General features: G+C 42.1%; 1 protein-coding gene across 5 annotated transcripts; it reads right to left on the minus strand.

The window, feature by feature from the left end:
- Positions 1-6,125: 6,125 nt before the first annotated feature.
- LOC142150157 (uncharacterized) lies at positions 6,126-121,650 on the minus strand. 5 transcript variants are annotated; one of them, XM_075205361.1, is made up of 16 exons: positions 121,506-121,650; positions 114,371-114,461; positions 111,759-111,834; positions 110,636-110,690; positions 100,920-101,039; positions 91,742-91,876; positions 91,355-91,394; positions 80,862-80,920; positions 79,803-79,891; positions 64,989-65,078; positions 60,901-60,990; positions 60,477-60,569; positions 40,666-40,722; positions 23,046-23,156; positions 22,605-22,703; positions 6,126-6,952 (listed from the first exon to the last, which is right to left on the minus strand). In XM_075205361.1, exons 1-15 carry the CDS (start codon positions 121,609-121,611, stop codon positions 22,617-22,619), a joined length of 1,299 nt encoding a protein of 432 aa, XP_075061462.1. In that variant the 5' UTR covers positions 121,612-121,650; the 3' UTR covers positions 6,126-6,952; positions 22,605-22,616. The 5 variants fall into 5 exon arrangements, with proteins under 5 accessions (XP_075061462.1, XP_075061464.1, XP_075061461.1 ...); XM_075205360.1 differs by lacking the exon at positions 6,126-6,952 and adding an exon at positions 15,148-15,234; XM_075205362.1 differs by lacking the exon at positions 6,126-6,952 and adding an exon at positions 15,707-16,671.
- Between the last annotated feature and the right edge of the window lie 246 nt (positions 121,651-121,896).

The raw sequence follows: 121,896 nt of genomic DNA on the forward strand, positions 1-121,896 counted from the left end.
GGGTTAAGATACCAGCCAGAAATCTGTCAGTGAAACCCATCGCTCGGAGTACCCTCTCCATAAACGACCAGGAGTTACGGTCGAATGCCTTTTCAGCATCGAGCGCCATGAGGAGGGAAAGAAGGTTGTCATAATGTATCGTATGAATCAAGTCTATAATCCTTCTAATATTATCTGGGGCTTGACGCCTTGAGATAATACCCACCTGGTCTGAATGGATGAGGTAGGGAGGAACGTGTTCAACCTAGAAGCTAAAATCTTTGCAAATACTTTCAGGTGAACATGAAGTAACAAAATAGGCCTATAAATGGGGATCTTTCCCCGGTTTCGGAATAACGATTATGTTGGCCTGGGTGAGTATGTGAAATGTTTAACATGTCTATGCGTGTATATAGTTGGTGAGGGATGGAAAAATGGATATAATCTTTGGCATCCGTATCGAGAGCCTCCAAGAGTCATATAGACAGTGGTGTGAAAGCAGCATGGACAGGCAGATGGAATCTGGAGAGGAAGAGGTGCCCCGCCGGGAGGAGGAGGGAAGAGACCTGTTGAGAACCGGATCGAGGGTTACATTAAAATCACCGCCAATGATGATATGACCCTGCGCCAATCGCTCAATGTGCAATCTGTTTAACATAAACCATCAAGAGACATATAACGTAGACGTCCAGATTTAGTCCCGTGCACAGATGTATTACACAGCACCCTTATTTTCACTCGCGACACCTACCTTTCGAATATATGCTTACTCGAACACAGCTGTAATCATGCTCTCAAATAATGAGTGAGGGGAAATTCACTCATTATTTGAGAGCGTGATTACAGCTGTGTTCGAGTAAGCATATATCCGAAACGGAGGTGTCATGAGTGAAAATAAGGGTGCTGTGTAATACATCTGTGCACGGGACTAAATCTGGACATCTACGTTATATGTCTCTTGATGGTTTATGTTAAACAGATTGCACTATCATTTTTTTCTTTCTCTGTGTATGCAAATACCTTGTATTTCAGAGAACTGATAAGAACATTTACTTTGTCCATCTACATCTGACCAGCAGTGTGCGTGAAGGCAGCGCCACATGTATGTATCACTTTTTTGTTAATATCATTGATTTTAAGTGTTGGTGGCATTTTATGTATGCATACTAGGCTGCATACCGAATAGAGCGCCATAACAACAGCTCATTTTGTATATAATCGCTCAATGTGTTTAGAAATCTTTGTAAAAAAAGGCTTTTGTCTCTGGTTGGGAGCATAGACCGAAACCAGAGTAACAGGGGCTGAACGGAGAGCGCTGTTCACCAACAGGAAGCGGCCTTCTGGATCTGCATAGGTCTTGGAATGAAGAAAGGGGACTTTTCTATGAATCAAAATAGAAATGCCCCATTTCTTGCAATCCACCGAGGCAAAAAAGGTCTGGGAAAACAGCTTACCCTGATGTTGTGAGTGGACTCCTGTAAGATGGGTTTCTTATAGAAAAAAGATATCTGCTTTTTCTCTCCTGCAGGCTCCCAGAAGAATTGTGCGTTTACGGGGGGAATTGAGGCCATTCACATTGACAGAGAAAATCTTAAAAGCCATGGCAGCAGCGCGGGGCCGACCTCCAATAGTAGCACTAGACACTTACAGGGAGAACATAACCAGTAAATTTGCCCACGAGACAGAAGCTTTAGGAACAAGTAAAAAGGTGGATCATAGTCACAGAAAAAGGAAGGGGGAAAGAGAAAGAAATAGCCCAATTTGGCAAAAACCCTGAGTGAAAGGAATCCTATGAGGATTCAAAGACATTATCAAAAATAAAAACCCAGCGAAGTTAACAATATCTGAGGGTGCGTGGAGGGTGGGCCTAGGTCTTATATAGCATAAGAAGCCGCCAAAACCAGAGGAGACCCAAGAGATCCAACTGATGTTGAGAATCCACCTGAAAAAGAAGGCAGTTAAGGAGAGAGACTTGCACTAGAATAGTCATATCAGGTTGGATCTGCATCCCGCAGACGTCATCTAGAAGACAGGGACCACTCAGTCTGGCAAAGCATCGAGTGTTGAGCCCGAGGAGGTGTAGTGTCCGGTGCCGGCGCCACGGGAAGGATGCCCAGCTTGGCCAGAAGACTCTGACCTTGATCCAGCATTTTAACAAAGTGAGAGGAATTGGCAGCAGAGACTTGGAGCTGGAACGGGAAACACCAGCGGTATCTGATGTTGTGCCGACGGAGGATCTTGGTAACTGGCTGAAGGTCCCTCCTTTTTTGTATCATAGCAGGAGCTAGGTCCTGCAATAGTTGAATGTCCTGAAAAGAGACCACAGGTTGGTCCCTGGTGGAGGTAAGGATGCAGTCTCTGGTTCTAAAATCATGTAAACGGACGATGATGTCACAAAGGAGTTGTCCAATGGTAGGCTTAGCTCTCAGGACACAGTGGGCCCGGTCCATGAGTCAGCCTCGGAGATATCTGGAAGGAGATGAGTGAAGAGGGCCTTGAGGAATGCATGGAGATCCGCAGCGCCTACTTCCTCAGACACATTTCTGATGCGACTATTATTACGGCGGGATCGTTTTTCAGAGTCCTCGTCTTTCTTTAAAAGTTTCGACTTTGTCACGGAAACAAAAGAGTTCCTTTTCAATAGCAGAGTTGGAGCAGCAGAGGTCATCAGTTTTTGATTCCAGGGCATCCGTCCTAATGCCCAATGTGTTCAACTCTGTTTTGAACTCACTGACTACTTTTGTCTGCTCCCGATAGGTTGTCTTTGCCCCCTCCAGGATGTTAGTCATTACCGCTTGAATCTGAATGTCAAGCTCAACTTCACAAGACGAGGAGCCCGTTGTCCCCTAGCCTTCAGATTGGGGAGAGGAGGGTTTAGCTTTTGATCCAAAGAAATTTGCTGATGCTCCCGTTGGTTTGGTAAACATGGGTAGGACTAACCAATAGGCTCGGTAGTTGGGCCTGATCCTACTATTAACATCCAAAGGATGTTGGAGGATTATTATTTTTTTTATTTTTTTTTAACGGTAAAAAGACAACAGTTTTAATAACAAAGAACAACGTTGCTTGCAAAAGTAATGTAAGCATGGATTTCTAAATAGACGTGTATATGTATTACTCAAACCTTATACACTTTGCTGCTGTTTCATCAGTATTGCACAAAGTGTTTGTAATCTGCACTTTAAATCAAAGGTACCTAGCTATATTTTAATTGTTTTGGGATTGGGGCTGATGCAAAGCTCAGTGATGACCTTGCTTTTTGCTGTGAATGCCAATGGCTCTTTGTAGTACATTGTCTGAACAAGATCCGATCTACTCATGTCAGAGTGATCACAGCCAATTTTTGGACACCTGACGAATTTACCCTTCTGAAGTTTGTTTTCAATCAACCTTTCAATTGCTTCTCTCTCGTACGTGTGTCCTCATACTTTGTTTTTCACTGGGTTCACCATCTCCAACTGTGTTATAGGACAAGTAAAATTCGCAGTGCTCTGGGTGACGGCGAGCTCCTCGTCTTCATCTTCCAAATCTTAGTCTGCGGGGGCTGGTGACACACCCATTTTTTTTCTCAGGTCTCTTAGCTGTTCTTTAAACTGGACATATTTATCATCCTGCATCAGGGCCTCCTCTGTATTATTCTTCTGAAACGCAGTGTATCTCTTTTGTACAAGCGCTCTTAAATCCGGGATCTCATCTGGTGGGTCACGTTTTAACTTAAGCACGGTCTTCTGAACTGCATCTATATATTGGTTTAAATCTCTGTTCAATGCAGCGTATTCCAACATGACGGATTCCATGCTGCCCACATGTTCCGTGTCACAGTCTGTCTGAAGATCTAATCCCACTCCAGTTGTAATATCCATTCCTGTGTCTACATAAGTTTAGTTCTTCAGGGATAAAAGGGAGATAATCACAGAGTAGAAGGAGATTAAAGATGCAGCACAAGCAGACATGGTTTAATAATGTAGAGTTCATTGACAGCACTGTTGGGCTTAAGGCAGCTAAGCTATTGGTAGCTTGTTTTGTGGAAGCCCAAACAAACCAAGCACTTCAGCCATAAAAGTACTCGGAAAGAGTTTTCAGCACAGTCGGGAACCTTGTCAGCAATCAGCATAGGAAGCTACTTCCTAAAAATGAGGAAAAGATGATGTTCATCAAAATGAACTACAGATTCCACGAGGAAGGCCTTTACCAGCAATTACATCAAAGTACATAGACTTCTGTAATGGTGTATTCCAGTGGGGATGAATTAGTATTGTGTGAGGATGAAGAGTGCTGTGTGTTTGTGTCGTTGCTCAGTGGCTTAGAATCCAGCCAGTTCGCTGCAGTCTTTGACCGAAAGCGTATGAAAATAATATTGTGAGCTGTGAGGTGGTCAAAACTGACTGGAAATTAGTGTTATTGAGGGTAATAAAAAAAGAGGAAAATTATGTGTTTTTAGCATATTTTAGCTATTTTTTTAAAAAATACAAATTTAAAACCAAATCACAAACTTAATACAGAATCAAAACATAGGGATCAGTGAACATCTCCAATTCTTGTGTTTTTGGGTTTCTAGCTCTCCAATTGTCAACTAATTGTAGTTAATGAAATATTTACTTCCCACCTTAGGTTGTCTTCTTCCCTGTGCCGAAGCTACAATGTTATCTCCTCATATTATAATGTTAGAATCCATAAGCACTTTAGGCCTGATTCATTAAGGCACACAAAACGAACATATTGTGCATTTTAAAAAAAATACACATAAATTGGGCACACACACAACTGTATGCAACAAGGAGGAGATGTAAAGATACGTCTGCTGCTGTGTGCGCTTGAGATTAACACGCCCTTACTATACATTGACTACATGCATATGTCCAGTCCCCTCTCTGTTCTGCCCCTGTCGTACTCTGTAATAAAGGTCCTTTGTACGTGTACTTTGTACTAATTGGACGTTGCTTCGTTCTCTGGCATATGGTTTGTTTCTGGGCAGGCGCAGAGCGATTTTATGGAAAATAAGGCACGTAGCGGTATTTATGTGCATTAATGAATCAGGACCTTTAAGTCTAGCTACAACATTTAGGAAAAAATATTTGCTATAATAGTTATTTGGCGCATATAAATTATATAGCGTTATTTTTATGTAGTGTTATATCTATTGTCACACGTGGGTTGAAGATCTGGCTGTGGGTTGTTCTTTGTATAGTACTCAAGTAAAAGAGCCACTCTACGATTTGGAATCGTACGAATCATAAACATTTGTTCTGGACATAGTTGATATTTCATGCTCTTTGTCAGTCAAATGTGTTTTTTGTAAAAATGCTACATCTGCTTTTAACATATTTTTAGATCATTCATTTCCCCTTAGTATCATTTTATACCATGATTCAAGAATATTGCTATGAATTTCAAGACTTCCAGTCTACTCCTACCACAGCCTCCCTTCCAACAAGCACTATTGGCATCCTAGTAAAGAGAGTTATATGACATGCATGTTCATTCAAGCTTTAGCACACGTATAAATCTAAACTTAAACATAACACATTTAACCAAGGGAGTATTCCCACTTTGCTTTTATGCAAATCTAAAGAATGCTGTTTTTTTTAACTTTGGAATGGATCACTATCTTATTAGAGACTTCTGGCTTATTTGTCATGTGTCCCTTTTTATGATCAATCTTCTGTCTACAATAGGCATCAATCAATATTCTAAACTACATTCCAGTAATCTTTCTAGAACATTATCTCTTTTTTATATGCTTATTTTATCATTTAATACTCTATTTTAAAGTTCCACCTTACGTCTAGGGGTATATTTATCAAGCCGTGGTTATGAAAAACCGCCAATTCTAATCTTTTTCGAAATGTCAAATTTATTAAAAGGCAAAGTCCACCGGGTTTTGTCTCTACTAAAACTGTTGTTGTAAACAATGACTGCAAAAAGCCGAGAATCGGCGGTTTTCCAAAACCGCCGCTTGATAAACATACCCCTAGAGTTGTAGATCCTCCATTCCAAATTTGCTGCTTGGTTTAATGTCATCTCAGAGGCATGTAAATGAATTAAACATTCTGTTTATGTACTTGCTGAAAAGAGCATGAAAAGAGAGATGAGAAAATAAAACAGAACAAATATTCTTTCAGCTTTAACTAGTCCTGTGTTTATTGGGGAAAATTCCTTTGCTACTTGGAGTACTTCTGCCATTGCAACACGTAATCCTGAAATAGGCGTAGGTGGTTTCCTTCAAAGGTTATATGATCTACTTTATAGACGCTATCCACCTTCAATGCATTTATCTATCACTGTCCTGAGTCTCTTTGATGTCTTCTCATGAGGGTCTCGGTCTGTATGCTCATTCTACAATAGAGCAGTTGTGCGATATCTTGAGTACTTTAGAGTTGCTGATGGGAATTATGTAAGAAATTAAGCTACAAAAGATATTCTCACTGCGTCCTTAGAGACACAGCCTCGCCTATGTAAAGTAACGGCATGTGACAATAGCACGGATTCTATGTATCACTATATAAAATTTAAAGAAAACACTACATTAAACATTTACAATAAGCAGTAGGACATTCCCAAAAAATCCTTAACTTCCTTTATGTAGAAAAAACACACCCTGGCTCTCCCATAGATGTTTTTTCATAGGGTGCTGTGAAAATATAGATTTGTAATCACTTCATGGTTCTTGCTTAGAAGGCTATTCTGAATATGCACTTTCTTAGATGTTGTTCTCCAACAATTTCTGAAGGTTACACTGGTTGTATACACCCTTATTGAACTTATTTCTTCCTAGAAAGCACTTCCTGCAGGGCAAGGCTGCTGTCATGGGATAAAGGGCTCAATAATATAGTGCTTGGGCTCCGGTTAAGATTGCTGAATGATTTATAGTAGGGTATTTGAGCCCTCTCTGGTAAGTGTGGGTGTCCCTGCGAGTATCTGGTGGTCCGCATATACTGATGTTATTTCTCCTGCATGAAAGCTGTCAATCCACCTTGAAAGAGAGTTAATAATGACAGGGATTAGAATACGGAAACTTACTTTTTTTTTAGTGAGTCTAGCTTTTATATTCTCAACCTTTAGCACACATAAGAACTAATTATACTATCTATGGAAGGGACACATCATTTGTCTGTCTGATGGCTCCGGTTTTTTGGTGATGGCACTTAGATATAATTGGGGGTACATTTAGGGAATTCAGTGTGGAGTAAATTATTTCACAGGTGATATTTCGCCTGTACTTGGCTGACGCAGAGACCTTGCTGTCTACGTTAGCTGAGGTAATGAATTTAGGGAATGTTCAGCGCTACGAAGTTACCGAATGGATTTTAATTCTGCCACCCTATTGGAGGCAGCCATTATGTACATTAATGTTGAATTGGCAAAAGTACTGCAATTCAGGCTCGTAGCACAACAGGAAAATGTTACTGAGTATTTGGAACAAAGACACTGTTTGCCAACTGTAAATTCAAATGGAAACGAAAGATGGGCTCAATAGCTGATGAGCAGTGGAGCAAAGCCCAGGGAGGTATCGGGTAGGGTATTAATCAATGCAAAGGAAGAACAGATTAAGGAATCTTAAAACTTTTGCATAGCATATATTATACAGCAAAAAGCTGCAGCCTAGAGCTGTAAAGAGACTATGAACTGTGATATTGGAATACAGGAGTCTGTAGTTTCATGATGCTTGCTGGGCTGAAAGTGTGTTAACTGCATATAGCTTTTTTCCTTCTATGTGGCTATGGTTTATTTATTTGCTTTAGGGTGTTGTCATGTGTTGTCTTGAGAGGATACCCCTCAGTTCAGAAACTTAATAGAAAATCAAACTCAGACTCCCCACGCATCAAGCCTAATGAAAAAAATCAACTGCTATTGGTTGGATGTGACTTGGTTGCCACTAGAGAGTAACAAATATGTATATATTTTTTTTTTTTTTAGCACTAAGCATGCAGGCCCTATGGAAAATACTAAAGGTCTTTATCAAATATTCTATAATGCACTAGCGGTGTAAACCAGTAGCTTAAGAAAGTTACATACAGAGCCTGGAGCAGATAATGTATAATAAGCAAACTTTACAGGAAACTTAACCAGATTTAGTGAAACAACGTGGAGATTTAGTATAAAAAAATAAATACAATAAAAATGCAAATAAAAATAGGGGTTCCCCCATTGCAAGGCTGTGTAATCTCATACCTCCCTCTGATTATGAACTTGATCTTGTAACATGGTGCAAGCTTTATTTAACAGGAGGTAGTAAACAATTTCACTGAGCTTGTGCTTTGAGTGCATTTTGTTTAAAGGGTGGAGTTATATCCAGTAAGGACTTGCACCCAGGAAGGGATTAAATCTTGTAAGCAGCTAGCAAAGGTTAGTAGTTTCAAGTCCACTGTAGATTATAAGGGGTTAAGTTAGTAATAAGATGAGTGGTAGGGGAATTGAAGAGTTCACTCAATGCATATCTTGTCATATGTATGCACACCTGGAGCAATTGTTCCAAGGTAAACACCTCTGCGAGAAATGTGAACATTTGGTCTCTTTTGGAAGCCTAGGTAACTGATCTAATGCAGACCATTGCTACATTGAGGGAGATTGCCAATCTGGAGCAGAATTTTCAGCTCACGGTGGATGCGTTAGCAGGGGCTGAAGGAGCAGAGCCAGAGGAAGATGTACAGGTAGGCAGCTGGGTAACAGTTACAAGTGGCAGGCCAGTTCTCAGGTGTGCAATCCCAGCAGATTTTCCAGATTGGATAAAGATACTATGGAAAGCAGTTCAGAATTGGTAGATTTGTACGAGACTGCTTCCACTGGCAACCAGGGGAACAGTTTCTCCAGCATAGAGGGGACCAAAGTTACTCAGACACCTATGGCAAATTGTGGTGTTAAGGGACTCAATATGAAGGTAGATAGGGCAAATCTGTTACTGGGACTGTGCATGCCAAACAGTTTTATCTCCTGCATACTCGGGCTTGACATATTGCAGATCGGGTAGACATATTGTTGGAAAGGGAAGGGAATGACCGGGTGGTTTTGGTGCATGTTGGCACTAATGACAAAGTTAGAGGAAGATGGGGTCTCTTAAAGAAATTAATTCAGGGACCTGGTTAGAAAACTTAAGTACATCCAAGGTAGTATTTTTGGAAATACTACCTGTGCCACGTGCTAGTCTAGAGAGGTTAATGCATAGCCAAGATTGGTGGAGGAAAAGGGGTTTTGGATTCTGAGAACACTGGGCTGATTTCTCAGGCAGTTGCCATTTTTATTGTCGGCACAGATAGCACAGCACCCCCTCCTCATTCAGGTGCAAAGGGAGAGGATGGTTGGAGGAGATTTTAAAGTAGGTTTTGTGGGGGGAGGGACAAGCAAGCATTTATGGGATAGACATTGACTCTTGTTAAATTCCCCCTTACTACTTTCAAAGGGGTAGAGAGAAGGGAAAGGGAAGCAGAGCCATTAGGCAGAGGCCATTGTTAAAGGCAATATAAAAACCAGTGATATTAAAGCAAAAGGGAATACCGAAGGGAAGCAATGGACTTAAATGCATGCTTGCAAATGCAAGAAGCCCGACAGGTAAAATGGGGAAGTTAGAACTAGTAGCAATGAGCAAGGAATATGATAGTATAGGTATTACTGGTGGGATAATACACATGACTGGGCAGTGAACTTGGAGGGCTATACTCTTTTCAGGAGAGATAGGGTAAATAAAGGGCGGGGGAGACATGTCTTTATATTAAGCCAGTGTTAAAACTAAGTAAACAGGAAGTTATTTATGAGAGTTTTGGTGATAATATAGAGGCATTGTGGGTGGAAATATATAGTGGAGGAAATTGCTGATAGGGACATGCTATAAACCATCAGATATTAGTATGGTTGAGGAAGCCCAACTTCTAAAGCAAATTGAAAAGGCTACACAACTAGGTCAAGTTATAATTATGGGGGATTTTAATTATATGGACATTGATTGGAGTAAAAAGACTTGTGGTACAGCTAGGGGCAACAGGTTTCGGAGCACGCCAACAGATTACATGACCTAAATAGAGGAACTAACTAAAATCTGGAATATACTGGATCTAGCAACAACATAATGTAGACATAATATTAAATATTCAAGTAAGGGAGCACAGGGAAACAGTGATCACAATATGATCTCGTTTGAAATTAGTTTCCAGAATCAACAGTATAAGGAATAAACTAGGACTTTATAGCTTTCTTTTAGCATATTTAAAATTTGCCTTTCTAAAGTTTAAAGTGCATAGACTGGGACAGAGTTTTTGAAGGAAAAAAACACAGAAGAAAAGTGGGTTGTCTTTAAAATGTTGTTGGAAAAATAAACAATTTTTACATTTGTTTCCCATAGGAATTAACTTAAGTCTAAACCAATGTAGCTAAATAATAAGGTAAGGGAACAAATGGAAAGGAAGCAGCGTGCATTTAAATTGTTTAAGTCTGAGGGGACTGAGAAATCCTTTGGTAACTAAAAGGAATGTAATAAAACATGCAAAAAGGACATCAGATTAGCTAAATTAAAAAATGAAAAGATTGCAAAAGGAAGGCAAACCCTAAAAAGTTTAAGTATATAAATAGCAAAAGGATTTAAAAAAAAAAAAAGACAATATAGGACCCCTAAGAAGTGAGATGGGTGGATTGATTAATAAGAAGAAAAGCAGAGGTATTAAACACCTTTTCTTCAGTATTTACTGCCATTGACCCCACCAAATTCTTTTATCAATATTTACAAAATTCACATCTTTTACAATATAACCAAACACTGCCTCTCTGCCCACCCACTCACCTCTGTTGAATCCCTCTGTCTTAGTCAATCCTCCACAGCAGGTTTAATCAGGGCCGGATTAACCATAGGGCTACAGCCCAGGGGCCTATGGCATCCAGGGGGCCCTTGAAAGTGCTCAGCAGCAGTATTGATCGGTCGGGGGCGGGGGTGCCCCCAGCCTGATCAGTGCTGCTGAGCACTTTCCCTGCAGTACTTCCCCGGCGCGCTGTATTCTCCTTACTGAGGAGATCTTGTGAGTCTCACTCTCACGAGATCTCCTCAGTAAAGAGCGTACAGCGCGCCGGGGAAGGAGGAGAAGGAGGTAAGTGCCGGGGGAAGGGCGGCTCGGATCACCGGGGGGGGGGGGGGGGGGGACTTGTTTGACTCTTCAAAAATAAAATGATTAAAAAAAAAAGTTTAGCTTTCAGGCTTGTTTACTTTGGAAAAGAGGTGTCTATAAGAGGGGACATGATTACTATGTACAAATACATTAAGGGTCAATCCAGTGAACTTTCATGGGAACTTTTTACACCAAGCACTGTAAACGGGACGCGCGGTCACACTCCAAGATTAGAAGAGAGTTTCACAACCAGCAAAAGGGGTTCTTTTCAGCAAGGGTAGTTAAGATATGTAATTCACTGCCAGGGACGGTTGTGATGGCAGATTCAATTGATATGTTTAACAAAGGGTTAGACAAATTTTGAGCTGAGAAGAGTATCCAGGGTAACGGCCATTAATTAAAATGAAGGACAGTATTGAATCCAGGGAGAAATAGGACTGCAATATTGGGTCTGGAGGGATTTTACCCAATTGAAACAGAATGGCGAGTGCTTCACCTAGATCAATTTCAAATATAAGAGGGATTGCAGAAGATTCAAAGGTAAAACAGCACTGAAGATGACTCAATATTAAAATAATTACATGGCAGCAGTGGGATTCTACACCATGCCTCTAAAGACTGAAGCCTTAATCCAGCGCTTTAGGCCACATGGCCATGCTACCACACAAAGAATGAAAAGTAGTAATGTATATGAACACGGAACTTACAATAAACAATATAATTTATTATAATATTAAAACATAAAATCAGTATCATAAAAAGCAAGGCTGAAAAAAATGTAACATGAAATAGCAAAGAAATTTTTGGAACTGTAGGATCTCGCAACCTATATAAATAAATGGTGATGATGATAATGAATAACCAATAGAAATAAACAAAACAACCTCTAATGAATCATGCATCACTGGAATCCTGCATGTAGTGAAACATCCAATAAGTGATGATAGGTCTTGACTTGATATTAAAAGTGAGTCACTGGGATCCTGAATATTACAAAAATCTCAATAGAGATATCATAAGTCTTGACTTGAAATTAGATGTACATTGCAGTTTCTCGGCTTAGTGTTTAGAGTAAAAATTACAAAATGAGTGGTACCACTTACTACAAATCCATATTCTTATAGCAGGTCGTGAATGAAATGAGAAGTCAACTGAGACACTAGTTGGAACAATCAACGGCAATATTTCAATGCCGGGCTGATAAGCTTCAAGGGTATAAGGTGAGTATATTTAGGTAGACTGTCAGTATCCAATTAGCTGTCCTGTGGGGTCCCATCTCACCCCAGGTTGCGGGGTGAATTCCCAGCTCTGCAGCTATCTCTATAACCCCATGGTGAAGCAAGGTCCCCCAGATGATAGGATAGAGAAATAAATGTTTTTGTGATATGTCTTGTTCAAGTTTTCTATTTCTTGCAAGATTATTTGATAAATTACTTAAAAGCTAATGCATACTGTTGTCTGCAATGATGAGCCATATAAGAAAAAGTATACATAGCAACTTGAGGTGGAGGCACTGGAGCCACTTTCTACATCAGAGACTCCGTTTTCCCTGAAAGCCAGCAAGTAATTGCCAATTCACCCATGTGTTCAGATTCAGGAATAAAATAATTAGATTTATTAATCTGCAGTGCATAGTGTAGAATGCAAGACATTCTGTGTCATATACAGCATACATCCCATGCTGAGTCAGTGGAATTCAATTGTGCGTTTGCATATTTTTCTGCAATCATAATAAACTTCTGCAATGGTAAGCCGAGCTTTGATCCTGAGATTATATCCCTCTCTCATGGAACAGACAACAGATTATTGGCAAGGGAGAACAGAATTGACTTTTGCATATTTGTGAATGCAACTAGACAAATTACATGCTTAAAAACACATACCTAGCAAAAAGATAAAGTATTAAAGTCAGCAAAACTAAGCTAAATTTAAAATGACTGGGGGGAGGGTGACATAGGGTTAAAGTTCAAACACAGACATTGCATTTCCATTCCCATTTACTCAGCCAGGTTTTGGTGTGATTTGCCTGGGTTTAAATTTACTATTTTTGAGTTTCAGCAACCTGTAGAATTAAATAGAGAAATGGTGCAGTGAGAAACTGCTCTGTTTAGAGGTGTCAGGCGCCGTTCCGCACGGCCGCCTGTCTGCTGACAGCGCGTCTGGTTGCATAGCAACCAGACGCATCACTTCCGGATCCCCCTGCCGTCCGACCTCTGGGTGTGATGACGCGCCCCGTTGCTAGGCAACGGGATGCTATGAAGGATTCCCGGCGGCAGGTATGACAGCGCTGCAGCGCTGATTCTGATTGGGTTACCACAGTATTTAAACCTCTTCCTGCCCTCTCACCAGTGCCAGAGTATCAGATCTTCCTGCGTCCAGCGTTTGTGTATACCAGTTGCTGTATTCGTTCCTGACTATCCTCGTGCTGCTTGTGACCTTTTGACCCGGACCGTTTGACTACCCCTATTTGGATTCTGCCTTTGTACTGTTCTCCCTGAAAGTTACCGACCTGGCTTGCCTCACCATTCTTCTGGATTTCCCTTTGTAACTCTTCTACCTGAACATTGCTGACCCGGCCTGTCTGACACCTCCTTGTATCTCGCTGTGGACTCTAGGAAGGACCGCGACCTGCGTGTCCCTGCAGCGGAGTCCATACTTCCTTGCGGGGGTTCCTGGTGAATACCAGGGGCACGTTAGACTCCGCGCCTTCCTCTGAGTTGCGCCAACAACAGCAGGTACCCACTATCAGTCGTGACAAGAGGTAACCCAACTTATCTGGCTGTAATAAATAGTATAGAACGCGTTATATTGTCTGTATTGTGTTAGGACTCGTTTACAGTCATTTAGCATTTGGTCGCTGTGTGCTTTACATGTAATAGACACAGGGCCGATACTAGCATGCCTGGTGTCCTCCTGCAAAAAATAAATGTGCCCTCTTTTATAAATCTGTTCATTCAATATTGCGTTTTCTTTTAAAACAAATAATATACTTTAATAGCTGTCCCCTCCATCACATTGCTGTCATCTTCACTGTTTATCCCTCCACCGCTGTCTCCTGCATCACAATGCTACCCCCTCTGTTCTTTACTTACCTATCTACAACCACCTTATCTTCTCTTCCTCTTGTTCTCCCGGTGTGCGGCTCCTCTCTGCGCCGCTTTTCACCGATGTCACGCCCGACTCTCAGTGAGAAGAGACCAGAGGGGAGGGGGATGAAGGCGCCGCCGTTTTTTTTTTCTCTCTTTTTTGTGCCTGCGGACAAGCAGGGATGGCAGGCGGATGGAAGCGCCTCACAGTGATAGCGCCCCCCCCAGCCTTGCTTACCCCGCTTACCGCGTTCTGTTGGCCCTGAAAAGACATGCAGGCAGACTGACTGCGCTGCAAAGGTTTGAAAAACGGTAGTGTAAAGAAGCACATTTTTGCCCACTGATTAAATTTGGTTTCCAACTGTTGGTATCCTGCTAGGACTTAGCAATTCTGCTGGAAATATTATATGAAAGTATCAACCTCTTACAACTTAAGATCAAGCAAAAAATTTACACATTCCCTCAAACCAAACATTTAATTTTAACATTTCTTTATAAATATGCATTTTAAATTAATGTTAACAAACAAGTAAAAAATTTAAAGAACACTGAAAATTACTTACCTATGATACGGCATCCATCACAATCCGGCAGGTCCTCAAGTATCCGCCTATGCTCTCCTCGCTTCTGTTGAGGACAATGTGCTGTCAATGACCATCCTCTGAGCTTTCCATTTGCTTTAATGGGAAGTTCACAGAGGAAGAGCTTTAACACCACTACAGAAGTAGGGATGAAATAGTTGCCAAGATATTGGGACCTGCCCGATCAAGAAGTTGCTGTACCCAAGGTAATATTTGGTATTGTTTATCTTAATAAACACTATTAAGAGCTCGTTTATATGGTCACATTTTTCTATGTCAAGTCAATACACTCTGGTTGAGTCTTCATGGATTATGGATGAACCAAAATGATACTATAAGATATCAATGGTCACATTTGTTGTTGGAATCCATTTTAAACTTGCTTTTGTGAAAAGCCTCAGAGTATCAACATGGGGAGAATGTTCCTGTATACTGACATGGTGGTCAATCTTGCCGAGCAAAGTTCCTCATTATCCTGGACAATGTGATTGAATGTTTAACCTAAAATCAAAATAAAGAAATGTAAAAAATGTCACACAGTGTTAGAGAACTGGCCAGCCATACCCGCTCCCTGCACAAGGTGTGGCAATGTAAGCGCTGTCATATCAGCAATCTGTCCACATTAATTGCACTCTACCACCAATAACCGGGAGTCAAACTGAAATAGTGTTCGTCTTGTGCCTTATACAAACCAAAATAAACATTTCTCAGTGTGTGCGGTAGTATATGTAATAAGTGACAAGAATTGTATCAAATCATTCTAGCAACAAGTTATCAGTTAAGGGCTGAAGCAGGAATATAAATCCCCCCCTCCGTAAACCTGTTGCAACTCAGGTGTGCGCTTATAATGAGGCAAACTGACAGATTAGACTATAGCTTTGCAGCACTCAACATATCTCCAGTTTCCTTCCAAAGTATAAAACCAGCTTTTATTGACTCAAATAGACATAGGAGAGTTAATGAGAGCCACAAACACAAATGTATATATAACCATAGTACCATGAAGAGATATCTGAAATTGGGTATTATGGAGTGAAGCAGCAGAAACCTTAAGAAACAAAGCAAAGAATCTCAGGTTATCACAAATATTTGTAACGGGTGTAGAATTAGTCAGTGTTCTGACATGCTGCCATCAGATCTGAGGGTCCCCAAATATTTCCACTAGTAGCCGAAACACCCCTTTCTGTAATGCCCATTTCTCCTGGGTGGATTATATACCAACTGAGATAGTCTGCCAGCCGGTTATACTTGCATGCTATGTGAAGAGCTGAAAGGGATCTCCGATTGCTCTCTGCCTATTACATACTTGTTGATACTTCTGTCATCATGGTTCTGCTCTTTATACTCCTTGCTGATTTAGGAATACTACCACCATCTGGTTGACTGAAAAGATTGAGATTCTTGTGACAAAGAGGTAGAAAGTGTTGGATTGCATGCTGCACTGCCCCACGTTCCAAAATGTTTGCATGTAGCTTCCTTTTCCTCTGGAGTCATGTGCCCTATACTACTACTGTATGAAGATGTGCACCCCAACCTGGGGAACCTGTAATCTGTTAGCACAACCTATTCTGGTTCTGAAAGGTCCATTCTCCAGTCATTCAAGATTGGGTCTTGGCACCAGTTAAGAGACTCACTTGTGTCCTTTGCAAATCTGATGATCGGGTTGCAATCTAGTTTTTCTGGACCACACTGTGTAAATCTGTAGGTTTCACACATGCCAACTCGCCACTGGATAACTATAGTTGAAGAGAACATTCCTAAGAGTCTTACAACTTCTTCTTAAAGATTGTTCCTTGAACTGAATCTGATGAGCTAAATGTTGGATCTTGAACATCCTTTTTTCTGACAATGCTACTTTGTCTTCCGTTGTGTCTCAGGAATTGCAGTTGTTGACAAGGCACAAGATTACTTTTGTTGTAATTATAAGGCAAACATGATCTGTAGAAAAAAAAGATAACATTGATATGGCCAAACTAATTTCTTTCTTCTTGAGAGTGGCCATAAGAACCACTAACACTTTGGTGAAGGTCCTTGGGGATGTAGAGAGTCTGAATGGTCACCTGTAAACTTAAAATGATGGGCTACACTGAAGAATCTTCAAAAATGATAACTGAATAATGTGAAGATAAATATCATGTAGATCTACAGATGTCAGGTCTCATTTCTCTCTTGCATGCAGAGCCGGATTAAGGGGGGGGGGGGCACGTGCCCCGGGCCCCCCGACCAATGGCAGCTGCAATTTTTTTAAATTGCAAAAAAGACCTGCAGCTGATCCGTTCCCCCCTCCCTCTCTTACCTTATGTGTGTTTGTGTCCGTCTCCTGCCTGCTCTTTATGTGTGTATGTCTGTCCTTCCTACCTTCCTTGTGTATCTCTGGGATCGTTCTCTATGGTTTCCCTCTGACAAGTCACATGACCAGTTGCCATCCCATACAGGCAGCTTCCAGAGAGACAGAGGAGTCTCCTACACAGCTCTGCTGAATGAAAGCAAGTGTCAGAGAAGGGGAGGGGTTATTTTCTTAATGTAATAAGGGAGGGGTGTTGGATTTGTATTAATATAATGAAGTGAGGTAATTTGTCTTACTGTAATGAAGGGAGGGCGGATTTGTCTTACTTTGATGAGGGGAGGGGTATTTGTCTTACTGTGATGAGGGGAGAAGGGGTTGTTTTAAAGTAATAAGGGAAGGAGGGAGTTTCTTAATGTAATGAGGGAAGGGGAGTGGGGTTTTTCTTAATGTAAAAAGAGGTGACCTATTCATTTAATGGCGGAATGTGGGTGTGGAATAAGTTTGAGGAGAAGAAGGTCTATTTATTAAATGTGAATATTAATTATTTAATGCTGGGGATGGTTGTGGGAAATGGTTAAATTTATTAAACGTAAATGTTATTAATTTATTGCTGGGGCTGTTTGGAGGGAGGGAAATAGGTTAATTTATTAATTGGGAGTACTATTGATTTAAAGCTGTTACTGGGTGGAGTGAAATAGGTGTATTAGTTGTGTATGCTATTATATTAATGTCAGGGCTGGTTGGAGAGAAAAGATCTATTTATCAAATGTGAATACTTTAATATATTATAATGTTGGGGCCTCATTATTAAATGTGGGTGCTATTGATTTAATGCAGGGGATGTTTGGAGTTCTCTAAATTACACGTACATATTTTGTTCCCAAATAGGGCCCCCAACATTTCAGGATCCAGACATGCAGCAAATAAAAAAACACCAGCAGCCACAGGTGGTAGAGACAAGAACAGGTAGGAGAGAGCAGGACAATCTGCCAACTGTCCTGAATCTGGTGGGGCAGTCCTGAATTTGGGTGACTGTCTCACTTAGTCAGGATTTTGTCCTACTGCAAGGACAGTTGGGAGGTATGTCCCGCTTTACATCATACTGCTCGTGAAGGCAGAGCTGTGTGCATCTAACAGTAGTGCACACAGTATTGCCTGTGTGTTTGTCTATAATGATAGCCATATAACATCAGGGGCCCTTCGGCTTAAGTGCCTTGGGCCCCCTAGAGCCTTAATCCAGCTCTGCTTGCATGGCGAATAGAGTTTACAGACTCCATGTCGAAATGCCTTGCATGCACAAACTGATTGCACTTCCTGATGTTTTCTCTCCTCTTGAATGAGAAATCACTTTTTTTCCAAAAGAATCTATTCCAGAAAAGCTGCTTAATGCTCTCTGTTGAATTGGCAAGGACGGAGTCCTGGATTTTACAAAACATTTCTGCTGGGTACCAATTTGAATTCTATGCTGTACCCTAAAGGGACGGAAAGACCACTTGGACGTATTCATACCATACCGTTTGGAATACAATTTGCCAGGACAAGAAAAATTCTAAAGTGCTGTCAAGTAGATGAAGAAAAGGATCTTTTAAGCTCATGTGAAGGGATTTACATCCTGTGATTTTCTAAATCATTGAAACCAGCCTGTCACAAAAAAATAAATCTCCTTCAAAGAGAAGCGTAGTGAAATGATTTTGTTATTACCACTGTTAAAATGACACTCCTGACGGAGAATGAACATGGCGAATGATGTTTCACATAGGAAAGCAATTCCTTTCTTCATAATCTCCATACTTTTGAATAAGTACGGTCTGTTAACATGTCTAAGAATTTTGTTTTATACCTTCTAAGGATATTCAAAGTGTCCTGGAGACCAAGGCCATCGTCACAGCAGATATATCTACAGTCCCTGCGGAAAAGGAAGTTTCTTAAAACAGTTATCCATTCTCCTATGCATTGGGTGTTTTAATGGACCACCATCTTCAAATGGAATAGTAATTTGTAGTCAAAAGGCAAGCTAGTGCTGCATCATCTTTTGGTACTCAATCCCACTTAGAGGCTTAATTCTCTTTAAAAAAAAATACATATAATTCAGTCTTTTAGAATTGGAGTTACTCTTCTATATTCTAGGGTTGCAAATACTCTGCATTTAAGCCTTTTCTGGAAAAACTAAATTCTGACCCAAACTCACTCTCTCAAATTACCATCCCTTGTCTCAGCTCCCATGGCCCCTCAAGGCTTCTTGCAGGAATTGCCTACATTTCTTTCCTCATACAATCTAATGGACCCTCTTAAGGTTTTCATTCCCAACACTCCACACACAATCCACTGGCTAAGGTGGTCAATGATTTCATCACTGCTAAATGTAAAGGCCATTACTTGCTTCTAATTCTCATAGATCTCTGTAGTGTTTTTTTATGAGAATTGTGGTCAACTATGTCAAATTCAATAATCACTAGGTCTTCAGTACACTGTCCTATCCTGGTTCTAATACTACCCATCTAATCATTATTTCAGTGTTCATTTCTCTGCATCCACCTCGTCTTTATAAGTTGGAGTAACACAAGGCTCAGTACTAGGTCCTCTGCTATTCTCTATACCACTTCTCTTGGAAAACTAATAAGCTCTTTGGATATTAGTACCATCTCTATGCGAATGATACACAAATTCAGCTATCCTCTGGATCTCTCACCATCTGTGTTGGCCCACATTACTGAAAGTCTTTCTGCCATTTCATCTTGAAAGTCCTCTCTCCACCTCAATCTTCCAAAATCAGTGCTAACAATATTCCCAACAGCCAACAAAAGTTACCTACCTGACGTCTCTATTTCTATGACACGACAAGAAACCATACCCTCCCCCGCCGGAAGCTCATTGCCTAGGTGTTATCTTTGATTCAGAACTATCCTTTGTTTCCCCAAATCCAATCTATCTAAATTTCTAAATCCTGTTAAATGCATCTAAAACAATTCCAGAATACACACATCATACACACTTTAGATTCATGCACTCATGTCCAACTATTGCAACTCCTCTTTAATGGTCTCCCACGGACCCGATTCTCACCGCTACAATATATTTTGCACACAGTGGCTAGATTGATATTCCCTGGAGAACATTTTCACTGCTGCTCCGCTCTGCCAGTCCCAATATTTGTTGCCTGCTTTATACAGAATCAAATATAAAATACTTCTACTAACATACAAGGTGATCACATGCTTCTCTTCACTTGTCTCAAAATATCTCCAATGCGACACCTCCTTTCTGCACAGGATCTGCGTCTCATCCACACTCAGTAACTGCTTCCATTCCTGGTTCCAGAACATTTTTCTGTTTGCACCCAGACTCTGGAATGCCCTACCTCACCACAAGACTTTACTCTAGCCTCCAAATATTCTCTGAAAACCCACCTTTATAAGATAGCTTATCAATGTCCTCAACCACCCTCTTAACAACCCTATGCTATTTTACCCTATTACCACACCCATTGTGCAAACACTGGCTAGGAAGTGTAAGCGGTCCACATTTGTGAGCTTGATAAAAGCTGTTCTGCTTATTGGTGCTGGGTAGAAAAATCTGATCTGAATCAACCTGCACCAACGTTAACAAAAGCATTTAAAAAATTGTATAATGGCCAAGACTTATGTATTTTTACTATACTCATAACAGCAAGGTCAATGAGGCCCAGAAATTGCAAGCAGACAGGTCTAACTGCGCCCAAGGAAACCCTGTCCCCATGAGTAATCTACTGTAGCAAAGTAGACAGGGTTACCTTCGGTGCAGTGAATGCTTTATATTGTGCCATCATTTTAGATGTGTTTAACTTGGGTCAGAACACTATTGTATTTCATTTTCAAAACTAGGGGCTGAGATATCAAAACAGAGGGTGAGTCTAGAACAACCTGTAGCCAGAGAATTAGAATGTTAAACATCCGCAGAGTTTATTTCAGCTTTAACTGCTGCGTCTCCATGTTTTAGAAATTCTGAAGTGGGTAGGGCTAGGCAAACATATAGCGGATCTGAACATCTAAGGCTCGAGTCATTAAGGAGTTAAAAAAAAAAGAAGTAACTTTGCACTTCAGCAAAACCATGTTGCATTGGAGGGGGAGATCAATTTAAAATGTGGAGACAGATTTATAGTTGGAGTAGGGCATGTCATAGATCAACTTTACATTTCAGTGTAAAAATAAAGTATAGTATTTGTGTGCTACATGACAAAAAAGCCAGCATTTCCTTTATCTGCAAAATAAACTAATTGCACCCCTTGCATTGTAACATGGTTTTGTCCAGAATGAGATTTACTCTTTTTGCCTTGTTCTCCGTAAAGACTCAGGCCGCTAAACGTTAAGGGTTGTGTTTGACAGGAGCTTTGAACACTGGTGCTTTCAACACGGGCACTTACAAAAATATGTTGACCTACCCATTGTCAAACTACATTTCCACTGGGGTCTACAAGTCTTAGAGAGACACAGAGGTAGTGTAGGTCTCAGGGTTAAAAATCACACCTTAATGGTTAACAACTGAATGAACACATTTCCATATTATAAAGGAAGCTCTAGCAATTAGACAGTAAGATACAACCCCAAGCCACCAGCAAATACCATAAATCATAAAATAGCAAATTTAAAAAAAAAAAAAAAAATTACTACAAATTATAGTTGATGCTGTGTAGTATAAGTTACAGTGGGTAAAACTGTTCGACTGTTTATTTTAGTGTCATAGTGACTCAAAGCATACAGGACTGGTTCTGCCAATGAATCCATAATTCAAGCAACGGCATCAAACCTTACTCACAGGTGACCATATCAGATAAGCCTGTTAGTCATGTCAGAAGTGGACTGCACACAGATAAGGCCAAAATCCAGTCATCCTTAACTGTATTTTCCACCATGCAATCTAATGACTACATCTTCAGAGCTGCTCATTCATTTAACTGTAGCAGGTGAGATCTGATGCAGTACAGTTACTGAAAGCTGGCTGCTGAATACAGAAGCAGGAACACCTTCAATCCCGAAGAACCTTTAATTTAGAGCCACTCCAAGTCTCCTGCAATGGAGAGAGCCGAGCAGCACTGAACATGTTCCGCAGAGGTCCTGGCTATGTTCCAGAGCCCTGCCAAATATACTGGTGTGGGCAACAGGAGGAATCCCCAGTAAAGTAAAGTAATATTATAGGCAAGGGTGGTGATTTACTAGAAGTGTTTTCAATTTACTGTTGAAAAAAGTGAAGAAAATATCAAATACTTGTAAAAAGTATAATAGTCTGTTCTTGTCATCCACATTAACAAGGGTTTTAAGCCTATGGAGGAACTATGCCAAACTAGTAATGGAGGCTGTAGTGCCCAAGACTGATCGCAGGGGTAATAGTGAGGTGGTTATATATTATGTGTTATATTTTATACTAAAAAAATATAATAATAAATCAGCTCTCAACACTAAATCGTTGTGACAAATTGCTGTCTATTACGTATGGAGCATAATATACAATCTACAAGTATCTTATGTACTTTGCTACATGTAACTTATTAGTTACAAGCAGTCCACGTGTTACCCATTAATATAGTGTTATATGGATTTATTTTGTTTACCTTTTACTTGAATCACATTTTATGTATTTCTATAGGTATACTTGAGCCTTCACAGTAGTAGTAAGCATTTAACGTTTTCACCCTTGACGTAAGTGGTACCTGAGGGTTAAAAAGAATGAAGTGATATGCTGGCTATCGTCTATAAATTATCAATACATGTACTAAGACGGGAATCCCCTTCAAAGACAGTTGTGAAAGACGGCCACACTCAGTGGCAACGACATTCATGTAACCTATAGCAACTAATCTTTTTACGCTGCAGCAGTTTTCACAAATGTGTCTGAGTGTCTGTATTGGCAAAGGGGGTGTCATAAAAATGGATTTAGTGAAGCATAGTGTCCCTAACTGTACTATACTGATTTTATACCACATGTGTTGAATCTTTTGAATACTTTTGAAAAATTGTGTAAGAATTTTAACTTTTCAAATGAGAAAACTAACCTTACAGAAATTTTGTTTTTGCGATTTGGCTAACAGACGGACCACAGGATGATGGATGAACATCTCATTTGTGTTTTCAGACAGTTTTTTAAAAAGAACTGACAGCTCCGCCTGTAAAACACAATTACACAGAAAATGAAAGTTTCATACAAACAGTAAACAAGTTTGACATATCTAAAGGGAGCAAAAAGATAAAAAATTCACATAAATGTTTTATTTCCTATTTTATTCGTTACAGTAACTTTTAATCTACAAAGTGATTAAAATACATCTAAAACCCTACAATTAACTAATAACCATCCACAAAAATTGTATACCTTAAGGCAGAGTTCTGCTCCAAAGAACAATTAACCAGACAAGATCCCATGCACATCCAGTACAATATTCATAGACCCAACATCTCAGTATTCAAACACAATATAATCCAATCTTCAGAATTAAATAGGACCTATCATTTTTGAGGAAGTGAATTTACCTAGTGCACTGTACAGGTAGATATATTGGGAGGTTTTGGGGTTTCAGTAGAGCAGGGAGTCCTATGTGCAAGTGCAGTCACTCCACGGGAGTTATCCCAAATATTGCTCTATACACACTCCGGGACCGCAGATTTATTGCAAATGCTGGTGAGGCAGGGGTGCAGTGATGTAATGCAGTCGCCTGAAAAGGCTAGGGAAGTGTGATGTACTCCATGCTCAGTCAATTTTTATTTATTTATATTTACAGTGTGCTAGTCACTATGTAAAAATATATTTCCTCACAATTGACCGGTTCGCTAACATCTCAACATGAAGTAAATACTCAGTCCCACAGTAATCAAGAAGTTGCTCCCCTATTGATGGAGAAATGAACATTTTTCTCAATCTCACTGTGCTGCATTGTACATAGTATATAAATAATTCCGTATAGATTGCACATAAAAGTGAATTGTCAAACTTTTGTTTAAAAGGAAAGTAAACTTTTTTTTTCATTGGCTCAAAACCTCAGATTTTGATGTATCTTAATTTGCCTGCTACAGGCTCCAAAAAGGAGTAGAGCAAAAAGAGAAAAGATGTAAAATATAGTTTCTATTCATTCCTTCTCCTTAAAAAACCCAGGGCAGCCATTATAAGGGCTAGGTTTGCTTTCCAGTTTAGGTAGAGATAGGTTACAAAATGCCCCTAGACAATATATAAGGCAGCTTCTTCTCTACTTCTGAGTGATTTCCCACGCTTTTTCTGAATGATAATCAACATGGGTGGAGAACTAGGCTGCCAGGAAATAACAGTAATCAGAATTTATTCAGGGGCTGTATGGAGAACATGTCTCCCAAAGGGATAAGACATCCAGAAGATAGCTAGCAAAGGTATGGATAGATGTCCATCTAGTTATTTGCAAAGCTCAGCTGCCACCTCTGAAGACCTTCTTACTAAAGATGTTGCTACCGTTCATGTTGAGTGGCACCTTACGCTCATTCCTCTTATGACTTTATAATCACTTCACTGACTCACCTAGAGATGGCTTGCATACCCCTTCAAAGATCTTGTAGGAAACAAAAATTGTTCTATGCTTCTAAATTCTTCTCTTTAGACAAATGTATGGAAATTGCCCTAAACAAGGCCAATAAGTGCAGTTCTCTTATTTCAGCACAAGGCTATGGATAAAAAAAACAAAACAAAAACATGACAGTACTGCTTCTTGATTAATGTGGAAAGTAGATACTACTTTTTGACAGAAATATTGTATTGAACCTAAGTACCACTTCATTTACATAGTCAGAAAGGTGTTTGCCCAAAAAGCTGAAGTTACAGGGCATTGTGGTGCAAACACAACCGGCACTAGGACCACAAAAGCTTATAGCTCTAAAGAGTCCAGCATCAGAATGGTGAGTACTAAATTGAGGTCCTTTGTAGCCATAAAAGGACCTATTTTAAGATCTATATCCTCTTCACTGAATTCTTCTAGAGCCAAGTTGATGTCCAGGAAGCCACTTAAAGTCAATTAGTACTTTGAGTGTACATAAGGCAAGACCTTTGCTGAAACTATCGTGAAGGATATCAAGGATATGTGGAACAGTTGCTGCAGATGGATTGAGTTTAGACATACACCATGTGATACATTTCTCCCAAAATCTATAGTTGACTGAAAAGTAGTTCTTCCTTGCCTGTAAAAAATGTGTTCCACATATGTTAATCTCCTCTGCGTAGCTCCTGCTCAGTCTTCATCCAAATCTGGAGCAGCTAGCTTTAATGGGTCTGAATAATTGGGCCTTGATAAAGGAGGTCCCGCCAAAGAGGTAGAGGTCATGGTTGTTCCTGAAGCATATCTCAGGCTACGGGAAACCATGGATGACATGGCCAAAACAGAAGGCTTGCCAATTTTTTTAAACAAATGTTTATTGACATCAGATAACATACAGTGAGAATCAAGTACATTTTACTACATGTAGAGTATATTAGTTGAAGAGCTCTCTGTATGACGAGGAGAGGACAGAAGTCAGATTCTATTCGAGATATGGAAAGGACGACCAGCAGTTTTTTTTTTATTTAGATTAAGAAAGAAACAGAGCAAGAAAAAGAGGAGAGAGAGAGAAATAGAGATAGGAGATAAAAGAGAAAGGTAGAAGGGTGGTGTGACAGGGACCACTCCTGGGATAGGGGGCTAGAAAGCATAAATGGGGAAGGGGGGGGTGAATGGGAGGAGGATGTGGCCTAAGTAAAGGGGGCCCAGTACTGGAAGTAGGACATCCAGGTATCCCAGAATTTGATAAAGGTTTTGGAGGAGTTACGCATAATGCTAGTCATGTACTCCATGCGGTGAGTTTGCCAGATCCTGTTAGTCACAGCGATGAGGGAGGGGGGAGGCAGCATCCTGTCTACATTCAATGGCGATTTGACATGTAGCAGCAGAAATAATGTGGCAAGCTAGTTTATTTTGGTGCCTAGTGGCCGAAAGAAACCCAAGGAGTAGAAGAAATAAAATTTAGGATCCAGGGGTAGGGAAATTTGAATTACAGCTTCTATCAGAGATTTAACCTTATGACAAAAGGGGATCAATTTTGGGAAGCCATATGTGTAGAAATGAGCCTACGTCAGAGCATAAACGCCAACATCTGTCGGAGGAATCTGGTAATATCTAATGGAGGCGTGTAGGGATGTAATACCATCGATAGAAGAGTTTATATACATTTTCTTTTATTTGAACACAAATTGAACTAGAGATGGCATTGTCCCATATTTACAACCATTCCTCATCAGGTGGGTAGCCCAGGTCCTGCTCCCATGCCATCTCGTGAGGATCATGAGGAGGAACAGAAGGGGAGGTTAATTCGGAATAGTTAGTGGAGAGGAGACCTGACGTTGATGCTCAGCACAGACTTAGTGCCTCGATGGTAGTGAGTGAACAAGAGGTAAGGCGAGATTTGCTGGTAGAGTGGAGGTGGCAAATTTTTTAAGTATTGATAAAAGTTCTGTGTAGGCAGACCAAATTTCGCTTGAATATCAGCAAATTGGGGGAATAATGTGTTGCAGGTGATTTTATTTAAGATCCGTATCTAGTGTGCCAGCGAGAGAACGAGGCATGGAGCAGGCCTAGAGGGAACTCTGGAGAGTTGAAAAGGGGAACTAATGGGGAGTGATGTGGGGAGATACCATGCAGCATGAGTCCCATATAGCCAGGGAGTGGGAAACTTTGGGATGAGTCGGGGCTTTTTTGGGACGACGCACCCTTGGGAACCACAGAAGGGAAGTCGGTGCAATCATTCCCAGACACTCTGCCTCAAGAGTACCCAGACCATAGCAGATGTAGAACCATTCCATAGGACACATTCAGCGAGTTAGGCCGAAAGGTAGTATTTTGAAATTCGATGACTCGTGCAAAAGAAGTTGGAATACAAAAAGGAGGAATACGAATGGGAAGGGTTTGGAAAAGGGAGGGGGGAGCGTCCAGGAAGTATATTAATTTTGACAGCATTAATGCTGCCTATTCATGAGATAAACTAATGCTTCTTTAAATCTGTTTTTATTCGGGATAGAATATGGGGTAAGTTGTCTTGGAAGAGGTGTGAAATTTTTGGGCAGGAAAACGCCCAGGTATTTTATTTTGTGTCAGTGCCAGGTAAATGGGAATGCATGATCTAGAACTATTTTGTCTGCTTGAGGGATGTAAAAGTCAGTTTTGGTAGGGTTGATCCTATAAACTGAGAAGCGTCTAGTTCAGAGACGAGAGAGGGAAGAGGGAAGACAGGGTGAGATATGCTGAAGACATCATCTGCATATAAAACAATCTTATTTTCTGAGGAACCAACCTTAATTCCTGAGATGGATTGGTTATTGCGGATTCTAGCTGCTAATGGCTCGATTCTAAGAGCATAAATTAACAGGAGAGGAGGCATCCCTGACAAATGCCATTAGAAATTGTGAAGGGCTTGGAGGACAGACTAATAGCCGAGACAGTAGCAGAAGGAATCCGGTAGAGGGCTTAAATACCCGTCAGAAACCTACCAGAGAAGCCCATCGACCCAAGTACATCACGCATGAATGGCCAAGAGATGCGGTCAAACGCCTTCTCAGCATCCAAGGCCATTATTATAGTGGGCAGCTTGCTGTCATGAATAGAGTGGATCAGATCGATGGTCCTCCTGGTATTATCGGGGTCCTGTCTTCCTGGAATGAAGCGAACCTGGTCCGGATGGATCAGGACTGGAAGTAGAGGATTGAGCCTAGTGGCCAGAATTTTAGCATAGAGTTTAAGAATTACATTAAGGGAGATAGGTCTATAACCTGCACAGTGTAGGAGGTCCTTTCCAGGTTTAGGAATGGGCGCAATGTTGGCTAGAGTAGTGACTGGATCAAAGGATGCCCCCTCATAAATTTGGTTATAAGAGGTTGTTCGGTGTGGGACAAGGTCCAAAGCAAACTTTTTATAGTATTGTGCCGAACAGCTACTCTGGTCTGGAGCTGAGGAGGGCTTGAGAGATTTTATCGCTATTTTTACTTTGTCCACAGTGATGTCCGCATTTAAGCAAGAGATCCGGGACTGGGAAAGGTGTGGGAGAGGGGTGTTCGCTAGGTATGACTCCAGAGTATCTGACAGAAAGTCTTCCTGGGGCTGAGGATCAGAATTAGATTTCTTGTGGAGTTCGTCAGAATTGTACCCAAGGTTTTATTGACAAAGTTTCCGGGCAAGTAAAGAGTTCACCTTATCTGCCTTATCATAGAAGTGCTGTTGAAGTTTCTGTAAGAGGGAGGCTCTTTCGGGACAAGAGGGTTTTAAGCTGGCCCTTCAAAGAGTCAATTTGAGATAGTAAGGAGGGATCAGGACCTAGCCTATGCCTAGTTAGAAGAGCGGAAATACATTGCTCTAAGGAGCAGACCTCTGGAGCGGCCTTCTGTTTTGGCTGAGAGGCAGCACTAATGAGTCGACCACAAATGGTGGCTTTGTGAGCTTCCCAGGAAACACCCAGCACTACCACCTGCGAAATGTTCTCTTGGAAGTATTTAGAGATAGCTGTTTTGATATAAGTGAAGGTAGACTTGTTTAACAACAGAGTGTCATCCAGATGCCACCTAAAAGGAGTGTGGATATTGGTGTAGGAGATCGAGAAGAATGTATACTCACGCATGGTCAGTGCATGAAAACAGAATGATGTCTGCTTGAGTGGTTCAGGGTATCAGGGACAGATACATGGAGCATGTCAATACGGGAGTATATCTGGAGGGGAGCTGAGTAATGGGCCTTCCTTCTGCAGGCTCCCAGTACTATTGTACACTTGCGAGGGGAGTTGAGGCCGTTACCGTTGATTGAAAGGAAAGGAGTGTCAAGGCCATGGAGGTTGAGGAGGGATGATCGCTGCTAAAGAGAACATACTGTAACGATGGAAAGGATTAGTCCAGAGGTGCTTGAACAGAGGGGAGGAGAGGGGGGAAGGGGGAGGAGAGAAGAGACCACAAGAAAAGAAAAAGGAGAGAAGAGGGAAAGAGAGAAGCACAATTGGGCAAAAACCCTTTAACGGAGGGATCCAAAACTAACACATATAAACATTGCAATGCTAAAAAGTCATATACGGAGCATGGGGGGTGGAAAGGCAGCATCTACACATACTACTCGGGCCGGTGGCACCGCCAAATAGACTGGATGTGGTAATTGGCAGTTTGGTCATTTACAACAGGTAATCATCCATCTGCGAAGTATGTTGTGCAGTGGGAGGAGGAAAGGAGAGGAGAGGCCTGGAAGGTGGGGGAAGAAAAGGGAGGATGTTGGAAGGGCGGGGAAGAGGTGCTATATGTAGAGATAAGTAAAACGTCAATGCAGTAATATAAGGACAAGAAAAATTTTGTATAAAGCATAAACAGAACAAAGACATCAGGAGCTCATGAGCGGGAACAAAAAGTTCTATTATAGAGATCCCAGGACACTTGTAAAGGAAGCATCTAGTTGGCAAACAAGTGTGCTGGGATCAGTGGTCCTCTTAGGGAGGAGAATCATCACTGGCTCAGCGTCAAGAGGACCTGGACCAGTCAGAGGCCAGAGTGGCCAGACAACCCTGCTTTGGCAAGTTGTGGTGTGGTTGAGCAGAATCAGGGAGGATGTCCAGTTTTGCCAGGACGTCTTGCCCTTGGTCCATGGTTTTGAAATAATGGGTAAACTTTGAAACAAAAATTTGAATCTGGAAGGTAAAGCCTCATCGATAGCGGATGCTGTGTTAGCAGAGAATCCTGGCGACAGGCTGGAGAAATCTCTAAATTTTTGTATAGTAGAGGGGCCAGATCTTTGAATAGTTGTATGTCCATGTCCTTGTAGGAAGTTGAAAAGGAATTCCTTGTAGCTGTCAGTATCCGCTCTTTTGTGTTATAATAGTAATAACAGACAATTATGTCTCGTGGAGGTTGGTCTGCCTCTGAGGGCGCGATCCATGAGGCAGTCCAATTCTGAGAGCTCTGGAATTACTTGCATGAAGAGGCCTTTAAGAAAAGATAGAATTTCAGACGGAGACATCTTCCAACATGTTTTGAACTCGGACGTTGTTGCACCAGGAACGATTTTCGGCATCTTCCTGCTTTTCCTTAAGTGACTACTTCATGTAGGCGAGAAAGTTCTCCGTCGTTGAAGCGTGTGAACGGCAAAGGTCATCCGGTTTTTTTTTTCCCCAAGAGCATCATTACGGAAACCCAAAAAACCAATTTGAGCTTTAAAGTCATTGACTGCTATTGAGATTTCTTGTTTAAATGCTGCCTTCACTCCATCAAGAAGGAGTGTCATGATGGCCTGGATCTGGGGATCAAGGTCAGCCGATGAAGGGGAGGACTGTGAGGTGTCAGAGGTCGGGAGTGTGGTAACGATGATTTACTTTTTGTCCCGAAAAAGTTATCGGTACAGTTGCCTGGAGATTTCTTATTCTTTTGAGACATGGTAAAAGAGAAAGCGTAGATAAACTCAAAAGAGAATAAAACAAGACTGGGAAAAAAAAAAAAAAAAAGATATGAGGGGAGGGCTGCACAATGAGAAATGAAAATTTTATGCAGGGCTCACTAGGACTCAGGCAGTGAGTGAGAAATCACATCGTCATAGACCCCGAGTTCTTATGGTATGCAAGGTCAGCCGGGTAGTGAGAAGCTGGCTAGATGATAACAACCTGTGTTAGAAGGGAGCCAGTAGGTTAAAATACCCGGAAATGTTAATGGTGTGGCATGTAACATTGAATGATTCAGCAAAATGATATGCCGGCCTGGTGGATCTGAATAGCTGGCGAGCAGTGAAGTCTCAATAAAGGACCCAAGAGTGAGTTTAAAGGGCCCCAACGGAGTGCCCAAGGAATCCTGAGAATGTGGAGATAGTGCTGTCAGAGAATGATGTCACAGTGTCTCCTGCCAAATAGAGGTTGGGAGGTGGGAGCAATCCAGAGCAGATAGTGGGGGTTAGAAAAGAGGTTACGGGCGTGCAGGACACTCTAATCCCCAGATATCCAGTTCAGTTGTGGTGCTCTAATGGAGGACAGGACAAGCAGCCTGGAAGTGGCAAGGATGGCTCTGGTAGCAGGAGAAGATTGGTCAACTGTTTCTTACCTCCACTCCTGATGCCAGTGTTGCCCGGTAGATGCGCCGACCGGAAGTCCACCAGAGGCGGCGTGAGAGGCACTGGAGACCACAGCCAGGGAGCAGGGAGTAGGCCTCAAGGAGCGAAGACAGCTGATGGAGAGCCGGGCAGCCCAAGACTCAGGTGAGACAGAGTGTGCACTTTAGGGGAAGGACCCCAAGAATGGAGAGAGGTGCAGATCCACTAAAAACCTCCATACCAGCAGAGTAGTAGTTGATTTGGCTGCACGTTGAGTCTTTAAATCCGGAAAAGCGTGAAAGGATCCAAATGATGAAAATTCTGAAAAAAACCCTGTCATCTTGACCTGCAGGAACAAGAGAAATTGCCTGATACTTTCTTAAAGTCTGCAAACTGATGTGTAAGACATCCCACTCTGCTGAGGTTAATTGACTATTGGATTGGACAAATATAATTTCCCCTGGGATACTGAATGCACTCAAGCTGTTATCAGTTTATTACAGTGTCCAAAACTCACTGATCTGTGAAGTGAGCCCACATTTCTGCCCTCCTTTTGGTGTTAATGGGGTCCTGGCAATAGTCATTGTCAAGTTCTTTGATTAGCCTTCTCTACCTTACGGCCGAATGCATGAAGAGACTGCCTAATGTACTGTCTTCCCGGCTTATAACTTCTACTCTTCGTCATTTTGTGAGCACTTCAAATTAGTAAGAAGTATTTTGACCGAAAGTCTGGTGGTAAATCACAGGATTGTCTAAGAGCAGGGACTCTTCAAATTGGATATTGGCTAGACGATTTTTTGTCTGCTGAATGAGGGTGAAACCGGAGAGCTCTCCTAGACACTGTTTTAGCTAGGTAAATGGCATCAGCAGCAATGGTGTCCACAGATGCTTCACATAAAAATTCTATGCACCTCTGACAACTTTGTTTTCTGTCTCTTACCAGCTGACTAAAGATTAACCCATATGTGGTGAAATGACGTATTAATATCACCTTAACCAGCCTCTTCCTTGTTTCTCACAAAATGTGGATTATAGCATGTACTTTTTATAGCCCATGCTTTTGTTCCCCAGCTCAACAGAATGCCACTGCAATGTCTAATAACATGTGGATAAGGGGACATTGTAGCTCATTGAAAATATGTATATTGTTTATTGTATCTTGTTGACATTGCATGAAAGCTGTTAGTCATTGTCTTTAAAGTGCAGCAAGGTGGGTTATGGGTTGTCAGATTGCAGGATACAGGTGAGGGGGAAAGCCAATTAGTATCCATTGTTCTCAACATGACTAGTTAAGACATTTTGTCTAGAGCCCAGCAGGGGGCTTTCTGTGGAAATACAGCTCATCTCTACTCCCCCTCCAACCCCAATACAGCACCTACCAATGGTTAAGGACACAGGGGGGGGGACACAGGAAATTAGACCCTAGATATAAGGAGCCACTGCAGGGGGGAGAGGAGATATTCATTCTGTGACTGGAAGCCGCAGGGTGGCTGGTTTTAGAATTGCTGTTTTCTACCAGTGAAATACAGCGGCAGATCCACAGGTCGTAAACTCCGGACAATAAAGGTGACTAACTCCTTAAGCTAGTGGGGTAAGGGACAAATAATGTGGTAAACCTGCCTGGCATTTATTTACAGTGTGTATATCTAATCATCTAGTGATTGATTTTATTACAATATATTGCTTACTTTCTAACTGCATTTGTCTGTGTGACTGAGAACCCTAGAGGGTACTGGATAGACTTCTCTGGCATAGTAAGGCATCCGTGGGTGGCCAGCCAGCTTGAAGTGGGTAGCATTGGGTCAGATAAACCCGGTATCATCACACCATAGGTAGGGGCTGCCATGGAGTCTGAGCAGGTAAAGATAGTTTTATAAAATTCAATAGTTATTTACTAGACATGGCACTCCTTTTTTTCCAGGACAAAGTGCAAACAAACAAATCTTAACGTTTTCCATATGTTTATGGGTTTAACCACATCTGGTCCTATATGTTCATAAGATCTTTTACCCAGACAAACTATCTAGAAAGCTCTAAACCCAAAATATGTAAATTGCTGTTTTGTCACAATGTCATACACAGACATGATTAATTGCTACATTACACAATCAACGTGAGGAGTACTTAATTCTATAAGGAGAGGGATCCCAGGATCAAATGCCAAATGAGTTTTTTAAAATAGTTTACCATATTTTATGATGCTCAAAATAACTGACAGATGCAGGAGGGCATTAAGAATAAGATCCCTATAAGATAAAGCCATTTAAGAAAAGACTAAACGCTTATAACCGGAGGTATTTGTGCAAGGAGAGAACCTGGGTCTACAATACGATAAAAGTTCTTGTTTCAGGTAACCCAGGGGGGGTTTACCCACAGCCAAGAAATGGATAATGTGGGTCTTTTTTTTAATCTCTAGGATTTAATAAACTTTTCAGATTGAGTGGGTTGGGAGGTAATCTGACTATGTTCTCAGTGAGCACTATTGTATTGGACAGTTAGAATATACATAGGACTAGGCCAGCCCAGACATCAGCACCCTCTATGTGGTCAATTGTTTGATTAGAGTATAAGGTTTGAAGCAGTGCTGATAAAGAGTGGGACATCTGGAGCAAACAAATGGGGGAAGGGGGGGGGGGGGGGCTCTGTGGATTTGTCAGTGAGGAGTGTCCAGGGGACAGGGTGCTGAGGTAAAGATTAGGGATGAGCGCACTCGGATTTATGAAATCCGAGCCCACCCGAACGTTGCCGATCCGAGTCGGATCCGAGACAGATCCGGGTATTGGCGCCAAATTCAAATCTGAAACTGAGGCTCTGACTCATAATCCCGTTGTCGGATCTCGCGATACTCGGATCCTATAAATTCCCCGCTAGTCGCCGCCATCTTCACTCGGGCATTGATCAGGGTAGAGGGAGGGTGTGTTAGGTGGTCCTCTGTCCTGGTAGATCTCGTGCTGTGCTGTTTAGTTCTGTGCTGTGCTGTTTAGTTCTGTGCTGTGCTGTGCTGTGTTCTGCAGTATCAGTCCAGTGGTGCTGTGTCCTGTGCTCTGTCCTGCTGAGTTCCGTAGTGCTGCTGGGTCCTGTGCCCTGTCCTGTTCAGTCCAGTGGTGCTGTGTCCTGTGCTCTGTGCTTCTAAGGGCATAGTTATTTCCCCATTATTCCCAAGTTTTTAAAAAATAAAAAAAAAGTAAAAAAAAATAAAAAATTAAAAAAAAAAAAAATATATAATAATTATTATAACCAAATTTGCAAAACCAATACAGCAGTATAAGTCCATTGGTACTGCAATATTACCAAGTTCACACATTCTGCAGTATCTTGTGCTACATATAATGGAGACCAAAAATTTGGAGGATAAAGTAGGGAAAGATCAAGACCCACTTCCTCCTAATGCTGAAGCTGCTGCCACTAGTCATGACATGGACGATGAAATGCCATCAACGTCGTCTTCCAAGCCCGATGCCCAATCTCGTAGTACCGGGCATATAAAATCCAAAAAGCCCAAGTTAAGAAAAAGTAGCAAAAAGAGAAACTTAAAATCATCTGAGGAGAAACGTAAAGTTGCCAATATGCCATTTACGACACGGAGTGGCAAGGAACGGCTTAGGCCCTGGCCCGTGTTCATGACTAGTGGTTCAGCTTCACCCACGGATCTTAGCCCTCCTCCTCCTCCCCCCCCTACAAAAAATTGAAGAGAGTTATGCTGTCAGCAACAAAACAGCAAACAACTCTGCCTTCTAAAGAGAAATTATCACAAATCCACAAGGCGAGTCCAAGGATGTTGGTGGTTGTCAAGCCTGACCTTCCCATCACTGTACGGGAAGAGGTGGCTCGGGAGGAGGCTATTGATGATGTAGCTGGCGCTGTGGAGGAACTTGATGATGAGGATGGTGATGTGGTTATTGTAAATGAGGCACCAGGGGGGGGAAACAGCTGATGTCCATGGGATGAAAAAGCCCATCGTCATGCCTGGTCAGAAGACCAAAAAATGCACCTCTTCGGTCTGGAGTTATTTTTATCCAAATCCAGACAACCAATGTATGGCCATATGTAGCTTATGTAAAGCTCAAATAAGCAGGGGTAAGGATCTTGCCCACCTAGGAACATCCTCCCTTATACGTCACCTGAATAACCTTCATAGTTCAGTGGTTAGTTCAGGAACTGGGGCTAGGACCCTCATCGGTACAGGGACACCTAAATCCCGTGGTCCAGTTGGATACACACCAGCAACACCCTCCTCGTCAACTTCCTCCACAATCTCCATCAGATTCAGTCCTGCAGCCCAAGTCAGCAGCCAGACTGAGTCCTCCTCAATACGGGATTCATCCGAGGAATCCTGCAGCGGTACGCCTACTACTGCCACTGCTGCTGTTGCTGCTGTTAGTCGGTCATCTTCCCAGAGGGGAAGTCGTAAGACCGCTAAGTCTTTCACCAAACAATTGACCGTCCAACAGTCGTTTGCCATGACCACCAAATACGATAGTAGTCACCCTATTGCAAAGCGTATAACTGCGGCTGTAACTGCAATGTTGGTGTTAGACGTGCGCCCGGTGTCCGCCATCAGTGGAGTGGGATTTAGAGGGTTGATGGAGGTATTGTGTCCCCGGTACCAAATCCCCTCGAGATTCCACTTCACTAGGCAGGCGATACCAAAAATGTACAGAGAAGTACGATCAAGTGTCCTCAGTGCTCTTAAAAATGCGGTTGTACCCACTGTCCACTTAACCATGGACATGTGGACAAGTGGTTCTGGGCAAACGAAGGACTATATGACTGTGACAGCCCACTGGGTAGATGCATCCCCTTCCGCAGCAACAGCAACAGCTGCATCAGTAGCAGCAACTACAAAATGGCGGCTCGTGCAAAGGCAGGCAACATTGTGTATTACAGGCTTTAATAAGAGGCACAACGCTGACAACATATTAGAAAAAATGAGGGAAATTATCTCCCAGTGGCTTACCCCACTTAGACTCTCATGGGGATTTGTGGTGTCAGACAATGCCAGTAACATTGTGCGGGCATTAAATATGGGCAATTTCCAGCACGTCCCATGTTTTGCCCACACCATTAATTTGGTGGTGCAGCATTACCTCAAGAGTGACAGGGGTGTGCAGGAGATGCTTGCGGTGGCGCGCAAAATTGCTGGACACTTTCGGCATTCAGCCAGTGCCTACCGCAGACTAGAGGCACATCAAAAAAGCATGAACCTGCCCTGCCATCACCTCAAACAAGAGGTTGTGACGCGCTGGAACTCCACCCTCTATATGCTGCAGAGGATGGAGGAGCAGCAAAAGGCCATTCAGGCCTACACAGCCACCTACGACATAGGCAAAGGAGTGGGGATGCGCCTCAGTCAAGCGCAGTGGAGACTGATTTCCGTGTTGTGCAAGGTTCTGCAGCCATTTGAACTTGCCACACGAGAAGTCAGTTCCGACACTGCCAGCTTAAGTCAGGTCATTCCCCTGATCAGGCTGTTGCAGAAGCAGCTGGAGAAAGTGAGGGAGGAGCTGGTAAGCCATTGCGATTACACCAAGCATGTAGCTCTTGTGGATGTAGCCCTTCGTACGCTTTGCCAGGATCCGAGGGTGGTCACTCTTTTAAAGTCAGAGGAATACATTCTGGCCACCGTGCTCGATCCTCGGTTTAAAGCGTATGTTGTGTCTCTGTTTCCGGCGGACACAAGTCTACAGCGGTGCAAAGACCTGCTGGTCAGGAGATTGTCCTCTGAAGAGGACCGTGACATGCCAACAGCTCCACCCTCATTTTCTTCCACATCTATGGCTGCGAGGAAAAAGCTCAGTTTTCCCAAAAGAGGCACTGGCGGGGATGCTGATAACATCTGGTCCGGACTGAAGGACCTGCCAACCATTGCAGACATGTCTACTCTCGCTGCATTGGATGCTGTCACAATAGAAAAAATTGTGGATGATTACTTTGCTGACACCATCCAAGTAGACATGTCAGACAGTCCATATTGTTACTGGCAGGTAAAAAAGGCAGTTTGGAAGCCCCTGTACAAACTGGCTCTATTTTACCTGAGTTGTCCCCCCTCCAGTGTGTACTCGGAAAGAGTTTTTAGTGCAGCGGGGAACCTGGTCAGTGAGCGGCGAAGGAGGTTGCTTCCTCACAACGTTGAAAAAATGATGTTTATAAAAATGAATAATCAATTCCTCAATGAAGTACAGCACTGCCCTCCAGATACTACAGAGGGACCTGTGGTTGTGGAGTCCAGCGGGGACGAATTGATAATGTGTGATGAGGAGGAAGTACACACTGTAGGGGGAGAGGAATCAGAGGTTGAGGATGAGGACGACATCTTGCCTCAGTAGAGCCTGTTTAGTCTGTACAGGGAGAGATGAATAGCTTTTTTGGTGTGGGGGCCCAAACAAACCAATCATTTCAGCCAAAGTTGTTTGGTAGGCCCTGTCGCTGAAATGATTGGTTTGTTAAAGTGTGCATGTCCACTCCTATTTCAACAACATAAGGGTGGGTGTGAGGGCCCAAGGACAATTCCATCTTGGACCTTTTTTTTTTGCATTATATGACCAATCAACAGTCGTTTGCCATGTTCAAAAAGTAAAACCAAATTTAAAAAAATTCAAGAAATTAAACCAAAAGTAAAATGCCGTGTCATAATTTAAAACAAGAGGTATTGACGTGCTCTAAAACTACTGTATTGTTGTTTATATTTTATAAACACTACACTTGAAAGCTTGAGTCTTTCAATAAAAAAGTAACTGTCCATTGCACGAATATTTGCAACAGGGACAATTTTAGGGTTAAGAAAGTCAACTAATAACACTTCGACGCTGTCTGTCTTTATAAACACTACACTTGGAAGTTGGAGGAGGTATTGTGGCCCCGGCACCAAATTTACTACCGGGGCCACTCCACTGTGCAGTCCATATTTAGGTGTATCAGATATTAAACAACGGTGACAGTTGATGCCCAATTTTTTAATTATATTGTGGCCTCGGTACCAAATTGTGTACCGGGGCCACCACACTACGCAGTCCAGATACTTGTTTGGTGGAATTCAGACCAGTTGAGGGTTTTATTATTATATTGTGGGGACCACTCTATCTATACCACACTACAACTCTATACCACTCTATTTCATACTTTAATTCTATTTCATACTTTAATTCTATTTCATACTTTAATTCTATTTCATACTTTAATTCTATTTCATACTTTAATTCTATTTCATACTTTAATTCTATTACTAATTACCATAAAGAGGAACTGCCGCTTCTATTTAATACTTTAATTCTATTAGTAGTTACCATAAAGAGGAACAAAATAAACCAATTTTACCAAAAGTATAATATGACTTAGACTTACAAACACTACACTTGAAAGATGGTGCCTTTAAATGAAAAAGTCAGTCTTCATTGCACGACTATGTGCAACAGGGACAGTTTTTGGGTTTACAAAGTCAACCAATAACACTTCGACCCTGTCTGTCTTTAACATACTTGATGGGATCTCAATGACGAATTGTCTGTACCATGTTTGGAGGAGGTATTGTGGCCCCGGTACCAAATTGGGTACCGGGGCCACTCCACTATGCAGTCCAGATAGAGGTGTATCAGATATTAAACAACGTTGACTGTTGATGCCCAATTTTTTAATTATATTGTGGCCTCGGTACCAAATTGTGTACCGGGCCACCACACTACGCAGTCAAGATAGATAGATGCGTATCATAGATAAAGTACATTCAGTGGTGTGGGGCAAATTGAAAAATATTCAAAATGCACTGACATTATCAAAAACAAGAGGTTGTCACACGCTAAAACTCCAACATGTATATGATGGAGAGGATGGAGGAGCAGCCGTATGTGTAGTGTAATGCAGACCTGTTGAAGGTTTTTTATATATTTTATTGTGGTGCCCAGTGCCCACTCCTCTAGGCAGTCCAGGTACATTTATTGGTGCGAATCATAAAAGTTCAGGGTTTTTAATATATATTGTGGTGACCCACTCCTCTACGCAGTCCAGGTACATTTATTGGTGCGATTCATAAAAGTTCAGGGTTTTTAATATATCTTGTGGTGACCCACTCCTCTACGCAGTCCAGGTACATTTATTGGTGCGATTCATAAAAGTTCTGGGTTTTTAAGATATTGTGGTGACCCACTCCTCTACGCAGTCCAGGTACATTTATTGGTGCGAATCATAAAAGTTCAGGGTTTTTAATATATATTGTGGTGACCCACTCCTCTACGCAGTCCAGGTACATTTATTGGTGCGATTCATAAAAGTTCAGGGTTTTTAATATATCTTGTGGTGACCCACTCCTCTACGCAGTCCAGGTACATTTATTGGTGCGAATCATAAAAGTTCAGGGTTTTTAATATATATTGTGGTGACCCACTCCTCTACGCAGTCCAGGTACATTTATTGGTGCGATTCATAAAAGTTCAGGGTTTTTAATATATATTGTGGTGACCCACTCCTCTACGCAGTCCAGGTACATTTATTGGTGCGATTCATAAAAGTTCAGGGTTTTTAATATATTGTGGTGACCCACTCCTCTACGCAGTCCAGGTACATTTATTGGTGCGAATCATAAAAGTTCAGGGTTTTTAATATATATTGTGGTGACCCACTCCTCTACGCAGTCCAGGTACATTTATTGGTGCGATTCATAAAAGTTCAGGGTTTTTAATATATATTGTGGTGACCCACTCCTCTACGCAGTCCAGAAAGATACCTTGTTGCAACGTTTTGGACTAATAACTATATTGTGAGGTGTTCAGAATACACTGTAAATTAGTGGAAATGCTTGTTATTGAATGTTATTGAGGTTAATAATAGCCTAGGAGTGAAAATAAGCCCAAAAACTTGATTTTTAAACTTTTTATGTTTTTTTCAAAAAAAATCCGAATCCAAAACCTTAAATCCGAACCGAGACCTTTCGTCAAGTGTTTTGCGAGACAAATCCGAACCCCAAAAATAACGAAAATCCGGATCCAAAACACAAAACACGAGACCTCAAAAGTCGCCGGTGCACATCCCTAGTTAAGATACACAGGACTACTGTAACTACCAACCAACCGAGACTTAACTAGCAGGTAATCATAGCTCTGTAATTTGCTTATTATTGTCTTGCTATTATGTTGTTCCATGTTTTATTTACACAAATAAGCCACACATTTATACTGTACTTTTTATATCCTTTATATTCTGTTTTAAATCCTTTGCTTGAGCGATCTGTACCAAAATAGGGACACCTCAGACATGTGTCTCCACAAAGAGGACCAACAAGTACATATTTTACTTTTTTTAAAAAAAATCCTCTTAAAATGAAGCTGTTTGAAATAAGCACAATTACAAGTTAATTCATGATCAATCTAAGAAGTTTAAGCCCAAAGCTTGACATACTTTTGAAAACACAATTCTTTAGGTCTCTCTACATAAGTGTTAACATGCATAATTTTAGCAATGTGAGGAACCCAAATCAAGAAAGTTGACATTTGAATGTCTAAAATGTCTTTCTTCCTTACATATCACAGGGAATGGACTTTTAACAGATTGAGACCATTTGAGCTGGTTTTTCCATCCAATGCAGTCCCCAGTAATCACTTACTTTAGTTGGCATGGTGTCATATATTTGACTGCAGAAACTCTCATCCTCATCAGCTAGCTGTAATCCAAAACAAATTAATTATTTTTATTTATAAGTTACCACAAAATGACCAACACTGTACAAAGAGCATATACACACACATTACATAATGATAGATAAAAAATAATAACACAGTACAAACAGCAGCGAGGTACAAGGAAGAGCAGAGCATCTTAATGCTATAATAGAAACAGCAAACACGATGTGAGGGACAGAACATGGCAGGAAATCAGTGCAAGTTGACCATGTGTCTAGGAGTATGGTGCAGCAAATAGGACCAGAGCTGCTGGCTTGGAGAGCAGAGATGCAAGTATAGTAGGGGCTAATGGCTCAGGGAGGAGGTGCCTGGTGGCATAGAGGGTGACCGGAGGAGGGCATATTGGGAGCTTTTTTTTTTTGCTTTTTTTTTTAGAATAGTTGGGTTGTGTGTAATAACTCATTACGTATAGTGCCGCTTTGCTCCAAAAACATAGTACTATGTATGTTAGTGCTAACGTATATATAGTCAAGTATTTTAAAAGAAATATTCACATGTGGGAGGACAGGAACTTATTTAGAGTTTAACACAATTTTGAAGCCCCAACGTACAAGTAAAATACAGGTCACAAAATGGTGTTCTTACCATTGTATTTTGAGTGTCACGTATTTTAATCAACGTGCAGCTCAAAATAAAGTGTATGAGGGTCAGCATCTAGATGGCCAGTTCAATTGCCACATACATTTTTTTACCATTTCACTTATTAACCCAACTTCCACACCCCTGTGGAGACTTGACCTATACTGAGTAGGTGGCATCTCTAGATACACCTCCCAACATATATATTGCAATTACTCAATCCTTGGTGTGAATAAAATCAGCACAGAAAGGAGGTAACAATTTCATGGCATTTCCAATGACAACTGTGCTCCAAAATTAGTGAAAAGAAATTTCTAATACATATGCAGTTTTGCCAAGGGACGCATGTGGAAAACTTTTCATTGCTTTGGACAAAATAGGAAGATTAAATCAGATGGATTTCGGATCAAGAGTGGATCAATATCTTGAGCCGGGTTTCTACATTATGTACAAAGTATCAGCAAATTTAGTTCTATATTTTACATGATTTAGCACCTGTGGAATTTGAAGGGTGCCCAAGCTTAAACTGTTATAATTGTAGAGCGAGGTTCGGTACTTTTTGGCACATGATTTGGAATTGGCCAATAATGAATAGTTTTTGGCTAAACATGATCAGCTGTAAACTTGTGTTTCAATTCCTATTTTCCACTTGGCTGTTTATACTTTGCCTCTCTTGGAATTATTCCATAAAATATTTCCTGTATTTGCATTAGCCAAGCTCTAACAACAAGATCCCAGTTGGCTAAAGACAATCTGTATTTTTAAATTGGCTTGGGTTGGTGAATGAAACGTGAGATATATATGTTTTTTGTGACCAAGTATAAAGAAAACTATAATCAAATATGGTGAAAGAGGCTTTGTTCCAATTATGTTTCAGGCATTGTTACTTCTGGTAATCAGAAGTAACCTCTAGTCTTGAAAATGTTTAAAGTATTGGATTTTCCACTTCTCAGGCTGCATCTGTATTTCTGAAAAATAGGAGTTCTTAACTGGATCCACGTCTGATGGGTCAATGGAAATAGTAAGGAGAATAAAATACAAAATGTCCATAGAACATGATATCTAGCTTGGTGTAAACAGCAGATTCCCTGGAGCAAGGATATGCCAAGATAATGAAGGAAAAGCCAATTTGGAGAGGATGCAATATTCACTGCAGACCATTCTTCCTCAACGTTAAAGACTCAACTGTTCTGCAATTATAGCCTGCATCAGCAGCAGCTAATAAAAGGTTATCCGATGTTTTTACACTTTTATGATCCAAAAACAAAATCTTTAATGTGGCATGAAAATTAGACAAAAAAAAAAAATCTGGACAATGAACATGATATTTGGGAGGAAAAAGTTAAAAGCAAGTGGACCAACAAGTGTCAAATATAGCATATTTAAATCTTTTATAATCGAATCCATCATTTTATTTGTACTGTGGTTCGGTCATTGCTCAATTCAATGTCCTTATAAGAAAATGAACAATAAATAAGGACACTGGAAGAAATCTTCAGTAAAATAAGGAATCTGCCTAAATAACAAGTGGATTTATATCAGTGGGTTTAGTATTTGTGCCAAGAAAGGAGAGACTATAGGAACTTGAGTTATACGACTGGGATACGAAAAGGCTCTTTACTATTTAACACAGTTGTGGTCCAAATATATATTACTTCTAGAGTAATTTGTAAAATCCAGCACTTTCAGACTTTAAAACCGGCTTGTAGACCGCATTTAAATTAGAGATGCTCAGCCTCGGTTCCTTGAGAACCGAGCACACCCAAACTTAGCATATCAGAGTACCGAGCCGAGCCGAGCCGCTCTGTACTTTCGTGCTTTTTCAGAATTAGAAACGAGGCAAAACATCATTGTTATGTCATTAGATCTTGGATCTCGCGAGTTTTGAAATCTATAAGTACCGTCCTCCACGGCGATCTAGCGCCATTTCACAGAGGGACACAGAAGGGATAGCAGAGTCTGTAGAGCAGTTGGGCAGCAACATAAATAGAATAGAAAGAGGAGGGGGGTAGCAGAGTTCAACAAAGTATACAGTGACATTCTGGAGAGCTCCATTGCCAATTCTCATTGCTGAAATACAAATACTAGTTCTAGCAGGCTTGTCTTCTGAATTTGCAGTCAAAGTGTATGGTGTTATCAAAATGGATTCACAGCAGTACACAGAAGAGCAGGAGCACCAAGCAGCTACTGGCACCAGTCATGATGATAGTAATCACTGTACGTCATCTGGTAAAGCCTAAGTGAAAGTGCATAGTGTTTAAGTCAGAGAAACAAAAAATGTAAAAAATCTTGGTCAAGAAAAAAAGACCTGTAATCCAGGCAAAGTTATCTGCAGAAAAAAAAAAAATTGCCAACATACCATTTTACACACACAGTGGCAAGGAAAGAATGAGACCTTCGTCTTTCTCTGAGTGCTAGCTAGTTCTGCAACTGTCACTGAGGCATCTTCTTGTAAGGTCAGTTGTGACCAAGCAAAACCTTGTCATTCGGACTCCAAAAGTAGTGTCCAGATACTTTTACGTGTAAAAGTCAAGCTGGAAATTCAGAAGTTCAGATTCAGAAATTACACAAATCCCCGAGGAGAGTCTATCCACAAGTGCTATGTGTAATCCTGACTATTCTGATAGCGTACCCATAAAGAAAACCCCTTTCAGCATTTCTGCAGATGTGTGCATGAACAGCCCAAGTGTAGCCGGTGATACACCAATTGAGGATGCCACTTTGGAATTGCAACAGGATGAGGGGGATATTTGTGCAGCCGACGAGGGTGCTAATGAGGATGTTGATGAGGATGATGTTGTTTGTGTAAGTCCTGCACTGGTTGAAGCAGTAAAGGCATATAGGGCCATTGTCATGCCTGGACATAAGACCAAAAAATCCACTTGTTATGTGTGGAATTATTTTTACCCAAATCCTGACAACAGTTGTCTAGCCATTTGTAGCGTTTGTAAAGCCACAGTAATGTAAGCATGGATATCTAAATGGACGTGTATATGTATTACCTTCCCCATTGCTGCTGTTTCATCAAGTGTTTGATGTAAACTGCAGATTACAAAGGTACCTAACTAGATTATAATTTTATGGAAATTGGAGACGATTTGAAGCTCACTGATGAACTCGCTTTTTGCTGGGAATTACCATGGCTCTTTTTAGTGCATTGTCTGACACCCAGGCTTGGTGTGGGTCTGATAAAAGCACGCATCCCGGGAGGGTCAGCGCTGTAGAATTACCTCAGTTATCTAAGAAACAGGTGGAGCGATCAAATGAACCATAACTGGTTTAATGATGCAAGGACAATTCCATCTTGCCCCACTTTTCTTTTCTGCCACTGCTGTGTGCCAATGTGTCCTAGATGTGCTAGGAACTGGCTGAAGATTTGCTACTCATGTGGAGTGCAAAATTGTCGAAATTAAACTCAAGGAGAATTTCCCTTCAACTAAGCTCTTAATGAGCCTAATGAAACATGCTTAAAATAATGGGAAGGTTAAGACACACGTAGTGTTTCACCATATTACTAAGTCCCATGTCACTTCCCCACCTGGCAATAGACCCTCGACTTTGTTATTGTGGAAAATACACAAGTGTATGCCAAGTGTACATTGGTCTATTATAGACACAAGAGGTTTTGAGAATCCACTGTGTCCAACTGAACCCCAACAAAGAAATAAAGATGGAAACCCTGTACAGCAAAGAGAAAAACAGAAAAAAAAATCACAAGAACAAAGCATAGTGTGTGTTAGGATCTAGAACATGTGTCAGCACACCAAAAATATTTTTTGATCCAAGAGATTCAACAGTGCAAACAGTTATTCCAAGTGCCTCTGAATAATAACATAAAATGGGGTGGAAACAAACATTCAGGCTCTTTCTAAAATGTTCAAAACATTATTTCACATGAACAAAAGATTGCCATATCCAATAAGTATTGTTACAAACTTTTATCAGTATTGAAAGAAGAATTTTAGAGATGCTGGGGAGCTGTCAGAAAAGGTATGTCCTCTCATTGATCAACCAGAACTGTTTAAATGTGTCATCACTATGAAGAGCAAATCTTATGATGCAACTGGATTCTAAACAGAAAGTAAACAAATCAGTGAATGTCCACTTGAGGATCTGAAAAAAAAAATTAAAGATGCACCATCACCTAATAGAAGGTGGTAGTACTCCTTTTCCCCAGCTGGAGCTTCTAGATTCAGCCGTTTTACCAGATGCATTTATTTTGTTAACTAATTGAGAATGCGAGTGAGCAGAAAAACCAATCATAATCGGCCATTTCTTGATGGTGGCTTGTGATTGGTCCTCCTTACAGCCCTGCCAAAAACAATGTATATGAGCAGGAGTGGATCACTTTTTAAATAACTCAATGTATAAAATTATTTAAAGGAAACAGCACAGGGCGATTACTTATATCATTGCAACTGTACTGATTTTACTATTATTGTATGGCACTTTGTATAATAAATGCATCAATTTCTGAGGTGTTGATTTGTAATTTCTGAGACAAGATGTCATGATTGGATTTGTATAACTCTCCTACAGAAAATCCCTCATGTTAGTCCTTTTCACCTCAGTGGCCAACACGTCTGTTGGGCCTGTATACACAGCAGGGGGAGGGGGCACTGCCTCTCTGTGTGGCTTTGTATCCTGCATCTCAGATCCTGTCTGAATAATGCACACAAGTTTTGGGATGTAGCAGATTAGTGTAAATTTTGTTAACTTTGCATTGCATTTAAATCCATGTTTTGGGAAACATATTGCATCCTGATATTAAAAATAACTCAGACTTCTTGGGGCCAGCAAATAGTTCAGGGGGCTGGCTTACCCCCTGCTAGGGTGTATCCAAAACTGTATAAAACAGCATTGGTTTGTACTGAAATGCATCATTGTTCCATCTGACTTTCTGATCACTGGTACCTCCAACCAGGGTGAACTGTACTTATCAGGACACTTGAGCGAATAATCACTTGCTTCAAGATCCAGCTTTGACAACTTCTTCCCTGCAGTATTTCCTGTGACCTACAGATTAGACCCAAATCCAATCCGTTTCCGGCTGTTCTGAGGTTGGACCCATCTTTCCAGTACCAACGCTTTGCCGCTACCCAGCATCTCTGACCAGTGTGATAGGCCAGGGGGGATCCATCCACAGCAACCCTGATCTATAGGAACAGGTCAGGGTACCAGCCCAGGTGCACCAGCAAGGGGGTACACTAGCAGCGACAGTTACCTAGAAGGAATGCAGTTTTGGATGCCGTTAAAGAGTCCAGTGGTGGCAGCATTGTAAGCCCCTCCTACTATATCAAGGGTGCAATTGGGATAAAGATAGATTACAGTACCATAGTAAGCCCAGCCAGTTCCCAGCAACAGACATGGTGGCCCATCCAGATACGGTAGTAAAATAACGGGATTTATACTTACGATAAATCTTTTTCTCCGAGTCCATCTGGGGGACACTCCTTAACCATGGGGTTGAGTCGGGGGGAGGAGTCTGGCACCCAAAGAGTTAACTTTTTTCAGCTGACAGCATATCACCCCCACCAATTCCCCACATACCTCAGTTTGATTACCAAAGCCCTTAAGATGATAGGCCAATCAACCAAGACACACCACTCAACAGAGGGGGGAGTGGAGATAAAAGAAAACAATGAAAAAGACTGGGGGGGGGGGGTCGCAGTGTCCCTCAGATGGACTCAGAGAAAAAGATTTATCGTAAGTATAAATCCCGTTTTCTCTTACATCCATCTGGGGGACACTCCTTAACCATGGGGACTTACAAAAGCAATCCCTCTGAAGGGTGGGACCGCTCTGATCTCCTTGCACGTAGAACACTATGGCCAAAGGAGGCGTCCCCAGACGCAAATATATTAAATTAGTAGAATTTTGCAAAGGTATGGACCGAGGACCAGGTGGCTGCCCTGCACAGCTGGTCCGCCGTGGCTCCATTACGAGCCGCCCAAGACGCCCCAACCGACCGGGTAGAATGGGCAACAATACACTTCGGCACAGGGAGATTAATACAGACATAAGCCTCCCTGATAGTCAGGGTAAGCCATCTGGCAATAGTTTGCTTAGATGCTGGCCATCCCTGCTTGGAAAAGTCAAATAATACAAATAGAGAATCTGTCTTACGTATCTTTTCAGATCTCTTAACATATATACGTAATGCCCTCACTACGTCCAAATATTTATTTGTCTTTGTTCCAGGAGTCTGAGGCTCCTCTCTGAATACTGGAACAACTATATCCTGATTAATATGAAAACCTGAGACCACCTTAGGGAAAAAGGACGGAACAGTCCTTAAAACTTCTCTATCCTCATGAAAAACCAAATAAGGTTCTTTGCAGGATAAAGCTCCCAGCTCCGAGACCCTTCTGGCCGAGGCGATAGCAAGCAGGAAGACTGTCTTCCATGTCAAGAACTGCCACTCTGCTGAGAGTAGAGGTTCAAAGGGAGGCTCCTGCAACATGCTAAGGACCAGATTAAGATCCCAAGTGTCACGATCTGCCCTCAGCTTATGCATTACATGCTGCTTTGCATGGCAGCTCTTGCCCTTTGTGTCTATTATTGTATTGTATTGCAGCAGTACCTCCGATTACCAGAGGTGCTGCTATTATGCCTTTCTTGTTTGCCTTAGGGGTTAACTTGTTCACCAATTATCCCATGCACCTGGGTGTGGTTTTCCCTTTATATACCTGTCACTCCCAGCACACAGGGCTGGTTATTGTTGTCCCATCCTGTGATGTCCTTTCCTGTTATCCAATCCTGATGCAATTTCCTGTTGTCCTTACCTGATTGTTTCTGGACATTCATGCTACTTTCTGCATCAGCTGGAACCTGGTATTTTTCACTGCTCCTTATTACCTGTTGTTAATACCTCTCTGCAAATAAACACAGAGTGTTTTCACCAAATTCGTGACTCCTAGCTGTACTTCTGTTTGAGATCTGTGACAGTATAACCAGCCCAAAAAACAGCTTTGGAGTCAGGTGAAAGTTTTGTTTTATTCTGGGACTTTTTTTGCTGCAATCAAGTTTTCATTTGTCTTTTGCAACATGTCTGTTTTACTAATCATGGAATTTCCACTGCTACAAACCTTACAAATGGACATTATATTGTTACGCTCCCAGCTGGCCAAATTTTCCACTTTGCTTTTGGACCCACTCAGGAGAATATCAGAGACTGTTTCACTGAAATCTAATACTGTTGATTTGACCCAGCCAACTCTGTCTGCTGCTGAATCCGTGCCGCCAACACCTTGCAATAATACCATGTCAAATTTGCATTTAACCAACTGCAGTTTAACTAATGCCCGGTTCACAAGTGGGCCACGCCCCCATCTGACCGAAGTGGAGCGACAGCGCAGAGTAACCAACAAACTGTGTCTCTACTGTGCCAGCAATGCACATTTCTTGCAGGACTGTCCTGTCCGTAGACCACATCAGCTTACTGAACCATCTCCTGTTGTTTCCTCTCGGCACTCCAAATCTGCCAGCTCCAGCCGCCTGTCCTGAGGCACCCATTCCCTCTGTCTCCTGTGCCGAGGTGCCAGCCTCTGTCACCTGTGCCGAGGTGCCAGCCTCTGTCTCCTGTGCCGAGGTGCCAGCCTCTGTCTCCTGTGCCGAGGTGCCAGCCTCTGTCTCCTGTGCCGAGGTGCCAGCCTCTGACTGTTGCCAGTCCATGCGGTCCAGCCCGAGTTGCCAGTCCATGCGGTCCAGCCCGAGTTGCCAGTCCATGCGGTCCAGCCCGAGTTGCCAGTCCATGCGGTCCAGCCCGAGTTGCCAGTCCATGCGGTCCAGCCCGAGTTGCCAGTCCATGCGGTCCAGCCCGAGTTGCCAGTCCATGCGGTCCAGCCCGAGTTGCCAGTCCATGCGGTCCAGCCCGAGTTGCCAGTCCATGCGGTCCAGCCCGAGTTGCCAGTCCATGCGGTCCAGCCCGAGTTGCCAGTCCATGCGGTCCAGCCCGAGTTGCCAGTCCATGCGGTCCAGCCCGAGTTGCCAGTCCATGCGGTCCAGCCCGAGTTGCCAGTCCATGCGGTCCAGCCCGAGTTGCCAGTCCATGCGGTCCAGCCCGAGTTGCCAGTCCATGCGGTCCAGCCCGAGTTGCCAGTCCATGCGGTCCAGCCCGAGTTGCCAGTCCATGCGGTTCAGCCCGAGTTACCACTTGGTGCTGTCTGCCCTCAGGCTTCTCAAAGTGCTGTCTGCCCTCAGGCTTCTCAAAGTGCTGTCTGCCCTCAGGCTTCTCAAAGTGCTGTCTGCCCTCAGGCTTCTCAAAGTGCTGTCTGCCCTCAGGCTTCTCAAAGTGCTGTCTGCCCTCAGGCTTCTCAAAGTGCTGTCTGCCCTCAGGCTTCTCAAAGTGCTGTCTGCCCTCAGGCTTCTCAAAGTGCTGTCTGCCCTCAGGCTTCTCAAAGTGCTGTCTGCCCTCAGGCTTCTCAAAGTGCTGTCTGCCCTCAGGCTTCTCAAAGTGCTGTCTGCCCTCAGGCTTCTCAAAGTGCTGTCTGCCCTCAGGCTTCTCAAAGTGCTGTCTGCCCTCAGGCTTCTCAAAGTGCTGTCTGCCCTCAGGCTTCTCAAAGTGCTGGCAAGTCTGCCGCCCAGTCCAGGCCAGCTCCCAAGCCTTCCGCCCAGTCCGGGCCCGCTGCCAAGCCTTCCGCCCAGTCCGGGCCCGCTGCCAAGCCTGCCGCCCAGTCCGGGCCCGCTGCCAAGCCTGCCGCCCAGTCCGGGCCCGCTGCCAAGCCTGCCGCCCAGTCCGGGCCCGCTGCCAAGCCTGCCGCCCAGTCCGGGCCCGCTGCCAAGCCTGCCGCCCAGTCCGGGCCCGCTGCCAAGCCTGCCGCCCAGTCCGGGCCCGCTGCCAAGCCTGCCGCCCAGTCCGGGCCCGCTGCTAAGCCTGCCGCCCAGTCCGGGCCTGCTGCCAAGCCTGCCGCCCAGTCCGGGTCTCCTGTCGGGTCTGCTGCCAAGTCCGAGCCATCTGTTACCGAGGATGCCAAGTCTGAACCGTCACCTTTCTTTGAGGGGCATCCTTCCCAACTTAATGCCCTTCTGAGGTTATTTGCTTCAAAGATCCCCTCCACACCAAGCCTTGTTAGTAGCCCTAAGAGACAGGTGTTATTTCTAATATCCCATTTTAGGGGAGAGGCATTAGATTGGGCAAACCCATTTATTGAGACGGATCACCCCATTTTATCGGACTTTCAATCCTTTATTGAGGCAGTTTTCAACAAGTTCGTAACTGCCCCTGCTATACCATCTTGCGGGGCCTCTGCAATATCACCAGTACCACCCATCTCACCTGGCCAAGAGATACCTTTGTGCTCCACTCAGTTGGCTCAGGCCCCAATTCCGAGAAAGTCCCGTAAGAGAGGAGGACGTAAGAGGAGAGGAGGTTCTGCAGTTCTTGAACTGGCAACTGGCATGGTCTCCTTTGCCTTTCCGCCCTTGGACGAGGACTTTTCTGCCGGGCCCCCAATTCTGGACTATGATTCCGATGAATTCAGACATTTCTGGTAATTAGGCGTCTGGAATCCGCCCTTAAGGGAGGGGGTACTGTCACGATCTGCCCTCAGCTTATGCATTACATGCTGCTTTGCATGGCAGCTCTTGCCCTTTGTGTCTATTATTGTATTGTATTGCAGCATGCTGTATTTTTCACTGCTCCTTATTACCTGTTGTTAATACCTACCCTCTGCTACCCTGCATTACCGTTTACCTGGTTGTTTCTGGACATTCATGCTACTTTCTGCATCAGCTGGAACCTGGTATTTATCACTGCTCCTTATTACCTGTTGTTAATACCTCTCTGCAAATAAACACAGAGTGTTTTCACCAAATTCGTGACTCCTAGCTGTACTTCTGTTTGAGATATGTGACACCAAGGCTCCGCAGGATGCACGTAGGGCGGCTGGATGTGAAGCACTTCCTGTAGAAAGGTCTTAACATCCGGAAGCTCCGCCAGCCGCCTGTGGAAATACACTGACAAAGCAGATACCTGAACTTTTAAGGTTCCAAGTTTAAGCCCCGCCTCTAAACCACACTGTAAGAAGACGAGAAATCTAGCCAGACTAAAGGTTTTAGAACTGTAAGACTTCTTCTTACACCACTTTATATATATATTCCAAATACGGTGGTAAATCCTGGCTGAAACTGGCTTCCTGGCATTTAGGAGAGTGCCTATTACACCCCCCGAGAAACCTCTCGCTCTCCACAGACTGGATTCTAAGGCCCTGCCATTAAATACAGCTGGTTCAGCCTCTGACGCAAGAACTGTCCCAGGGTCAGCCGATCTCTTCACAGCCTTACTGGCAGTACCAGAAAGACTGGACGATCCTCCGGACTGACTCTCCACGGGACCCTGTGGGGCAGGTTTTACCTGCAGCCCCAAAGCCTTGCTAGGATGTCCACTACCAGTGGATCCCTTGTTCTTGCGCAGAACTCTGGAACTTTACTGTCTTTTGTTTGGTTTTTGTCCAGCAACCACCCGCTGAGGACCTACCTCCTCCACTGGTACCTCGAACACGGGAATGCTCCTCTGGGGTGGAACCCTGCACAGGGTAAGGTCGCGAAAGATGTCACCATCTTTCCCAGCAGCTTCAAAGACCTGGCTACTGACAGCCTCTTGTCTGACAGGATCCTGCCTGTCCACTCCATCTAGGACCACAACTTGTCCTGTGGAGACAACATTCTGCTGCATACTAAGTCTCTCACTAGTCTCAAGAAAGTCATTCTTGGACAAGAGATTCTCTGTGACCCTTTCAGACTCCAGAAGTTCGGTCATAGACTTAACAACCCGTCTGGCCTTAGCACCCCGAATGGGTGTGACTAAAACCTTTTCCCTTACTGGAAATTCTAAGCCTGTATAGCTTCGTTTAAACGAAGCAAAACGACAGCCCTCAGCTCTTTCTGATTTGACAGAAGTCAGCGAGGTAATTTTTTCCAAAACCTGAAGTGAGCTGGTCCCATGAATTCTATCACGATATTCTGGACCTACTCGTCTACCGAGGACCCTGTCTGCTGCTGGGCAAACCCAAGCAGCCGTCCTCCCACCCCACCCTCTGTAACCAGAGGTGGGTGGTAGTCATGCTGCTGGTCTATCCGGCAGCCTGGCGGAAGAAGCTCTCCGCGCCGCAGGGGCAAAGGATGACCTTCCCCTACGGGACTGTCTCCTGGATTCCACGGCCCCTGGATTGGTAGTCTGGCCTCTGCCAGACCCGCCAGAGGCTGTCTGAAAGAACTAAACCTAGGCCTAGCCCTAGGCCTTGGAGTATTTACAGGCAAAGACGTCTTCTTGCCCCCTGAAGCCTGTAAAATCCAAGAGTCTAATTCTGGACCAAATAGCATCCCACCTGTATACGGGATGGATTCTAATGATCTTTTAGACTCTGAATCTGCATTCCAAGCCCTTAACCATAACGTCCTTCTAGCTACTACAGCTGTAGCTGAAATAGATGAAGCTATGGAGGCCGAATTATGGGCCGCTTCATATACATAGCCTGCTACCTCCCTTAGCTGCATGGCCAGAGGCAGTAAATCTGAATCCTGCAAGGCAGACTCTAACTGCCCTGCCCAGACTTCCATGGCCCTAGCTACCCAGGTAGAGGACAATGCTGGCCTGAGGCTAGTACCGGCGGCCGAGAAGATCGACTTCAGCAGGGATTCTAATTTCTTGTCAGTCGCGTCCTGTAAGGTCGCTGACCCGGGTACAGGTAGTGTAGTCTGACGAACCAATCTCGCCACAGATGCATCCAAATTTGCCACTTGTTCCCAACGGTTCATATCCTCCTCCTGAAGGGGATACAATACGCCAAACTTCCTTGGCATAGAGAACCTTTTATTTGGATATTTCCAAGAGGCCTCCACAATATCCCTCAACTCAGCTGAGGGAGGGAACCTGACCACCTGCTTAGAAGCTTTCTTTAAGAGAGAGTGGTCTAAGGACTTCGTCTCCTCTACTTCAGCAAACCCCAGGGTCTGACGAACTGCTCTTACCAGATGTCCATACCCTGGTGCCTAGAGTTTCCTATTGACTCTATAATGGACACATTTGAATCATCCAACAATTCCCCCTCCTCCTCTGAGGAACTCTCAGAGTCTGACACGGACCACAGCGCTTTAGCTGTTTGTCTACGTCTTTTAACACTACGTTTGTGTCTGGGGTTCTCCAGTAGATGGGTAAGCCGGTCCAGGCCTTTAGCCACCGCTGACCAACCCACCTCTCCTATCTGGGAAACCCCCGGGAGGGTTGGGGAGGGAAATAAACCGACCCCTGGGGAAAATGACTCATCTGTCATTCCTACTGTTATACCCTGAGAAGCCACAGATGTAGATGGGATCTCAACTGGTTTAGATAACAGACTTACAAGGGTATTAACTCCCTGTGTTAAGGCAGCCGCCCACTCAGGAGGATCTACCATCATGGTGGAGGTGTCTATAGGCTGTTTCACAGGAGCCACAGTGCAGGCCGCACAGAGCCCCCCCTGATCCAGCCGTTCACTTGTTAATTTAATATTAAATTTTGAACAGACATTATGTTTGGTACGTGTTGTTTTGCTTTTATCTGCCATCACAAGATAAGAAAAACTGAATCACGTTTCAAAATTCACAAACACAACCTAATCTGTATTTTCTGATAATTTGGAGATTTAACATATCATAGTATTTCTGATTTAAATAAGACAGACTTGGAGAACTTTATAGTTTTCTCATAAACAATTCTCTCAACACATCATTGTCTTATAATATACATGTCTACACATGCACACACATACACACAGAAGAAATAAAAGTGATACTCAGCGGGGAAGATATGTGTCAACAGTGCACTTCTCTTCAAATGACTGCTGCAACTGTCCTCCTTTTGAAGCTTGGCGCCAAAAAGGGATCTTCCACGTGCTCACTCAGCAGAAGGGGGGGGGGGTGGGAAGCGGTGTTCCTCAAACACATTCCCCTTCTACTGGCTCTCCTTCTGTGTTATTTACTTTAACAGCGTTTTGCCCTTTCTGTTATATTAGGGGGAAACCTGTTAGAATGTGTTCCCTACTAGCGCTATCAATAGCGCGCCATCCTCAAGAATTCACTGCCATCCCATGGGAGGAGGAACTTGGTATACTCCAGCTGGCTTCCGGGGAACCTCAGCAGTAAAGGTGCTTTCTGCCTAATGGCAGCGCCCGTCCTGCATCAGCGGGGAGAGTCTCTTGCCGGCTGCTTCCCGCTGAGAGAAGCGTTTCACCCTCTCTGTCAGCGGGGCTGCCCCCCCCGACAGGCGCTTCTCCCACGAGTCAGCTCCGTTGTGCACGGAGCCTCTCGCTACTATCAAAAGAAAAAAACTGCAAAAGAAAAGGAAAAAACCTATTACCAGTGAACCCTGTTCACTGTCTCTCTTGGAGCTCTTCAGGTGCGACCTTCTTCCAAGGGCACCCAATTCAAACTGAGGTATGTGGGGAATTGGCAGGGGTGATATGCTGTCAGCTGAAAAAAGTTAACTCTTTGGGTGCCAGACTCCTCCCCCCGACTCAACCCAATGGTTAAGGAGTGTCCCCGAGATGGATGCAAGAGAAAAAATATTTTAACATGAGAATCATTCTGGTACAATCTCTTGTTAAATCGGGGAAACACACACATAGCAAAAGTTTATTTTACATAAAAAAGTGTACACCATGATGTGTAGATTATGGATACAATTATTCACTTAAGCCAAAAATGTTAAACTTCAATACCTAGTTTTTATTGCATATGTCTTTGAAAACCTAATAACCATCCTTTGAGCACACTTTCACTTATTTGGTGGGGCATAGAGGAAATATATCAATGCTATACCGCTTCCTCCTCAAGCTAAACTTATCCCCTGTGGATCCCCAAGAGGAAGCATGGGAGTTGGACCTTGGGCTGATCCTGGATAGCGAGGGATGATCAGCAATTCAAATGAGTTGCCAAGGCCTCCATCAAATTGAGTGTCAGGGAAACGGCTTATAGAGTGTATTCGTGATAGTACCTAGTCCCAATTTAAGTTCATTGCATTTTCCCCCCAACATCACCAGAGACATGCTGGCGAGGCTGTGGCGGACAGGAAACTCACTTACATATCAGGTGGGACCGTCCCATTATCCAACCATTGTGGAACACTGCACTGACCCTTCTCCACCAACTCACAGCTGTTCACCTCCACAAAGACCCTGCAATTTTTTTGCTTAACAAAGCCACCCCATCTATAAGCAAACCAACAGATCTGACACTTCAGGTTAGTCAAGCTTGTAAACTACTGATAGCCCGAGCTACGAAAAAGACACTTCCCCTACAAAACCATTAATTGATTACTAGATTATGGCATATTTTGTTCATGGAATACATCACAGCCCTCCTTAATGGCCCTTCCCAAATTCCACGAAACATGTAGTCTGTACCATGGGGTCCATGGCTCCCCCGTTCTGGGTAGCATGTAAATGAGAACGTTTAGCACTCCCCCTCCTATCTCTTTGTTTCTCTTTCTTCCAGGCTTTCCCAGGGCCATCTTAACAACATTATGGGCCCCCGGGCAAAGCAGTGCACCGGGGCCTCAGATATAGATATAGATATAGATATAGATATAGAGATATAGATGTGTACAGATACAGATACAGATATATATATATATATATATATATATAGATAGAGATAGATAGACGTACTTGCTCAGTGACCCTTGTAGGTTTTTTTTGCAGGTTTTTTTCTTTTGCAGGATTATTTATTCTCATTAAGAGCCGTGCCTATGGGGCCCCCTTGCCCGTCGGGCCCCCAGGCAGCTGCCCATCGTGCCCAATGGAAAAGATGGTCCTGGGTTTCCTTCTAGTCTCTCCTTTATAAAATCATTGTTAAAACTGCTTTGTTATATTTAAACCCTTTTGTTAAAATATAACGTGGAACCAATAGTTATGTCACATTGCTTTCTCATTGTACAATGTTGTCTGTTGAACAAAGTGTGAAAATAAACAGATTTTAAAAAAAACAAAACAAAAAACCTAATAACTAGGATAGAATCAAATACACTGACAAAACAGAGGTTAAGTGGAGCCTGACAATTTTTTTCACATGATAAAAAAAAAATACTCTGACATATTAACCACTTTACCAAAAGTCGATTTTGGCACATTTTGGGCTCGTCACATTCCAACATCAATATCAGTAATTTGTTTGTGTGGTGTCCACACAAATACTGTGTTATTTCAGAAGGCTGACTTTGCAAAAAGTATAATTAGTTTGCTTATACCTCACATCGCAAAAAAAAAAAAAAAAATCCATCAAAAATGCCCGAAAGTGTGTTATTGAAATAGCAAGAACGTGAACTAAAAGCAACCCCCCATCCACCCTTCCAGTCGGGGTCCCTCAGGGCTCTGTTCTGAGACCCTTACTCTTCTCTCTATACACCTCCTCCCTGGGTGAACTCATCAGCTCCTTCGGCTTCAGCTACCACCTTTACGCTGACGACACTCAACTATACCTCTCCTGTCCTGATCTCTCTCCCTCCCTCCTCTCTAGGGTGTCCGCCTGCCTCTCTGCCATCTCCTCCTGGATGTCCTCTCGATTCCTCAAACTTAACCTTGCCAAAACTGAGCTCATAGTTTTTCCTCCCTCTCATACCCCATCCCCTTCTGACCTCTCCATCACTGTCGACAACACCTCTATCTCCCCTGTCCCCCAACTTCGCTGCCTTGGTGTCATCCTCGACTCCTCTCTCTCCTTTGGCCCCCACATCCTCTCTCTTGCTAAATCCTGCCGCTTCCAGCTGCGCAACATCGCTCGCATCCGGCCCTTCCTCTCCCAAGATGCCACCAAATGCCTTATCCACTCTCTGATCATTTCCTGCCTGGACTACTGCAACCTCCTCCTCACTGGCCTCCCCCACTCTCATCTCGATCCCCTTCGATCCGTCCTTAACGCTGCAGCTAGGCTTATTTTCCTCTCTCGCCGCTCCTCTTTTGTCTCCCCCCTCTACCTAGCCCTTCACTGTCTCCCATTCCCCTTCAGAATCCTCTTTAAGCTCCTCACACTCACCTCGCCAACTCCACTGCGCCCTACATCTCCACCCTCCTCTATTCATGCTCCATCCCGCCCTCTCCGTTCTGCCTCTGACCGTCGCCTCTCTTCCCCCCTTATAACCTCCTCCCACGCGCGTATCCAAGACTTCGCCCGCGCTGCCCCCCTCCACTGGAACAAGCTCCCTCCCTCCATCAGAACTTCCCCTAATCTGTCCAGCTTCAAACGGGCCCTAAAAACCCACCTTTTTCTTAAAGCCTTTCAGTCTCCCACTTAACTTCCTACCTTATCTTCTGCCTCTGTCCCCCTACTCTCCCTCTCTCCCCTGCGTCTCTCTGTCTGTCCACCCCTCCCCTTAGATTGTACGCTCCTCTGAGCAGGGCCATCTCTCCTCCTGTTTCCACCACTTCTAACTCTGCTCTCCAGCTACTTAGCCCTCCTCCTCGAGGGTCCTCCACCCCACGTCCACTCTCGCTCCCTTCTCCCCCCTGGGGGTCTCCCTGTCTTCCGCGCCCCCCTTCTTGGGCCCCGTCGTTTGCGGATCCTCCCTCCCCCTTCCCCGCCCTCTCTAGCTGTGCATTGAGCGTACTGAGTTGCTGTGTTTACTGTACTGTGCTGTCTCCCATTGTATTGTGATTTTGTTTGTCTCTGTACGGCGCTGCGGATGCCTTGCAGCGCCTTATAAATAAATATTAATAATAATAATAATAATAATAATAATAAAGTGTGATTTCTAACCATCACCAAGAAATAATTTATGGTTCTTCCTTTGGCATCAATCCACATTTTCCAAACCGCAAAAAGCAGAATTCTTCACAAAATAAAATCATTTGAAAGTCATATTGCTTTTTTTACATCTTGAAGTAAATCAAATAAAAATATTAAATGAGTAGGAGAAATATAGGTAGCCAATATAGGATGCCATATGTTATTAAAAAATAAACATATGGCATCAACAGAATGTAGCCATATTGTACTATAACCAAATCATTGTAGTAGTAACAGAAAATATACACACGTTAATTATATAGAGAGAATATATAATAAACTATATGCACACGCTAAAGTTATATGTATAGATATGCACACAAATATTAGTACACAGGGCCAGTGCTGGCATTTCCCAGCTAATAATAAATTGCTGTGTATTCTTAAATAGGAAAGTAAAACATTTGTGTAAAGTTGAGGACTGGCAAATTAATGTAATATTTAAGAATAATCTTGACAACACCAGGGGGTATATTTACTAAACGGCGGGTTTGAAAAAATGGAGATGTTGCCTATAGCAAGCAATCAGATTCTAGCTGTCAAACCCGCATATTTAGTAAATATACCCACAAGTGTGGATAGATGTTACTCAGACACAAGCAGGTACTTTGACAAAATATAATGAGGTATGAAGAGTTTTAAGTGAAGTTTTATATTCTGTAAAATAGCTGGGGCTTGCAGGGGAGAGATTCCCCCACCTTTTACCTGAAGCCAAGCAAAAAACACAGTTTATGACAAGGCAATCACTGCAGCACTACATCATTCCATGGAGATTCAATTGGCCAGGACAGAATGAGGTAGCCATGAACACTGCCTGTTAAACAGCAAGCCATCCTATTAGGTGACCCTTCCACCCATTACTCTGTCATGGCGAATTCATCATCATCATTTATATAGCGCCAGCAAATAACATAGCGCTTTACAACTGGGAACTGTAATAAAATACTGGATAATACATACAGAGGTAAGATGGCCCTGCTCGCAAGCTACAATCTGTGGGACAATGGTTTGATATACAAGGGTAAGTGCTACATCATACTGAATATTTGTCCAGCTAGAATGCAAGGTTACAAAATATTTAGTGGGCTGTGAGATCAGTCACACTATGTTGATCAGAGGGTTGTCTTGTGTTAACTGTATAGAGGGTGGTAATAGGGTAACCTAGGGAGATTAAGAGGGTGGTAGAAGAATATTATAAGCTTGTCTGAAGAGGTGGGTTTTCAGAGAGCACTTTAAGACTAGAGGAAAGTCTTGTGGTGTGGGGGAGTGAATTCCATAAAGTGAGTGTTGCCCAAAAAAAGCCCTGTAACCGGGAATGGGAGGATGTGATGAGTGGAAGAGAGACACAGATCTTATGCAGAACGGAGGTGTCGAGTTGGGAGATATTTTGAGACAGGTGAGGAGATGTATGATGGTGCAATTTTGTTAATGTCCTTGTATGTTAGAAGAATTTTATATTTGATTTGTTGAAAAACAGGCAACCAATGTAGACTGAGTGACGCAGCAGAGGAAAAACGATTTGCAAGGAAAATAAATATAGCTGCTGTGTGCAAAATAAATTCCAGGGGTTCTAGTCCAATTCTGAGACCACCAGTAAGGAGAGAATTGCAATAGTCGATGCAGGAGATGATGAGTGCATTAATTAAAGTTTTTCCGGTGTCTTGTGTGAGATATGTATGTATTCTGGAAATGGGTTTTTTAGATGTATACAGCATGATGTAAATACAGAGCTTATGTGTGAAACAATGGATCGTTGTAAGTCAAGGATTACACCTACTCAGTGAGCTTGTAGGGTGGGATTTAAAGTCATGTCAATAGAAATGTCAGGCAGGAAGCTTCTATTGTTGGGTGGGAATATATAATATATCAATTCTGTTTTTGAAAGATTGAGTTTGAGTTGGCAAGAGGACATAGAAGATGAAATAGCAGAAAGACAGTCAGTAATGCGAGACAACACAGATGGTGAGAGATCAGGAGATAGATAAATTTGTGTATCTGCATAGAGGTGATAAAATCCAAAAGTAGCTTATTAGTTTTCCAAGAGGAGTGGTGTAGATAGAGAATAGCAGAGGACCTAGGACTGAGCCTTGTGGTACTCCAACTGATAAGGAAGCAGAGTGGAGGTTGCTCCAGAGAAATGAACACAGAGATTAGAGGTCAACAGTGTCAAATGCAGCAGAGAGATCCAGGAAAATTAGGAGAGAGTAATGAACTTCACTGTTGGTGAATGGAACACTCCTACTCTGAATGGCATCAGTTGTCTTGTCATAAATGTTGCTGTTCTTCTTCTAGCTTCAGATAAGCATGGCGGTCCCAGAACAGTGTACCCTATTTAATTGCTACATGATGTAAGCAGTAAAACGTCTATTTTTTAATTTATAATTTACTGATCACTTACATCAGTGCGTGGGATTACAGTTGCCAGGGGACTGCCAAAGGTCACAATTTTCTTGGCTCTCTCTTTTTCTTCAGGCATGAATGTTTGCAGACTCTACATGATTTAGATAGAAACATGAGTTATCTACAATCCCAATTCTGTTCTCACATTTAAAAAGACTGCTTAATGTCAAGTCAGGGGCGGTTAGTATTAGAGATGAAAGTGAATGGAGAGAAATACAAAAACATGCGGGGAAATCTGCAATATTATAAGTGTTGAATTGATGGCCTAATGAAAGGGGTATGGAAGGGTTGGGGGGCAACTGCCCTCGGGCCGGTAAAATCGTGGACTACCTTGCTCTGGGTCACTCAGCGACCTGCACTTTTTTTCATTTAAAGTGTTCCTAATAGGTCGTGAGCAGAGTCTTACCACAGTGATCACTTACATTACTTGGTGGAAATACAGTGGGTGGTTCAGTACTGAAAGTTATTCTTTTTCTGGATCTCTCCATTTGGTCTTCTTTGCATGTCCGTTTCTATATGAAGAGAGCATAGATCTGTTAAATCTAGATTTCAACATGCTGAACATGCAAGGGTTGCTTACAGCTAACAGGGTTGGAAAGGTGTTGAGAGGGAGAGAAGGGAAAATGGGGTGTCAAAGGGCACTGTCATGGCAACATCTGAGCTTGAAGATGTCCATCTATATTTTTAATTCAACCCCCTCCCCCCCCCCAATTAATAAAAACATTGCAAAAAATTATCCATTTTTCTGCTACCTTATTAGAAACTAATTGAAGCTTAGCAGCACTGCTAGTACTTAGAGGGCCATTTCTCATCCACAAGATTTTATATTTGTCTTGTATATATCTGCCCCTTTAACCAACTGCAATTGCCCTGGAATAAGACAAGTTAAATAGCAGCATCCCATGTAAATAAAAATAACTGCCTGATAAAAACCTCATTGTAAAGGACACAAGTGAGCCAGAAAGAAATTTAATGTGCTTATATGCACCCGCATGCAATCTGTTACATTACTTTAATATGAAGGAAAACCCCAAAACAATATCCATAGCCAAGACCTGCTTGTAGGGGAAACTATTATTAATAGATGCAAAATAGAACATTAAAGCCTACAGCAAGTCCACCAACACTTGCCCAGCATTTAGTAGATTTGGAAGTTTTAAGTTACTGGTAGAAGTGCGCAGGCTTCAAACTCTGGGATGATTGAAAAAGGATGGATGAAAAACGATGGCTGCTACACCCAAGTAGGCTATTCCATATCAAGTACTGATAATGCAACACTTATTGCAATAAATAGATTTTGATGTATATTACTGCTGTGTTCAGCAGGAGGAAGCAGAGCAGCAACTACCACCCATGAGTGATTGCCCATAGTGGGGCTTGTCTGCAGACAATATGCCATAGCCACCTCTCTGATTTACACTTCGGTTATGTACACACAGTAACATATCCCTTCATGGAACGAGTACAAGACACATTTTAAGTTGTGTTACGTACTTAATGGTCCTTCATTTTTCATTTCAGCTGATATATGGATGCACAAAATGCATGTAGTAGTATATACAAAGTTACTTTATAAATAGTGTGACAAATAGCAACCATGTGTATGTAATTATCCATGTATTAATTTCTCTCCACTTTCATAATTCCCAATACCAATAGCAGCTACATGCAAATTACAATTTGTGCAGCCACTAGATCTACGAAAGTAACCTTTTGTTGTTGTAGCAAATATGTAACAGAGGAGGTATCTCTGCATCATGGAATAAGCTGACACTAGGGTAGTCTGTTCGTTCAGAGAAGGAGGTAAACTAACAGCATGACCACAACCCCACAAACATTGGTTGCCAAGTATATAATAAAAAAGTGCAGATGCGTGAATAATAAAACAGCCCCAACACCTGTCTAAGGAAATCTTTAAAAAATACTTTTTTGCAAGCCATCCCATAATACATTGCAGTGTTTGCAGTCCTTTTTTTTGTAAGAAAAAAGGTGCCGGACCTCACATCACGCAGTCAATCACTGTACACACACCCACACACGTCAGTTGTGTAACGAAACATAACGGTCACTGCCTGCAGTAAGCACTCAGTACGTGACCACACGACCAATCACAAGCTGAGCAGCGCCACAAGCCGAGCAGTGCCATCACAACCAGCGCGGACGAAGTATGCATGCATCAGACTCGACACACAAGCAGCCCGCATGTACCGTTATAATGATTTTGCGCCGACCTGCTACGCTCGACAGGGCGAATCAAGGCCATGTGGACCAAACATAAAATGCTCAAAAGTTATTTTTAAAACTTAGAAAATCCGTTGAAAAAAGGTGCCGGAACTCAGTTCTGTGAGTGCTATGGCCAAAAGTTTTGACAATGACAAGTATTGGTTTTCACAAAGTTTGCTGCTTCAGTGCTTTGAGACCTTTTTGTCAGATGTTGCTATGGTATACTGAACTAAAATTACAAGCATTTCATAAGTGTCAAAGGCTTTTATTGACAATTACATAAAGTTTATGCAAAGAGTCAAAAGTTTATGCAAAGAGTCAATATTTGCAGTGCCTTCTTTTTGATGACCTCTGAAATTCGCCCTGGCATGCTGTCAATCAACTTTTGGGCCACATACTGACCGATGGCTGCCCATTCTTGCCTAATCAATGCTTGGAATTTGTCGGAATTTGTGGGTTTTTGTTTATCCACCCACCTCTTGAGGATTGACCACAAATTCTCAATGGGATTAAGGTCTGGGGAGTTTCCTGGCCATGGACCCAAAAATTTGATGTTTTGATCCCCGAGCCACTTCGTTATCACTTTTGCCTTTTGGCAAGGTGCTTCATCATGCTGGAAAAGACATTGTTCGCCACCAAACTGTTCTTGGATGGTTTGGTGAATCTGCTCTTGGAGGATGTTTTGGCACTATTCTTTATTCATGGCTGTGTTCTTAGGCAAAATTGTGAGTGAGCCTACTCATTTGGCTGAGAAGCAACCCCACATGAACGGTCTCAGGATGCTTTACTGTCGGCATGACCCAGGACTGATGGTAGCGCACACCTTTCCTTCTCCGGACAAGTGTTTTTCCAGATGCCCCAAACAATCTGAAAGGGGATTCAGAGAAAATGACTTTACCCTAGTCCTCAACAGTCCAACCTCTGTATCTTTTGCAGAATATTGGTCTGTTCCTGATGTTTTTCATGGAAAGATGTGGCTTCTTTGCTGGCCTTTTTGACACCAGGCCATCCTCCAAAAGTCTTCGCCTCACTGTGCGTGCTGATGCAGATGAATGTCAGGCTTCCTATGAACTGGTATAAACTACACCAGTTGGGCAGCAGAAGCCTGTTCAAATACCCAACTTTCTGAATCTGTCTAAAATAATCTCAAAGATTTAGAGAATTTATACAAAAGACTCAGATTTGTTTGCAATGGGAAGAGAGCATTATTTAAAGTATAGAATTATATCAAGGGGAATGAGGATTCAGTTAAATCCAGAACATCTAAAGATAAATGTCAGAAGGCGGCTACCAAAATCTCAATCCAAATATACATCCAATCTCATCACTGCTCAGGCTTCTAACCACAAACGCCGTAATACATTTAAATCTATTCTCAACCGTCCCATCCCAAACCCTTACGGCTACTATCAGTGCCCAAGATTTGCTTCCTACTTCAAGAACAAGATTGACAATATCCGACATGAAATGGTATTCCTTTTTACTCTACAAACCACTAGCTCAATTCCTTCCCTGCACCCTCTCTGGCCCCTTCTCTTCATTGATCCCAGTCACTCCAGAGCAGAACAGGAAACTTTCAGTTACCTTTGACTCATCTAAAACTCCAAGCAAAATTATAATCAATCAGAATTATTATTAACCTTGTATTTGGTTAGGTAGCATTCCAAGTGACCAAGCAAACTATCATCGTCGTTAAGACTGAAGATTAATAAATGGAATTGAATATAGCAGCATAGCCACAATGCTTAAGGTATATAAAAATAAGATAACAAATGACAGCAATATGTTCCTTAAAATAAACATGAAGAAGCTGCAGTAACAGCCTTACTAAATTTTGTATCTTATTAACATAGAAATATTAGTTACAAACAAAGATTGGTTTCAACGTAAATTGAACAAAAATACTCTGACCTCATGGTGGTTTTAAAAGATCAGCTTCACCCCCACTGAAGCCACTCAGAAGTGTATATTATAATAGAGGGGAAATTCACACCTGGGTTTCAAATCAGCCTACTCTGGAATAACCGAAAATTCTTAAACATACCATATGGCTTGAATGTTAGCGGATTCTACACGACTGAGATAGAAACATAAGTTGTCTACAATCCTAATCCTGTCCTCACATTTAAGACTGCTTACTGTCAAGTTAGGAACTTTTCAGCATTTGAAATGGAAGTGAAAGGAAAGAAACACATGCAGGGCAAACCAGCATTATGCAGAGCTCATACTACAGCAGATATTACCATTTACTGTAAAACGCACTTATGTTGGTTCAGTGATTACTTACATTACTTGGTGGAAATACAGTGGGTGGTTCAATGCTGAAAACTACTTTTTTCCTGGATCTCTCCATTTGGTCTTCTTTGCATGTCCGTTTCTATATGAATAGAGCATAGATCTATTAAGTCTAGATTTCAACATGCAAATCGGGGGGAAACTCAGACACGGGTGTGAATCATAGTCTACTCGGGAATAGCCATACATTCTTAAACATACCATAAATTTCCTCTCAATCACAGAATCATAAAACATGTAATGAACAATATAAATGTACCTACGTGTAGACTTGAAACATAACTAAAATATTGATTTGGAACAAAACGCTGTTTCCTGGCCAGGTAGACCTTTCTGCTTGACATATTAAGCGTAGTTCATTATCCTGAGTATGAATATGAACAGTGACTTGCTCTGGACATTTCTTATTTGAAATGACAGCTGACCATGTGCACTGAATTCATTATGAGTGTTCATAAATTACTATCGGACATGTGATCTTATAATTACGAAAATTCTCAGTCCACTAGCTATAGTCCCCTTGCTAGGAAAAGTGGACATAACCAACAGGGTGCATAGCTGCGACAAATCTGTTGATATGTCGGCAAGGCTAAATAAAACTCTGTTCTTTATTCACAGTGCGCTACAGTAATTCATCTTTTAATAATTTAACCCAATTGAATAACCACAACAGACATTAGCCTCAAACTGACGTGGCCAAAATGTAATCTTTTGCAAAGAAATAAACTTCATTTAGCTTTAAGCTTCAGCAAATTTGTCAGTTGAAATCCTTAGACAGATGTAATGAACTCGACTTAGGTCCAGGAAAAAGGCCTTTTCCAGACCTAAAAAATAAATGTACTATGGTTTCAAAAATTATAAGTGTGAGATTTAGAAACCATTAGTGGGAGGGTTATAAAATGCACAAATGTGCCATAAGCAGAGAAACATCTAATAGATTTCAGCCATATCTGTCAGTATTAGACCACTGACAAATAAGGGCTGAAATATAGTCTTGCTTATGGCAATATAGTATAAACAGAACATTTGTTGACAAATGGTGTTATACAGTTTTAGATCATGATCCAACAAACTAATTTAATACCTTGGAAAAGACAAATGGTTGGAGGTTAATTTGGTCTCCCAATTTTTTTTATGTACATTCACTATTCCACCGCAGGTATAGGTTAACACTACTAAGAACACATTTCATCTACAGTGTAGATCAAATACTACATCTGTACATAATATCAAAAACTGCAATGGTATAGGATTACAAGTTACCTCTGAAATACAAAATCAGGAGATTTTCACATATCCTCCAGGAACAAATTCAAATTTGGTTGTAGCCTCTTCCAACTAGAATGTAAGCTCTTGTGAACAGGGCCCTCCCTGCATTTATTTTATCTACCTTGTTTAGCACTTATTACATTAGGAGTGGAAGGGATTGGGGTACTGTGACAGAACAGACCTCCTATGCTACCCTGTTGTGGTGCTGGGGACCGATTTCTTTATCCCAAAAGCGCCCCCTCTAAATGCTATAAGGGGCTCTGCTGTTCCCACTCGGCTCCTTCAACATCACCTAGAACAGCTTCCTTCTGGGTAACACTAGTAAACCCCATTGCTGGGCTGGTACCCCTGACTTCTTGATTCAGATCAGGGCTGCTGTGGCTGGCTCCCCCTGGCCTTTCACACTGACCAGTGCTGCAGAGTAGCTGGCAGAGCGTTGGTACTAGATGCTGGCCCTGACCTCAGAACAGCTAGATAACAGATTAGAGTGGTCTAATCTATAGGTCACAGGAATTACAGTAGGTAAGTAGGCATTATAGCAGGATTTTGAAGCAGTGATGTTTATTTGCTCAGAAAAGGTCCTTAGTTACACACTAGAGGTACTTTCAGAAATCCATATGGTATAAAATACAGTTAAAAGACAATATACAGCTTTATATTAGAGATGCTCGCTGACCCCCATGTTTTGGTTTTGGACCGGATTACCTTTGTGTTTTGGTAAAACCGCCCTTGTGTGTTTTGGTTGGTTTTGTTTTGCAATTTGTTAAAAAATTCCATTTTGGGGGGCTAAAAAAAACATGATTTATGTATTATTTTGTAGCTACATTATTAACCTCACTAACACTAATTTGCAGTCATTTCCATTCAATTTTGACCATGTCAAAGGTCACAATATGCTTTTTATACACTTTCAGCCAAATACTGCAGCGATCTGGCTGGATGGTAAGCGACAGAGTAATGACTCAAACACGACAGCTCCTACCACATCTAGGAAACATCCAAGAAACAGGTGGAGCGGTCGTAAAAAAGTGAGGTCATTCTACAGCTAATAAATGTCAACGAGCGCTGCCCCCCCAGGATGTGTGTTTTTATCAGACACACACCAATCTAGGGTGGCAGACAACTGTCTAAAAAGAGCTTTTGAAATTCATAGCAAAAAAGGCAGTTGGGTGTCTATCTGTATTTTACACCCTACACTTATAGTTAAATAGAAAAAAAATCAGCCTGCAAAGACTGTACGATCAGTAGAAATGCCCAAAGCCCCTTTTCTCTTTGGGGGTAGATTACACCCTACACTTAGTGAAAGTTTCAAAAAAATGTTGTCATCTTCAGCATCATCCTCACCCTAATCAGTGTGTACATCATCATCACAGACTATTAATTCATCTCCGCTGGAATCCGCCATTAGACAAGTGTCAGTACTTGGATTTATTTGCCGGTGAAGGCCTTCCTCGTGGAAGATGTAGTTATCGGAAGTAACCTCCTACGTAGATCACTGACATGATTCCCGGCTGGCTGTGCTAAATACTCTTCCTGAGCACACACTGGAGGGTGGGCAGATTAGGTATTGCAAAGCAAGTTCGTACATGGGTTTCTAAATGGCTTGTTTTTCTTCCCAGTGTGGAAAGGGACTGTCTGACATCTCCATATCAATTAACTCTTGAAAATAATCCTCCACCATTATTTGCATGTTAATAGTAGGATTGGATGGAGTTATGGGTAAGGTCACATTTATTGGTAAAATCTTTTAAACCAGGCCAGATGTCAAACTATTGTGGTCTGCCACCTGCGTCATCCCTGCTTCTCTTTGGAAAGTTAAATTTTTTCCAAGGAGCAGCTGCCTGAAAAACTGAAGGAGGAGACGTCGTCAAGGCAAGGCCCAGTTCAGCGGACAACTTGCTGATAAATAGCTCATTGCAAATGTTCACATCTCAGTCATTTTGAAGCAAAGTATCAATGTAGGTCTTAAACCTAGGATCAACCAAAACGTAGTGATTAGAGTTCAAAGATTTTAATAACTCTTGGATCATTACGAAGCGAATTAAGTACTTGATCTACAAGGTCAACATACTGCAGAATTACTTTCTTTCATCTCCTCCTTCAGTTTGTCAAGCTGCTTTTCCAATAGTCGAATTAAGGGAAATGACTTGGCTCAAGCTAGCAGAGTCTGAACTCACTTCACACGTCACAACTTCAAAGGGTTTCAGCACCCTGCACAGCACAGAAAGGATTCCCCACTGTGCAAGAGTGAAATACATTTCTCCTCTTTCCCCAATGTCATGGCTTGTGCAATACGCTTGTATGGCTTTGCGCTGTTCCTCCATCCTCTGAAGCATGTACAGGTTGGAATTCCACCTTGTTAACACCTCTTGCTTAAGTTGGTGGCAGGGCAAGTTAAATTTTTCTTGGAGCTGCTGCAATCTCCTACATGCTGTGGTCGGAAATGTCCCGAAATTTTACCGGCCACCGAAAGCATCTCCTGCACCTCACGGTTATTTCTCAAGAAGCTCTGCAACACCAAGTTTATTGTGTGAGCAAAACAGTGAATGTGATGGAATTCACCCAGCTGTAATGCTCGCACAATATTGTTGGCGTTATCAGAAATAACATATCCTGAGGAGAGTCCAAGTGGTATAAGCCATGTATCAATGACATCCCTTAGTTTTTGTAACAAATTATCAGCTGTATGCCTGTTCGTGAAGGCGGTGATACAAAGAGTAGCCTTCCTGTGAGAAATGTTACGTAGTGGTGTACATGCTGCTGCTGTTCCTGCTTGTGAAGGCGAATGACCAACCCATTGGGCTGTTACAGTCATATAATCTTTGGTTTGGCCACCTCCACTTGTCCACATATCTGTGGTTAAGTGTACAGTGCGCAGAATGGCATTTTGGAGCTTAATTAGTACATTTTTACAAACGTTTTGGTACAGTTGCCGATCGCTACTGAGGATATTGATGAGGACGGTGTTGTGGGTGTAGATTGCAGCCGTCGGTATGTAGGTGAGAGAAGGGTCCTAGCTGATGGAGTGCTTGTTATTTTTGTACCATAACCTTCAGGTTTTCACAACACCTTGCCATGAACTTGCGTCAAATGGCGTAACATGGATGAGGTTCCAAGATGGTTAAGGTCCCTCCCTCGACTGACTGTGGCTTGACATACACTACAAATGGCTATACAACTGTTGTCAGGATTTGGGTAGAAATAATTCCACACATAAGAAGTGTTTTTTTGGTCTTATGCCTAGGCATAACAATGGGCTTCTTCTTGTCACGTGCCAGAACTGCTGCCACTGGTGCAGGACTTACACAAACAACCTCATCAACATCCTCATTAGCGCCCTCGTCGGCTACACGAATCTCCCCTCATCCTCTTCTAATTCCAAAGTGGCATCCTCAATTGGGGGCTGCTCAGGCACACATCTGCAGAAATGCTGAAAGGGGCTTTTATGGGTACAGTATCAGAATGGTCACAATTACACATACCACTTGTGGATGGACCCTCCTCAGGGATTGGTGTCATTTCTGATTCTGAGCATACATTTTCCTCTAATGCCTTACTGTTTTCTTGCAGCTCGGCTTTCACACGAAACAGTTGAAAGGGGCAAACCCTAGGACTGCTTCAAACATGCAGGAAAGTGCCAGTGTGGTCGCAGTTCCTCCAACAGGTGTCACTCACCTCTGTATAAATGCTGTGCAGCCTAGAGGGAACATAGTACCTCCTGTGAAGCAATTTACATGTTTTTTTTTTATGCGGACAATGAAAGAGCATTGTGCTGTCCATTCAAAGAGGTCATATCAGTCATCCTGGCCCAGAGATTCTCCCTGGTCCGCCTCCCATTTCAGTTGGAAACTGTCTTTATAATATTACTCCCATTTACGGCAGATATTAGAGCGCAGATGTAAGACCTTTTGAGGATGGACCATAGAGGTAGAGATCCTCAATTAGAGTGGTTGATCTAACTAGTGCTCGGAATTTAAGAGTGAAAAGTGCCTGACCTGCAGGTATTGGTAAAACTGCCCCATCGAAAGACCAGGAAGTTCAGCAAGATCCGTAAAACGAAGGGAAGGATGCTGTTCTGGAGATGTTGAGGAGGATGATGCAGGGCCCGACCAGTACATCTGACGGGAGAGACGTGGTTCAAAAGCAGGGATGGACCAGAGGAGAATCATGACCAGAGGAGATGGAGAGAGAGGCCATCTAACTTCTTTGAGACTATATTGAGAGGGCAACCACCGGATGTGTGGCCAAGTAATGGCCGTGCATTGTGATGGGGCAGCCATAGGATGAAGCATATCGGAGAGCTCCCTAACAGTCCTGATTCTAGACCTACCCAAACCTGGTCTCAGGGGGAAAGTGCCACTGAACACATTGTACCAGCTTCGTAGGTTGGGTATGCAGAGAATGTGAGGCGGGCTCTTAAGGTGTTTATTAGACCAGATGAAGAGCATTAAAGACTTTTAGCAACACAGATAGAATCAGAGGAGGGATCCAGACGGGGAAGGTGCAAGAGAGGTACAATAATCTGTGTAGTAGGTTCATCTTGACCAAAGCTTGTTCCATGAAGCCAAGTCATACTTGATACAATCAATCCAGGGGTGGGGGGGTGGGGAGTAGTTGGCCTGGTAGAGGTGGAACACCTTCCTAGTGAGAGCGATTCCCAAGTACCCAATATGGGAAGAGTTCCAGTGAAAGGGTAAATTAACTTCTAGGAGATGCTTTTGTTTAGGAGGGATATAAAAGTCTATGATGTCGGTCTGGCCTTGGCACCATTAATTTTGAAATGGGAAATGGTTGAGAAGGATTGAATATCCTGGAATAGATTATGGATGGAGATCAAGGGGTTAGTGACCATAAGTAGAATATCGTCTGCGTAGAGTGCAATGTTATGACTACCAGAAGGTACAGTTAAACCAGTGATAGCCAGGCCAGGATGAGGTGGATCTTCGTAGCCAGGCCAGCGGTTCTATAATGCGGGCAAAAAGGAGGGTGGGGGGGGGGCAACAGGCAGCCCTGCAGATTGCAGTATATCTGAAGGAGAGAGGGGGGGGCGGGACACATCCGTTCACCTGGCGAGGTAGTGGGGCTGTGGTATAGAGACAAGATACCAGAGAAAGCGGTCTTGAAAGCCATAGGAAGCAAGGGCTCTCACCATGAAGGACCACCCAACATGGTCAAAGGCTTTCTCAGCATCAAGCAAAACGAGGAGTGAGGGCAACCCGCGCTCATTGACATGGTGGATTAGATAAATGGCCCATCTGGTGTTGTCCACAGCCTGTCAGCCAGGGGACAAAACAAACACTGTTGGGATGCACAAGGGTCAGGGAGGACTCTCCGCCAGAATTTTAGCGAAAATATTGAGGTTGACATTTACTAAAGAGATGGGCCGTAGGTGCTATAGAGAGGGATCCATGCTCTCCTTAGGGATGACAGTAATCAGAGCACGAATAGTGGCAGAGTCAATTGAGCCCCCATCTAGGATGAAGTAAAACCACAGGGCGAGTGTGGTGCCCAAGACACCAGCAACTTTCTTATTGTACACTGCTGGGAAGCCTTCGGGGCTGGAGCAAAAGCAACCTTCATTGAGCATAAGGCAGTGACTGAGATGTTTGAGAGCCATCAGGGATAGCTTGGGGAGGTGACAGGAGAGCAGATAGTAATCAATCCATCCCTTCTGGTCAGGAGGCAGCAAGCAAGAAGCCTCTAAACCATAGAGGGCAGAGTAAAAATGATAAGACTTACAATCATGTCAGGGTGATAAATAGAATGACCCTGGAATCATTTATGGAAGAGATCACGTTGCGGTTGTGCCTCTTGGCAGCTTTTTAATAGACGAGTTGGCCCCTTATGGACAACAGCTCTTGGATGTTTCTCAGTAACCCCAGTGTGAGAAAAATGAGGGGGCGAGCTTCCAGGATAGCAATAAGCTCCTTTTCAACCTATGTACCAGGCAGCAGCTATGCCAATAAGTTTGCTATGGGTGGTGGCTTTATGAGCCTCCCACAGTGTCAACGGGGTAAGGTCCGGGAACTCCATAATGGCCTCTGACAGTTCTAGACAGGTAGCGGAGCTGGGTAAAATTGAGTCATCCAACAGCCAAGAGGGGCACCACCTAGGGATATTGGCAACATCCAGTTGGAGAAGCACCCTCATGTGATCTGTCCAGGTGAATGGGTGAAACTCCGCCCCATAGCGTTTGGAACCTAAACAGGAGTCCACAAATAAGTAGTCTATATGTGTGTAAACACCATGGGGGTGGGAAGAGAAAGTGTATCCTCTATTGACTACCCACCAGGCGTCAAAGAGAGTGCTCCTTGAGCAGAACAGAAAACCTCTTAGCTGTCCGGATAGAGTGAATGCAAGGTAAGTCACAAGGGACTTGTCGAAGTCAGGGTCCAGGAGCATATTAAAGTTGCCCCCAAGTAGCAGGTGGCCCTGAGCATACCAGTCAGTGAAATTGAAGAGTTCCTGGAGGAAAGGTATCTGATAAGTATAGGGGGCATAGCAATAAACTAGGATGATAAGAATTTGGCCCAGAGTGCCCACTAATATTATAAACCTGTCATCCGGGTCTGCAACAGAGTGCTGCATGGCAAATTAGATGATTTGGAAAATCGCAATGGGAGAAAATCTGCGTTTTATTGGTATTCCGGAAATGATCAAGGGTCCTGAGTTAATATCTATTCTTAGCAAATACCTTATTGTAGGCCTCAATCTTCATGATGAATTTGACTTTCCACATATTAAAGGGGCCCATCGCATAGGTCCATAGAGAGATGGCCGCGATGATCGCCCCCGTCCTGTTATAGCCAGATTCTTTGATTACACAGAAAAATTCTGATAGTTTATAGGCATAAGAAACAATTGGTCATTAATAATAGAATATTGATTTTCCAGGATTATTCGGTCATGTTGACACAGAGGCGCAAAGAATTTACTCAGATTTGTAAATTCTTAGCAGATAACAATAAACGCTTTTCGCTTCTGTACCCGGCTAAGCTTTGGGTAACTGAGAATGGCCGTCTATAATTTTTGATGATCCATCTGTGGCGAAACACCACTTTAAAATGCTCACATCGCCTTCTGGTAGAGCGAAACACACTCGCTCACCACCGCATACACCACCTTGAATATTGAGATTTACAGAGTAAAACTAAAACATATTTGGTCCTTTTCTTTGACAACTACTTATATGTACTTTGATTATATAATGCAAACTCTCTTTAGTTCTTTTTTTTTTTATAAAATACCGGTTTATATTTTTTCTTGTTCGATGCTTATACGAATTTATTTGATAAAGATTACTATGACCTCTGGTATTTCCCCCAGAGATCATTTATGTTTAGATTTGAATAGGAAAAGTTTTGAGGTTTGACAATTTTACTGATTTGTATTTATGTTATTTAAAACACAATGTTTCTTATTATTCAACATTCTATGTATTGTTTGCAGGGACACACGGCTGGCACCTTCCATTCTAATCCCCACAGGGGACAGGTTAAGTCATGCAGTCCTCCATTTCTGTCCCATCTTCCTCTCCTTCCCCACAAACGGTCGCTATATTGTCGTGGAATGTGGGTGGCCTTAACACTCCAATTAAACGTAAAAAAAAGTTAGCGCATCTTAAACTATTGCATAAATCGACATAGCTTTTATTCAGGAGACCCACTGGAAGGACTCGGAGGGCCTTACCTTACGGGCAGGGTAGATTGGGGATTTTATCTCATCCCCCCACACTTCAAAATCTAGAGGGGTAGCCATTATACTTGCTAGACATCTTCAATATACCATTCAGGAAATGGTGATAAACCCGAACGGTAGATTTTTACTAGTTTGCATTCAAATTAACGATACAAAATTTACATTATTAAATATTTATGCTCCGAACACTGCCCAACAGGATTTTTTCCATTGTATAACTCAACTGATTCTACAGCGCGACACCACCATTCTCATAATAGCTGGAGACTTAGTCAGTAGTAAACCCATTACTAGATAGATCGGGTACTGCAAAATTATTTAGACCACCTAACTAACTACTTTTCTGGGCTGGCTGTAGGGTGCGGTGTGGTAGATTCGTGGAGCCTGCTTAAACTGACAGACCGTTCATACTCCTACTATTCTAGTGTACATGGCTCGTTTTCCAGAATCGATTATATACTTGTGGAGGACCAATTAATGCCTCTAATTAGACGTGTCAACATAGCCGATATAGTCATATCGGATCATGCAGTGGTCTCAATTTTCATTCAATTACCTTTGTCTGGTCAGAAACGCCCTATTTGGAGATTCTCCTTGTATTTGCATGGCTCTGAGCATTTCCAACAATTTCTGAGAAACGCATGGGGAAAATACTTAGACGATAACCTGGACCACTAGGAAAATCCAATCCTATTTTGGGAGGCCTCAAAGGCGGTTCTTCGAGGATGAATAATTGCATATGTTTCAGACCATCATAAAAAGGCAAGAGAAACTTATAATGCCCTCCATAAGGCCCCAGTGGACACCTATAACCAACATGACTTACTCCAAACAGATTCATCCCTAACAGCGCACAGAGAAGTGCGACAACTCTTGTAAAGTTTAACATGTCAGGCCAAACAACAGATTGACTTCAAAGAATAAATATTTCTAGAGGGGCAACAAAGCTGGCAAACTTCTTGCAAACATGACTAAACTCCATAAACGTAAGGGACACATAGTAGCACTCAAATCGAAATCCTCTTCTGGTTGATTCACCGACTCAGAAAAGATCTTGGCGGAGTTCCGTGACTATTATTCAACTTTATATACAGGAAGTTCGCCAGATCACCAATTACTGTCTAAACTGCTGGTGGAAGCAAAGCTTCCCTCATTAACGCCAGATCAGAGGGAGATTCTTGCTGCAGATAACACGTCCAAAGAGGTTGATCTAGCAATTAAAGGGTTGAAACTACATAAAGCTCCTGGTCCGGATGGCCTAACAGCCGAATATTATAAATCCCTTTGTGGGTGAGAAATGTGATTTTGCGAAGCTAACGCCATCTTGTTGCCTTATAGCCATTTTGTTCTGTTATAGCTTAAAGACAGATTAGATGCACCTGTTTTGTAGTAGTAATTCATTATTTGCAAGGCTATGCTTATAACCTTGGACATAGACAGGAGATAAGCCAACCCCCCCTGGGGAGTTTCCCTGTGTGATAATGAGAGAATATAGTAACATCTGTGTAAAGGGAGCATGAGTGGTTGAAATCTTTTGGGGCGTAGTTTTCTGTGATATGTGATTTTTGCTATATAGATAGGGACTTGTAACTAATAAAGCAGAGTTTATTGTACACTCAAACCATGCAGTGTATTTAATTCTCTCCAGCTGATGAGCTCATAACTGAAACTGACACTTACAGGTGAACAATCTGATTTAGATTTGACATGGGGAAGTAGTACCTATTTTGACAGAGCTTTTCTGTAAACTCCATAGGGAACACCCACCTTATTCTTTTAATAATGCCCACACGATCCTTCTTCCTAAACCTGGGAAGGACCCTCAATTAGAAAGCTCTTACCGCCCAATTACCCTTAATTAACATTGATTACAAACTTTTGGCCAAAATATTAGCTAATAGATTACAAACTATTCTTCCCCATGTATTGACTCCCCATCAGTTGGGATTCGTCAACGGATGCCACTCGGTAAAGGGTATGCTTTCGGCAATCTCTGCCATAATAGCATCCACATCAATCCCCTCTACCAATATATGTTATTGAGCCTCGACGTGCAAAAAGCGTTTGAAAGATCTCAGAGGAAAGGCCAAGCCACAGTATCAATGAGATGCTTTGATAGTGATTTCAAAGCCTCTTTCTATACTTCTCCCACCACATCACTGTTGGTTAATGGTCTCATGGGTCCACCTTTGATAATGTCCCGTGGCACATGTCAAGGATGCCCTCTCTCTCTCCATTACATTTCAATTTGGTTTTGGACACTATGGCTCAGGGTCTTGCAGAACTGAACTCTCCTTGAGGGAATTAAAAATCAGTACTCAAGAATTAAAATTGACGGCAATTGCTGACGATGTCATGATTTAAATCTCTAACCCAGAATATTCACTTCAACCCTTAATGGCTCGAATAGCTGAATTTGGTTCTGTCTCAGGCTTCACGGCAATTTTGAAAAATAGATAGCAAGGGGTGTTACCAAACCATCTTGGGCGCACGAGATTCCTATTGTCTGGGCGAAATCTGCCATGACGTACCTGGGCATCCATCTCCTGAAAGATATCCATTCTCTTTATCATCTTATTACCAAAGCAATCACAGAAACTGAACGCTAAATAAAATGGTGGGGATGACTAAATTTATTCCTAGGCAGCCGAATCACTTTAATAAAAATGATTACATTTCTGAGTCTATTTTACCCACTTCAAATTCTATCTCTACTCTTAAAATCAGACTCGGCAAAAATAAATGCGATTTTTCGCAGATTCATTTCGAACTCTAAGAAAGACAGAATTGAACTTATAAAACTACAACCACCAAGGGAGAGGGGAGGTTTTAATCTACCAAATGTGACTCATTATAATCAGGCCACTCGATTGAGACATCCTCGAGACTGGATTCATAATACATTTGTATACACCTGTACCATGCTAGACCAGAGCTTTCTACCTGACCTGAGCCTCCGGGCCCTTATTCATATGCATGAACAGAAATTGCCTGACTGTTCACAATAACCCAATTCTTTTTACTACTCGAAAACTCTGGCACCAACTTTGCAGACAATTTAGACTAAACCCACTTGCCTCAACTGACCTCCCTCTATTACGCAACCCTGATTTCCAAGACTGCATGGCTTCCCATCCCTTCACAATGTGGGAGAACTTAGGAATCACCACAATTCGTTCACCAATTGATAGGACGACCCGCAAGCCTATGTGCCATGCTCAGGCCTCCTCTATTTCACCCCCTTCGCCCTCACAACCTGGCATATTTTCAATGTCAACATTAGAACAGTTTTACATAAATTCTCCCCGAACGATTGGGATAACCCATTGGATACAATCCTAGCTAAATCTGTCCTGTCACACCAAGCTATTTCACAGCATTATTCTATTCTACGTCACCGGTTTGATTATGATAACTCTAAGGGATGGGTCTCTCCCAATGGCAAGAACGTTTTCCCACTTTGACTCCAGATTTCCTCTTAAAAGCTCTGGCAAAACAAATACATTTGATCCCGGCCATTACCTACACAGAGATGTTTATGAACATATATCAAAGCTTATCTTTCCCCATCCAGGCGTTTCCAGATCGGTTTATCAGACACTCATTCAAGTCCAAAATGTGGCTCTCCTCGAGCAGATCTGACGCAGTGTTTCTGGGAGCGCCCTCTTATCAAACAGTTCTGGACTCAGGTCTGGAGATACTCACTCACCTGATGAATTATACTCCCTTGTCCCAGAATGGGCGATTGTTGGCATTTTGCCACCAGATATCAAGGTAAACAAGGAATGTAAAAAAGTATTACTTGCCATATCGACAGACCCCCCCCCCCCCTTGAAACTTCACTACAAAAAAAATAAATAGGGTTGAATATTTCTTTAACATATGGGAGAGCCTGATAAGTCTATTACCACATGATATATACGTATACAAGTGTGGAGAATCTTCCATCATACGGCCTGGTACAAATTACGAATTTGGGCTGAATTTTGAACTAACTCCACCCAGATAGATGTGGATTGTCAAGGGGTGTTGACCTGTGTCCCTGCAATTGTTGCTGTTACTATCTATGTGCCATCACTTTGGTATATCTTGCCATGATACTCGCTTGTAATGTATGGGAAAGATATTTAACATCTGCAAACATGTTGAATGTTACACTGTAATTGTCTTTTATATTTTGTGATTCTTACATGTGTACTTTACTCGCAATATGTAACCATTATGTTGTGTGAAATTGTCTACCTCAATAAAAAAATAAAAAAATAAATAAACACACTACTCCACCGTCAATTTAGAGACAAAAGCGCCAGGAAAAAAAATAAAAAAATAAAATAAAGCATGCTGTTAGGGCTATCTAGCCATTCTTCACATAACAGGAGGCATAGTACAAGTTTTAATCATGAGGGCAATCATGATTTCTATTTTAGAGGGTCAAAAATTGTTGATCTTACGGCAGCCAAAATTATTTTCTGAATAATTTAGTGGGTCAAATTTCATTAATGATAATATGCAAGGGAATTTTTATTTTATTATATTATATTATAGTGGCAAATTATTTCATTATCAGCAATTATTTTTTTCTGATGTGGCAACACTTAATGACATGAAGTGGATGCTGCCACTTGTAGTGCCACAATGGTGTCACCATCTGGAAATATTAAGTATTGCCACTTCAGAAAATTATTATTGCCCACCTGGTAATGAAATAGTATGCCACTATAATAAAATAGAAAAAAATCCCTTGCATATAATCATTAATGAAACTTGGCCCAATAAATTATTCATAAAATTTGGCCCCCGTAAGATATTTACTAATAATCTAAACAAGAACTCAGGAGGTACCATGCAAGTTTTATTGAGCATAATCATATTATGTTAGCATTGGCCAGCAGTGGAAAGCTTATGTGTTTGCTAATCTCGCCTACCCAAAGGTAGCGTGTTGATTCTTGCAATTTTCACAGCAATCTCGGATGAGTCTGCAAAATTGGTGACTTGTATTTTTAGAATTGCCAAAAGTAGTGTCAGTGGTTTGTATCGCTTTGATTTTGGTTACATCAGTTTACTGGCGATTTACTGTAAACTTGCACTTTCGTACATCGGCAGGTTCAGACTCAGAGAAAATTGCTGAAAAAGGCAAATCGCAGCTCGATACATTTTGCCCCTGGCATCATTTTCTTCAGAGTCTGCACCGGCTTTCATGGAGGACAGGAAGAGCAGATCACAAATATTGCTGGTCCTGGACACCTGCAATTCTACTACTTGGAGGGTAGCAACTTTCACAGACTAAACTTATTTTTGACTAAGGTTTATTTAATCTAACATACACCACTAGGATAAATGCAAACAGTACTGATAAGTTATACATGCCAAGTTTCATACATAACTTTTTGCTCAGTGTTTAGATACAAAGGGCTAGATTTACTAAGCTGCGGGTTTGAAAAAGTGGTGATGTTGCCTATAGCAACCAATCAGATTCTAGCTGTCATTTTGTAGAATGTACTAAATAAATGAAGCTAGAATCTGATTGGTTGCTATAGGCAACATCCCCACTTTTTCAAACCCGCAGCTTAGTAAATCTAGCCCAAAGACCCAAATCAAAAACCTTCAAAAGTAAAACTGCTATGTTTTCAAGGGCTCCTACACAAAATGTATTAATATCTGAAAGATTACAAAAAAATAAAAATGCATTCAAATGTCTAGTTTTTTAATAAAAGTTTTTAGCATATGAAAATAAAGGTGTATAACTGAGCAGCAAAAATCAATGTTTGCTAAACTTAAATAAACACAAATAATTTGCAAACTGGCACAAGTAGAATACATATATTCAGTCATTAAGTACCTTTATTTCCAACGTTTCATAAGGTAAGGGAAAGGACTTTTCATTTATAGTAGTGTTTTTTCCATTCCTTATTTTATATATTGGTTTTCCTATATTAAGAAATAAAAATTTTTAGATGAGATCAGAAATATGGAAATAATCTATATTCGAGTAAAAGTAAAAACACTTACCGATGCATTTCGTTTATAAAGTACTTAAAATCATCATCAGTTATTTATATAGCGCCACTAATTTTGCACCGCTGTACAGAGAACTCACATCAGTCCCTGCCCCATTGGAGCTTACAGGGGAGGGAGGGAGAGAGAGAGGGAGACTATAGTCAATTTAATAGCAGCCAGTTAACCTACCAGTATGTTTTTGGAGTGTGGGAGGAAACCGGAGTACCCGGGGAAATCCCACGCAAACACAGGGAGAATATACAAACTCCACACAGATAAGGACTTGGTCAGGAATCAAACTCATGACCCCAGTGCTGTGAGGCAAAAGTGCTGACCACTAAGCCACCATGCTGTACATTATGACTACTATATCAAAGCAGAGACTTTTTGAAGATTGACAATGGTAATGTAATACACACGCATACAAAAACACACTAACTGAACACAGTTCATTGTTTACACAAAAGCTAGCCATTAAAAACGTAACACAATCATGTCATTTGTTTTTTCATTTTAGGACAAAAAGTATATGCTTCTGCTTCTTATTTACTAGCTAACACTACAAAGCAGTTTTCCTAAATGGAGAAAAGCAATGCATTTCTTCAATCTAAGCCACTTTAAAAAAGTCCTACATCATAACAAAATCCTTCACGCATTTATATGCTCATTTGTTAGAAGAGCACTCTATAGATTGTCAGAAACATTTACGCCTTACTTCTAGCATCCACTTTGATAAATAGAACCATTTTATATTCGGTACAACTGAGTAATCCATACCAACCACACATTAGCTCTCAGCTTCCAACTTAAACTGAAAGCACAGTGGATTGCTGATTGGTTGCACATTTTTTTTACTCCCACTTTCTTACAGTATACTAGCTTTACACCTACTGTTACGTACCGGATACTAAAGAAGAAGCAGCACATTGATTTGGAGAATATTGCCACTGTGTCTGATGACTGAAAATGAAAGATATTTGAATAAATTATTTTCCCTTAATTAGTATGCAGCATTCATGTTCCTACAAATGTCAAATTTTAACACATTTTAAAAAGTTCTCTTTATTTAAAAAGACCCTTTAAAATAAGCAAAACACATCTTAGATCACTGGTTCTCAAATCCAGTCTTCAAGCTCCCCTAACATTTCAGGTTATCCATGCTTGTGACAGGTGGATAAATCAAAATAAATAATTGTGAGAATTTAAAATAATTTCGCTTCCGATTCTTTGCTTCGACCTACAGTCGTGACCTGTGTGATCAAAGCGGTAAAAATATGGACTACTACATCAGACAAGGCCAGGAGTTTGGCCCATTAGGAAGTCATTTAATCCCTATTAGGAGTGACGGTCCCAGTCCTGAGGGAGCAAAGGTTTGGGTTATTACTCATACCTTGTCAGAAAAAAATAAAAACAATAGATGTGTAATTTTTCCCCATTCTGAACCTGAAATCCCTCAACTTACATTTGAAGGTAGCCAACTTCCGGATGGAGTCTGTTTGCTCAGTGATCAATGTGATGGAGCGGAACAAATTTCTTACACCCTTAAATATCAAGAATGCCTATCTTCACATACCAAAAATGGAAGGCCACCACAATCTTCTTGGTCTGGCAACAGCACAAAGGCTATTTACAAAGGTGATGACAGTCATGACAGCGCTTTTGCAACAGAAAGGTATGGTGACACCATACCTAGACGATCTCCTGTTAGTGACACCATACCTAGACGATCTCCTGATAGAAGGGAATTCTGCCCCTTTCTTTCTGTTCCCATCTGCACATGATGGTGGAAACGCTACAACATGGATGGTCATAAGTTTCAAAGTCCAGCATTATCCCTACCCAGCGCATGGCTTTTCCGGGTCTTCTGTTCAACACCAGGTGTCAAAGTGTTTTTGCCCCAAGACAAGATATGAACTGTTCAAAACCAAATGAAGACATTGTTATCCTTCAAGCAGGTTTCCATCCTTCGGTGCATGAAAATGATGGGACAAATGGTGTAGTTTCCAAGTGGTGCAGTTTGCTTGCTTCCACTCACGATCCTACCAAAATGATACTGGCCAGGTGGTCGAGGTCCAATCCTCGGTTGGGGACTGTCGAATCGCTGGCAACAGCCAGAAAAACAGTCTACTGTGTTGACTGCAGTCGAGGAATCTCAGTCAGGGGTGTTCCTTCTCAGTGTAGGACTGGACCATAACCACAAACACAACCTTATTAGGCTGGGGCACGGTGACAACCTCCATCTTCAGGGGCATTGGACCCAGAAAGAGGCTAGGCTGCCCATCAACGTTAGAGTTATGGGCAGTATTCAATGCTCTGATTCAAGTGCAGCTCCTTCTGAGGCAGAAACTCTTTAGAGTCTAGTCCGAAAATATCGGGACCTATCAACCATCAAGGGGTGACCAGAAGTTATCATGCCATGAAGGAGGCTGCCAAGATCATATGCTGGATGGAAAATCATGTTCCAGCCATCTCTGTGGTCTTTATCCCAGAAGTGGATAATTGGAAGTCTACTACATGTCATTCATGGTCCCTCTGCCTAGAGGTGATCTCCTAGATTGTGGACAGATCGGTTCAACCAGAGTTCGACATGATGGCCTTTTGGCTGAACCACAAAGTGGGCAGGTTGGTGCCAGAACCAAGGACCCACAGGAGTCCTTAGTGGATGCCACGATAGTCCCTTGGACTTATCGGCTGGTGTATATCTTCTCTCTGATTCTTATGTTGCCTCGGCTGTTGTAAAAGACCAAGAGGGCGTGTCTGTAATTCTGCTGGCACCAGACTTGCAGAGAGGCTTCTGGTATGTTGATCTTCTAGGCATGGCAACAGAACCACCCTGGAGACTTGGAGACTTGGAGACTTCCTCTCAGAAAAGATCTTCTGAGCCAGGGCCTGTTTTCCATCAGGAATTACTACGGCTGGCTTTGACAGCCTGGCAGCTGTAACCCTGATCCTTTGCAGGAAAGTTCTCTTGGAAAAAGTCATCCAGATAAAGATTAAGTTCAGAGAAGAAACATTTCCCAAAACTTATCACCGGATTTGGAAGTCAAAATAAGATGGTGTGGAAGTAGAGGTGCTCCCATCTTTCCTTTCCATCTAGTTCTTTTCTTTTTTTTAACCTTCCTACAGAATGCTCTTGGAAAAGGGCCTGAGATTGGCTTCTCTCAAGGTTCAGTTTTTGGCCTTGTCTGTCAACTGGCTGTATTGCCTCAGGTTCACACCTTTTTTCAGGGGGTCTTTCATGTCCAATTACCTTTTTATTCCACCAGTGGAGCTGTGGGACCTGAATTTGGTTCTGTCAGCCTTGTAGAAGTCTCCTTTTGAACCCTAGGACTCTGTCACCTTAATAATTTTAACCTGGAAGGTTTCCTTTTAAGCACCATCTCAGAAAGACGTGCTCCTCAGTTGGCAGCTCTGTCCTGCAAGTCGCCCTTCGTTTTTCACAATGACAGTTGTTTTACGCACCAAGGCCTCTTTTTAACCAAAGGTTGTGTCCAAATTTCATATCAACCAGGATATTAATACATCTGCAATACCCCAGGATTTACAATCCGGTAGTCAAGATTCGCTTCTTTTGCTGGATATGGTTCTGGTTCTGCAAATCTATGTGGACTGCATGGCCTCCTTATTCAAGAGTGAGTTTTCTGTGGTTATATGACACTCAAATACGTGGATGGCCAGCAACAAAACAAACGGTTGCCAGATGACTACCATTCGTGAGGCTTATTTATAGGAGGCATCTCCTGTTCTAGATGGCATTACGGCTCATTCCACCAGGTCGGTCAGTGCCTCATAAGTGGCATGAAGTCAAACAAGTGTTTCGTGCAGATATCTGGTCTTTGACCACACGTTTACAAAATTCCATACCATCGTTTGTTTGAAAAGATACTAGCTGTGATCGGAAATTGTTGCGCGCAGCACAATCTGATTATACATAGGGGCAGGTTTGGAATGTCCCCATTGTAAGCAGTGTCCCCCAAATGGCTGTGCAAGAGGAGGATTTTTGTGCTCACTGTAAAATCCATTTCTCTTAAACCATTTTCGGTTGCATGTTTCGTTTTTGATTGTGGCTTTTAGTTTTAGTCTTATCTTTAGGGCTTTGTTAGTTAAGTAATCTGATTCTCCTACGTCCAGGTAGCATTGAGGGAAGTAGGTAGGCCAGACAAGTTGTCAGCATTTAGCGCCTTACTCACAGCACAGCGACCTCTATAAACCATGGTAAGCAGTGTCCCCCAAAATGGTTAAGAGAAACTGATTTTACGTCGAGTACAAAAATCCTCTTTTTGGTGAAGCTTTCTGTGACATTATTAAGCTACCAGCTTTCAACTCTTTGTGACCACATAAGGTTAGTATTATAGAAACTTAAATCATGCCAAAAGTCATTTATGAGGTCCACAGTTGATTGTACAACATGTATAGAAATAACTTTACATTGCAATTAGTCCTTTATTAATTGCTGTAGTTTTAATTTTAGATCATTAAAAACTGCAAGACAGGTACACTTTAGGGAAGAACACTGCTAAGAGGATACAATGTAATTCTACACCACAATAATCTAGGTAAAAACTAATATATGAGGAATTCCTGCACCAGTTCTTACACTGCCAACTCAGAAATGTGAATGCTGGATGTGGAATAACAGCTACCTGAACAAATTGCCTATGAAGCGAAGGTTCCACATTTTCTGTGAGGATCCAAAATGCTGCAGCAACATTTGCAATTAAGGAAACCTGAGATATGGTGACTGAACACTACCTTAAGGGGGTTTTCTTCAAATGATTCAACAGTTCTGTGGAAATGCCTAAAATGGCAAAGTTCTTGCTCTTCGTCAGAAAAAATTATATTACGTAAATGTAGGCGTGTACTAGACCGAAACAAATCAATTCTCAATTAAGAAGCAAGTAAATGCAAGATCCCTATTCGTATACCTCTAGCTAAAAAGATAAACCACAAATACATCCTGCCATATAGTAACCTATTATTGGTGAAATTCACCTTATAAAAGGTATTGGGAGAGAGGTTTGTAGAGCAATTCACTATAAAAAAAAATTGCCAGTGGGTTATTGATTGGCTAAAATAAATACTGGCCAAAAAACTTCCAGCTGCTAAAAAAGAATACATGTTTAGTTGTTAGGCTGTGAGGAAGTCACCCAGCTTCTGAAGATTTCTCAGTGGGAGAATAAATAGTGTTGCCTCACGGTTATACAACTCAGAATACTTGGAGATGCAGGTTTTAATGAAAATTAATTTAAATATTCCAGGAAAGTACTGTGAAATATATAATTTGTGGTACAGTATATACAATCCTAAATACACAAAAATACATTGAATGGCACATTTAATCCTCTTGTTTCAGCTGTGCCCTCTGACTTAGAATGTAAGCTCTCTAATGAGCAGGGTCCTCCATACCCTTTGTTTCCATGTCTGCATTTATATGTCCCTGTTTTATGTATGGACTGTTTTCCCTACTGTATGGCACTGTGGAGCACTGTGGCGCCTTACACATCTACAATAATAATGTATACTAACACAGTCTTGGCTACTGAAAAAATAAGAAATGGCTTGATCCAATGCACTGTTACTTCTTCTCTCCATCCCTTCCTAATGCAGCTTGCCCCACACTTTCCTTCTGCCGCTCCCCCCTTCCTTCTCCTTCCCGCCCCTTCCTTCCCCTGCTGCCCTCTGCCCCTTCCTTTCTACCCACCCCACCCTTTCCTTCTTCCTACCTCTCCCTTCTCCTGCCCATCCCTTCCTTCTCCTACAATTCTTGCCCTGCCCCTTCCTTCTCTTCACTTTATCTGATCTCTGGCCCTCGCCACTGCTCTGCACACTGGTTGGTGCAGAGACCACAGCACTTACTTAAAGGGTAAGTATCTGGGGAGTGTATTAATATTTTATTGGTAGAAAGGCATGCTAATGTTATCTTGGAAGGGGGGCTGCATTAATGTTATATGTGGGGGGGTGTATTAATGCTATCTGTCGGTGAACTAATGTTATCTGGGGGTTGTAAATGTTATCTAGGGTGGGTGTAGCAATGCCAAATGGGAGCCGATGTGTGGGGTGCATTAATGTTTTCATATATATGAATTTCACCTCCTGATGAATGATCCAGCGCACAGATCCTATCCTAGTCAAAGGAATGACTTCAGAAAAGTCAGAGCCCAGACCTCAGTTCCATTGCAAGCATGTGCAATGACCTCTAAAGAGGGCTGTGCACCAGAGATCACCAGGCAATTTCATGAACCTTATATAGAAGTGTTAAATAGAATTGTCAACACCAGAAGGTGCTTCCACAAAATATTAGTTTAGGGGTATACATATACACACACACTATATTTATTTTGCACAAATTTGCATATCTCAAAGACAATTCAAACCAAATTTCATACATGCCATATTTTGCTGGCTGCAGAGAGCATGGATTAGACCTCACTTTATTGGAGTCTTAACGGAGTACATTGTGCAGAATCCTGATCTGGTTCTCATCCTCTACTGGAATGTGAGGCCAACACACTGTTACCAATAGAGGCTAAAGAGACCAGTTCATAAATCAGAACTTTGAGCTCCTTTTTCACTACTGCATGCAGAAAATTAGCTGCTGGACCAGTTGTGTGTCTGAACTGGGAGTGGAGGGCATGGGTTCAAAACTAGACTTCTGGCCTTCACTCCCCCATTAAGGACTGGAGAAATTCCTCCATCTACCTCCAGTACAAACAGGGGACCAGCCTTAACAAATCACACTCTGTTTTCAGTAGAGGTGGATAACTGGATCATAGCTCCACACTGTGGGCCTGAGTCATTAAGGAAAAAAAAGAAAAAAAAAAAAAAAGAAAAGGAGTAAATGTTCTCCAGGACAAACCATGTTACACTATAAGGGGTGTAAGTTAGTTAATTATTTTGCACATAAAGAAAATATTGGCTGTTTTTTCATGTAGCACACAAATACTTGATAGCTTTATTTTTACAGGTGATATAGGAGATGCCCTACCCCAACTATAAATCTGACCCCAGATTTTAAACTTAGCTCCCCCTCCAATGCAACATGGTTTTGCCCAGGTGCAAAGTTACTCCTTTTTAATGCTTTACACTCCTTAATGACTCAGGCCTTGTGTTCTCAGAGAGCAGGTGCTAAGAAGCCTTACTAAATATAAGTTAAATGGATGCTAACTGCAGACGATTCCAATGACAGAGCAGAGGGTGGACTCCTGTGCTAGGTGACTGGATTACAGGCTCAGGTCTAGCTCATTATATTCACTTATACCCATACTTACGTCACATTTATAAGCATGATTTTACCCAACACTGATAGTAGTCTTCATATACTGTACACTTTAGGGGCTAATGCAGAGCAGAGCAATGTGCACATAGGTCTCATGCAGACAACTAGGATGTAATTATAAATTCTGCAGCACTAGTTTAATTTTAATGTGCATTATGAATATACTTGTCTACTTTACCAGAGTGTCCGTGAGATTCCCAAATTTGGGGTAGTCATCCCGGATTCCCAGCAGAATAGACCGTCCTCCCGGATCCCCAGCAGAATAGACCGTCCTCCCGGATCCCCAGCAGAATAGACCGTCCTCCCGGATCCCCAGCAGAATAGACCGTCCTCCCGGATCCCACATCACTTAGAGACATATTAGACCTAGAAGCATAAACATGCTGCTTGCAAGAATAATGATGCTCGTTATTATAGAGGTAAACAAATCCGTTTACTCCACAATTCAAATGAGCTGGATATATTCCCTATAATAAGAAACATTACACATAAAAGGAGATCTGTATTGCACTCATTGTTGGCAGATATTTGTATTACACCATGACTGTAATTCAGGGATTATAAACATGTTCTGTTGCACAATGGACAGAACCATCACTTACTACTGTCCAGTTATTTTATCATAGCAGATAATGACCTTTCCTGGTCACTCATTGTAAGGGAGTTTCATGTAGAATTGATTTAAGGTCATATTTGAATGGGTCTCTTCTGTTCTTGATCGTCGCCGATACCGCCCACCCACCCTGCATATTTTTAATAAGTTGAACATGTTTATTTATACAGGATAGGTGCAATGGGTAGGAGAGCTGTGCAATCCGAATAGTCGAAGGTGCTATCCCTATTGGCCGCTCATCACTGCTTCTTTCGAAGAACCCTCGAAAGGTCCCTTGCTGTGTTCTGCACGGCGCAACGATGTCGAGTCTATAGAGGAGCAGTCACGCTGATGCCAGATTAGCGCTGGCCAATTGGTCAAGATGAGATTCTTTGTTAGTGGTTGAGTGTTTGTCCCCCACGGTTTATTGGTTCAAGATTAGTTGTTAGCCAACTGCTATGCTCTCACCGCCATCATGAAGGTTCAATTATTGAAATAAACTGCAACCTATTTATTTCCAAAATTATCTGCATCTCTGTTCTATTTAACATAAAGAACTGCACCATTAAGCCATTTTTCAAATGGGACATAACTTATATTTTTTTATCATGCTTTTTTAAAATATATTTCATCCTTTTTATTTTTAAATATATTAAGAAAGAAATTAGTTAAATTTTGTACCTTTATTACCTGTTCTCTTTTACTTTGGGGTGTGCTTAAAATAAAAATGTTTCAAAGATGTGCGAGCTAAAACAGCATATTAGCCTATTTAATGCACTGCGTTAAAAAACAATTGAATAGCTTTTAACGCGGCTGCCTCTCGCCCACCCTATACTTTCAATAGATCTTCTACATGAGCGAAATAGAATCGTTTGAGGGAAAAAAATAACCCTTAATAAATGTATTTAAAAATATATGTGCATGATTTTTCCTTTGTTTTCTTAATAAATGCTCCAGAAATGGGAAAAGAAGTGGTGTGTGAGATAATGACTGGTGGGCAGAGATGGTATTGGAGGGCAGTACAGGAGTTGCTGAAATAATGAAAACTCTGCTTATTGAAAATAAGCCACAGGTATAGAGAAGATAAGAGTTAGAACAGGCAAATCTGAGTGTTGAGGAGGAAAAGACGAGGCTAAGTGCAAACAAGTGATTTTAATGCATCCGTGCTATTTCCAGTTTTCTGTCCTCTGTAAGATGTCGGCACACTTGGGGCAATAGATCTCTTTTAGAAAAAGCAGAACCTGTGCACATTGGTTTCTCCAAATAACATGGGATGGATGTGGATGGTCAAGAAAAGACATGTCCTATTATATTCACAGTAGTCTTGGTCTTTGCGAACAAACCTCCTTGTGCACAGGCATTGCTTCTCCTCATGTATCAATGACCCCTAGTGCCCCAGTCTCACCCTAGTGTGTCTCCAACTACTGATGGAAACATGGGTAGCACCAGGGGCACTATCTGTATGGAGGGAAGATGATCACCTGAAAGAGGCAGCTGATGTTTAGAAGACGTCATAAGAACTAATGATACATCCAAGTTATGTGGTCAAAAACAGGTTAAAAATTCAGTGTTAAAAAAAAATAAAAATATATCAATATATACAGCTGCTGCTTTTATCCACCTGTTTCCTGTCTGCTTGGAGTGACTTCACCTGACGGACGGGCGGTGGAGCCCCCCCACCTCCAAAACATTGTGTCATGACACCTACCTGTATCACAATAAACTAGCTCTGATCAGCGTTTGAAACTAATATATATATACCCTGATATAAGAATTACTGGATATATGATTGGGAAGTGGAGGAATCCAGGTAGTGTATTTTGCCACCACCAAGTCACATTGGATGTGGAAGAAGGAGACAGACTCGACAGACTTGGAGTGAGTAGAAAACTGCACAGAGGATCCTGACACATGTTGCAGCCTTTACACAGAAATATAATATCTGACTTGAAAAGATTTGTTTAAATCTCTACCGACCAACAAAACACAGTCTTATATGTTATAACAATAGTGGTGGAAAAATAAACAGTCTAATATACTGCAAAGGACTACAGGTTTCTATGGTGTCAGGTCTAATTCTCGGGTCTGATGACCTGGAAATTAAACCCGGGACTTTTGGAGTGGTAATTCCCAGGTCACCTGCACTATGAATGGTGAGATCCGGGTTTCTCAACCTGGGTCTCAAACAATTATAAAGTTGGGGGAAAAAAAAAAAAAAAAAAACACACACACACACGAGGAGCCAATCAGAGCTCCTCCTGTGATGTTGCCATGGAGACCCGGGCAGACCCGTGTTCAGTATGAACAGGGTCTACCCAGAAATTTCTCTCCGTGGGAGCCTCTGTCCCCCAGCAATATCCCAGGTTCATATACCTGGCATATTGCCAGGGAGGCTGTGTGACAGCGGTATAAGAAAGCCACAACAGTCCTGTCACATAATGCTCTCCATAATAGATACCATCTAGCCCGTTTTCACTTGCTAGACAACCTGTATGATGCCTACTGGACTAAACAGGTGCACAAGTATTTTCTTTACCTTTTATATGGTGCCAGTCACTACGCAACGCTGTATGTAGTCATTCACATCAGTCCCTGCCACACTGGAACTTACAATGTAAATTCCTTACCACACACAGACTAAAGTCAATTTTTTCAGAAGCCAATTAACCTAGTAGTATTTGGAGTGTGGGAGGAAACTGAAGCACCCAGAGGAAACCCGCAGACACAGGGGGAACATACAAACGTCACACAGATATGGCTCCTGTCAGAGTTAAACTTGTGACCACAACCACTACTTGTTGCATCACAATTTTGTTCTCTAAAATTCAGTTTTTATAGATCATGTTCTCTTGAGTTGACTGACCAAGAGATAGATATAGAGATACACATACACATATATTTTACTAAAAAGCAGTTTCTATTAATAGACTAGTAGAAATTTTCCATGTAGCAGAGGATCAGGCCTAGGACACTATCGTGGGCTTTACTTCTCAGAGGCATCAAGTTCAAAACAGCTGCCAGTTGACATTTTGCCTTACAACAATAACCAAAATCCGATCTCAAAGTAGCGATAACAATCAGAGTTCTAGGTAGACAGGTTTACATTGGTACACAGTCCATCCTCCTAATAATCATTGGCTTGACAATATAAACAATGTCTGTTTCAGAAGCATTTTTTAAGAGATGAGAAGTTGAGAAGGTTAGACTACATGAATTTGTCTGCCCTCTAGTGACCAGCACTACAAATAGCAACAGTGCTGTTTGAGCAATATATTAAAATTCCCCTTTAAAATGTAAAATTGTCTGAAAGGAACAAGCTTCAGTTCTAGTATTGCATGATATTCTGGCAGCTCTCAAAGTTTAGTCATTTACATGTACAATGCTCTAAACTCTGGAACGCCATGCAGTAGAAGATTCTTACCATGACCATTTAAACAATTATACGTTAGATGTTACATATGCTGCATAATACACACACATAAATCAAATCATAACTTGAAAGGTCATTATCAATGACTTTTGTTACCTTCTGCTTGGGTCAAGGCAGGATTCTTTGGTAATAGGACCTGCATATGAAATATATTCAATACATTAAAACAAGTTATAATAGAAACAAATTTACAATTGTACATAAGATTGTGTAAAATATCTTCTAACCAATTCATAGTGATCACTTCAGCGTCCGCTAGCAACACTTTTTAGACTAACACATTACTATAGATTTACCATATATGATGGGGGAGTGATTTAGTGCTGTAGACCAATAGGGTGTCGCTCAATGGGAAAAACTAGAAAATCTCTAACTTGAACACTACTGAAAACCAAAACAGTACAGTTTACTCCAAGAGCCATAATTATAACAAAGTAGATTTACAATTAAAACATTTAGTGTAAAAGTAATAGAATCACTCACTGATAACAAAAATATCTGCAGGATCAAACATCTCATCAATGGGCACTGCTTTGCTAATTTCTAGAAGTGTAGAGTTCTTATTATGCCACCTTGTCTGGTCAGTCATGTCTGCAGTATATTCACATTCTGACTTGCCTATTAAAAAATAAAGAAAACATTTAAGAAACTCTGAAAATTAAAAAACCTACTGCTATTATAATGGGCAAAAATGTAGAAAATCAACTCTGTCACATGGTATAATATGCAGCTGACTACCAGAAGCAATGTGGAGTAGAGCACCAAAACCTACAGATAAGGCAAGTAGTAATTTATTATATCACTAAATGGTGTGTGGTTGACCAAATGTTAGCGATGATCTCCCACTCCCAGAAGTTTTCATGGTACTTTATATGGATACAACTTCATAGATTGACCATTACTTTTATATGCATAACATTTATATATCAGATAGAAATTCATTCAGCTGTATTATAGCATTATAGAGACAAATATCTATATATTACTGGCTTCTCCATGTGCACCAGCTGAACCTGGAACAATACAGACAATAAAAACTGCTCTTATAAACATGTTAATGGGTACAGATATTCAAAACAATTTGGATAAGTTAACTTTGTTTAAATTATAGTATTTGAAGTCACTCCAATCATTACTGAAGAGAAGCATAGTCAAAAGTACTAATACTTCGTTCACATTGCTGCCCCTGCAATATCCTGGGCTTTTAAACCTGGGATATTGCCGTGTCACAGAGCATCCAAGCTCATAAGACCCCGTTCACACTGCACCTTGGACCTGGAAAATACCCAGGTCGACCCCGTTCATACTGATCCCTGGTCTGCCCTGGCAATAGTGAGTCATCACAAGAAGAGACTTTATTGACCCGCCACTCCACGGTGCTTTGACTGTTTAGAGTTAGGACCACCCTATTAGCAAAAGTGCCGTGGAGTGGCGGGTGGCTTAAACATACATTTGCAAATGTGTGCAACTGAGACGTTTGCATTTTTATGTACAAGTACAAATGGCAGCTCCTTTGCCGGCTATAGCAGTGTGCTGGGGAATTTTTCTCTGTTTGTTCCTCACTCAAACTAAGCAAGTTTCACACAAATATGCATCTTCTGTAGCAGTATAACATCGGGACACTTTTTAAAAAGATAAATAGGATATTTGTGTTGAGGTATACTATAAGCCTCAGATAGTCCAATAAATTATACTGACAGTTTACAAAAAGTCAGCCATTAGATACAGAAGAGGACAGATCTCCATACGTATTTCTTATGATCCACATCTACTCCCCACCCAAAGTGAATAGAGTATTGTAACAGAAGTGGAGAAGTGGGTATTCTATATGGACAGTGCATAAAAACAACAACTGTTTAGAAGGCGTAAGGCATGAAAGGCTAGTGAATATTGCAAAATGTACCCATAATTAGCAATGTTGTCAATCATTTAATATATGCAGTTTGCTTTTCAATACATATGTAAAACAAATACAGAATAATGAATACACAGATGAAAAAAGAACCTTCTGAATTTAAAAATTTCCCCTTGCTGAAAAAATGGGATTTTTCTACTCCCCGTAAAATCCCTCTCGTAGTCCATTGGGGGACATTGCAAAACATAGGGGTATAGCTGGTGGTCCTGGGAGTCAGGCACTTAAACAGTTAAATGTGTGTAGCTCCACCCCTGCTATGCCCCTCCCACAGGACGAGAACTCAGTTTATGTCTAACAAAGCCCAAAGGAGGATAACAGTGGGTCAACCAACACAACATAGTCAACCCGTAAAACTTTCAGAGCAAGGGTGGGCGTGCAGTGTCCCCCCAACAGACTACGAGAAAGATTTTATAGCGAGTACAAAAACCCTATTTTCTCACGTCCTATTGGAGGACACTGCGAAACATAGGGGACATACCGAAGCTGCCCCTAAGGGAGGGACTGCTCTGATAAGGCTGCACGAAAACCTTACAGCCAAAGCTAGCATCCTGAGATGCAAAGCCCTGTAGTTTGTTAAATTTTACAAAAATGTGGACAGAAGACCACGTAGCTGCCCAGCACAGCTGTTCAGGTGAAGCTCCATGACGCGCTGCCCAAGAGGCACCTACCGCCCTGGTTGAGTGAGCAGACAAACCGCCTGGCACCGGCCTAGCTGCCTTCGTATAAGCCAAGTTGATGGAAGTGATCCAATGGACTAAAGACACCTTGGAGGCAGGCCAACCACCTCTGTGTGCATCATACAACACAAAAAGATCTGTGGTTTTGTGCAAACCCACAGTGCAGGCTACGCAACACTTAAGGGCCCTAACAATAGCAAGGACTGATCTAAAGACCTAGACTTTGGAGTGCAAGCACAAACTATTTCTTGATTAAAGTGAAAAGGAGAAACAACTTTAGGAACAAAGGAGTGCTTGGTAAGAAGTACTGCCCGATCCTCATGGAAAACAAGGAGGGGGGGAACACAAGACAAAGCCCCCAACTCGGATACTCACTGTCCTGATGACAATGCCACCTTCCAAGTGAGATACCAAAGGTCCATCAAATCTAAAGGTTCAAAAGGTTCTTGGACCAATGCCTGAAGAACCAAATTCAGATCCCATGGTTCCACCGGGTGTACAAACGTGTGAAGAATGAAGCGCTCCACGTAGGAAAGTGTGAACTTCTGGCAAAAGAACCAACTTGCGTTGGAAGTAAATAGACAGGGCGTAAACTTGCAACTTCAAGGAGGCTAAACACAATCCCTTGTCTAAACCTGCCTGAAAGACCACTAGTAACCTGGAAAGGTTAAACCGTGACGTGTGAAATTGGTGCCTCTCACACCAAAAAACACGAGTCTTCCAGATTAACTTATAATTTTTCGCAGAAGATGGCTTTCTGGCTTGCATCATAGTTTTCACAGCCGCTGATGAAAACCCTTTAGCTGTCAAAATCATGGTTTCAATAGCTACGCCGTCAAAGCCAACCGACCTAATGAGTGATATCGAAGAGGACCTTGAGTGAGTAGGTCTGGAAGAAGAGGCAATCGAAATGCGGATTGTATTGCCATTACCAGAAGGTCCGAGTACAAAGCTCGATGCGGCCAGTCTGGGGCCACCAGTATGGCCAGTACTCGTTCCCTCTTCAGTTCGGGGGCATTGGAAGAGGAGGGAATAAATAGACTAGGTGAAACCTCCATGGAATTACCATGGCGTACACAAATCCTGCTGCAGGATCCGTATATTTTGTGCAGAAACGAGGAACTTTGGCGTTCAAGCGCGACGCCCTGAGATCCTTATGGACAACCCCCACCGTTGAACTAGGAGATCGAACACATCCTGATGTAGAGACCATTCTCCTGGGTAAACATCGTTGCAACTGAGAAAATTTGCTTTCCAGTTTTCCACGCCAGGAATGTAGATTGCTGAAATGACAGCAATATGTCGCTACGCCCACAGCATTATCCTGTTGAATTCCTTCATGGCTCTGGCACAGAGTGTGTTGCCTTGATCGCTTATGTAGGCGACTGCTGTCGCATTGTCTGACCGCACTCTAACTGGTTTTCCCTGCAGAAAAATCTGTGCCCGCACTAGCACATTGTAGATGGTCCTTATTTCCAGAACGCTGATGGGGAGACACGTTCCAGAGGGACCCACGAACCCTGAAATCTGATTTAAGGTGAACCCTCCCCATTCTGACAGACTTGCATCTTTGGTGACAACTGTCACCTCCCATATTTTGAAGGATCGACCTCTGGAGAGGTGAGACCAGAGCAGCCACCAGGCAAGGGACTGTCTTACAGGAGAGGAAAGACTGATCATCTGACTGTCCAGGTGTAAATGGGACGGAGACCATTTTCGCAGTAGTTTCCATTGAAATGCTCTTGAATGGAATTGACCACAGGTAACTGCTTCAAATACTGAAACCATTGTGCCCAGCAGCTTCATAGAGATCCGGAGACTTCTCTTTTTTTTCAAGATTTCCCTGATTTTTTCTGCATTGAATGAATCTTGTCATCCTGACACCTGGTATCGAAGTTCAGGCCTAGAAAGCACATGAAATTTGAGATGGTTTGCTAGCACCACTCAAAAAGCGTACCAGTGAGGAAGTGGCTTTAACCAAACCCTGGGCCGAGACCGCTAGAGTTTGGGCCAAAGAGGATTCCACCTGGAACATCTCTGTAGAGATCTGTCCAGATTGTGAGCCTGACTGTTGTGATGCAGAATTAGAAGTGGAAGATTGACCTACTTCACTGTGATATTGCCCTTTTGAGGTCTGCTAAGGTCGATGTCAACGGTCACAGCCAAGCAGGTTCCTCCATGGGCGCAGACACAGGCTGAATCTGGCTGTGTTCCCGGATCTCCAATTCACATGCCGTACACAGGGCCACCGGGTTAGACTGTCCACAAGATAATTTTGAGTTACATTTTGTAGAATTATAATGTGTCATAGACCTTGCAGCAGTTGCCTTCTCAGAGGTCCCTGTGTCAGTCATGGTGAAAATATATCATAATACAATATTATTATTTTTTTTATAGGGATACATTACACCAAGTTTAGTCACAAAGTCACTATTTATAAATTACTGTTCACCAGAAAATTAGTAGAATATATATGTATTATATATCAACACTGCATATAATTTGACCAACTGACAGTCTCACAAGCACACACACTCTAAAAATACAATTAATTATTGCAGCAAGTATTTAAAACAGGAGAAAAACTCCTGTCAGGAGAAGCACAGCAGGGTCCAAAGAGGAGGCGAGGTAAAATGGCACTGAAAAGTCTGTTGGCTCCAGGAAGCAGGTAGGAGGAGTCTAGAGCCTCTACCTGCCTTTGTATTGTAAAATGGCTGCCCCACTGAGGAACGTAGAAATCTCTGCATCTGTGCTCGCTACAGCCACAGCTGTACTCTCTCCGATTCACTGAAGAACTTGCTGTGGCTGCTTAGGTCTGCTCTTACTACTTGTTGCCTAGGGGGAGCCCTGGAAAACATGCCCAACTCCTAAGGGCACTAAAACTAAAGTGCGCTCTCTTCCTGTGGGAGGGGCATAGCAGGGGTGGAGCTACACTCACAGATTTAACTGTTTAAGTGTCTGACTCTCTGGACCAGCTATACCCTTATGTTTCCCAATAGGATGCAAGAGAAAAAGTATATTTAAGACTGTAAACAAACTTTTCCCACAATACGCCCTGTATCTCCACAGCAACTAGAGGCCTACAGAATAAACCCAAAATCCAAATTTAGGCTCAAGTAGTTATAATGTTATCACCACTGGAAAATAAAGTACTGTAAGTGCGATACTGTCGAAACCTCAAAATGTAAGGTTGATTATGAAGCTCTGATCCATCAAGACAATTATTAGAAGTATAACCATATTTAAGCACTTCAAGGCCACCAAATTGGACACCAAGAAAGAAACAAATCAGTACATGGTCTTATGTAGATCTCATTTTCAATCAAGAGGATCTCTGCCAGGTCGGTTAAGACATGAATCTTATTTGTCAATCACTTGTAGTTTAGCAGGAAATAGTGTATAGCGTATTTCACAGCCAGATTATGCAGAGTTTTCCCTCATAAAACACTAACACTTATCTTGCCTCTCTGATATCCCAAACACGCTTCCAATGTAAATGGGAAACTGACCTCAATGTCTTGCTCTCTCCGGCCCAATGGGGAATCTATGGTAACCTGTCTAAAATTTCTAAGTGTGCCAATTATATCGAAATGCTACTTAAATTATTATATAGGAGCTATCTCACCCCAGGCTGCCTCCAGATGATCTGTCTGGCACACGCCAAACTGTTGGCACAACTATGGACATGCCCTATCATCCAACCACTTTGGGTGGAGGCTTTGAACTTGCATGAAAGGTCACATCCATATGCTTGGCTCCCAACCCACTTAATAGCTCTTTTCCACCTCTATTCTGAACAATTGCCCACACACTACTGTTATGTCTGGGGTCACATTTTGGTAGCTGCTAAAGCAGCAATAGTACAACTTTGGAAACACCCATCTCCCCTTACCATCCATAAAACTATAGCAAAAACCCTGTCACTCACCGGACCGTGAGTGCCTCTGCGCTGGTGTGTGGTTCTCTATTCTTCCTGCCGGCGCCTGTCCTGAGCCGCGGCCGTCCGCCATCTTGATGGACTGCGCATGCACAGCATCCATGAACTCTTATGACTTTGCTTTTAACCTAATTGGTGGATCAATCACCTCTCCCTATTTAAGGCACCTGTGGCCATGGTATCGTTGCCTGATCTTGAGTCTCATTCCCTGTGAGTCTCTGAAGGTGTCTCCTGTGTCCTGCTCATATCTTCAGTTTCCTGCTGAATTACCTGCTCTGCTCACCTGCGGTTCCCATACCCGCTGCAGTCTCTCAGCTCTCCTGCTGTGCCTGCATATCCTCGTTGGACAGGCTTCTCTACTCAGCAGCGGTGTCCATGCCCGCTGTGGACTATTGGCCGTTGCGCTGCATATCTGTTTGGGACTAGCTCCTCTGCTCTCCAATTGTATTTATACAGTTATAGACTTATCACTCCTCCACTTATCCGCACCTGGACAAGTCCTCACCTCATCACAGCAGTGGTACAACTTGCTATACGCAGACCACTGACTCTCCCGCTACCTACCTACACCTGGACAAGTCTTCCCTTCACAGCAGTGGTACAACTTGCTATACGCAGACCACTGACTCTCCCGCTACCTACCTACACCTGGACAAGTCTTCTCATCACAGCAGTGGTACAACTTGCTATACGCAGACCACTGACTCTCCCGCTACCTACCTACACCTGGACAAGTCTTCCCTTCACAGCAGTGGTACAACTTGCTATACGCAGACCACTGACTCTCCCGCTACCTACCTATACCTGGACAAGTCTTCTCATCACAGCAATGGTACAACTTGCTATCCGCAGACCACTGACTCTCCCGTTACCTTCCTTCACTTGTTCATGTCCACTCTACTCTCCTACCAGTACAGCTGCAAGTCGCTGACTCTCCTACCAGTATAGCTGCAAGTCACTGACTCATCTATTCCATTGGCATTCTCTCTCCATCTGCTGTTATATACGTTCCTACTATTCACCCTACTGCCCAGAGGACCGCTGTGTAAACCCCGTCCCTCTGGTAAGCATTATCAACTGGTGCATACTGGGCAGAACTCCTAGTGTCCCGTGACAAACCCATTTTAGCTTTAAAATGGAAACATTAGATGCCCCATACTCCATGGTGCCATTCTCACCAGTTATTAAATGAATGCCCTGGCATGAGTTCACAACCGGTGAAGAGTTCAGGCTCCTATGCACTGCAGAGCCAACCAACTCCTACCCCTGACCCAGATGTCCCACCTCTGTTATCCATCGTTCCCTATTATGTACCCCTCCTTTTTTACCATTTTTCTTCTGTACTTCCCGTCCCAATACTTTTAAACCTTTAATAAAAACTATTGACGTTAAGAGAAAGAAAAAACAAACAATATAGAATATTATTCAGTCTAGTGTGTCCGAATATCCCAGACAGATAGAGAAATGTAAATTGTTTGTTCTACACCACCAATCAACATTTCCCTAAAGGAAATCCTACAAATGCTGAGAATTAAATAGATGTTTCCTGATCTTGTGGCCGATTGAGAATATCCAATTGACATAACATTTGCTTATCCATATCTATGTATACATACATTATGAAATGTGTCATCTTCTCATGTTACATGTAGCCCCATGTCATAAGCCTGATCATTGGATTTACTTTATATATGTTGTGTTGTGTATATAGGTTGTGTAACACCATATAGTGTGCAAGACTGACATTTCTGAGATATTTAGAAGTCTATATTTCTTTAGTGGCCCAATGTAGACAATTATTATATTATAAAACATTATCTCTAAAAACTACCTTTCCGTAAAGGTCAAAATGTACCTCCTCATGTTACTTCCCATAGGCCTTTGAATGTATTTACTCTATCAAATCTTGCACTCTCCCTGTACAGACTAGAGTGCAAGAGGAGGTTGCCCACATTGCATAGACAAAAAAAACAGGGATACTCTGCACTATCCAAATACATAATTAATGCTGTACTAACTACTATATTAACTACTATATTAAAAACAGAAAATGTTGGTTCCACATATTGAAATATATGTTAAGCCGACAACTCACGCCAATATATATCTATCATCTTTCAATGTCCTGTTTAAAACCTCAGACAGAGGAACAAGATCAGAATATAGAGAGACCATTGAAAAGACCAAGACTGAAGACTTGTTGAGAGAACAATGAACGAGAAATTGCTCCCAATAGTTTATACAGCAATTTTATACTCCCCTGGGGGCCCAGTACGGGGTTTGGTTATTAGGGAGATCTCACTGGATTAGCCACCCCTGACCTTGCTATTATGTACTTATCAGGAATTAATCTGTCCACCATATGTAGACTGGGAATGAACGGAAAGTAGAGAGGGTCGAATGAAGGCTTGTTTTATTAAAAGCATAGCCATTTAAATACTTCTTCAGTTTCCTTTGCAAATCATCAAGAAAACAAACAGATAAGAGTAGCAGACCATGTTTTTCTTTGCTACCAACATTGTTGAAAAAGTAAAAATCTATACTAAGACCATAGCAATTGGTCAGCAACTTGTTTTTATTGGTCTAATGCAGGCCTAGCCAACCTGTGGTTCTCCAGGGGTTAAACTACAAGCCTCTGCACACTTTGCCACTAGATGCCAGCAAAGCACAACATCTATAGAGCCACAGGTTGGCCAGACCTTGTCTAGTGCAAGATACTTGATGACTGGTCTGATTGATTGTTTAAGTGTGGATTTGCAAAATGTTTATAAAAAACCCTCACTGGATTTTAGTAATCCCAACACAAATGTCCATGATCTCAGGTCCCTTGTCTGAAGGGTTAAGCCCATTATGACAGATGATTAAAGCTGGGTTTTGCCACTGGAACATCTGATTCAGTTATAGGAAACTAATCCAGTGTCTACATGAAAGAATAATTATCCTAAAAGGTCATGAAAGTTGTATATCAGATTTAAGCAAGCCTCTCATTCCTAAAAGTTTGTACTCCTCAATTAATTTCATGTCTATTGTGGACCTGTGGAAGAATATTCTGAAAGACGACAAAAAAAATAATTTTTTAAATCAGTATAAAAAGGAGAGGGAAAAAATGGCAAACTTTTTTTTTTTTTTTACCAAAAGTATCAAATCCACGGACTTTTTCGGGAGTTGAACAGTAACTCTCTGCATCTGAGGAGTCCAGGAAATCCGATTCATCACATGAGGAATCCAGTAAAACCGGAGAAACATTGAGTCCTATGGGAACAGAATGTATGTAGTAACTGTACATCAATAGTCAACATTTAAAGTGTAAGAATAAAGGTATGTGAATGGATTACATAAAGAATTTGCAGAACTTGGCTTGCATTATAGTTAGAGATAACATTTACAAAAATGTATATAAACCTTTCAGGAAATGTACACAGCAGACCTCCTGTACGTAATCCCGTTAAAGTACACTACAGTCAGCTTCTCCTCAGCCTGAAAAGATTGGTAATAATAACAGCATGTTGTCAATCCGTAGAACACATGTACAAATGTGTAATATCTTCTGCCAAGATATGGGAACTTAGAATATTCGTGTTTATTTTGGTGTTTCTAATGTACAACCAGAGAGCAAATGGCAAACAAAGATAAAAAATGCTCAGTAAATGATCGAGGGCAAGAATTGGGGTAGGGAAAGAAAGGAGGAAAAGGGAGATTGGCCATAATGCTTTAAATATATTAATGGTGAAAGACTCTTGAAACATTCACTAAAATACTGTACATATGTATTCTAGTGAATATTCCATTAGTCTTCCACCATTGAAAATATTTGCATTGCGTCTTATTTCATACCATACTGCATGCATCATTATTTACATAACATACAAACGCCACACAGGTAAGGACATGGTCAGGAATTGAACTCATGACCCCAGTGCTGTGAGGCAGAAGTGCTAACCACTAAGCCACCATGCTGCCTATAAAGATATGTCCCAGCTTATAAGAGTATGCATACCACTTTGTTATAGCCATAAGGTATTCCATTTCTTTTAATTACAAATACTTCTCCTGAGCATCCATCATAAATATTGTTACTGTTAAAGCAGCATATTTTACTAGGAATAGTTGGCAACACTAAGTAAGGCTTGTCATTTGAAACAAACAAATTTGGCCAAAACTATTAACAACCTTGGACTTTTCAAATAACTCACAATTTCCGCGAAATATAAAAGGTGAAATTACCAGTCTACAGCTCTCCACAATTCTTATATTACAGTACTTTTGTTTTTGATTCTGAATTGAATATTATATATTACTTTAAAACAAAAAATGAAAAAATGGCAATGACAAAATACCCTACACAATATTTGGAAGGGCACCTTTTGGTCAAAATAACTGCGTTCAGCTGCTTGCAATAGCCATGGATGAGGTTCCTGCACCTCTATACCAGAAGTTTGGACCACTTGTACAAACTACTCCAGTTCTCCCAGATTTGAAGGCTGCCTTCTCCCAACTGCTGTTTTCAGATGTCTCCTACATGTGTATGGTCTACAACCATTCCAATGTGATTTTTTTTTAAGTGTTTAGAGTCATTCAACATTGGTCATTCAACATTCAAAAGAGCCTGGTAATCTCCATATGGCATGACGCCATGCGCATGTTCAAGGCATCCAGTGCCATATGCGGCACAGCAAGTGCAAATGACTGACCCTGTTCCATTTTTGACTTTAGGGAAGATGCTCTATTAATTGTTAGTTTCTGCAAACAGTGATGACATGCTTTATGAAAAAGCTCATTTAGTCTCAGTCCACAGGAAATTCTCTCAGTAGGAATTTTTTTCATTCACATCTATTTTGGCAAACTCCAGCTGAGAATTCTGCCCCCTCCCCTCTATGCCCCCTGCATAGCCCTAAGGATACTAAAGTAACAACCATACAACTGAAACCAACAGAACATAAGGGTGGGAGCGTAGTATCCCCCAAATTGGATTTTATGGCGAGTACAAAAAATTCTCTTCAATCCGATTGCGGGGACACTGTACACCTTGGGGACATTCCAAATATGCCCATAGGGGTGGTTAAGCACAGTCAGTCCTGCACAAAACCTGCCCAAACAAGCGTCTTTTGAAACAAAGATGTGGACATTGTAAAATCTAGTGGAAGTGTGTACGGAGTACCAGGTTGCTACCCGACAACTGTTCAAATGAAGCTCCATGCTGTGCCATCCAGGAGGCACTCGCCGACCTGGTAGAGTGTGATGTGGTATCCTCAGGAACTGGAGCTCACTCTACGATATAGTAGAATTGAACCACCTCGCAGCAGTTTGCTCAGTTTCCAGCCATCCTCTTGTGTTCATCATAGCGAACAAGGCAGCTATCTATTCTTTGCAAAGACAATCGGTTTTCATAGATCCTTAAAGCCCTAGTCACATCCAACAGGAGAATTTATTATTCCCTTTTGGATGCTAGGTCTTGTTCTTTTGCCAGAACAACAATATCTGGTTGATATGGAATTTCAAAACCACTTTGGGTTGGAAAGAAGCCCTGATATGCAGAACAGATCTACCTATCTCTACCCATCTCTATCCTTGTGAAATATAATAAATAGTGACCTCGCCAACTCCACTGCACCCTACATCTCCTCCCTCCTCTCTATTCACGCTCTCTTCCCCCCTGATCACCTCCTCTTACGCGCGTATCCAAGACTTCACCCTCGCTGCCCCCCTCCACTGGAACAAGCTCCCTCCCGCCATCAGAACTTTCCCCAATCTGTCCAGCTTCAAACGATGTTTAAAAACCCACCTTTTTTCTTAAAGCTTTCCAGTCTCTCACTTAACTTCCTACCTGTTCTTCTGACTCTTCCCCTTCATTCCCCTTCCCCTAGCCATTCCTCCTTCCCTCCCTCCCTCCCCTGTGTCTCTCTGTCAGTCTATCTCACCCCTTAGATTGTACGCTCCTTTGAGCAGGGTCTTCTCTCCTCCTGTCTTCTCCACTTTTAACTCTGCTCGCCAGCTTCCCTGCCTTCCTCCTTGAGGACCCTCTTCTCCCGTCCCCTCTCGCTCCCTCCTCATACGTGCCCCCCCTCCTTGGGGCCGTTGTTGGCAGACATTCCCCTCTCCCCGCCCCGCTAGCTGTGCCTAGAGCTCACTGAGTTACTGTGATTATTGTTTACTGTACTGTGCTGCCTCACCTCGTATTGTACTTTTGTTTGTCCTTGCATGGCACCGCGGACACCTAGTGGCACCCTTTAAATAAAAAATAATAATAAAAAGGTAGCTAATTTTGACACTTGTCTTGAAGAAATGACAAGCAAAAAAAGAATACCTTCCAGGTAAGAAATTTTAAATTAACATCTTTCAGAGGTTCAAAGGGTGACTTTTGTAGCGCTGAGGACCAAATTCAGATCCTATGGCGCTGTAGGTGGAAGTTAGCGGTTGCACATGAAGATCACCTCAAGAAAGGTCTGGACATCCAGTATAGTGGACAGTTCTCAGGAAGATGGATAATGCAAATACCTGAAACTTGAAAGAAACCAACCTCAATCCTTTATCCAGGCCATACTGTAAGCATGACAATCTAGTCAGTCTATAGGAGGCAGCATGAATACCCTGTCTTTCACACCCATCTATATATGCCTTCCACACTGGTAATTTTTAGAAGTTTATTTCCTGGCTCTGATCAAAGTCTGGATAACCTTCTCAAAAAGACCTTTTACGAAAAATCATGGCCTCAACCATCATGCCACTGAAGCCAGCCGAGCTAGGTCCGGATGTTGAAATTGTCCCTGACTTAGATCTTCTCTGAGAGGTAGCCTCCATGGTGGTTCTGTCACAATGCTTAGAATATCAGCATACCATGGCCTTCTCGATCAGGCTGGTGCTTCTAGCACCCAAGGTAACATAGGAATCAAAGGCACTAGCTGGTACTGCAAGGGGACAGTCATAGCATCCACCAGAAATGCTTGTGGATCCCTGGTTGTTGCACAGTACCGATCTACTTTGTGGCCATCATGTCAACCTTCAGCTGTCCCCACCTTTCCACAATCAGGCTCAACACCTCCAGTTTGAAAAATGTTCGCCGGGATGGATTGTATGCAGACTCAAGAATTTGACGTCCCAGTTTTACATCCCTGGGATAAAGACTGCAGAGATCACTGGGACATGCTGTTCCGCCCAGTGCATGATCTTTGCTGCCTTCCTCATCACTAGAGGACTTCTTGTCCCTCCTTGATGATTTATAAATGCCACAGCTGTGGCATTATCTGTTTGAATTCGGATGGGTCTGTACCTCAAAGTGACTGAGCCCACAACAGAGTGCTAAGAACCACCCTTTGTTCAAGTACATTTATAGGTAGCTTCTTTAGAAGCCACCACAGAAGGGACTGATGTGTCTGTGGCAACAGTTTGAAAAATGTGCCAATTGAGGATTGGAACTCAACCACCTGGCTAGAATGTCGTTCTGGATTGTCCTGGAGTGGAAGCGTGCAGACTACACCACTTCAAACAAGATACCATTCTCTCCCCATCAGCTTCATACACTGGAAAATGGATCCATACTAGAGAGACAAGACCTAAACTTGTTTCTGAATATCTCTTAAAAACCACTGGCATCTGGTGTTGAAGAGGAGTCGTAGAAAAATCATGCATGCGATTCCCGTGTTTCTTCTGTCAAACGCAAATGAATTAGGAAGAGAGTTCACCTTTATTAGATCGTCCAAGTACAGTATGACAGTCACTCTTTTCTTAAGAGCTGCCATGGCCGCCATAACCTTCATAAATACCCTTGGTGCCTTAGCTAGACTAAAGGGTAGTGCCCTGAACTGGTAATGTGATTTTTCCACTGCAAACCAAAATGTGTTGTGGTGGTCTTCCCATATTGGAATGTGACGATACACAACTTTTATATCCAAGAAAGCAAGAAATTGGTCTCATTCCATGGAACAGATTATCGACCAGACTGACTCCATTTTGAATTTGGCTACCCCCAAGTGTAAGATGAGACTTCAAGTTTAGGATGGAATGAAGGATAAATCCTATTTCTGCACAAGAAATTAGGTTTGCGTAATAACCCAAACCCCTTCCCCTGCTCCTCTCAGGACTGGGACAATCACCCCTAATGGCAACATGGACTGAATTGACCACTTGCAAAGCCTGTCTCCTGACTTTCTCTTGGAAGGGGTTTGAAAAGAACTTTGGTGGTGCCCCCAAGAGGTCCAGTATGTAACCTCTTTACACTATACCTCAACCATTTATCTAAAGATGAACTGATCCACTGGTCCCAAAAGGGCAGAAGACAGGTCCCCCGTACAGAGCTTTTTGGGCTGGGAATGGGGTAGTTATTTTGATTGTTTTTCAGGTAGCTTGGAATCAGGATGTCTGCCCTTTTAAGCCTGCTTACCTCTTTGATAATTCCCACGTGGGGCAAAGGATTGACCCCTTGTGGAAGTTCCTCTCGATCTAACCATGTAGCGAAAGGACTGAAATCTTCTTCCGCTGGGTTTTGGGTTAAGAAGAAATCAACACCTCCCACCTGTGGCCTGAGATTATTTTGTCCAGCTCTGGTCTAAAAAAAGGACAGCCCCCTCAAAAGGTAAGACTTCCAGACTGCAGCCAGATTGTACACTTGGCTACGGCCGTTAAAGCACAGGTTCTCAATATTCCTCAAGACAGCATCAACCAAATACTACGATGCTTCTTTTACATGGCCTCCCTGATTGCATGTCCTCACTTAGTTGACTATCCCATTTTTCGACAGCTTTGATTATCCAAGCAGGTGCAGTAATGGGTCCGAGTACAACAAATATGAATCTTAACATGTCCTCACACTTCTTATCTGTGCTGTCTTTTAAAGAAGGAGTAGTGGATTTTGTAAGATATGCAATTGAAGCATCTTGGGGGAATCCCGCATTTTTTGGTGTTTCAGAAAAGGGGGTAGCTGAACTGAAATCTACTCAGAACTTGGAAAGCCTCTTCCAATAGTTCAGACAACTGAAGAAACTTTTTTTTAGCAAAACATTAGGAGCTACCTGTTCTACATTTTGAATATTAAAAACCTGTCTGACTGCTAAATTGAAATCCTCCACCCATGTCTGCTAGAGTCATCCTCCCATCCAGACAGGTCCTCATAATCAGAGTCTCCCTGAATCACACCTTCCTGGTAGAAGAGTTCAAAATCAGTATCCAAAGAAATGTACCTGGCGTAAACCTGGCGCTTATAAGGTCTGGTGAATGATGAATTCTCCAACAACCTTTCTACCGAGTAAGGCACATGAGCCATGCCGTGTACAGATATCAGGAGCCGGGATGTTTTCTGTAATGTATCCCCATGATCCAACCCCCCCCCCCCATCCCCCCACAACCTATAGTGGGAAATAAATTCAGTACAATTCAAATTTAATAAACAGGAATTAGTACAGTTACTATTATACTTTAACTCAATCCAAACATAATAAAATGAGAAATATACTAATGGTCACGCTCAGACCACACAGATTGAAAAGGAGAATGGGATTTTTGTACTTACCGTAAGGTCTCTCACTAACCCAATTTGGGGGATGCTCCTCACCTTGGGGTATAGAGGGCGCTTTGTGGAGTAAGGAACTAAAGATCTGTCTAGCCTGCTGCCCTCCGGCCACTATCTTCAGTCCATTTACTAACAAAGCCACAAAAGAGGGCGAAACACAACAAACAGAACTGTCATAACAAAGGGTGGGAGCGCAGTGTCGCCCAACTGGGCTTAGTGAAAGATTTGACGGTACATTACTGATAAGAAATAATATATTCTTGCTCATGTGCAGAAGCATCATCATTTATTTATATAGCGCCATTAATTCCGCAGCACTGTACAGAGCACTCACTCACATCAGTCCCTACCCCATTGGAGCTTACAGTCTAAATTCTCAAACATAAACACACACAGACAAAGGTCAATTTTGATAGCAGCCAATTAATCTACTTGTATGTTTTTTTGAGTGTGGGAGGAAACCGGAGTACCCAGAGGAAACCCACGCAAACACAGAGAGAACATACAAACTCCACACAGATAAGGCCATGGTCGGGAATTGAACTCATAACCTCAGTGCTGTGAGGCAGAAGTGCTAACAACTTAGCCACCGTGCTTCCCTCAGTCTAGCCTTTGATCAGATAAGCATTTTACAATATACACAGAAAAGTATGAATACAACAAAAATAGAGCTCAGTGGCTATTTTGATAGGCCTGTTACACTGGTTTATGTAGAACGTACAGCTTCTGTAGGTCAGACGAACTCGCTTCTGGTGCTTTATGATGTTCGGAAGCGTGGCTGGCTGGCTGGCCATGAAACAGATTATTTCCAGATGGATTACAATAATTATCTGTCAGGCTTATATTTCAAGCTTATCTCCCGTTCTACACGGTCTCATGGCCTATTCTACCAGATCGGTTAGCACTTCTTCGGTTTAACAGTTGTGCAGGGCTGCTACCTGGTCTTCCATCCAGGGCCGCCAAGAGGGGGGGGGGCGGATACTAATTACCCGGGCACGTCACGGGGCCCTTGCGCCGACAATTTTTTTTTTTACTTTTTTTTTTTCAAAGCTAAATTTTTTTCTTTATTTCTTGCGGCAGTGGGGGGGGGGGGGGGGGGGGCTCGGTCGTCCTCTCTGCTGCTCTGTGCTCCATTCAGACTGTCTGAATGCTGGGTGTGACGTCATCATGTCATGCCCAGCATTCAATCAGTCTGGAGCAATGGAGCACAGAGCAGCAAAGAAGACCAAGAAAGAAGAGAGAAGGAAAGGTAAGTGAAGGGAGGAAAACGGGGGGCCCAGTGGGGATAAAAAACAAGGGGAGCACAGAAGAGTTAAAAATGAGGGGTGCACCGAGGGGTTAAAAAACGAGTGGGGGCACCGAGGGGTTAAAAAACGGGGCAGCATGGCACAGTGGGGTCAAAAAATGGGGCGGCATGGCACAGTGGGGTCAAAAAATGGGGCGGCATGGCACAGTGGGGTAAAAAAACGGGGGGCAGCATGGCACAGTGGTGTTAAAAAACGGTGGGCAGCATGGCACAGTGGCGTTAAAAAACAGTGGGCAGCATGGCACAGTGGCGTTAAAAAACGGTGGGCAGCATGGCACAGTGGCGTTAAAAAACGGTGGGCAGCATGGCACAGTGGCGTTAAAAAACGGTGGGCAGCATGGCACAGTGGCGTTAAAAAACGGTGGGCAGCATGGCACAGTGGGATTGAAAAAGGGGGTGAGCAGCATAGTATAGTGTGATGAAAGGGAGCCAGGTGAAGGGGGCAAAAGCAGGATGGAGGGCGCAGTGTGATCATAAGGCATGGCGATGATGAAGGGGCACATTATTGTAATATTGGAGCTGGAGGAAGGCCTAATTATTAATCGTGGGTGATACTGATTTAACGGCAGGGTTGTTTGGAATTATCTAAATGTAGCCATTTTTTTCCAAATAGGGCCCCCAGCATTCCAGGATCCAGACAAGCCGCAACTAAAGAAACATGCAGCCACAGGTGGTGAAAGTGAGAAGAACAGGTAGGAGAGAGCAGGACAGTATGTGAAATGTTGTGATTCTAGTAGGGACAATGCCAATTTTTGGTGAGTGTTGTGCCCAATGTAAGGTGCAGGCCAAGACTGAACTCTTTGTGTACACACTGCATTTTTTCTATACTACACTGTGGTGCTAGATGTCCTGAAAGTCAGGAGTGCTTGGACATATGTGATGCTCCGGCGAATTGAGAGCCTAGTGATTTTGATGTGTTAGCCACGCCCCAATGGCACATTTGCCACGCCTTCAAATGCATGACCACACCCCCCAAAAAAAATCCGCATACTCGACTATAGGGGGGGGGGGGGGGCATGAATTTGTTGTACCGGGGCCCTGAATTCCTCTTGGTAGCCCTGCTTCCATCCATACTTTCACCAAATTCTACAGGTTTGATGCTTTTGTATCTAAAGACGCCAGTTTCCTCCGTAAAGTTTTACATGCCACATTAACCCACCCACATGGGCAGCTTTGGGACGTCGCCAAGGTGAGCAGTGTCACTCGTGCAAGTGAAAATGATCATTTTTCACATGCAGAGCCAGTGTATAACAGATAGCAATGCATAAGTGAACAGTCTGATGAAATGATAGTTGCCTTCTCAAAGAGGGAAAATTTAACTGTTGCGATCCAAGTCATATGTGGAGATGCCTCTGCAATCCCCTAACTTCCAGAGAATGACTTAAGTGGAAGCTCAGCACAGACTCTCCTGGCTGGCTGCTGACAGTTAGTCTCAGTCTTTTTCCTGACCGAGACCGACAGATCCATGTCATAGCCGCAGCTTCCCAGGCTGCAGTCTGGTGTAATGCGGCCTGTCAGCCGTGGTCATCAGGAATCAGCCTTTTCATCTTGCTGACCAAGTGACCCATCTGGGAGCAATAATAAAATTGAGGTATGTCGCTAAGCAGCTTCAAAACAACTCAGGAACAAAAAGGTGTATATCCTATAATGGCTGAGTCAAGGTGCCTGGAAGAATACCCGCATACAGAGCTGCTACACACATACCCCAAAAGACTTAAAGTTGTTAATGCTGCAAAGTGTGGCTTTAGATGTATTTTGTAAATCAGATTAAAAAAATTATTTGGAGTCAAAGAAAACCATCACAGAACAAAATTCCAGTGTAGGAGGCATTATTCAGTAAAATTAGATATTTGTCACAGGGCTGAATACTTTTGCAAGGCACTGTCTTCTGTACATGTGTGTATTGGGGAGAAATATTTAAAATGAGAAAGGAGTGGAAATTAATATATTTTGGTGTTATGAGCTGTATGGGTCATCTCTTAGTACCCTACTGATTATACCGTAAAATGTAATTAAATATTGTCGGTTTCTCACACAAACCTGATGTGGTATCGCTGTTTATAAGGCTTGCTGTGTTCTTACTCTTCTGAACTTTCTGCAAGTAATGCCAACATATTAGTCAAATCATAGGTAATACATGTTTTTCATTGAACCAAAATGAAAGGCAAAAATAAAGAGTCTAAACTGGATATTCCCTTATCAATAGTTACATTTCGTTTATTAGTTATCACTTTTTTTCCTGTGAACTAAGCATTACAAAAGTTCTGTACATGTCGCAGCCAAGGTTGCATATAATTTTGGCTGTATCCCAAACCCAACTAAGGAGACAATGTTAATAAAGATGTTATTTAAATATTTATTGCAATAAATATATGTTAATATTTGTAATGTGAAATGGCACATTGCTTGTTTTTTTTCTATAACACTTACTCATTTTTATTACAGTCACCTACAACACTGAAAGCAGCACTGCCGAAACTACAAGTACAGAGTTGACACAACTCGTGGAAACTATATATAATACGGACAATAAGCATTAGGCTTAGTAACACATTTGCACCTCTGAGCCCTATATATTAGAATCCTTCATGGTTGACTAGTTACATCCAGGGGTGGACCCAGACATTTGCCCTAACCGGGGCGATTTTAGGGGGGGAGGCGATTTAGGCCACGCCCCTTTCTGTGTTCTAAGGCTGCCGGCGGCTGCATAGTATGTGCAGGTCCGTTCAGCAGTGAAAGTGTGCTGTCCCGCTGCTCTGATTGTGTTTAAAACACAATCAGAGCAGCCGGGCAGCATACTGTCACTGCTGAACGGACCTGCACAGTGTGCAAGCCCCTGGTAGCAGCAGACAGGACATCCAAAATCAGAAGCCATGTGAAAAACCTTAGAACTCCAAATCATTGACTTTCAAAGCTCTTGCACATCTGATCACTGATGGGCCAAAATAATGTGGCATACTTAAATCAGGTAAACTGCTTAACTTTATATTACAAATGCTTTGTAAATTGTGGCTTTAGTTATTCTTTAAAACCAGTATTGGTTTTAAAGAATAAAACCAATACTCAATCACAAGATGAAATGCCTGTTTTTTTAAATAGATCTCTGAAAAATAAAACACATCTGGTTTAAATAGGTATGTGTGCCGCCTTAAGAGATACTTACTTTAGCACAAAGACCGTAATCAGGAAAAAATGGCCTGTCTTCTTGCCACTCACATAAGGACTTATCTTCACTTTCACTAGATAAAAAAATAAGTTTATAGGTATTTATAAATATGCTACAAAAATCTATTTATAGTATATAACTTATAATAAACTTGTTAGTTACTTTTACACAATTAGCTCACCACCAGAATATTACCCCAAAAGTTTTATCAGTGTCCTCCCAAGTATAATAATACCAGATAGATATACTTTACAAGGTTTGATGTAGATACAGGGCCAGGAGCAATGTTATGATTTTTTTCTAACACAACAGATAACCCAACACTAGCTAAAAAGAAATACAAGAGGTTAATTGTGGACCAGAATAATTTGATTAAGATGTTATGAACTGTAAAAACTATCATACTCAAGTAGCTGAAGGGTAGAGCGTGTGCTAGTAATATTTAATTCAGTAAACAAACTTTTGTTCTGATTAGTCAGCAGTCACATGACCAGGAACTACATCCATTGTTCTTGTTTATTGTGCTGTAACCTTAGGCTACAATCAGTCAGAGCTCTGACCAGCTACCCATTGTAATGGTCCCAGATCTCTGCTGCTGAATGATCCATAGAGTGTGAACCGATTTGAAGATAACTGCACCAAACACTAAAAATTTAGTTTTTGGGTGGAGTTCATTGATTTCATATGAAGAACAAAAAAAATGTACTTCCTGAGGATATGCTTTTCAATGGAGTCTCCAATGGCGGTTACCACCACACACATCTCTCCTGTTACCAATTGGCATATTTAAAATGTAATTAAAAGATCACAGGAGGGAAGCATTGACACTTGCTCAGACAGCTGTAAAGAGCGGGGAGAGGATTGCAATGTGGGACACTTCTAGCCATCGGTGATCCTGGTATAGTCCACAGTAAGTACTTTTCAACATTATTTTTTCTATATTATCCTGTTATTACTCAGTACTTTCTTCCGTGCAGCTATTAAGTCACCGACCAGATTCACCCAGCTTCCGGTCTGACTAGTCTGTACATTTCGCCTGTTTACCCACAAATAGGGCTCATTTACCATAATTGGATTTTATGTGTAAAATTTGCACTGATCCAAACTGCAAATCCCTTATCTGTGCAAGTTAGACACATCTTTTGAAGTACATACTGTTAGGATTTTTAACCCATTCTCTATGCATGTTGCTGTCATCTATCATCCCCCTGGACTACACCAACAATTTCTTGAACACTTCTCTGCGTCGCTCCCTCACTTCTTATCCTCTGACATCCTCACCATCATCATGGGTGATTTCAACATCCCTATTGCTAATCCACATTCCAATGCTGCTTCCAAACTACTCTCTAACCTCCTCACTTGACCTCTCCCAGTGGATTGAATCCACTAATCAACAGGATGGCCACTGTCTTGATCTTGTTTTCTCTAGACTATGCTCAGTTTGTCATTTCCTTAACACTCCTTTCCCCCTCTCGGATAAACACCTTATTAGCTACTCACTCACCCCCAGTTCTTTACCCTCCCCAGTGTCAAACTCTTCCAAGCCTCCTCACACCTGCAGGTGTAATCCTTGACAACTATCATTTGCGACATGATTTAGATAGAGTCGATGTGGGGAACACACATTTAAAGAACATTTATAGAATACACACATCTCACAAGACAATGCAAAAACCTTAATTCATGCACTCATCTCCCGCCTCAACTATTGCAATTCCCTCCTTACTGGTCTTCCCAAAATCAGACTTGAGCCCCTACAATCTATTATGCACGCAGCAACTAGATTGATTTTCCTTGCAAACCGTTCTCTCTGCTGATCCACTGTCAGTCTACATTGGTTGCCTGTTTTTCAACAAATCCAATATAAAATTTTTCTACTAACATACAAGGCCGTCAACAAAATTGCACCGACATACATCTCCTCACTTGTCTAAATATCTCCCAACTCAACACCTCCATTCTGCGTCTCTTACACTCATCACATCCTCCCATTCCTGTTTACATGGCTTTTTTCGGGCTGCACCCACTTTGTGAAATTCCCTCCCTCGCACAATAAGACTTTTCTCTAGTCTTCAAACCTTCAAGTGTTCTCTGAAAACCCACCTCTTTAGACAAGCTTACAATATTCCTCAACCAACATCTTAATCTCACTAGGTTACCCTATAACCACCCTGTACACAGCTAATACAAGACATCAGCTCTCTGGCCAACATTGCTGTGTGACTGATCACACAGCCCACTCGATACTTTTTACCTTTGCATTCTAGCTGGTTCAATGTGCAGTATGATGTAGCACGTGCCCTTGTATTTCAAACTCCCATTGTCCCATAGATTGTAAGCTGGAGAGCAGGGCCTTTTTACCTCTGCGTATGTATGTATTACCCAGTATTGTTTTATTACTGTTTGTTCCCAATTGTAAAGCACTACAAAATCTGCTGGTGCTATATAAATAAATGTTAATGGTGAAAATCAGCTGCTATGTTTTTCACGTCGTAGAGCAAGTTTTGCCCCTAAATGCAATGTTTGTAGACAGTATATTTGCATACTGCTTCTGCATCCCATTTGTCTAGAAATATTGATATTATAAATACAATGCAAAAACTGACCTTGTGTTTGCATAGACAATATTTTCCACTTTGCTCATCTCCACAGTTTCTGTTATTTTCTGCAGGATTTTAGATTTTGAATTTTTCTTTTCTATAGCAAATAGCGAGAAAAAAAATATAACACTTTACAAATGGGAGCTGGAACCCTCAAGACATGGTACAAACAGAGGAAGTGTAGCAAGCAGAGATGTAGTGATCACTGATGTGATTAGGTGTAGGTGTGGTGGGAGGAGCTATACGACCACAACATGCTAATGTCCATGACAGACACTTTCAGCAACTTTGCTTTGATATGGAGATATATGAATGTTACCTGTTCCAACTGACCAGTCAATCATTCTTTCAAGCCGAAATTGTGAAATTTCAATGAAATTATGCATCATGGGTAAAAACACTTAATTTGAGCTTTAGCAAAAAAGAAAATACAATGTGTAGTGAAGTTGAAAATTAGACTTTTCTGCTAACACAATAACCAGACAGCACCCAACCAATGAGCTACAGAGCCCCACCACCAGTGGACAGATTAAAGTCCCGCCAATGGATAACCAATAAACCTAGGTACTGCTGAGAAACACATTTTGCATTGAGAATTGGAGTACTGCCCTGCAGAACTCCTAAAAAGTTAATAGTAAGTATAATCATCAATTTCCATTGCATTTACAGGACAGGTTTTTCCTCTGCCTCATTAGCATATACAATGACAAAGTTAAAGCCACAGTACGCCAAACAGGCTAGGAACACACTGCAAAAACTTTTGACCAACTTGTTATCAACGATTTTACAAACCACTGAAGTTCCAATCAGTCTGCGCACATTCATCTGTACTCACTGTACACGATTTATCTGTCATCTGGTCCATGAGCAGTGTAGTCCGTCATTCCAGTCACACTGGTTATACCACAAAAAATAAAACTGACTTTTCCCACAATGTCATTATAAATTTCCTTAGCTCCTGTGACACTAAAACAAAATATTTAGTCTCAAAACAAACTGATGAATTGATCCACCTACAGCACTATATTTAACACAGACAGAGCCAGGTTCCTACTCTCTCTGGACAGACAGTTGTGGGAGTGCATATACGCTACATGATAGGAAAGTGGTTGGAATTACATTTTTAAACAGAAGCAATCAAAAGAAACGATCTGTACTTTGGAACCACTGTCATTCATAGTGTACGTATACACACAAATGTGATATTGGTCCAGATAGTCGTTTATTGGGTGTTTGGCCCAACAATTGTCTGAAAAACCTATAGTGTGTACCCAGCCTTACTGTATTTTCAAGATATGCCACACTTAAGACACAAAATTCTATCTTAAAATGCAGCCACAAGTTGTAGTATGAGTGTAGCCCTCACAATTTAGCATGAATGTACAGGCAAAGGTAGTACTGAAACCTTATTTCACGTTCAATTATACATGCAATAACTTATTGTGAACAGCCTCTTTTGGGGTCTCAGAATAAAGATACAAAGATACAAGATCAGCCTAGGGCAGCATTATAACAAGGCTAAACAATAATTAAAAAGCCAAATGTTGCACAGTAGAGATGAGGCCGATTTGTTGCTAATTGATCTGTTCTTTGAATACAAGTAATACATTTTTTCAGTTTGCTTTCATTTCACAAAAATTAAACTAAATGGCATGACACCAGAACTAAACACTAATAAAAATGGATCGCTTGCATCTGTGATGCTATTGGGTTACTATATCAACCATTTAAAACCACACACCATATATGCTATATGGAATCTAGCTCAAATGCAACAATTTCAAAGTATGTTAAAATAAATGTGTAATTTTAACTAGATATCTGTTGCTCTCCTAATAGATTTCCTTGTTCAAAAACCATCTCACAGATTTTACTAGAGGCCCCAAATTTTGTGGCACTTAATAGCCTTTCATTTTGTATACACAAAGCTTTCATTTCATTTCAGTCTCATTTACCAGGCATAACCAGCTTTGAAACAATATAGTCTCCCTCGTGCCTTTCAGTATCAGTGTCCACTTCACCCATAATCTTCATCCATTTATCGAAAGCCATTAAGGGCACTGGGTAAAACATTTGATAGAAAGTGAGAATAGAGTACCGAAATGACCTTGCTTGAACCCGGCGCGGTCAAAATTCTTAATAGGTGAAGTACATGGGGGTTACTCCCTTTAACTGGGAGCCCAGGACATGCCACAATTGTAAAAATCTGAAAAAGTGTATTACATATGGAAAATTCAGATTTTAATTGCTCAAAGGACTTAAGGCAATTGGCAAAATATAGATGGCCAATTAAATTTGCAACAATGTGGGTCTCATTTCAAGTATTTTCCAGATATCAACATATTTAGCACTAAACCAAGATCCCATGGGACCACAAAGGACCTGATGGTGGGATAAATGCTCTTCACTGCTTGGAACAATTATTCAAATATTTAAGGCTAAACTTGGTATCTAAAAATACACAGAACATAGACAGTTTAAGCATAGATGCAGCAAGACCTTCACTGAGCATTGTGGAGGAAGCCAAGGACATGTGAAATTGTACCTACCACTGGATTGAACCTAGATTCTTACCATGCAATAACCTTCTCCCAAATCAATAGACATCTGAATTCTTCTTTCTTGCCAGTAACAGCGTATTGATTACCTATTCTCATACTCCTTTTTTCTGAGCAGTTTCTGCTTAATATCCATGCCATCAAAGCCAGCATCTCTGTATCTGGGTGAATTGGGCCCCTTGGTGCAGTAGATCAGACCAAAGTGGCAGAGGCCAAGGCTGTTCCTTGAGCATCACCCAGGCTACAAGAAACCATGGACGACAAGGCCAAAACGTAAGAAAATGGAACAACTTCCATCACTTCTGGCCTTTCTTTCTGGATCTCACTTGGCATATGAGTGATATGTGGAACGAGAGAAGAACCTGGGAACCTTTGAATTTTTCTTGTCATGTCCACTCAAAGACAGTTGAATCTTCCAATCAATAGCTGGAATAGTCCTTGATGCCATAAAATGTGTGACATGCACCTTTGTAAAAGTCCTTGGAGATGTCACCACCTGAATGGCAAGTGAACTGAAATGTTGGTACAGGATGTAGAATCTGAGAAACTTCCTATGATGTACCACAACAGGGATATGAACATAGATTTCTGAAGGTCTATGGAAGCACGAAAGTCCCCTTTGCAGATAGCCATGAACAAGAGAAATTACATGAGTATCTAGCTCTGGACTGAATAAAGAAGTTCCCTTTGGAATGTTGATGAAACTTTCCTAACCATTTATTACAATGTTCAACATCCACTGATCTGTAGGACAATTATAACTGCATACTATGAGCTTCTGCCCCATACTGGTGTCAATGGGCAAATAGTCATGATGAAGTTCTCTGATATGACCTACCTTCCTTGTTCCTAAAAACCATAAAACTGTTTGGAAGTGGAAGGCATTTTTTGCCTGCCATATAGTCTGTCTGAAGTGCTGACCAGCCAAGGAAGTATACTTAGGCCTCCTGTCTTGTGGCTTAGACCAAGCCAGAGTGGACTTCTGCATAGCAGTTCCAATATGTCCCCAAAAAGCAAGGATCCTGCAAAAGGAAGATTGATTAGACTATTCTTTGAGTGTGTGCTGCCCATCAAGCTCTCCTCAGGGCTGGATTACCAATGGGCCTGATGAAACCGAAGCTCCAGGCCACCCTTACAAAATAGGCCTGAGAAAGATCAGGGTCGGTCACTAATAGACTAGTGCCAGCCCAGTCAGGTCCACCTCCTGATTGAGGGACCATCAACACTATCACAAGTGCTGAAAAATCAGCTCTGGGTTGATCTATTCAACTGCCCCACCCCCGTCACCTGCCCCATGCTCAGAGTAGACAGCAGTCACTAAGTCCCACACTTTCTTCAGTAAGGTGGTTTCTCAGAAGCCTACCAACTGTGCCCTGTGCTGTAGGCAGAACAGGCTGAAAATCATATCCTGGGGCAGTGAGGTCAGTGCACGTTATTTGCACACAAACATTTTGCGTATTAGAATTCAGCAGATCCAACTCATCTCTGCGTCTTATATTCTGCCTTGTGGTTTTGTTTATTATGGAACTTATAAGCTACTATTGAACAGTAAGTAAGTTAGTGTGCTCGAGGTCATATTCAATTGTTGGCGTTACTGGCCAAAGTAACGCAGCGCACGCACTATTACCGTCATTATGGTAATAGTGCGCGTAAATACCATTATTATGGTACCTTTCACGCTGGATTTCAGCTCGCAGCTCAGGGAGCTGAAATCCAGCTTCATATTACCGTAATAACGGTAATACTTTTTACGCCGTGGAAAACAGGAACAATTGAATATGCCCCTTGGAGTGAGAAGCATGGGATGAATAGTTGTAAAATTAAAGATGCATTGACAGAGTAAGTAAATGAGCACTGTATGTATATTATTGACTACTAATTTTGCAACGTGGGCAATGTTTAGCGATAATTACCATTGTTTACCACCGCTCAAAGTTTTGCCACCATTTATGAACTTTAATGTAATGGGAAAATTATGCATAAAAGTATAATATTTGCTTTGTCTTCTTTTCAATAGATCCCTGTTATTTCTCCTTGAAGATGCAATGTGCTGTTTATATCAACATAATTTACTCCTCACTAATTGGATTGAAACCATTTGTATATGCAGTCTCATGTCTATCGTGATAACATGACTACCTCTTAACTGTCATGATTCCATCAGGCTAGTCACGACTTTGGGGCACTGCCTTGCTCAACCAGGAACATAACAGTTGGAAGGTATTTGCCACTGTTCACTTGAACCAGGGAAGTTTGTACATAATGTAAGAGAAGACAAAGGAGATTGAAGTGGTTGGGGGGAGGCACTACCCATGCCTTCAATGATGCTGGTCAGCCCCCTTTGTGGCACAGTGCTGCTCACAATAGGCCCTTCATAGTTTTCAGCTCCAGGCCCATGTGGCCCTTAATCTGAGCCTGGCTCTCCTAGCCACTGGCATTATTTTCCTTGCTGAAAAAGCAATGGTATCCACACAAACACTATATTTCTGCATAATCTGGTGCTTTAACATGTGTCATCGATTAGCCTTCTCTTGGACATCTGTATAAAACGTCTTTCTACAAAATCCAAGTGCTCACCTGATGTCTAAGTAATTCCAGAAAAAATGTGAAGTTCCTTACAGCAACTCTTCATCTACCTATCCATAGGATCTCTGAGAGGACTCCATCTTTAATAGGAATGTTAGCTCTGGATGACATACTAGCTACAGGAGAGTCCAAACTTTAAGGTTCATTCTCAATTACTGAGATTCCAATACTTAAAAGGATGCACAGAGTCCAACTTTTTTAAGTTGCTGTGACACTTATCCACATAAATTTCATAAAAAGAAGTTTCTTTGTCACCTAATGTATGTGAAAAACTATTTTTTTTACTACAATCTTGAAAGTGGGATCTTTGAATGTCTCTTCAACTCTGCACCTGATCTAACACCATAAATTTGCAAATATGCTTAAGCATCCACATCGTCCAGCTAATACATCCTAGTGACTTACTTCCCCATATTCACTACTGGAGAAATCATCCACTGGGGAATAACATTCTGATTGCATACGTACATCCTCCAAATCTATACTTGTAATCTATACTTGTATGGGATCTTGCTCTTAACCCTTGTATGGTACAAATGTTGCTTATTTGCAGAAGCCTCTTTCATCCAAGCAAGTTCCTAATACTCCTCTGGTGGCAGATTTCTACCCTTGGATTGTAAACTGCATATTGTGCAAAAAAAAACCTCCTCCCACTTCATTCAAGGCCTTTCACAAGCGCCACAAACTTTATGCATCTTGCTGTCCTTTCCCTCCACCGGCTCTACAAGGGTACTGAAGAGACCTGGGGGTATATTTACTAAACTGCGGGCTTGAAAAAGTGGAGATGTTGCCTATAGCAAAAAATCAGATTCTACCTGTCATTTTGTAGAATGCACTAAATAAATGAAAGCTAGAATCTGATTGGTTGCTATAGGCAACATCTCCACTTTTCCAAACCCGCAGTTTAGTAAATCTAGCCCCTAAAGTTACTATCCCAAGCAAGTAAAATACTATTATAGATAGTGTAGCATTCCTATTTTACCTAGTGCGGGTGCCCATCGGCTGTTTGGGTCGAAGTTTCTGATCCAGAAAGGACACTGAAAGGTAACAAAATGTTTCCTAGAGGCAGGGACACTTCGAAAGCTTCGTGCCTGCTATCAGCCTGGTCCTCCATGTTTGTGCACTGCAACCTATGATGCAGTGCCTACCTATGTCAGTTTCTCCATACAGCTTGTTCATCCAGATTAGCATTTATCAATTGAGGATAGCTACTATAGAATGACAAATAACCTCTGCATTGCTCCTGCTCAGTCATCAAGATTCATTTTGAAAGTCATTTATTCAGCCCTATCCCATAACATATTCATTCAAATATATCAGTTCTTTATCAACTATCACTATTTATATTTGTACAATCCTCATTGTGTTTCCAACTTATTTTAATAAACTTCCCATTCTAAATCAAGCAAAGTACATAAATCAACAAAGCCTAGTAAGCATTTCCTGATGCTGAGGCGCTGGGACCCACAACAACAGCCCCAACTGCCAAACAGGGCACCTACAAATCAATTGGCCCATTAATAGACTGCAAAACAGGGTTGGTTGACAGCACAGATCAATAGAAGAAAAGTACCATTTTCTACTTGTCCATACAGTCATACTCCTATGTTGTGCATGCAGAACCAGTTGCACAGGACCCTAAACTCCCTATCAGGTCACCTGTGCCGGGAGGAGGCAGCATACAGATCTGCACCATACATAGCATATGGAGAAGTGTAGTAGTGGGTGTTCTAGGCAGGGATGGATTTATTTACTGTACATCTACAGACACTAGAGGGCGTGGTAAACATGCACAGCAGCAGCTGAGCGGTGTACCAGGTATTAGCAGTGTGATAATGCCCTGCGGTGTATACTGCCCGTTGAATGAAATCAGTTACGCTCTCCATGAGTACTGCAGGTGCCAGTGTATGTGACGCTGGATTTGGGTGTCATGCACTGAAGATGCCGGGTGGGTGTAGGATAAGATAACGGAGTGCACAGAAAGAAGCGGTGAATACTTTCATCTCGCAGCTTCTCTAGCAGTCTGGGTCTCCTGGCTCTTGTGGGTCCGATGCGGGGGTCGGGTGAGGACCTCCGGCTACGTACACTCGCCCACTTTGACATCTTGTCTGCCCGTACTAGCACACCCGCGAGACCAACAGAACCGCCACCCCCCCGCCGCCTCTTATAACGGGCTCCGGGTGGGGTTAGGCGGGCGCACAGCTGATTCCGGAGAATCTCCTGAATCAATACTACACATGGAACCAATAGTAATATTGCCTAATGATAAATGCATGCCAAGCCTGGCCAACCTGGGGCTCTCCAGGTGCTGTGAAACATCAAGTCACAGTATGCTTTGCCAGTGGATAGCCAGCTGATAGTGTATGCTGGGACTTGTAGTTTCACAAC

The sequence above is a fragment of the Mixophyes fleayi genome, chromosome 4, assembly GCF_038048845.1.
Source record: "Mixophyes fleayi isolate aMixFle1 chromosome 4, aMixFle1.hap1, whole genome shotgun sequence".
Classification (NCBI taxonomy): domain Eukaryota; kingdom Metazoa; phylum Chordata; class Amphibia; order Anura; family Limnodynastidae; genus Mixophyes; species Mixophyes fleayi.

Coding starts and splice junctions, on each gene's coding strand:
- LOC142150157 (XM_075205361.1), bottom strand. CDS start 121,611: ATGTCAAAGTGGGCGAGTGTACGTAGCCGGAGGTCCTCACCCGACCCC. Junction 80,921..91,354: donor TGCCTTGACCCAAGCAGAAG/GTAACAAAAGTC, acceptor TTTCATTTTCAG/TCATCAGACACAGTGGCAAT. Junction 60,570..60,900: donor CTGTATTTCCACCAAGTAAT/GTAAGTGATCAC, acceptor TAAATCATGTAG/AGTCTGCAAACATTCATGCC.